Source organism: Chenopodium quinoa, unplaced genomic scaffold (assembly GCF_001683475.1).
Source record: "Chenopodium quinoa cultivar QQ74 unplaced genomic scaffold, ASM168347v1, whole genome shotgun sequence".
In the NCBI taxonomy this organism is placed as follows: domain Eukaryota; kingdom Viridiplantae; phylum Streptophyta; class Magnoliopsida; order Caryophyllales; family Amaranthaceae; genus Chenopodium; species Chenopodium quinoa.
The window spans coordinates 3,592,424-3,734,180 of record NW_018744991.1 but is presented as its reverse complement, the minus strand read 5'-3'; the positions used below and the strand labels follow the sequence as shown (position 1 = coordinate 3,734,180).

The following is a 141,757-nucleotide window of genomic DNA, read 5'->3' as shown; positions in this document are numbered from 1 at the left end:
GCTAATATCCATGTTTTTTGTGAAATTTTGGAGGTTTCGGGACCCGGTGTAGAAAATTATAAATATTTTAGGGGATACATCTCGGGGTCATATAATGCCTTTTGGGACCATATATGATCCTTATATGTTGTCATAAATGTTCGTATTAGGCTTTAGTTAATAAAATCCATGCAAGTTGTAAACCGGTAATTAAATTGGCCGTTTAAAGGAAAATTGGCTTGTTCCACCAACATAATTGGACTCCTGGAGGGTATTAGAGAACATGGTAAACATTTCGGCAATTTTTATTTCTGGGCAAAAAATAATCAAAAAATTCTAAAATTGAAGTCTTGAAATTTTTTAATAGCCACGTTTTTTTAAAATTTGGAGGTTTTTCGGCCCGGTGTCGAAAAGTCTTGAAATTCTATGGGATACATCTTGGGGTAATATAATGCCGTTTGAACAATATATGATCATTATTTGTTGTCATAAATACACGTGGTAGGCTAGAATTAAGAAATCGATGCAAGTTGTAAATCGGTAAATTGGTCGTTTAAAGGCAAATTGGATGGTTCCACCCACCCAATTAAACACCTGGAGGGTATTAGGGACCATGGTAAATATTTCTGCAATTTTTATTTTCGGGCGAAGATTATTAAAAAATTTCAAAATTGAAGGCTAATATCCACGCTTTTTGTGAAATTTTGGAGGTTTCGAGGCCCGGTGTAGAAAAGTATAAATATTTTAGGGGATACATCTCGGAGTCATATAATTCCGTTTGGGCCAATATGTAATCCTAATATGTTGTCATAAATGTTCGTATTAGGCTTGAGTTTATGAAATCCGTGCAAGTTGTAATATAAACCGGTAATTAAATTGGCCGTTTAAAAGCAAATTGGATGTTTCCACCAACCCAATTGGACTCCCTTAGGGTATTAGGGACCATAGTAAACGTTTCGGCAATTTTTATTTCTGGGCGAAAAAAAGTCAAAAAAATTCTAAAAGTGAAGTCCAATTTTGTGAAATTTTGTGAAATTTTCTGGACCATTTATCCACGCTTTTTGTGAAATTTTGGAGGTTTCGGGGCCCGGTGTAGAAAAGTATAAATATTTTAGGGGATACATCTCGGGGTCATAAAATGTCGTTTGGGACCATATATGATCCTTATATGTTGTCATAAATGGTCGTATTAGGCTTGAGTTAATAAAATTTGTGCAAGTTGTAAACCGGTAATTAAATTGGCCGTTTAAAGGCAAATTGGATGGTTCCACCAACCCAATTGGACTCTCGGAGGGTATTAGTGACCATGGTAAACATTTTGGCAATTTTTATTTTCGAAAGAAAAATAGTAAAAATATTCCAAAATTGAAGATTAATATTCACGTTTTTTGAGAAATTTTGGGGGTTTCGGGGCCCGGTGTCGAAAAGTCTTGATATTTAAGGGGATACATCTCGAGGTCATATAATAATGTTTGGAACACTATATGATCATTATTTGTTGTCATAAATGTTCGTGATAGGCATTAGTTAATGCAATCGGTGCAAGTTGTAAATCGATAAATTGGTCGTTTAAAGGTAAATTCGATAGTCCCACCCATCCAATGGGAATCCCAGATTTTATTAGGGACCATGGTAAATATTTTGGCAATTTTTATTACCGGGCGAAAAAAAAGTCAAAAATTTCAAAATTGAAGACTAATATCCACGCTTTTTGAGAAATATTGGAGGATTCGGGGCCCGGTGTCGAAAAGTCTTGAAATTCTAGGGGATACATCTCGGGGTCATTTAATACCGTTTGGAACCATGTATGATCATTATTTGTTGTCATAAATATTCTGGGTAGGATTGAGTTAATGAAATCGGTTCAAGTTATAAACCGGAAAATAGGTCGTTTAAAGGAAAATTGGATGGTTCCACCCACCCAATTGGACTCCTGAAAGGTATTAGGGACCATGGTAAACATTTCGACAATTATTATTTACGGGCGAAAAAAATTCTAACAATTCCAAAATTAAAGGCTAAATCCACGCTTTTTGAGAAATTTTTAAGGTTTGGGGCCCAGTATCGAAAAGCTTTGAGATTCTAGAAAATACATTTGGGGGTCATATAATGCCCTTTGGAACAATATATGATCATTGTATGTTGTCATAGATATTAGTGGTAGGCTTGAAATATTGAAATTAGTGCAAGTCGTAAACCAGTAAATTGGCCGTTTAAAGGCAAATTGGATTGGTTCCACTCACCCAATTGGAATCCCGGAGGGTATTAAGGACCATGGTAAACATTTCGGCAATTTTTATTTTCGAGCGAATAAAAGTCAAAAAAATCCAAAATTGAAGGCTAAAATCCATGCTTTTTGAGAAATTTTGGAGGTTTCGAGTCCGGGTGTCGTAAAACCTTGAAATTTTAGGGGATATATCTCGTGGTCATATAATGATGTTCTGAACCGTTTATGATCATTATATGTTTTCATAAATGTTCTTGGTAGGCTTGAGTTAATGAAATCGGTGCAAGTTGTAAACCGGTAAATTGGCCGTTTAGAGGCAAATTGGTGGTTCCACCCACCAAATTAGACTACCGGAGAGTATTAGGCACCATAGTAAACATTTTGTCAAATTTTATTTTCGTGAAAAAAAAAATTAAAAATTTCAAAATTGAAAGCTAATATCCACATGTTTTGAGAAATTTTTTAAGCTTCGGGGCCCGGTGTCGACAAGCTTTGAGATTTTAGAGGATACATATCAGGGTCATATAATACTGTTTTAAACCATAAATGATCATTATATGTTGTCATAAATGTTCGTGGTAGGATTGAGTTAACTAAATTGGTGCAAGTTGTAAACTGGTAAATTCGCCATTTAAAGGCAAATTGGATGGTTCCACCCACATCATTGGACTCGCGGATTGTATAAGGGACCATGGTAAACATTTCGGCAATTTTTATTTACAGGATAAAACCAGTCAAAAAATCCCAAAATTTAAGGCTAATATCCACGCTTTTTGAGAATTTTTTGAGGTTTCGAGGCGCAGTATCGAAAATCCTTGAGATTTTAGGGGATACGTCTCGGGGCCATATAATGTTGTTTGGGACCATATATGATCACTATATGTTGTTATAAATGTTCGTGGTAGGCTTGAGTTAATGAAATCGGTGCAAGTTATAAACCGGTAAATAGGCCTTTTAAAGACAAATTGGATGGTTCCACCCACACAATTGGACCCCCGAAGGATATTAGGGACCTCCTGGTAAAAATTTCGGCAATTATTATTTTCGGGCGAAAAAAAGTCTAAAAATTCCAAAATTTAAGGCTAATATCCACGCTTTTTGAGAAATTTTGGAGGTTTCGGGGCCCGGTGTCGAAAAGCCTTGATATTCTAGACAATACATCTCGGGGTCATATAATATCGTTTGGATCCACATATGATCACTATTTGTTGTCATAAATGTTCGTGGTAGGCTTGAGTTAATGAAATCGGTGCAAGTTGTAAACCGGTAAATTGATCGTTTAAAGGCAAATAGGATGATTCCACCCAGCCAATTGGACTACCTGAGGGTATCAGAGATCATTGTAAACATTTCAACGATTTTTATTTTCTGACGAATAAAGTAAAAAATTTCCAAAATTTAAGGTTAATGTCCACGCTTTTTGTGAAATTTATGAGGTTTCAGGGCCCGGTGTCGTAAAGTCTTGAATATTTAAGGAATACATTTGGGGGGTCATAAAATGCCTTTTGGAACCATATATGATCATTCTATGTTGTCATAGATGTTAGTGGTAGGCTTGAAATAAGGAAATTGGTGCAAGTTGTAAACCGGTAAGTTGACCGTTTAAAGGCAAATTGGATGGTTCCACCCACCCAATTGGACTTGCGGAGGGTATTAGGGACCATGGTAAGCATATGGCCAATTTTTATTTTCGAGCAAAAAAAAATCAAAAAATTCCAAAATTGAAGGCTAAATTCATGTTGTTTAAGGAATTTTGGAGGTTTTGAGGCCCGATTTTGAAAAGTTTTGAAATTTTAGGGGATACATCTCGAGGTTAATGCCGTTTGGAACCATATATGATCATTATATGTTGTCATAGATGCTAGTGGTAGGCTTGAAATAATGAAATCGGTGCAAGTTGTAAATTGGAAAGTTGGCCGTTTAAAGGCAAATTGGATGGTTCCACCCACCCAATTGGATTGCCGGAGGGTATTAGAGACCATGGTAAACATATCGGCAATTTTTATTTTCGAGCAAAAAAAACTCAAAAAATTCCAAAATTGAAGGCTACATCCATGCTTTTTGAGGAATTTTGGAGGTTTCGAGGCCTAATGTCAAAAGGTCTTGAAATTTTAGGGGATACATCTCGGAGTCATATAATGTCGTTTGGAACCATATATGATCATTATATGTTGTCATAGATGTAAGTGGTAGGCTTGAAATAATGAAATCGGTGCAAGTTGTAAATTGGAAAGTTGGCCGTTTAAAGGCAAATTGGATGGTTCCACCCACCCAATTGGACTCCTAGAGGGTATTAAGGACCATGGTAAACATATCGGCAATTTTTATTTTCGAGCGAAAAAAGTAAAAAAAAAATTCAAAATTGAATGTTAAATACATGCTTTTTGAGATATTTTTGGAGCTTTCGAGGCCCGACATCGAAAAGCCTTGAAATTTTAGGGACTACATCTCGGGTTCATATAATGCCGTTTGGAATCATTTATGATCATTATATGTTGTCATAAATGTTCGTGGTAGGCTTAATTTAAGGAAATCGGTGCAAGTTGTAAAATGGTAAATTGGTCGTTGAAAGGAAAATTGGATGGATACACCCACCCAATTGGACTCCAGCACCATGGTAATTAAAAATTTCGGCAATTTTTATTTCCGAGTGAAAAAAGTCAAAAAATTCCAAAATTAAATGCCTTTTGAGAAATTTTTGAGGTTTCGGGGCCTGATGTCGAAAAGTTTTGAGATTTTAGGGGATAAATTTCGTGGTCATATAACATTGTTTTAAACCAGAATTGATCATCATATGTTGTCATAAATGTTCGTTATAGGCTTGAATTAATGAAATCGGTGCAAGTTGTAAATCGGTAAATTAATCGTTTAAAGGCAAATTGGATGGTTCCACCTACCCAATTGGACTCCCAGAGGATATTAGGGACCATGGTAAACATTTCGACATTTTTTTATTTTTGGGCGAAAAAAAGTTAAAAAATTCCAAAATTAAAGGCTAATATCCACGCTTTTTGAGTAATTTTGGAGGTTTCGGGACCCGTTGTCGAAAAGGCTTGAGATTTTAAGGGATACATCTTGGGGTCATAATAATGTCGTTTGGAACCATATATGATCATTATATTGTTGTCATAAATGTTCGAGGTAGGCTTGAGTTAATAAAATCGGTGCAAGTTGTAAACCGGTAAATTGGCCGTTTTAAGGCAAATTGAATGGTTCTACCCATCCAATTGGGGACTCATGGAGGGTATTAGGGACTATGGTAAACATTTTGACAATTTTTATTTACGGACGAAAAAAAGTCAAAATATTCCAAAATTGAAGGCTAATATTCACGTTTTTTGAGAAATTTAGGAGGTTTCAGGACCCGGTGTCGAAAAGACTTGAGATTTTAGGGAATATATCTCGGGTCATATAATACCGTTTGGAACCATTTATGATCATTATATGTTGTCATAAATTTTTGTGGTAGGGTTGAGTTAATGAAATCGGTGCAAGTTGTAACCGGTAAATTGGTCGTTAAAGGCAAATTGGTGGTTCCACCCACCAAATTGGACTACCGGAGGGTATTAGGTACCATGGTAAACATTTCAGCAATTTTTATTTCCGGGTGAAAAAAAAGTCAAAAAATTCAAAATTGAAAGCTAATATCCACATTTTTTGAGAAATTTTCTAGGGGTTTCGGGTAGAGCGGTTAATTCGAGTAAACGGGTCGGGTTTGAGTCGGTAAGAGTGGATCAGGTCAATACGAGCCAGATCAATTTCATAACCTATGCGGGTCGGGTTTGGGTTGGGTCATACTTGAGTCGGGTCACATTGGGTCATACTTTTTATCGTGTTTGGGTCGGGTTTAGGTTGGGTTAATAACAGGTCGGATTACATTCTGGTCGAGTGAACAATAGGTCGGATTTAATTCGGGTTTTCACGAGTTAAAACGGGTTAGGGTAATTCTCAGGTTCGAGTCAGGTTCGGTTCAAGTCAATAATTTGAGGGTTAGAATCTGGTCGGGTAATTCTCGGGTTTGAGTCGGGTTCGGTTCAAGTCAATAATTTGAGGGTTATAATCAGGTTGGGTCATTTTCAAGTCGGGTCATTCTCGGGTTTAAGTCGGGTTCAGTTCAAGTCAATAATTTGCGGGTTATAATCAGGTTGGGTCATTTCTAATTCGGGTCATGTTCGGGTTTAACTAACTATAATTAGATAGTTATCACTTTTATCAAGCTAATTATTTCCTTTGACTATAATATTTATGGAAATATATTAGGGAACTATAGTCTATAATTTAGGAAGATAATTATGTTTTTTTACTATACAACAAATATATACTACAGAGTATATTTAACTCTTAAATTTGAGGATGATGCTACTTTCTTTTGCCGGCCTGGACCGACTTGGTCTCTCTAGACAAAATGCTTTGATCAACAATAATAAGGTGGTCAAAATTGCATTTAAGGTGATTTAAAATCGGGTCAGGAACAATTTGGTTGAATTTAGGTCGGGTCAATAACAAGTCGTGTTGATTTCGAGTCGGGTTAGTAACAGATCGAGTTGAATTTTTGGGCCGGGTTAGTAATAGGTTTAGTAAAATTCGGGTCGGGTCAATAACAAGTCGGGTTGAATTTGGTTCAGGTCAATAACAAGTCGGGTTGATTTCGGGTCGGGTTTGTAACAGGTTGGGTTAAATTCGGGTCTAGTTAAAAATAGGTCGAGTTGAATTCAAGCCAGGTTAGTAACAAGTCGGGTTAAATTTCGGTTTTGACGGGTTAAAACGGGTTTGGGTCAATTTCGGTTCTAGTCGGGTTCGGTTCAGGTCAATAATTTACGGGTTACTTCGGGTCGGGTCATCTCCAGGTCAGTTCATGTTCGGGTTCGGGTCTCACATACTCGGATCAACTTGGGTCTAGGGTTGGTTTCAGGTCGGGTTTGGGTCACCATTTTTCAGGTTCGGATGGGTTGGATAATAATCGGGTTTGAGTTGGTATTTCAGGACGGGTCAACTTTTAACAGCTCTATTTGAAATTGTTTAACAACTACCAATTCAATTATTCAAATTATGAAGATAACTCTTTATACTAGAATTACTCAAGAAAAATGTAATTTAATTTAGGTTGTTATTAATCTATTGATGACATTTAGAAATTAAAAAAGCTAATTTGAGTACAATTCAGCTCAAAACAGAAAGAGTATGTAGTCTTATGAAATAATTTACTACGTAGTTAATAAATATTAGAATTAAGGAAGAGGAAATTCAAACTCTATTATTGTACTTAAGATTTATACAATTGTATAGTAATTTGGTGGAAATCTGATTACTAAAGACAATGGAGTTTTTCCTTTATGAGACCAAAAAGGAGGTGCACGTGCATTTCCTACTCTTTGATTTAAGGGTACATTAAATTTATAATTAACAGTTTAGCATTATCAATTTTCTTAAAATTCTAATTAGAAGAATTAAAATACATATGTCGTACCTTGATATTGTAAAATAAAAAACAATATCCTCAGTAAGTTGGTACCATTATCAGATTTATCCTTCATAATACTTTTTTTTTTTGAATAGCTATCCTTCATAATACTTAGATCAATAGATCGGATCACATGATTTATTTTTTGTCCTCCTATTTAAATACTTAATTTCAAAAAGTTGTCAAGCAATAGTAGTGACTAATGAGTGATTGAGCATATAAAATCAATATTCTTTTTTTTTTCTTTTTAAATTTACTTAATTATCTATATTTCCCATCTACTCAAACAATGTAGTTGCTAGCTTAGCATAATTTATTAATGTGAACAAAAATAATGCAGCAACAATGGCCGGCCGGCCGCGTCATTATTATTATTATTATTAATATTGTCACAAGCTCCAGTGATGTTATCACTCGACTTAATACAATATGTTAATATTCTCATAATATTGCCACAAGCTCTAGTAATATTAGATCTTTTTTAAACGCCCAAAATAGTATATGGGACTAACATTATGAAACGGAGAGAGTATATATATATGTGTGTGTGTGTGTTTTGCACTTGTGCATATATACATGTTCACATTTACTTAATTTCAGTTCAGTTCAGCTCTGCTCCTAATTTTCCTCTCTCATAAAATATTCAGTTCAGTTCCAATCAGTTCAGTTCAATCAGCTCCAATCAGTTCAATTCAGTTCATTTCAATTCAGCTCAGTTCAGTAGATGTGAACATACCCTAAATTCCCCCTACCCTTTATTTTGATGAATTTTAGTGTGAAAATATGTTTATATAATTTCGATGAAAAATAAATATTAATAACCAGTCTTGTATATGGTTTTTTTTGTTTCTCTACAAACAATTTCCCTAATATTTTATGTGCACCTCTCAATCTCTTTAACTTTAAAACTAGTACATAAAAATACCTTTAAACAAATGTATTAGGCTATGGGAATAACAAAATTTGTGCTTTATTTCTTTTATTTTTTTTCTCTAAAGTACAAAGTTTAGATATCATTACAATCAAGATTGTCCCAAATTACAAGAGATTAGAGAGACTATAGATGGCTACGTTTTCTTCTTATCAAAGCAATAATATCTCAAAATTTTAATTATAATCTTTGTAAAAAGCCTCATTTATTGAAACAAGTTTTAAATTTGTTTTGCTTAATTTGTTTGTAATTTTTATTTTATATGGTTTGTATGTGACCTTTAGATAGAAATCTGTGGCCCGGCCCTCACTTTTGCTTTTCATTTAATTATAAAACGATTTAACGTACGTTTATTACTTTTTGGTTTGAATAATCATGGATCTTTAGGGCTTAAAGCCCGGATTAACGGTCAAATCATACTACCTTAGTGGTTGTCTTCCTTGCCTAATCTTCTCTTAATTTCATGGAATTTGTTTATTTTTCCATGCATGCATGCATTGCATCTTATCAACAACTCCTGAATTAAATGAAACTTATATAGTTAGATATATAATTATTGAGATAAAGGGTTGCATATATAAACTTGAGTTAAAACTATGATACACGTGCAATAGTCATTATATAATTAATTGTTAGTGTAAAATTATAATGTCAATTCATTATTTGGTTCTATATATAGTACGTACTCTAGCAACATGTTATACATGATCGTTTTTGCCAATTATTGATCTTTTTGTCAATTATTCTGTATCATAATACTAAAGTGTTTACAATTACAATACTGAATTTAAATATGGTATTACTTTAAAATGATTATCGTGGCTTGTTTATTGGTACGGTGTGGATCGGAGAGAATGACATGTACGGAAAAAATAATATAAACGGAATTTAATTTTAGGTTGAACGCCCTCATATAATTATAAACAACCAAGAAAACTATCATTTAGAATAATTTAAATAAATAGTTACATCATTACATGATTAATTCATCCATACATAATTTTAGGTTAGTGAAGTAGTGAATTAGCATGTTTTTTAATATGTTAAACTAGTTTTACGCACCGACGATGCCCCAAGTTATTGCATTATTTCATAAAGAAAATCTTTATTAGTATTTAATTTGTATTATTGAATGACAAGTATAATATGAAAATAGATTAGTGTCTACCACAATAGAGTTAAAGTCGTGGGTTCAAATTAAATCTTGTAAACACCATATTTATAACCATGGAGTGAAAATCATATTAAACGAGGAGAGCGCCACGTGGCATGTATAGATAATTAATTCCGATTTAATTAATTTTTAACTTTGCTCGGTTATATTCTTTCCGCTCCAAATTTAAGTTTCACACAAAGTACTCCCTTCGTTAATCATTTTCCTACTTTCTTTTTTAGTGTATTTTTCATTATGTTCCTGTTTTGTTTTACTCTCTTATATAGTTATAAAAATATATATGTATTTACAAAAAAAAAAAAAATTCTTTTTTAATACTCGTATTCTTTATTTCTTCACTTCTTCAAGAAAAGTTTAAGCTTTATATATGTATAATCATGTTAATTAGGTGATGTAATCTATACAAGGCTTTTCCCCTTTTTATATAAGCACTTTGGTTTACTTGTTGAGGTCTATGACCTTTTTGCTTTTGGTCATAAACTCCGGAATAAAGGTCATATCATTCATCCTTAATGGCACCTTAACTTCCCTCATTTTCAGGTTTTTAGCTCCCATACACCACTTTTAAGTTAACTAAATCACATTACACTAATTAAGACAATATGTTTATTAATTAGTGTTATTATTTAATTAATTAAGAATAATGATGCTTTTCTGAGGTCTAGAAAAGGATCTTCTGAAGGTTGAAGTTGAACTAAACCTTTTAGTAGTAGCTTTAATTATCTTTACCTAAAACACAACCTTTTATTTTTGTAACAATTTCATGCAATAAATTTAAACTACTATAAGGGGGTCAAAGTATGTGAGCTAATAATTTCTTACTTTTCTTTTTCTTATTATTTAGCTTTTAGCTTATTTTATTGATTTGTTATATTATAAATATGTGATTAACCAATATTAGCTAACCATGTCCAAAGTGAAATGGGTCAGGCTGAACCCACATGTTAAATTGGAATGCTGACCCTGATTGGGCCACTAAGAAAATGGCTCAAATATTATCTTTTCTTTTCTTTTATTTTTTCTGATTTTTCAAAAATTATTTTAATTATATTTGTTTGGATGATTGATTGGTTAAAAACTCAACGGTCCATAATAGAAAGAATGGAAGCATTGAAGCAATGATATCTTTCAACCTTATTATGCAAATATTAATTGGCAATTATTCAAATTATAATATAACAGTAACTTATATATAAATTGTTTTTATAAATAAAGAAAAAGTCAAATAAAATGTCTTATGACACTGACAAATTTAGAAATATTTGTTCTTGGTGAATAACTAAAAAATACTCCGTAGCAATTACAAATATGCAAAAAAAAACCAAACAATACACATGCACCAAAATGGCATTGCTTCTATGGCACCAGGACAAGTACGTTTTAAAATTCTATGGATAGGAAGGGAGCACTTTGCAACTTCATGATTATTTTACATGGCCAAGTTTAACTAATTACTCCGTATTCTACTTCGACAATAAGAAGGGTAAACTTAGTTACTCTGGAAAAAAAAATTATTACCAAGTGAAAAACTTTCACAAAAATTGATTAAATAGAGTAATGGCCTTGTTTGGTTGGCTAAAAATTTTGTGGGAAGTCAAAATTCCCATAAATTTCATTTTCACCCTCTTATTTGGTTGACACAAAAAAGTGAAAATGGGGACAATCATAATTCATGGGAATTTTGACTTCCCACAAAATATGGGAATTCACTTACCTTACCCCCTCTTGGTAAGTTGAAATTTCTATGGAAATTTACTTCCTCCATTTTTAACCAAACAAATTTGTTAAATTTCCATGATTTTGATGATGGAATTTATTTCCCAGAAATTGGAATTTCATGGGAATTTACACTTCCCTAATAGATCACAAGGGAATTAGAATTTCCCATGAATTGCAAATATATGGGAATTTAATTCCTATAATCAAATTCATGGGATTTTCCAAAAATTGTTTGGTTAACAATGAGAAAAGTTACTTCTGTTGTCAAAAAAAAAAAAAAAAAAAGAGAAAAGTTACTTCCTAAGGGAATTTCTACTCCCTCCGTCCCAAAAAGAACGACTCATTTCGCCAAAACTTTGTCCCAAAAAGAATGACCCATTTGCATTAAAACACCCACCAATTTGCTACAATATTTGTGCAAAATTAGCTTCCCCATATAAAAATTTGATTTTCTATATTATTTTATTACTTTCTCTCTCTATTTTTTTTACAAACCCCATGTAAATTTATTTTTCTAATATACTTTTACTTCTTTTTACTTAACTTCCTTAATACCCGCGTAATCAACCCAAATGGGTCATTCTTTTTGGGACGGAGGGAGTACTTACCTAGGAGCGGTAGGTAAGTGAATTCCTACATTTTGTGGGAACTCAAAATTCCTAGGAAGTTCCACTTCCCCATATCATCAAATTTTTGCCAACCAAACAACATACAAAATTTGCAATTTCTAGGAAGTTTCAATTCCCATGTTTTATTATGTCAACCAAACAAGTCCTAAATATATAGAGATAGAGGGAGTATACGCATTAATTAGTGCATTTAGCAACGAAAGGGAGATACGTAGCACGGTCCAGACTCCAGAGCTAATAGTGCCAAATGCCAATAGCTAAAATGCAAAACATGTGGAAGAGGCAAGTAGGCAACATCAACCAACTCTAGTCCCATTGTAACCTTGTTTAGTGAAGCAGACACTCACTCTTTTAATTATTTAGTGGTCCCATTAGAGATCGAGGGCTAAGCTTACTGTTTCACATGTAATGTACACAAGACGATTGTTATTTATTTATCAAATTTTAACTTAATCTTATTTCATATAGTCATACAAGATTATTTAGGGTAAAATGCTGTCCATGAATTTCAATCAACTAATAGTCGTGGTAGAGTAACGACTTTGGCTATCGGTGGTGAGGCAGTGATACGGATGCTAGAATGATAGTGGTGGTGGCTGCAGTGATGGTAGGTGCGAAAAATCATACAAGTACATTGTAAGTGAAAAGAAGCAAGACACATACTACTTAGCTTATCAATCGTTTCCCTTGCCACAAAAAGCTTTTTAGTCTAGCATGTTAAACCACAAGGTGAATTTGCATTGTTACTAATTTAAATAGAGTATGTAAACACTAAAACAGTGCATAAATCAAAAAAATTCTTAAAACAATACTTCATCATTCATAGTAATAAAAAAATAATAATATATCTCGTATGAAAGTATATTAAGCCAATATGCTTATTATTATGTGAGCATTATGTAGGAAGCGTAGCATAATAATTGTATAGTGTCTACTCCAATAAAGGAATAGACAACCAACATTTTAATTAACAATATGAATTATTGGCCCCTATTCAATTGAAATCAGCATTGAAATATTAGGCTTTTGTCAAGAAACAACTAGCAAGTCATTTTCTTTTCATTATTGATGATAATTGTTCAGGAAAGGACAACGGCTTTCTTATCAGAAAAGCATCTAGACAATGAACCATTTGTTCAATGTTCTAGTTCAAATTTTCGCAAGCTTGCAGGCTGCTGCTACATCAGCTTCGCTCTTTCCTTTAAGAATAACCATTTTTAATGTATATACACATTTTCTCTGTTTCAGAAGTCAAAAGCATGGAGCAAATTGCAAACTTGAAGTGGATGGTACATCTTAATCAATGCAGCATCATTTGCATTCTGAAACAAAATTTCCTGTACGATTTGCTATACTCATAGATTTTTAAACATTCACAAATGAGGGAACACTGCGCTACAGCTACACAATAACATTTTAGAATACATCCTTCAATTATCAAGCAGAATCAGGGAGTTTGATGTGGAAGAGAGAAAATAAATTCTACGATGGCATTAACACTTAGCAATCAGCTTGATATGAAGAATGTCACCTCCCAAATAATCTCGTAACTGATGAAGTAAGTGCAGAAGTGAGGAACTTCAACCCAGAAGAACCACCAGGAAAGTAAGAAATAGCATAGTATGTCAGTGCAAATACCTGCCAGAGTTCAAAAAAGATAACAAACTCCTATCAGAATTGGTTCTGGGGGATGCTCAAGAAACTTAGTGCCAGACATTATGAGAAGGTGAATATTATCAACATGATAAATAGAAATTGTAAGAAATTTACAGGGAAATCAAACAGCTAAATACCTGTAACACGGAGAAAAGAACAGATAGAATGTAGCTATGGAGCACCATGGAAACATAGATTGTACCAAACATACAGCCAAGAATTCCCAATGAAAATGGAAGTCTCTGCAAAAGAGAACAAAAAAGTATTGTCAGCAAAAACCAACAAAAATGCAGGGATTACATGATGCAGAAAACAAATGTCCCTATTGAAAAATGATAGAAAGTACCTCTTTCGTAGACATATGAGCTAGCTGATTAGATGGCCCCCTCAGTGCAAAAAACGACCCAACGATGAACCCACATCCAAGAGTGAAGCAGATAGCAAACTTTTGAGGCATCAATACCATGACCGGAAGGAACATAGTGAAAGCAATGAAGACAAAAAATACTCCAGTGGCTAGAAGTAAACCAAAGTACATTAGAGATTTTCCCGAGGGTACATTACTAGTGGCAGTCTGCAGGTTCCCTGGCAAGTCTCTCACCCCTTTAGAAACCCTGGTGAAACAAATACCAAAACAAGAGCAAAGAATTAGCACACCACACATCATCAAATATTTTTTTAGCTGAGAGTTTATGATTAGGAAGCTAGGGCAGCACATAATAAGCGTAAGTATTATCCTCAAAAACAGAAAGGAGCTAAAACAAAGTACTCCATATACATATCCAATCATGCTGGAGTCTGGACATCCAACAAAAGCAATGCAGAAAAAGGAGCTGATTCCACAGATCGCAAAAGGCTGAAATTACCATACATTACATAACAAATCAACCCCACTAGCCTTATAAGTTATAGCGCAAGACACTGTCCCAGTATGCTTTAGCCAAAGAACACACATTTCCAAAGCACATTTCCAAAGCACCTTCTATTACTTACTCCGAAACCAACAAATCTTACCTCCTGGAACCAACATATTTAACCTCCTATTACTCCCAAACTTCCCTTCTAACCTAAAGAGCCTACTCCTAAATCATCAAATTTTACCTCCTATTATTCTTAAACTCCCCTTCTAACCTAAAGGGCCTATTTCACAGAGCACCTACCACCTCAAGGGAAAAACTGAAAGAAGAGGCGGAGGCAGATTCTGCACCTCCATAGCACAGGATACAAACATTAGATAACAAGGTTATAGTAGATTACCCCACCTGAAAATTTTAAAAGTGTTAACTTTAAAATATTTAAAACTGATTTCCAGACAAAGGCCTTCAGCTTCATAGGAGCCTTTGCAATCCAAACAAATTTGGAGGCATGGAAACTGTAGTGTTCAATGCTTTAAAATATATAGTTTATTGACTCCGAAGTCCAAATACTCTCGCCACAATCTGTGCTGTATATTTGGTAGCAGGATTTACAGGAAAAGTAGCCTGAAGAATCAGCTAGCGTATTGTTTTACAAGAAAAAAAAAATAATGTTCACCCATGTAAATACTATGAAAGCCAGAGGTCTGGAACTCCGGATCCACTCATCCACGTGAAATCATCACCCATCAGATCAGAGTACTAGATGCTTAGCGATTGCTCACACCCAACCCTCAACACCCCCCCCCCAAAAAAAAAAAAAAAAAAAATCTCTCTCTCTCTCTCTCTCTCTCACACACACACACACACACACACACACACACACACACACACACTTGCCAGAACACTTCAATAGTCTTGGCCTCTTAGAGCAGCATTTCCAGAAACTCCAACCATACTTGGAAATCATAATCAACTAATCCTGGGACTCTTGACTTGGGGTGGGTATTTTTGGAAGCAAAAGGATTATTAAGCAACTAATCAATACTGGGAAAAGAGCAAAAGACACAGATAGGTTTAAGTGTATGACATAGAAGAAAGTGTGAATCTCACAATCATCATTGCTTGTCTTTGATAGGTGAAGAGAACACTAGATTAAACAGTTAACAAAAATAGTCTTGCTAAATAGGCAGGCTAGTGATAGATGGCCAAGCAAAGTTTTAGTGCCTAACAGTGGTGCAACAAAGTACTCCAAATTAATTTAAATTTACAAACTTTTTTTTCACAGAACCCAGAATTGTATCAAATTTAGGAGAGAAAGAAAGTAAAATGTGGAAGTGACAATTTAAAAATTCATTTGTGTGAGGAAAAGTGGTGGGTCCCATTTCCAAAAATAGTAAGTTATAAGTGTGTAAATTAAAAAGAAACATTCAAAAAAGGAAAGTGAGTAAATTAAAAGAAAACGGAGGGAGTTCTCATGCAATACAATTTAACAAGCTGCGTTGGCACCAAGTCCTCTCCAAACAAGATGCTTCATTCATAAGAGCTATGCACTGGGACTGGTCTTAGAAAATTTTGAGGCTTTGGCCAAGGGTGTTGTATAAAGACAATTTCAAAATTCGACGCACCATTTAATTCCATAAGACCATTCCCAATGCACTAGCCTCAATAAAAAGATTCCATTAAGTGCACATAGAAAACCAAATAACATCAACATGACAACAACCCACAGATGGGATTACACAATAACTTCATTTGGTGACCTTGTCCTAGCTACAGCCTAGCAGAAAGTACCATTCATGAGCTATTTGCTACTCACTCAATCTTAGCATCTGCAAGAACCATATTTCACGGAATGCGCTGAAATTAGATCATGTATTTATCCTTTACCTGCAGGAATTCAATTTGACAGCATATTCTAGTTCCAACAAAACCTCCCCATTAAAAAAAGAAAAATCATTCCATGTTGCCATGCCATCTTTTGCCATGGGTTCAAGTATGTCTTCCTTCTCTCACTGAACATATTTGATCAAAATTACAAGCTTGACAGTTCTCTGTAAGAACCCCTGATCACAATGCCCAAATCCCTCCTTAACAATGTCTGCTCTATCAACACTCCATCATACTCGAAGACATCTAATCTTCCTCATAGTTATACCAAAACCAATATCAAATATCTGCCCAGTTAATTTATCAGATCATTAATGATAAAAGAAGATATCTATCTTGCTACGGAAAGCAAAGGGAACACCTGTAATCAAGATTCAACAAGTGCTCATTGAGCAAGAGAAAAAATAGAAACATGACAGTAGCCTATTTAAGAGTGAAAAACTGACGTGCATATCCAAGGATCTCGTTTAAAATTTTAGTCTAAATTCTCAAACATACCACAAGGCTGTCAAATTTCCTGAACAACTACAAGATGGCATTAGACTAACATCCAATATGATTGCACTAATATAAAGAGCACATAAAGTCATCCATATGAAAGAAACATGAAAAGGTCACAAACAATTTAAAGTTACAATAATCTGAACACTTAGGTGGTTAGTTAACACGTGGCCTGCTTACGATAATTTGGCATTTCGTAATGTAAGTGAGAGTGGGTTTTTTTTACTTGTGCGTTTAATACAACCCAATTTTATATAAAAAAGTAAAAAGTCTCGTCCAAGAAATTATGAAGATAGAGATTGTTGACTGCAACTTCTGTGATGTCCATTGGGACCCATGTTTCAAGGTCCTTGGGGATCCGTGTTCCAAAGCCCATGAATCCGAATGTTGTTGCTGATGAGTAATTTGCTAAAATAGTTAACTTATGTGGAGTTAATAGCTTAAGCTAGTGTGATTGACAAGTAGTACATTAATCTTATTAGTATTAATCATGCAGATGCCCACCTTTGATTTTTAATTCGACATGCAATTGAGCAAGCAAGGTGCTAGAATGAGGAGCTTGGATGTTATATGAGTTACTTTAGCCCTAAACAGAATATTAATTTCTTAAAAATTGATTTGAAGACTCATAGTAACCGGCATCTTCTTGAGAAATTGAGTGATGAGGAGAATATGGATGATGGTGCTAGTGCTGCTAATGCTAATTATAAGGAGGTAATTGGAGAAACTGCTGCTAATGCTCATCAAGAGGAAGAAAAAGGAGGAAGAGGGAGGAATTAGGGGGAATAGAAGAGAAAAAAGGAAGAATGAGGAGCAAAAACAAAAATCCCAAGTTTTAGGCGCATGGAGATCAAACAGAGAGGGAAAAAAAATGAATTACATTAGTCGAGCAACAAAACGAAGAACTAAAGAAGAAGTAAGCTGGTAAAAAGAAGAGAGGTTGATAGACACCGGCGAGGTGATGATTTCATTTGGGTATTTATGGGGAATTTTATGTGTTTGCTCTTGCTAAATTGAAATATGATGTTGGTTGACTTGTGATAACAATTTGGGATTACAACTAACACTTCTAATTTAGTTAAAAGATAACTAGGTATATAACAACGAAAGAGTAGGAACAATTAGTGTATGTATCGAGCTCAAACATTTTTGTATAGCTCACCTAATAAGTTAGCTCAAACATTTATAAGTACTATCTCCAACCCATTTTTTTAAAGTACACTAAATATATTATGCTAACAAATTTCAAAGTGGACTAAACTCTTAACGCAAAAGGATTTCTTAATTTATGTTCATGAATAATTGCTACATATAAAGCTCATATAGATTCACTACAAAGATCAATAAGTGCTCATGGTATAATTGTCATCATGGTATGATAATTACACACACAGTATTCTAATTATATAAAGTAAAAATTAAGAGCAAACAATCTATAGTTAAAAGAGCTTAGTAAGATCAAAGCACATACATGAGTTCTCTGGAATTAAGCTTTAAATGAGATGAGCTCAAACCCTAACCGGATAGTACACTGTACACTAAGTTGATTTCTCAAACTCAAACTCAACCCCATGCTCCTCTAGCAGAAACTAGATTATGCGGAGTATCTAGATTAATAACAAGAACAAAACTTTCAACCATCCAACAACTCTTGATGATCCTAGTTCAGTCTAGAATTGAGCAAAATCAATGACAGAAGGTATAAAACAAATCAAAAGAACACCAATTTCTGTAGTAAACCCTGTATTAGACATCCAACCAATCATCATCAAAAACAGAAATTTTGCTTAAAAAATCATATTTCACCAAAATACCTAATTTAATTAAAGTGCATTTATGATCAAATCCCTAGATTTCCTAGTTAGTTACTTGAAACCCTAGAAATTGAAATGAATAAGATAATGAAGCAGTAGTAATGTCCAAGTAGTAGAAAAAGATGAAGAACTTACACATTGAAAGTGCCGGAAACGGTGTCGTTAGCGGATCTGACAGCGGATTCAATATCAAAACCTAAAGTAGAAGAGAAATCGGTGGAAGAATCTTGATCTTGAGTAGCAGCGTATGAATTCCAATCAGCTAACAACGACGATGAAGTCGATGGTTTGGCGGAAGTTGTCTGCGGCAATTCCTTGGTGCCTGTAAACCATGATTGAGCTGCTTTCATTCTTTCTCTGGTTTCTGAAGAATTGAATCCAGAAAAATGGGAAGAACAAAGGAAGAAGATGAGATCAAAGGGAAAGAAATCAAAGAAGATTTAGGTGGTGTTTTTGATTTGTGTAGTTTAGAGATACAGTGATGCACACAGCGGTTCTTCTTCCTGAGAACGAGTACGAGTGCGTGTGTAATTAAAGTGACCGGTTGGCGTGCTTGGGGCTTGGTTGTAGCCTAAATTGGTTGGGGCCGTTGGGCGTAGTCACTACTGATGATTAAAGTTGTGTATTAACAAGAGTAAAAAAATTAATATAGGGCAATATTAAAATAAAGAATAAAGTAAGATTAATGCTTGTAGTTAAAATTATGCGTGGGCAAATGTGACTAAATTAATGTTATTCACTTTGTTCATATTTTATCTTCTTACTTTTCATCTGATAAATTTAGACAAATTTAAGTAATTTTACATAGCAAAATTTGTTAATTATTATCTAAAAAAAAAAGGGCCTTTGTGAATTACTACCTCCAAAAAAAAAAAGTTGTTAATTACTACCCTAAAACACATTAATTCTACTAACTCTACTTTTTTCCTTAATCAACCTGTTTAAACTCTTAATGACATCATTATTCATCTAAATGATAATTAATAGCTCCTAAACCACAAAGTTTTATATGTGGGTGGCCACACCACGTGGCAGGGGTTATTTCGTTAGTATAATAGGGGTTAAAGGGTTACTTCGTCAATATTAAAGGGTAAATCAGTCAGTGTTATAGGGGTTACTAAGTCAGTATTACATGAGTTATTTTATTCTTTTATAAGTGGTGAATTGGTCACACACGAGACTGGTTCATTAATTAAATAAACTCTTGCACCACCTCTGCCAGCCCCCCTCTACCACCTTTGACAGCTCCCCCACCATGAAATCCACTCCCTCTTGACCATCCACCATGAAACTCACCCACTACGAAACCCGTCGTAATTACTACCCCTCCCTTTGCCCCGACTCTTAAAACCCATCCCATTCCCTCCCCTTTACCCAACCTCGATTATTTCCCCTCCGTTTTTTCTAGCCCCCCAAAAACAGTCTAGTCACGTGATGGGGCTATGTTTCGTTTTGGAGAAAGGGAGAGGATTATATACTCCCTCCGTTTTTAAATACTTGCTCTATTTTTCTTTTCTGACCGTTTTTAAATACTTGTTCCATTTCATTAGTCTGAAAGCTTTTAAAATATTTAATTCATTTCTCATACTTAGTAGACCCAATATAATACTCTCTCCCCTCTTATTCTTCCACTACTTTTGCTTTTTACAATTTTTTATTTTCTCAACCATCCCATTACCTCCATATTTTATTAATTTTTCTAATTTCCCCTAAAACTCATGTGCGGAGTATTAGGAGAAATTAAGCAAATATTTAAAACGGAGGGAATAAATAGGGTATAAAGATGAAATTATTTTTCGCGGGCATCCCAAACGGGCATTATTCATAGGTTGTTTTTCTTATAAAATATTGTTAAATTTTAATGATCCCATTTGCAGCCATTTCTCGTTGGATTAAGCTCTGGGATCATCTTCATCTCGCACCTCCTCATTTGGTATTTCTACTCAATTCTTTCTTTCTTTCTTTCTTGCCTTTTCTTCTTCATAATTCTTCATAATAACTTGTGTTTCGGGTGAAAACAATGGGACCTTGCCGAAGGTCCGCTGAAACGGAGAAGGCTGGATTCGGTCCAAGTTATGTTGGGCCGAAGGTTTCCTGCACAGTAAACACACGTAAACTAGCCTCGGGGGTGTTGCCGAGGAAGGCCCCTCCGATGCTAAAGTCAGTACAATGTGTAAGAAGAGGACACTATGCAAGAGAGTTTGTTGCTTGAGGCTTTGATGGAATATATCAGAATATATCAATGAACATATGAATGAATCCACATATGAATGAATATTGATGGCTTTTATACCTCATCATACATGGAGAGGTTGGGCCTTAGCCCAATTGGCTTGCTTTGTGGGCTGACCTTTGACTTTAGCACAATTGGAGAGTTGAACCTTGACCTTGGGCTTTTAATTGGATCATTTAATGCCTAGGCCCAATTGGACTAAATTGGACCCAAACAACTTGTCCCCCAGACCCGATCTGGAAGGATGACGGGTCGGGTTTGATTTAATTCAGAAAAGGAGGGAAGTAAATGATTTAATTAATCCAAAAATTTGAATTTAAACCGTAATTAATGAGATAAAAACGGTTAAGGCGGATGATTGTGGAAGTTGGACGGATAATGGGCAGTTTAATCACAAGATCATGTGTTTAACGGTTACTTAGTGGAGTATTTAAGAGAAATTAAAATGCAGACTCCTCGTATCCCATTCCTGGAGATATAAACAGAGGCGCGTCATCTCTCCTCACTTATTCACCAACACAAACCCAGAATTCTCGAGAGAGAAACCAAGAACCCGCATCAAAACTTCGCAGATTCCCCGAGCATTAAGCTTAGAAACTGAGACTTGCCACTACAAACTCGTAAATCGGCAACTTTCGCTTCAGATTAAGGTAAATTCCTTTGATTTCAGTTTATTTTTCTTCGAATTCGAACTCCTTCCCCTTTTCTTTCGACTTTTTTCTTCGAAATAATCAATGGCAAGAGGAGTTAGAGGTAGAGCCCGTGCTCCAAGAAGAGCAAGGCCGATTCCCGATCCTAGGAACAGGATTGGGACCTGGAATGGACAAAGGCCAGAGTCTGACCCTGCTGAAGGGATTAGGGCGACTCCCCTTTCCTCGGCTCCTCCTCAGAGAACGGAGGAGCCGAGCGCTTCTGGACGGGATGATGAAGTTCCCGCTGTCCTTTGGGATATCCTCCCCGGGTTTTCGGAATGGGAAAATGCCGAAGTTGCTTCGGCCATGATAAAGAACCGCCCCTACCCATGGTGGGTGGAGAATGCCGATCAATATCGATTTGCCGAGCAAATTGAGTTGCATTACGGCATTTTTGAAGCTGATGGGTATTGGTGCCGAATGCCCTCGGCATCCGATAGAATCCATCATCCACCCCCGGGGTATGTGGGGGTGTACACAAGACAGCTTCAGTACGGGCTGAGGTTCCCTTTGGACGTATTCGTCCGAGACTTGCTGATCCATTACAACATCTCTCTATGTCAGTTAACTCCCACCAGCATCCGAAGGGTGATGACATACTTATGGGTCTGCAAGTTCTTCAAGTATGTGCCGAACCTGCACTGCTTCAAAAAGCTCCATCGGCTAGTGCCAAATATTCAAAGTGGGCAGGGAAGCCATGGTTCTGGGTGGTACCGGATTGAGTCCCGACCCCAATACCTAACCATGTGGCCAAACGACTCTTCAGACAAGGACTGGAGAGGTCAATGGATTTGGGTTAGGGCACCCACAGATCCGGGCCACCCTTGCGTCTTCAGCGCTCCCCGGTACCTCGCTGAGCCTGATCCCAAAATGGGAAGTCTAGGTCCCCCCGCAGATAACGGGGCGGATCCGAACCTTGATCAGCAACATATCTTCGGCAAGCTGCCGAACCGGGGGGGCAGTGGCCGAATGCAGCATATCCCGGAGACTTGGCTCCCCGATACGCATTACGTTTTCCAAGAGAACATGCTAGCAGCTGTTGGCCTCAGCCGAAAGTTTAAGGATGGTAAGCTTCTTCGGCTGGGGTCGAGGCTTTTTAATTATCTCTTTTTCTTCTCTCGCTTCTCTTTTTTATGATGTGCCAACCTATCTGAACTAACCTTTCCCCTTTCCTTTTTCAGAGCGGGACGAGACCAACGTTGGCATTAACTACGCTCGTCTTGGTGTCAACCGAGAACGAGTTGTAACTGAATGGGCCCCGTCTATCACTGAGCCGAGGCATAGGGAAGTTCATCTAGACTCTTCCCACTTCCAAATTAAGGTTGTTGCTCTGTATCAGAGGCAAAAGCCTTGGTGGAAGAAGAGAGACCCCTGGTTTCAGCTGCTGGACGAAGAAGCTGAAGCTGCCCGTACAGCCGAAGAGGTTGCACGGGTTCTCGAAGCTTGCGAAGGAGGAGAAGGGTCCTCCAGAGCTGCTGAAGCAGAAGCTGCAGCTAGAGCAGCTGAAGAAGACGAGGCTTTGCTGAAGACCTCGGTGAGCTTTCAGACTTAACTTTGTCTTTCTTTTTTTTTTTTTTTTTACTCACATTCTTCCTCCCCCCTGTCTGTTACAGTCTGAAGAGAGTAACAGACATAGAGAAGGGAAAGCTCCTGTTCGTCCCGAAGACCAAATACAAGGAGAGTCTTCAGACTCAGATATGGACGAGCAGCCCCTTCAGAAAAGGCGCCGAAGGATGGCCATCATCGGCCCTCATGACTTTCAGCGGAGGCCGATGACCATCGGCGTTGCAATAAGGGAACCCGAGGAAGGCAATGGATCGCCGAGGGTTCCCCGGCCACCACCCCAATCACCTCAAAAGACCCCTCCGCCACCTCCTGAGATGGAGGTGGATCAGAGAACTCCCGAATCTAAGGGAGGGGTCCAAGAAGAAATTAAGGAGAGTGCTGCTGAGCACGAAAACAAGGATGCCGTGATGTCCAGTGCTGAGGGCTTCACGGCAGACATCGCAAGAGAGGTTGAGGCTTTCGTCCTCACCCCTGAAGAAGAGGAGGTCATAGTAATTGACTCCTCTGAGAAGGATGATGCTGAGCCATCCAAAGCTCCATCGTCATCCTTCCCTTCCTTCCAGACTCTGCAATCTGGAGAAATGGGTTTCTCGGCCCCCCGAATTCCAATCCCAGACCACATCTGGGACCTCATATGGGGTCTGAACCGAGAAGGAGCTGCAGCCAACTTCGGCGATTTTGCTGGCATGTCCGAAGTAGATAGGGCAAGGATCTAGTCGCTGAAGGCCACTGCTGGGATGGGCGAATCCAGCAGATCAGTTCCTGACCCAGCCAGGTCTAACCAACTGCTGATGATGCAGGTAATTTTCCTTGTCTTCATTTCCTCTGAAATTCAGCTCTATTTTTATTATTATAAATATATATTTTTTTTTTATTTTTTATTTTTTTTTTGTCTTCCTGTTTTCAGTTCGTGCACAATCAGACTCTCACTGTAGAGCTGATAGATACCCTACAAGATAGGGTAGACGCTGCTGTGCACGACAAGAAGGTAGCTGAAGAGGAATTAAAGCTTGCTAAGCTGAAGCAAGCAGCAGCTGAAGAGAAGCAGCAGAAGGGTGAGGAGTACGAGAAAAGAGCTGCTGAAGCCCTCAAAACCTTCTGCGACGCTATGGAGAAGGAAGTTTTTCCCCCACTGATGGAAGGGGAAAAATTCCTCCAGGAGCATATGGGAGTGGACGTCTCCAAATTCAAGGCTGCTGTTGAGAGCCGTATTCAGGAAGGAGCTGCTGCACAAGCTGAAGTGCAACAACGTCTAGAAGCTCTTGAAGCCAGCCGAATGGCTGCTGAAGAGCTGCTCCAGGCCAAAGATGTCCAACTCTCAGAGGCTGCTGCTGCTGCTGAAGCTCAGAGAGCTAAACTCCATGAGGCTGAGGATCAACTGATGACCAAAAAAGTTGAAGTGGCCCAGGCTCAGACAAAGGCTTCCCAAGTTCAGCAGGAGCTGAATGAGCTGAAAGGTTCCTCCTCCAAGCTCGCTGATGAGCTGAATAAATCCAAGGAAGACTTGGAGGAGACCCAGAAGAAGCTGGCTGATGCTGAGGCTCTACTCAAAGTCCGTGTCTATACCCAAGAGGAATATGAGATGGGTTTCAGAAACGGGTTCAGAGTATGCCGAAGAGTCTGCCTTCATGCTGAACCGAAGCTGGACTGGTCTAAATGTGCTGAATGGGTCCAGAATCCCGAAGACCCTCATATGAAGTATGCAACTCCAGTCGAAGCTGAAATTCTTAAGGCTGAGGAAGCCGAAGAGGAAGCTGAGAGAATGGAGTTGGAAGCTGAACAAAGGGAAAGGGAGGCTCGACAGAGTGCAAAGCCCGCTTCTTCTGCTGCTGGGGCTGAGGCCACCATGGGGCTCAACGCTGATCAGTCTGATCCTCAGGCTGAAGCATAGGAACTCGGGCAGTCGTCTTCAGAATCTTGCGGTTCATCATGCGCTTAACTTTAGACTTGCCGCTTTCTGAATTTTTTGCCTTGTTTTTTGCTTCAGCTTGCCTTGTCGTACAACAGTTTATTTTTTTGCTTATGTACGTATTTCGGCAGCTGTTATTTTCCGCTTGTGGGCGGCTGCCGATACAGTTTAATTGAACTTGTAGCTCAATTTCTGAGCATGAATTATTAATCTGATGCTCTTTTCTTCAGTTGCTTTGTTTTTGAATGCTTTACTGTTTCTGTTTCTTCAATTCTGCCGAACATACTTCAATTCTGCCGAACATACTTGCACTGAGAGTGGCTTCTTGCCCCCCCAGAAATTGAAGTATGACTTCAGCTGAATAAGCAATTTCTTCACTTCTTCAAAATGGGTATCCGAAACACAGGGCCAACTGAAGGCAATGCTTCTGGGATACAAGTCTTACTGAAGATTGACTTCATCTGAAAGTTGGATATCCAAAACACAGGGCCAACTGAAGGCAATGCTTCGGATATTAGCTTTCTGGGATACAAGGCTCAGTTAAGGCAATATCCCAGAATTGTCCATGAACTCATGTCTTTGGAGAACAAGTCTTACTGAAGTTTGACTTCAGCTGAAAGACCAGTGTTCTTTAAAAAGACGAGTTTCGTCAGCAATCTGAAACCCAGTTACCCGAAGGCGAAGGTTTCAGACGAGGCTGATTTAAAAATTTTCAACTGTTGCTGTTATCCTTGATTTTCTGTCTATCTTTGAAAAATGGATACCCGAAACACAGGGCCAACTTAAGGCAATGTTTCGGATAATGGCTCTCTGGGATACAAGGCTCAGTTAAGGCAATATCCCAGAATTGTCCATGGACTCATGTCTTTGGAGAACAAGTCTTACTGAAGTTTGACTTCAGCTGAAAGACCAGTGTTCTTTAAAAAGACGGATTTTGTCAGCAATCTGAAACCCAGTTACCCGAAGGCGAAGGTTTCAGACGAGGCTGAATAAAAAACCCTTAAAGAGTAGATAGAACAAAGAAAATTTTGAAAGGATAAAAAGTTGTAAACATTTATATAAATGGCGGCTCCAAGGCCTTTCATTAATTCAAAATGTACTTACAAAGATTGTTCTGCCCCGAAGGGTTTACACATGGTATTTTTTCAGTACATCAGCGTTCCAGTGATTTTTCAACTCAGTTCCATCCAACTGCCGAAGTCGGTATGTCCCTGGCTGAAGCTCATCATAGATTTCATAAGGTCCTTCCCATGCAGCTGAGAGTTTCCCATGGATTCGGCCTTTCTGAACTGCAGCAGCATTCCGAAGGACAAGGTCTCCAATTTTGAGAGGCCTTGCATGGACCCTTCGGTTATAAAATTTGCTGATTCTCTGCCTATAGGCGGCCATTCTGTCTCGGGCTGAGTCTCTTACTTCGTCGAGGAAATCGAGAGATTCCCTCATCAGTCGCTCATTCTCAGCCGAGAAGTGGTGCACTCGAAGGCTCTCAGAGCCAATTTCCACTGGAAGGACTGCTTCGGCACCATACACCAGTTCAAAAGGTGAGTGGCCCGTTGCCTCTTTTTCAGTTGTCCGAAGGGACCAAAGGGTTCTAGGGAGCTCCTCCAGCCACTTGGACTTTTGATCTTCCACCCTCTTCTTGAGGGCATTTAGGATCTGTTTATTTGCAGCTTCGGCTTGTCCGTTACTTTGCGGGTGGCATGCCGCTGAATATGCCAGTTTGATGCCGAACTGATCTGTATACCGCTTCAGCGGCAAGTTATCGAATTGCCTCCCATGATCGAAGACAAATACTCTCGGGATGCCAAATCGAGTGATGATATTCTGCCAGATAAATTTTCTGACAGTTTGCTCTGTAATGTTCGAGGCTGCTTCGGCCTCGATCCATTTACTGAAGTAGTCGACACCAACTATCAGCCATTTTTTCTGGTACACAGCCTCTGGAAATGGTCCCAGTATATCCAGTCCCCATTGGGCAAACGGGAGTGGATTAAGGATCGGCTGAAGATCCCTTGCTGGCTGATGGATAATTGGAGCGTATTTTTGACATTTTTCGCATTTCCGAACCAGCTCCTTAGCATCTGCGATCATGGTGGGCCAGTAATATCCAGCCCTCAATGCCTTGTGGGCTAAGGTTCTTCCCCCAATGTGGTTCCCACAGATGCCGAGGTGAATCTCCCGTAGGATATAATCTGCATCTGTTGGTCCCACGCATTTCAGCAATGGGGCTGAGAAGGACTTTTTCAGAAGTTCCCCCCTGAAGACAATGAACCTAGAGCTGGTTCTCTTCATCTTGGAGGCCAAACCTTTATCTTCAGGAGTTTCTCCCCGAAGCTTGAAAGCTAGGATGGGGTCCATCCAACTAGGCTCTGGGTCAGCGCAGCACACTTCAGGTGCTTCGTCGACACTTCTCTCTCGACGCACTTCTACATATACAGATCTGTTCAGCTCGGTAAAAGATGAACTAGCAAGTTTGGAGAGTGCATCGGCTTGAGTATTCTGACCCCTTGGGATCAGCTGAACCTCAAAAGTTTTCAGCTCTGCAATGACTGATTTGATCTTGGCAAGATAAGCTATCATGGAGGGCTCTTTGGCCTCGTAGCTGCCACTGATCTGATATGCAACTAGCTGAGAGTCTGTTTTTAAGCAGACATGATCGGCTTCCAGGGAGATGCACAATTCTAGGCCGGCGATTGCTGCCTCATACTCGGCTTCATTGTTCGAGGCCTTAAAAGAAAACTTTAGTGCATACTCAAAGGATTTGCCTTCGGGAGAAGTTATCACTACTCCTGCCCCTGAACCGTTTTCGGTGGAAGATCCATCCGTAAACACGATCCAAACTTTCTTTTCACTGTCTAGCGCTTCTTGGTATGAGCATTCGGCCAGGAAATCCGCTAGAGCTTGAGCCTTAATGGCAGCCCTCGGACGGTAGCTGATGCTGAATTCGGTGAGCTCAAAAGCCCACTTGGCTAGCCTACCAGATTTTTCAACCTTGCCGAGAACTTTTTCCAACGGCTGATCAGTTAAGACCACTATCTGATGGCAATCAAAATAGGGCCTCAACTTCCGAGCAGCTACTACTACTGCGAAAGCAACTTTCTCGAGTAGTGGATAGCGAGTCTCGGCATCCGTCAGTGTATGACTGACGAAGTAGATCGGTTGCTGACTTTTACTCTCTTCCTTCAGCAATACTGCGCTGATGGTGGCAGGGCTAACGGCCACATATAGGTATAAAGTTTCTCCTTCAGCTGGGCTAGCCAGCGTTGGGAGTTCAGCCAGATGCTCCCGAAGCTGTTTAAAGGCGTCTTTTTGCTCTTCCTCCCAAACGAGCTCTTTTGTTTTCGGGAGTTTCAGGGCTTTGAAGAAAGGTAACCCCTTATCCGAAGCTCTGGAAATGAACCTCGAGAGGGCTGCCATTCTTCCGGTGAGCCGCTGAACATCCCGCTTTGTTTTCGGCTCAGGAAGGTCGAGTGCCGCTTTGACTTTAGAGGGATTGGCATCAATCCCCCTTTTGCTGACCATGAACCCAAGGAATTTCCCTGACTTCACGCCGAAGACACACTTCTTCGGATTCAGCTTCATTTGATGCTTTCTCAAGGTGGCGAAAGTTTCAGCCAGGTCCTTTACATGGTCCTCTAGTTTTTTGCTTTTGACGATCGAATCGTCAACATAGACTTCCATGTTTCGGCCCTTTTGATCGGCGAAAACTTGATCCACCAGCCTTTGATAGGTTGCCCCCGCATTTTTCAATCCGAAGGGCATCATTTTGTAATTGTACACCCCAGCGTTCGTGACGAATGCTGTCTTTGCTCGATCGTCGGGGTGCATAAAGATCTGATGATACCCCGAGAATGCGTCCATGAAACTAAGCAAGGCATGGCCACTTGTCGAATCGACTAGCTGATCGATCCTCGGCAAGGGATAGAAATCCTTTAGACAAGCCTTATTTAGGTCCGTGAAGTCAACGCACATCCTCCAGGTACCATTGGGCTTCTGAACCATCACCACATTTGCCAGCCATTCTGGATATTGGCAAGGTTCGATGAATCCTGCCTCCAATAATTTTTTGACCTCGGCTGCGATGTCTCGGTTCTTATTGGCAGAGTAATTCCGCTTCTTTTGCTTAACTGGTCAACACGTCGGGTCAACATTAAGCTTATGGGAGATGAGGTCTGAACTTATCCCAGGCATATCAGCTGCCGAGAAAGCAAACACATCTCTGTTGTCCCGAAGGAGCTGAATAAGTTCACAACGGGTGTTCGGATCAAGGTCCATCCCGATTGTTACACATTTCTCAACGTCTCCTTCGGCCAACTCAACTGTTTCAGTCTGTTGGTCCATGTCCATTGCTGATGGACTGGACTCTTCAGAATCTGGCCTGCTGCCAATGTCAGCAGGTGTCCCAGTCTTTTTGTTCTTCGGCTGGCTCTCTGAGTCTTGCGGCTCAGCTGAAGAGCTAGCCTTTTCCCTTTCGGGCCCTTTTTCTCTGGGCACAGATCCTTGGGCCGAAGCACTTAGGCCTTTTGGCTTTTTTGTGCTTGGCTCTCTTTCTTTTTCTTTTTCCTCCTCATCCTTGTCGTCATCTGGGCGACCACTGGATGGCTTGAGGTAGTTGCACCTTCGGGCGTCCTTTTGGTTGCCCTGTATCCTTTCGGGGAAGCCGGCGTCTGAGACGTAAATCATCAGTTGATGATAAGTTGAGACGACCCCTTGGATCTCGTGAATTATGGGTCTCCCCAAAATCACGTTGTACACTGAAGGAGCGTCGATGACCAAAAATTCAATCATGACGTTCCGAGCTGCCTCATCGCAACCGATGGTGACAGGAAGTGTCACCTTCCCATCTGGATAAGTTGAAGCCCCATTGAACCCGGATACCGGGTAGGGTACCGGCGTAAGGTGCTTGGGCTTCAGCTTAATTTGATTGTAGGCCTTTCGGAACAGAATGTTTGCTCCACTGCCACCGTCAACAAGGACCTTACTGACGTCGTGGTTGGCCACCGTGGCGATGATCACCAACGGATCCTCGTGAGGGAACGTAATCCCCCGGCAGTCGGCGGCTGTGAACGTCATGTTCGGCACCGGCGACTGGGGAGATTGAATGTCAGCGTTGTTCACTTGGTGAGTCAAAGCTCTAAGGTGTCGCTTGTGCTCCCTCCGAGAGTATATTCCTCCCGAGATAACATTGATAGGAGGGAATTTCCCCTCCGGCTTTTTACTGTTTTTCCGGGGGAAGTCGAGGTCTTGCCGAGGGTCCTTTGCTGACCTCTCGGACTCTTTTTTCTCGCGGTGATCCGCGATGTATTTTTTCAAGGATCCCTTCCGGACCATGTCCTCTATCTGGTCCTTCAGTTGGATACACTCCTCAGTGTTGTGTCCCGAAGACTCGTGGAACTCGCACCACTGATTTTTATTTTTTCGTTGATACCACTCTGGGAGTGGTCTCGGCTTTCGGTAACTCTGCTCCTCCTTCGTCACGCTGTAAATTTTGGCGCGTGGAAGAGAGAGCGGAGTGTAGGACTCGTATCTGCCTGTGTATGAGGCAGATCTTTCCTTCTTTGGGTCGATGGCAAAGATTGCTCCGGGGCCTTTGACTTTCCCTTTGCCTTATGGCCTTGGCCTTCAGACAAGGGTATTTGTCTCTGTTTCCCTCCCCCGAATTGAGGTTGGGTTTTCGCTTTGTTCCATTCTTCGGCTCGGATGAACTTATCCGAAGCATTAAGAGCTTCCTCCAAGGTCTGCGGGGTATGCATGACCATGAAGTCTAGGAACTTTCCGGGCTGAAGGCCATTCTGCATTGCGAAAACGGCTAGCCCCTGGTCCAGCTGGGAGACGCTTGATGACTCGTTACTGAAACGGGTCAGGTAGTCTCGGAGGCTTTCGGTTTCCCCCTGTTGCAGACTCATGAGCTCTGCGGTAGTCTTCTCTCGGCGGTTTGCCGTGGAAAACTTGCTCCTGAACTTGGAGGACAGATCATCCCACCCTGTTATGGAGCCTTGCCTTACTCCCTTGGAGATCCACGCTTGCGCGACCCCCTTGAGAGTGGTTGGGAAATATTTGCACCAAGTCGCCTCGGATCTGGGGCAAAGATGCATATGAGTCTCATACGAGGCCACGTGATCCTTCGGATCCGTGGTCCCGTCATATGTGATGTGCGACGGTATTTTAACCGTGGGTACGCGCTCTTCCAGTATCCATTGCTCGAATGGTGAACTGGCGGGTAGCATAACGGCCTTGCCCTTGTTCCTGGCCGAAGGGACCGCGCTCCGCCCTCTTAGAGAGGTAGGAGTGGTTTTCGTCCCTGGCTGGGAAGTCTGGGCCTCGGCTGCAGGGAACGAGAGGCGACTGTGCACGCTCGGTTCCTTGCCGCCGAGTCGGTCAAGGACGCTTCTGCGAACAGTCTCAGGTTCTCGGTGTGTAGATTCTGGCCGAGAAGCTGAGCTGCTGCTCTTATGCGCTTCTGGTCTTGAGGATGAGGATCCTTTTAAAAATTGAGGGTTCTTTTTCCTCTGTTTTTCATTTTTCCAGGAATCCTCCTCCCACTCTTCCAGTTCCCGGAAGGAAGGAAGCTTCCCACCATCATGGTCTAACTTCCTCCGCTGATGCCGGGTATGCGGAGGAGTTCGATCACGAGGTGGTGGCATATTTTGTGCCCTCATCGCCTCCATGAGTACTGCCAGCGCTCTTGCCACCTCTTCCGAGCTGGGCCCCGTCAAAGGGGTCCTCGGCCGAGTGTGGGAATGAGGGCGCGCAGCCGATGGTTGGCTTTGGGACACTGAATGTGTCCTATGATCGGACTCACCCCTGCTAGACCGAGAGTAACTCGGCCTATAATGAGAGTCATGAATTACGGGAGATAGGGAATCCTCCTTGTATGATCCTCCCCCCGAGCCGGCACCCTTGGGAGAGTTCCGGTCCAGCGAGGGTGATGGTGTAGGGCTTTTAGGCTTTTCGCCCGCTCCTTGACGGAGGCTTTTGCTCTTGCGGTTCTTAGCCATTGCTGCTAAGATAATTGCAAGATGATCTTGGTTAGGAATTTGGCTTAAAGATTTTTGAAAGTCTTCCCCACAGACGGCGCCAAATTGTTTCGGGTGAAAACAATGGGACCTTGCCGAAGGTCCGCTGAAACGGAGAAGGCTGGATTCGGTCCAAGTTATGTTGGGCCGAAGGTTTCCTGCACAGTAAACACACGTAAACTAGCCTCGGGGGTGTTGCCGAGGAAGGCCCCTCCGATGCTAAAGTCAGTACAATGTGTAAGAAGAGGACACTATGCAAGAGAGTTTGTTGCTTGAGGCTTTGATGGAATATATCAGAATATATCAATGAACATATGAATGAATCCACATATGAATGAATATTGATGGCTTTTATACCTCATCATACATGGAGAGGTTGGGCCTTAGCCCAATTGGCTTGCTTTGTGGGCTGACCTTTGACTTTAGCACAATTGGAGAGTTGAACCTTGACCTTGGGCTTTTAATTGGATCATTTAATGCCTAGGCCCAATTGGACTAAATTGGACCCAAACAACTTGTATAATTATTTAAAGCTCTTGGATTTATTAATTGATTAGCTGTGCCGATCGACTGTATTGCGTGATTATCACTACAAATTAGCGTAATTTAACTGGGATATCAGTCTCAACTTTTACTTTGTTTCCACTTATAAAATGATTATTTTCTGCCATTCTTTGCTTTTAATTTGCTTAAATTTCTAATAAACCCTGGTGTTTGATGGATTTGAGTGGATTCATGGCAACTGAATCATTCAAAAGAAGTGTCTTTTTCGAATTGTGCACATAGAAATAATAACAGGCCTAATTTTTAATTAATTGACCTACTATCTTTAATTCTTCCCCATATTCTATTTGTTGAAAAACGAAATTCTCTGAAGTGGGAACCATTGATTTACATTTTTATTATCGGCATGTGGATATCAACTAGCTTAATTGGTTTACTTGTTACAGTTTTAGTAGTGGTATTGAATTTGGTTTGCATCATTACCCTTTGTGGCTCTTTATAGACTAAGTCTTATTAATATTATAATAGTAGCAGTTGTGGATGGTAGCTTTTGAATTAGTGAATTCTTTATTAGGTCGTGTGGAGCTCAAGGTTATGGTACTTGTCAGTTGGTGGAGTGTTATTTTAACTGCTTTTTCCGTGCTTTTTTTTTTCTTTGCAAATTAGATGGTGCACTAATGAGGGTAATGAAGCCAGAAATTGGGGTTTTCGCTAACAAAATTCCTGGACAGTTACGCCTACAACAATTCATATACTTGCTAAAAGTATTATCTAAAGGAACTATAGTACATAGAACCAAATTTGTAACTAGCTGTGGCCTGTGGGTCTTGTGGAAAATTGACGTATTTTGATTTACAAAATTCTGTTCATAACATTATATTTAATGCCGTGTTTGGATAGGAGGAAATGGAAGGAAAAAAGGGAAGAGAAATGGAGGGGAACAAACTCTCTTCTTTGGGTAAAGGATTGGGGGGAGGACAGGAAAGGAGATGGAGGAATCCATTTTCCCTCTCTCTTTAATAAGCATAATCCCTTCAAAATTAGAGAGATTTGGAGGGAAATGACCTTCCCCTCCCTTTCTTTTCCATTCCCGTCCTCCTCGTTCCCTCCCCTTCCTTTCCTTCCTTATTTGCTATCCAATCAAGGCGCAACGTCTTTCATGTAGTAACAACTGAAGCAGACAATATGATATGGCATTAATCTGCATTGCTAATTCTTTGAAGTTAATGTGTTGCTGCTTAATAAGATGACTAATCCTTTTTTTTTCATCTTATTTATAGGCACTCAAATAGTAGCGCAAGTCGCAAGATGTTTTATGCTTAAAGATGTTGTGAAATTAACCAATGCAACTTTCAGTGCTGGAAGACCAAGTAAATTTAGCTTCATTGCCTTCATCTTTCAGTTATGCTGCATAGATTGATCCTCAGTTGAGTTAGTCGCATAGTTTTCTAAAATAAGATATGCTGCATAGATTGATCCTCACTTGAGTTAGTTGCATAGTTTTCTAAAATAAGATATTATGGTTTTCTTACCTGTGAATAAACTTTATGCATTCACTCTCAAGGCCCAGTTATGCCTTCACTGGTTGCAGAACTTCCAGTTATATGCATGTATTCACATTGGTATTTTGACCCTCCAGCACCACTTCTCCTTTTGCTGATCAAGGCTTGGGTAGTTAAATTTTGCTAATTGTATATGCATAGATTATAGGAATTCTGAGCCGTTATCGTTTGATGGAGCAGCCCCTGCCAACCTTGGGTTATGTGCTGCTTTGTTGTTGAGTGAACTAGCTGTTGATTTCTAAACAATCAATTGCCCAAGGTTCCATCTATGAGCCATAGAAGCTGTAACTTTTGAGCTCTGCTTTTGAGTTTTTGCTGATAATATCATATTTGGTGACAGTTTGACTTCTTGTTGTGGCAGGGACCTCAAGTTCAAGTCCATTAAAAGGCTAGACAAGGATGCCAAGATATGCATTCTTAGTGAAATGCAACTCATACCTTAAAAGATTACAGAGGCATGTTTGTTTGTCTGTCTGGCCCTTGATTTCATCTTGCTTTACCTGCTTGTCACAATAATTAATTTGTGGTCATGCAGGACTCTGAGGTTTGTAAACAGCAACACCCGGCCAAGATTAAAGGCAAGGCAATCAACTAACAATACCCAACCCAATAAACTCAAAAATGATGATGTGTTTGTGATATACCCCGTTGGGTTGGTGATGAATGTGACTTAATATGGTATCAGATGAGTGACTTAATGTGGTATCAGATGATAATGTTTTAAGCTCATTACAAGGCTGTCAAGGATGGAACATAAATGCATTTTTGGTGCAGTACAACATATTCATAAAAACATTAAACCCTCAAAGCTATTTAAAGGTATATTTATTATCCTTCTTTCCTAGCCCTTGGTAACATGTTGGTTTGCCTACAAGTTGCATTATCTAATTTTTGGTCATTGTTCTTACTGATTTATACACACACACACACACATTGTTGTTTGGGGGTCATCTAAGTCAAAACTATCATGGGAATAGTCGGTATTTAACTTACTATATCTAGAAAGTGGTGTATGATCTTAGAATGACCTAAATAGAAACGTGACCTACTTCCTCCATTTTTATTTGCTTGCAGCACACCACTTTGGTAGGCACTTATTAGACTAGGTAGGCGGACAAATCAATTGGCAAACCACCAATTATAAGAAAGTGATAAGCTACTACAGTTTAAATTTTATATTTTAATTTGTCCGTTTACCTAGTCTAATTGCTTCCTTAAATCACATGTGAAAATGGTGTGTTGCAATTTTAAAAGACAGAGGAAGTATTATTTAGGGACATAGGAATTCAAAATATCCTTTCACATTTTATGTACTATCACGAATAGTTCTCCTTGAAAGAAAATCTCAACTTGCTGTTTGGTATAGTATAATAATACCTCTTGGAAAAGATACATGTGACTTGGATTGAAGGAGCCCTCTTGAATCAAGTGAATTCAATATTTCTTGTTACGTTAGCTTCTTTTTTATATTACATTTTTGAGAGGCTATTAAGGGTGGAAAAGTATTCCGGTACATTTTGTCACATAAAAGTATTAACAATTAATAACCATTTTGAAGGTCATCTTAAAGCTATGTTGTCATATTCCTTTTTGGTGGTTGACTTCCTATCTTATTTGTTCCACGTAATAATCCATCATTAATCCTTAAATCTCAATTGATCTACTGTTTTTGTATATCAGAACTAAATTTAGCCTAATAATTTTATCTAAGTAGTAGTCGTCTACAACTTTTAATGCATTTAACAAGAATATAGAACATAGAGATGTATGAAGACAGAACATAGGACTCACAAAGGCTGATAGTATACATGCTCATATAATTACTGTCAGCCATTAAGAGAATGATATGCATGAAAACTTGTAAACATTTTTAAATTGACTTTCATAGAAGTCAATAGGACCACATACCTCATATACCCTGTGCAAAGCTAATGCAAATTTACTAAAAACCACTTGCTCCACTTGCTGCATAGTGCCTCCCTGTCATAGTTTTTGTCTTCTGCGAAATTTGTTGAAAATTTCCTTTTGGTTCCTGCCAATATCCAATACTTGACTACTTATATTTGACAAAGTCACTAAGACTTTGTAAGCACCATTTCTTGCATATATACATACTACCATTGTTTATATTCAGAAGTTTCACTAAAAAAAGTTTTTTTCTTACAAACATTGTCTATATTTGGTCTTCATTCATATGAGATATATCAAACCATAATATTGAGGTATAGTCTAGCACATATTATGTTTCTCTTTGTTTAGCGCACCTCCTATTATTGAGGTGTGTGGATTCATATGCTTATTTTGGTACGGTCTCAATTTAAACTGTTCACATGTATTTTTATTCCTGATGCAACTGTAATCACTGTATTTTATCATAATTCATTTTTTTCTTTTGATCAGTTAGGAAAAAGAATGTATTTGGCTTTGGTGTGAAAAAGCAAACAGAGTCAACGAAACAAACATGGACAGTTAGTGGTACCATTCACTTCATCAATTATTTCGTTTGTATATTTTCTTTTGCTTAACCATCTGCCTCTATGTTGACTTCTCTTTACTTTGAATGCGTTGCAAAACCACCTAGCAAGAGGTCTTGTTAAATCGACTCTCTTTGTCAATGTGAATATTTGATGATTATTCATGTGTAAGAAAATAAAGAGTTGCGTAATTGGATAATTTGGTCTGTTTCTACAAATTGATTTCTTAGTCCGAGGCCATGTAATATCACCTTGTCCTTTTCACCCTTCATTTGGAACTTAGGAAACCAAGGGTTTATGAATTAGTTCATGGTTTTATTTTGTTACAGAAATCTTTTGCAAAATGGTTAGTTCTAGATCCCTGTCTCAAAATAATAATGCTCGACTGGAGGAAAAATAAAGTGTAGATCAAGATTAAGACTTAAGAGCATGTTTGGTATAGTGTTTTTGAGCAGTGGTAATGGAATCAGTTAACCATTTCCATTACCAATTTTTTTGGCATAGGTAATACACTCTATTTCTTAGGGGTAACTATTACCCTCCATCTGTTATACTTTTCCCTACCTATGTTGATAAAAAGTTTTCCTCCTCAATCCTTATTTTTGATACAAGGGATTTATTTCCATTTTCATACCAAATGACAAATAATGGTAGTAAATGTTTCTCCTTCTTATTTGTTTCCATTCCATTTCCTATCCAATATTCATACCAAACAAGCACTAAGTACATTGTCTTGCTCCATTCAGATTAGGTGACACAATATTGCTAGTGTAAAGTAACTACTATGAACTAGAAATTTGTGCAGAAATTTATGGGAAGAAGAATATGAATTTTGCATTAAAATCTGGAAATTAGACAGTACAAACTTCTGAGAGGCTTGTTCTCTCCCTAGCCAACAATCGAGAGTTTGGAGCTCTCCAAACTCCAAAGAATTTCCACTCTTTAACAGTAATTAGCATGGTTCTTTCTCTCTTTAACTAGCTCTATTATAGACCTCTCCCTCTAACTATCTTGCCCCACAAGATACTCCTAGTAGAATTATATTGGAATACCTATAAGGCCCTCCCCCCTATTTTGGTTCACTACAATAGGCATAGCTCTATCACAATTACTATTCCTTGTAAACAGTAGATTATATAATAGCTTGGTACAATTTCTTATGTTTTGGCATGATTCTTGTGTATTCAGACGAAGATGTTCACTACAAGTCGCCAAATACGCCCAGATCTGAACAAGAATGGCAGAGGTAGTTTCTTCTGCTATTGGATTATTGTATCCACTGATACATGCAGAGGTGTCTTTAATCTATGGTCTGCGAGGTGAAGTAGCTGCTATACATGATGAGCTGAGCAGCATCAAAATTTTACTTAAGAATGCAGAAGAGAGAGCAGATGAAGATGACTCAGTGAAAGAGTGGGTGAGACAAGTAAGAATGTTGGCTCATGAAATAGAAGATGTCATTGAAGAATATAATCTATTATCAAAAGGAAATGAATTTTTTGGTAAGGTCAAGAAGATCGTGCCACTTAACAAACGAACAATTGCCAAAACCATTGAGTCATTGCGCAAAAAGGCAGTTGATATTGGTCAGAGGAAGACAAACTATAGGTTCGATAGTGTCATCCAGCAAGCCGGACATTTTTGTAACTTTGAAGGCAGTACACATCAATCAACAATACTATCCGTGGGTATGATTGAGGAATCTGAATTGGTGGGTGCTGAGACTGCCAAAGAAGATTTAATTGGTTTGCTAGGTTTGCAGGAGTTTGAGGATTCAAGAATCTCTACAATAGCAGTGACTGGTATGAGAGGCCTTGGAAAGACAACAGTTGTTGGTAGTGTTTATAATGATGAACTGGTGAGAGACTACTTTCCCATTCGTGCATGGGTCCCTGTATCCCGACCATATAACCATGTTGGCATACTAAGGAGCATGTTAAAGCAGTTCTATGAATCCCCTAGTGAGATTGAGCAATTTGGGGAAAGCAGTTATGACAGTGATGCAAGCAACTCAACAATTTACCCTATTCTTGAAGGAATTAACTCCATGGAAGAAAGATCCTTGCTGTGTCGATTAAAAAAGTTTTTGTCAGAGAAGAGGTACTTAATACTTGAGACTCTCTAGTTACATGTTTTTGTTACTTTTACTAAGTACTTATCTTTACCTTTGAAAAAATTTGCCACAATATTTTACTTTCGGAATCAAATCTTGCTAGCTTTCAACATTATTATAGCATATATACAATGCTCAGTCCCTTTTTGTTTGCTCCATGGTCCATGAATGCATGTCATAGAGTGTAGCGGGGTTTTAAAAAAGAAATAGAATTAATAATATATGGTATAGAATTACAAATTATGGAAGTGATGTAAATAAAAAATAAAAAGATACCCAAAAGTAGCAAGGGATGCAAATAGATTATAAAAAAAACAATAGTGTATTTTTTTTCTATTTTTGTGCGTGTACCCACTTATTGTAGACTCTTGTTTCTAGAAAAACTGATTGGGTGTAATGATAAGGAATAGTACTATAGTGGTGGTAAAATGATAGATGGTATAATTAAATGGTAAATAAAATAGGAAAGATATAGTGAAAAGGTGTAAATATTATGGGGAAAAGGGGTGAGAAATTAAGAATGTGAGATGGTAAAATGTGTTCGTAAAAATAGAACAAAGTAGAATCGTGTAGGAAAAATTACCTTAAAGTTTACCGAGCACATTAAAAAAAAAAAAAAAGAAAAGAAAAGAAGGTTAGTTATTAAAGTAAAACATACTATATCAATCTATCCTTGCTTTAGAAGGTTACCTAATCTTAGACATGAAAAGTAAAACCACTAATATAGGGCTTGTTTGTTATTGGTTTTTATTTTCAGTTTCCCTTTTTTTGGAAAAATAAAAAATAATTACAAAAATATGGAAATTAGTTCCACAACTTGGTTGTCACTTTTCAAATTCAACATGATTAGTATAAGTGTTGAAACCCATTATAGCCCACTTGTAAGTGTCCCACATGGGAGAAAGACAAGAGAGGTTCACTAGTAGAATAAAGCAATTGGCCACCGGTTCAAAACCCCCCTATGCCACCGGTTTTGAACCGGTGAGCATTTGGGGGGTGGCAATAGTCTAATGCAAAGCCACCCGTTCAAAACCGGTGGCAAAAACAAGTATTGTCACCGGTTAACCGGTGGCAATTATGCTTCCTGCTTTTTTTTTTTTTGATATTACATATAAATGCCACCGGTTAACCGGTGGCAATAACATACTTTTTTTTTTTTCGGCTATTTGCTACAATAATAATAATAATTAAAAAAAAAACTCTGTAAAATATAAGGCAAATAACATCACAATCAATATAAGAGCGCAATGAAATATACTCACATTTATATTCAAATAATAGATTGTTATTGTACAATAAAAAAAAATTACAATGAAGTATTAAGTACAAAAAAAAACAATGAATTATACATTACAAAAAAAAAAAATTACAACATTAAAAAATAACAATATTCCAAAATGAAAGTCTTGAATCCAGCATCAATTAACACCTGCATCAATTAAAACCCAGAAATTAATAAAACTCAAAAAAAAAAATGTGAAAAAAACCCAGAAACTCATGCATGTATACGGTCACCCGCAAAGGATGAAACAGAAAGAGAAAAGGCTTCAAAAAAAAAAAAACAGAAAGAGAAAAGGATGAAAACCCAAAATTTTCACCCAGTGAAACCTAGTAAATTCGAAAATCAAATAACCCAAAAATTACGAAAATTAAATAAACCCAATAATTTCGATTATCAATTAAAAACAGAAAATTTTCGAAATAAAAAACCCAAAATTAAAACAGAAAAATTTTGAAATAAAAAACCCAAAACCCAAAAAACAGAAAAATCAATTTCGAATTCCACCAAAAATAACAAAAACCCACCCACCATAACCACAACCACCACCAAAAACCACCACAACCCATGAACTCCACCAAAAATAACAAAAAACAAAATAAAAGTAAGAAAAAAGAGAAATTACCTCGAATTTCAGCAAAAACCCCCGAAATTATCTTGAATTTGTGTTATAAAGGTCTAATTCGACCATGAAAACTCTACTCTAGATCTAGAGTTTTCATGGTCGAATTAGACCAGAAAACCCATATTTTCATCACGAGGAGAGAGTAAGTGCGACAATAAGCTTGATGGTTAATGGCGGTGGTTGTTGTTGCGGCGGTGGACGAGCCAAACGAAGGAGAGAGGAAGATACCGCGAGAGAGGGAGAAGATTAGGGTTAAGGAGAGAGAAAGAGAAGAGAGATCAGGAGAGAGGAGGAGGTCGACGAGAGAGATTCAGGGTAGAGAGAGAGAGAACAGAGAGGGGGAGTAAGAACGAAGGAGATAGAGAGAAGGAGGAGAGCAGGAGGAGAGGTGATAGAGGAGAGAGAAGATTAGGGTTAGGTATATAAAGGAAGGGGAAAGAGAATAGTGGGCTTTTTTTTTTTTATTATTTGATTATTGCCACCGGTTCAAAACCGGTGGCCTTTTATCATTTATGCCACCGGTTCGGTTTGAGTGGCAATGTACATATGCCTAATCCCGCCCATTTTTTAAGCCACCGGTTTTCAAAAACCGGTGGCCATTGAGCGGTGCCTTTTTCAATTTTTCTACTAGTGGTTCCACTTTATAAAGTAGAGAAGATACTCCTACTAGTGCCAATTGGTTTTATATGGAAGACCCTAAGCCTTGTTTGTGGAACAAACTCAGTGTCAGGCCCATTTCATATTGTCTCAAAAATTTAACATGGTATCAGAGCCTGGATTGTGGGTCTCCAACTAATGAAAACTGACAATGATACCAAACAAACTCTTAGTTACCAACTCATTTATGTAAAATCATGAACTGACCTACCATTTTTCTTGAGATTAGGCAAGCCCGACAAGAATGGCAACATGTGCATTATTGTTTAAACCTTGAAAGACTATCTAAAATTACAAGTACAATTTCTCTTTGAAATTTTTTCTCTTAGGTACTTGGTTGTTTTTGATGACGTCCAAGATGAAGAGTTGGCCACTTATGTCAAAATGGCATTACCATTCTATGATAATAAAGCTAGCAAAATACTAATCACCACACGCTATGAAAATGTGGCCCGTACATGGGCTGAAGGGTCTAACCAGGGTCTATACAAACTCAAGCCCTTGCCATCAGTGGAAGCATGGAAGCTGTTTTGCAAGAGGGCATTCAGAAACAATCAAGGAAATAGTTATCCATTTTTGGATGGCCGAGCACAGGAGATCGTCAAAAGATGTCAAGGAATGCCACTCATTATTTCGGAAATGGGGCGCTTTCTATCTACCAAGTTAGATAACTTGGAAGTATGGAAGAAGAAGAGTGAAAGCCCTGGGTTTTGCCTACGACAAGATCATCCAGGAATTTACAAACACTTAATCCGCAGCAGCTATCATGATTTGCCTCATTACCTGAAGCCTTGCCTTTTGTACTTTGGTCTATTTCCAGAAGGTTGTCTCATTGGGCAGGCGAGAATCATTCGATTATGGATAGCAGAAGGTTTTATCATTGTTGAAGGAGGAAATGGAGTATCTGCCAACCTAACACCAGAAGAACTTGCAGAAAAGTACATAAAACAACTTGTTGACATGAATTTGGTTAAAGAATGCACTGATGCTACTGGAAGATCTAAAAACTTACAAGTCCCCATAATATTGCATGAGATTATCCTTTCCAAGATAACAGAGTTGGGATTTTGTCAAACTCTTTCAGAGAAGAATAATTCCACCAGTACTGAAGAATTTGTAAAGCCTCGCCGCTTATCCATTCACATGGACCATAGCTTTCATGATGCAGATCATCAAGTCATACAGAATATTACCAAAACCAAGTCCAGCATTCGGTCTCTCCTTTATGCAAAAATGTATGTACAGCCTGCGGTGTCAACAAATTTATTTTCGAAAAACTTTCTTCTATTGAAAGTTCTCGACTTTAGTAATGCTCTCATATATAATCTTCCTAACGAAGTGGGGGAGCTACTTAACTTGCATTATTTATGCTTGAGAAATACGCAAGTGAGTAGACTTCCAAGCTCCTTAGGTAAGCTTGAATATCTCCAAACATTGGATTTGAAACATACATTAATTTCTGAGCTTCCTTCTGATCTTAACAAACTCCGCAAGCTACGCCATCTACTTACATATTCCTATAAGTATGATCCTGCTTATAGCCTCCACACCCAGAAATTGACAGGAGTGAAATTACCAGAAAAAGCTTTGGAGAAATGTGGGGAATTGCAGAAGCTAGCATTTGTTGATGTGGGGCATAGAAGTATGGTGGTCAAGGAGCTACGAAATCTGAGGCAATTGAGAAGACTAGGAATCACGGAGCTCAAGTTTGAAGACGGGAAAGATCTTTGTGCAGCAATTGAAGAGATGCAATGCCTTCAGACATTCAGTGTATACTCGAAAAACTTGAGTGAATTCATTGATCTAGATCATTTTCAATCGCCTCAGTTGGCACTAAAATGCCTCTACCTGAATGGACCTTTGAAGTCTTGTTGCACTGGCTGGATCTTAGAGCTTCATAGTCTAGTGAAAATCCGCCTGAGGTGGTCACGTTTAGAGGTTGACCCTCTTCCTCTTTTAGAAACATTGCCAAATCTAGTGGAACTTCAAATGTTAGAAGCATATAATGGTGACAACTTAATATTTGTAAATGGAGGGTTCAAGAAGCTTAAGATATTGCATCTTCTTGATCTGCGTAATCTTAAGTCCTTGTCTATCTGCAAAGGTGCGCTGCCACTTCTTCAGCTAATGGCTATCGGTGAAAGCCCAAAACTTCAGGTGCCACTGGGAATCAAGCATCTCTCGAAGCTGGAAACACTCAATTTATTTAATATGCCACTTGATTTTGCTGATAGCCTTCATCGCAACAGGAAGTATCATTTCATAGTCAAGCATGTGCCTAATGTCTTACTTCAAAAGAGAGACGACCAAGGAAACTGGCAAACTTTCTCCCTCCAATGATCAAGTCATGCAGAAGCAGAATGCAGGTACTAAAATCAAATTCTATTTAATTCTATATCTAGCAACGAAGTTGCATTGAAACTTTATTAGCTCAACTCGTCTGACTGTTTAATTTTTGAACACCGCGTAAATGATGTAATTAACGTCTACAGATGAAATCTGGTTCACTCATTAATTGCATCTTTTTATTTAGACATATATCCTGCAAGAACTACTGTATTTTCGCATTTTGTGTGTTGGATATATACATCCTCTGCTTTCTTTCCTTTTTTTTTTCTCCATTCTTGATTTTTTAAGAACCAGCTCCCCCAGTACGTGTGTGTGAGTGTGCAGCCTTTCTTTCTTACGGTGTGTGAGGGTGATATCAGTGTTTGTGTGTGTAAACCTGCTGCTTCATGCATACTTTCGGGTGTAAATGGCTAAATGCCACAGGAGCTTCTATAAAATTGGAAATTAATGCTTATACTCCTCTATTCATATGCAGGCAGTCAAAGCTGAGTCGCTGATAAAGGATGCTTTCCCTTGGCATAAGAACAGCGAGCTAGCAGCAACATCAATAACATTGCCCATTGTTAATTGGTATCAGTTATATAGTTCTGTTTAAACTTGATCCATCAGTAGTGTACCTCTGAATTGTAAATCTCATTTGTTTTGAATATTATTCTTCCTTGGATTTCTTGTACCAGCATTTGAATCTTCTGAAACTTTGCCAACAGCAGAATTTACCTCATGTTATTGTTGTGTTAGAAAAAAAAAAAAAAAAAACTTTTTCTTCAAAATGTTATTACCATACAGTTACTCGAGCACCGGAAAAATAGTTTATTGCTACTTGGATCACTGCTTTCTGGAATTAGCCGGGGCTGGCTCTCTAGTATTAAACATTGCCTTTGTATTTCTGAAATGCAGATCAGCCAACGATCCGGTGTAGATCTCTGGATGAGTGGATGCTTTCCATAAGAATCACTGTACTTGCTAACTTAAAGAAGAAAACTTTGCAGAAGGTACAACCATTATTTAAAGTACTGAATAAATTAAGATGCAAAATTACAGTTATTGATTCATCTCATGGAATGGAATCCTAATTGTCTAATTCAAATAGTGAATTAGGTGAAATCAGAGTTTCGACATAGCTGATGGAATTGACAAAATCATCACCTCTTTTGTGTGGTACAGTATATTTATTGTTTCGGATGAAAACAATCGAATCTCGGAAGATCCTTTTATCTTGAGGGAACTTGGTCTCGGTCCGAACGACGCAGGAGCCGAGGGTTTCCTGCACAACAAATACACGTAAACTAGCCTCGGGGGGGACGCCGAGGAAGGCCCCTCCGATGCTTAAGTCAGTATATTAGAGAGAGAAAGCTGTGCAAGAGTTTAGTTGCTTGAGGCTTTATTGTCTTACCAAGAATTGACCAAATTGTTGGCTTTTATACCTTGGCTAATGAAGGAGGCGGATTGGGCCCGGAAGTCAGTTGGGCTGGGCCAAGCTGATTGGGCCGTTGACTGACCTTGACATGGCTTTGAGGATGTTGATTTTTGACTTTAGCACATTTGGAGAGTTGAACCTTAACCTTGGGCTTTTAATTGGATCATTCAGTGACCAGGCCCAATTGGACTAAATTGGACCCAAACAACTTGCCCCCCAGACCCGATTTGGAAGGATGACGGGTCGGGTTTGATTTAATCAGAAAAGGAGGGAAGTGAATGATTTGTTAATCCAAAAATGTGAATTTAAACCATAATTAACCCATGATTAATGAGATAACAACAGTTAATGTGGATAATTGCGGAAGTTGGACGGGTAGTGGGCGATTTAACTGCAAGGTCGCGTGTTTAACGGTTACTTAGTGGGGTGCTTGAGAGAAATTGAAACGCAGACTCCTTGAATTCCCATTTCTGGAGATATAAATAGAGGCGCGTCTTCTCTCCCCACTCATTCATCAACACAAACCCAGAATTCTCAAGAACGCTCAAGAGCCCGCATCAAAACTTCGCAAATTCCCCGAGCATTAAGCTTAGAAGCTGAGACTTGTCACTACCAATTCGTAAATCGGCGGCTTTTGCTTCAGATCAAGGTAAATTCCTTTGATTTTATTTCATCTTTCTTCGACTTTGCACTCTTTCCCCTTTTTCGACTTTTTCCTTCGAAATTCGTCAATGGTGAGGGGAGTTAGAGGTGGAGCCCGTGCTCCAAGAAGAGCAAGGCTAATCCCCGATCCCAGGGACAGGATTGGGACCTGGAATGGACGAAGGACAGAGTCTGACCCTGCTGAAGGGGTTAGGGCGACTCCCATTTCTTCGGCTCCTCCTCAGAGAACGGATGAGCCGAGTGCTTCTGGACGGGACGATGAAATTCCCGCTGTCCTTTGGGATATCCTCCCTGGGTTTTCAGAGTGGGAGAATGCCGAAGTCGCTTCGGCCATGATAAAGAACCGCCCCTACTCATGGTGGGTAGAGAACGCCGATCAATATCGATTTGCCGAGCAAATTGAGTTGCACTACGGCATTTTTGAAGCTGATGGATATTGGTGCCGAATGCCCTCAGCATCCGATAGAATCCATCGTCCACCCCCGGGGTATGTGGGGGTGTACACGAGACAGCTTCAGTATGGGCTGAGGTTCCCTTTGGACGCATTCGTCCGAGACTTGCTGATCCATTACAACATTTCCCTGTGCCAGCTGACCCCCACCAGCATCCGAAGGGTAATGACGTACTTATGGGTCTGCAAATTCTTCAGGTACGTGCCGAACCTGCATTGCTTCAAAAGGCTCCATCGGCTAGTGCCAAACATTCAAAGTGGGCACGGATGCCATGGCTCTGGGTGGTATCGGATTGAGTCTCGGCCCCCGTTCCTAACCATGTGGCCGAACGACTCTTCAGACAAGGACTGGAGAGGTCAATGGATTTGGGTTAGGGCACCCACGGAGCCGAGCCACCCTTACGTTTTCAGCGCTCCCCGGTATCTTGCCGAGCCGGATCCTGATATGGGAAGTTTAGGTCCTCCCGAAGATAGCGGGCCAGACCCGAACCTTAATCAGCAGAACATCTTCGGCAAGCTGCCGAACCGGGGAGGCAGCGGCCGAATGCAGCATATCCCGGAGACTTGGCTCCCCGATACGCACTATGTTTTCCAAGAGAATATGCTGGCAGCTGTCGGCCTCAGCCGAAAGTTTAGGGATGGTAATCTTCTTCGGCTGGGGCCGAGGCCTTTTAATTATCTCTTTTCTTCTTTCATTTTGCTTTCTTGTGATGTGCCGAACTAACTGAATTGACTTCTCCCCTTTTCTTTTTCAGAACGGGACGAGACCAACGTCGGCATTGATTACGCTCGCCTTGGCGTCAACCGAGAACGAGTCGTAACTGATCGGGCTCCCCCTATCACTGAACCAAGGCGCCGAGAGGTTCACCTAGACTCTTCCCACTTCCAAATTGAGGCTGTTGCTCTGTATCAGAGGCAGAAGCCTTGGTGGAAGAAGAGGGATCCCTTGTTTCAGCTGCTGGAAGAAGAAGCTGAAGCTGCCCGTACAGCCGAAGAGGTTGCACGGGTTATTGAAGCTTGTGAAGGTGGAGAAGGGTCCTCCAGAGTTGCTGAAGAAGCTGCGGCTAGGGCAGCTGAAGAAGACGAGGCTTTGCTGAAGACCTCGGTGAGCCTTTAGACTTAACTTTGTCTTTCTTCTTTTTTTTTTTTACTCACTCTTCTTCCCCCCTGTCTGTTACAGTCTGAAGAGAGTAACAGACACAGAGAAGGCAAAGCTCCTGTTCGTCCCGAAGATCAAATACAAGAGTCTTCAGACTCAGATATGGACGAGCAGCCGCTTCAGAAGAGGCGCCGAAGAATGGCCATCATCGGCCCGCATGACTTTCAGCGGAGGCCGATGACCATCGGCGTTGAAATAAGGGAACCCGAGGAAGGCAATGGATCGCCGAGGGTTCCCCGGCCACCGCCTCAATCACCCCCAAGGGCCTCTCCGCCACCCCCCGAGATGGAGGTGGATCAGAGAACTCCCAAACCTAAGGGAGAGGTTCTGGAAGAAGCTCGAGAGAGTGCCGCCGAGGACAAGGATGGAGACGCCGTGATGCCCAGTGCTGAGGGTTTCACGGCGGACATTGCCAGAGAGGTTGGGGCCTTCGTCCTCACACCTGAAGAAGAAGAGGTCACAATAATTGACTCTTCTGAGAAGGAGGAGGACGTTGAGCCACCCAAAGCTAAAGAGGCTCCATCGTCATCCTTCCCTTCCTTCCAGACGCTGCAGTCTGGAGAAATGGGTTTCTCGGCCCCCCGAATTCCAGTCCCAGACCACATCTGGGACCTCATATGGGGTCAGAACCGAGAAGGTGCTGCAGCCTACTTCGGCGATTTTGCTGGCCTGTCCGAAGTAGATAGGGCAAGGATTTGGTCGCTGAAGGCCACTGCTGGGATGGGCGAATCCAGCAGATCAGTTCCTGACCCTGCCAGGTCCAACCAACTGCTGATGATGCAGGTAATTCTCCTTGCCTTGATTTCTTTCTGAACTCAACCTTTCAGCTATTATTTTTTACTTTTTTAACTTGTGCCCCTGTTTTCAGTTCGTGCACAATCAGACTCTCACTGTAGAGCTGATTGATACCCTACAAGATAGGGTAGACGCTGCTGTGCACGAAAGGAAGGTGGCTGAAGAGGAAGTTAAGCTTGCTAAGCTGAAGCAAGCAGCAGCTGAAGAGAAGCAGCAGGAGGTTGAGGAGTACGGTAAAAAAGCTGCCGAAGCTCTGAAAACCTTCTGTGATGCTATGGAGATGGAGGTTTTTCCCCCACTGATGGAAGGGGAAAAATTCCTCCAGGAGCATATGGGAGTGGACGTCTCCAAATTCAAGGCTGCTATTGAGAGCCGAATTCAAGAAGGAACTGCTGCACAAGCTGAAGTGCAGCAGCGTCTAGAGGCTCTTGAAGCCAGCCGAATGGCTGCTGAAGAGTTGCTCTTGGCCAAAGACGTCCAACTCTCAGAGGCTGCTGCTGCTGCTGAAGCTCAAAGAGCTAAATTCCAAGAGGCTGAGGATCAACTGCTGATCCAGAAAGTTGAAGTGGCCCAAGCTCAGACAAAGGCTTTCCAAATTCAGCAAGAGCTGAATGAGCTGAAGGGGTCCTCCTCCAAAGTCGCTGAACAGCTGAAGAAATCCAAGGAAGACTTGGAGGAGACCCAGAAGAAGCTGGCTGATGCTGAGGCTTTACTCAAAGTCCGTGTTTACACCCAAGAGGAATATGAGATGGGTTTCAGAAACGGATTCCGAGTATGCCGAAGACTCTGCCTTCATGCTGAGCCGAAGCTTGACTGGTCTAAATGTGCTGAATGGGTCCAAGATCCCGAAGACCCTCACATGAAGTATGCAACTCCAGCTGAAGCTGAAATTCTTAAGGCTGAGGAAGCCGAAGAGGAAGCTGAAAGACTGGAGTTGGAAGCTGAGCAGAGGGAAAGGGAGGCTCGGCAAAGTGCAAAGCCCGCCTCTTCTGCTGCTGGGGCTGAGGCCACCAGGGGACTCAACGCTGATCAGTCTGATCCTCCGGCTGAAGCATAGGAACTCGGGCAGTCGTCTTCAGAATCTTGCGGTTCATCATGTGCTTAACTTTAGACTTGCCGCTTTCTGAGTTTTTGCCTTTTGTTTTTTTTTTGCTTCAGCTTGCCTTATCGTACAACAGCTTATTATATTTTTATTTTGCCTGTACGTATTTCGGCAGCTGTTACTTTCCGCTTGTGGGCGGCTGCCGACTATTTTTGTAATTCAACATTTTTATTTCAAAGAAGTTCACTTTCTCAGCTTTCTCGTGTATTATTTTTTTTCTTCGCTTTACCAGTCTTCGCACTTTACTGCTTTCTTTGAATGATCTTTCAAATATTTGCTAAGTGCAGAACTTCGGCTAGCGAGAATCATTTCTGCTGAGACTTCTTTTTGCCGTTTGTACTCGGATGTTTTCAACTTGTGAAAAAACTGACATAAGTATCAAACTTCGGCTGAGCTGAAGGGTATTAGATCAGTTGTGCCATTTCTCTATTTCCCTCTGCCCCCCCAGAAATCTGAAGATGAGGTCTTCTGAATTCTGGAATGGCTGATAATTTTTCTCGGCTAAGCCGAGGATCTTTGAACACTTTGCTTTATTTTCTACATCTGTTTTTAAAGTACTGATTTCCCACCTGAGAGTTTTCACTCTAGAGATGGTACTCTTGTGACACTTTCTTCAATTCATCCAAGGGAACAACTATCCGAAACACCATGCCGGGGCAGCAGTTTATCTGAAGTACGAGGCATCATCATGCAATACTTCAGAGTTGCAACTACCACCCGGAACTGATTCATCCGAAGTACAAGGCATCACTATGCAATACTTCGGGGCTTTATCAGTTCCTATTTTTTAGGCTATGTTTCGGATAAGTCTATGGCCTTTTTGCCCAAAGGAACAGCTTCTCCGAAGTACAAGGCATCACTATGCAATACTTCGGGCTTGTATCCTTTTTTGGCAGGTTTTACGGCTTGCCGAGGTACAAGGCATCATTATGCAATACCCCGGACAGCGCCGAATGAAACCTTGAATTTTTGAAAAACCGTAGAAAGCATAAAGACTTAAAGAATACACGCAATCTGAATGAATACTGGCTCGATGGCCTTTTTATAAACAAAATCAGTGTACTTACATAGATTGTACTATCCGAAGGATTTACACATAGTATTTTTTGAGCACATCGGCATTCCAATGGTTTTTCAGCTCGGTGCCATCCATTTGTTTGAGTCTGAAGGTACCGGGCTGAAGCTCTTGATAAATTTCATAAGGTCCCTCCCAAGATGCTGAGAGTTTGCCATGAATGCGACTTTTTTGAACAGCTGCAGCATTCCTCAAAACTAAATCCCCAACTCTGAGAGGTCGTTGATAGACTCTTCGGTTGTAGGACTTGCTCATTCTGAGCTTGTGTGCAGCCATCCTTTCTCGGGCTAGATCTCTAATCTCGTCAAGGAAGTCGAGGGACTCTTTCATGAGCTGCTCATTTTCCTCGGCTGAGAAGAGATTCACTCGTAGGCTTTCTGAGCCCACTTCCACTGGAAGCACTGCTTCGGATCCATACACCAGCTGAAAAGGTGAATGCCCCGTTGCCTCCTTCTCGGTTGTCCGGAGTGACCAGAGGGTTCCCGGAAGTTCCTCTACCCACTTGGACTTTTGATCCTCTACTCTTTTTCTGAGAGCGTTAAGGATCTGTTTATTTGCGGCTTCGGCTTGGCCATTACTCTGAGGGTGGCAAACCGCGGAGTAAGCCAATTTTATCCCGAATTGATCAGTGTATCGGCGCAAGGGCAGGTTGTCAAACTGTCTGCCGTGGTCGAACACAAAAACTTTTGGGATGCCGAACCGAGTTATTATGTTCTGCCAGATGAACTGTCTGACAGTTTGCTCAGATATGCTTGAAGCAGCTTCCGCTTCAATCCATTTGCTGAAATAGTCGATTCCGACTATCAGCCACTTTCTTTTGTATGGGGCCTCGGGAAAGGGTCCCAGAATATCCAACCCCCATTGTGCAAATGGAAGAGGATTAAGAATTGGCTGGAGATCTAGGCATGGCCGATGGATTACCGGTGCAAATTTTTGGCATTTCTCGCATTTTCTGACCATGTTCTTTGCATCCGAGATCATTGTAGGCCAAAAATACCCTGCCCTGAGAGCTTTGTGGGCTAAGGTTCTCCCTCCTATGTGGTTTCCGCAGATGCCGAGGTGAATCTCTCGGAGAATATAGTCGGCATCCGTTGGACCCACGCATTTCAATAATGGAGCGGAGAAGGATTTTCTGAGGAGTTGGCCGCCGAAGACGAGGAATCGTGAACTGATCCGCTTTATCTTGGAGGCCGAATTCCTATCCTCGGGGAGCTCGTCCCTGAGTTTATAAGCCAGGATGTCATCCATCCAGCTCGGCTCGAGCGCAGCGCAGCAGATTGATATTGCTTCGGCTACACTCTTTTCTCGGCGCACCTCCACATAGACAGAACGGCTTAACTCAGTCAGAGTTGAGCTTGCAAGTTTGGAGAGTGCGTCCGCTTGAGCATTTTGACCCCTTGGGATCAGCTCTACTTCGAAAGATCTCAGCTTCGCAATTGTCGATTTGATCCTTGTGAGGTAAGCTGCCATTGAAGGCTCTTTAGCCTCATACTCCCCCCGGATCTGATTGGCGACCAGCTGAGAATCTGTCTTGAGGTAGACATGCTCGGCTTCCAACGATATGCACAGGTCTAAGCCAGCAATGGCTGCTTCATATTCGGCCTCGTTGTTAGAGGCTTTGAATGAAAATTTTAGTGCATACTCGAAGGTTTTGCCTTCGGGAGAGGTAATGACGACCCCTGCCCCCGAACCGTTCACGGTGGAGGACCCATCCGTGAAGACGGTCCAGATTTTCCTCCTTGCATCCAGAGTCTCCTGATAGGAGCACTCGGCCAAGAAGTCTGCCAAGGCTTGCGCCTTGATGGCTGTTCTCGGCTGATAACCGATACTGAACTCGGTGAGCTCGAAAGCCCACTTTGCTAGTCTACCGGATTTTTCAACCTTGCCGAGGACTTTCTCTAACGGCTGATCAGTTAGAACCGCTATTTGATGAGAATCAAAATAGGGTCGCAACTTCCGAGCAGCCACCACCACTGCATAAGCCACTTTTTCTAACAATGGGTAGCGCGTCTCGGCATCCGTCAGGGTGTGGCTGACGAAATAGATCGGCTGTTGAACTTTTTCTTCTTCCCTTAGCAGCACCGCGCTTACCGTGGCTGGACTGACCGCCACGTATAAGTATAGGATGTCTCCTACGACTGGCCTTGCCAGTGTTGGGAGTTGAGCCAGGTGTTCACGGAGCTGCTGAAAGGCTGACTTTTGTTCGTCTCCCCATTCAATGCCTTTTGAATTTTGGAGCTTCAGCGCCTTGAAGAAAGGGAGCCCTTTGTCTGAGGCTCGTGAGATGAACCTGGACAAGGCAGCCATTCTCCCGGCTAGACGCTGAATATCCCTTTTTGTCTTCGGCTCGGGGAGGTCTAAAGCAGCTTGTACTTTGGCGGGGTTTGCATCAATCCCCCTCTTGCTGACCATGAAGCCGAGGAACTTGCCTGACTTCACGCCGAAGACACATTTCTTCGGATTCAGCTTCATTTTGTATTTTCTGAGGGTGGCGAAGGTTTCGGCTAGGTCCGTGACATGATCTTTTTCTTTTATGCTTTTGACGATTGAGTCGTCAACATAAACCTCCATGTTTCGGCCTTTTTGCTCGGCGAAAACCTGATCAACCAACCTCTGATATGTTGCCCCCGCATTTTTCAATCCGAAGGGCATCATTCTGTAATTGTACAACCCGGAACTTGTTATGAACGCTGTTTTAGCTCGGTCCTCGGGGTGCATGAAGATCTGATGGTATCCCGAGAATGCGTCCATGAAACTGAGCAGAGCATGCCCGCTTGTCGAGTCGACCAGTTGGTCGATCCTCGGCAGCGGATAGGAGTCCTTGGGACATGCCCTATTCAGGTCCGTGAAGTCAACGCACATCCTCCAGTTACCATTTGCCTTCTGAACCATTACAACATTGGCCAGCCACTCCGGATACTGACAGGGTTCAATGAACCCAGCATCTAGGAGCTTATCGACCTCAGCTGCGATGTTCTGGTTCTTTTCGGCGGAGTAGTTCCGCTTTTTCTGCTTAATGGGTCGACTGGAGGGGTCGACATTAAGCCTATGGGAGACGAAGTCCGGATCAATCCCGGGCATTTCTGCGGCTGAGAAGGCGAACACGTCTCCACTGGCCCGTAGGAGTTGGACGAGTGCCGCACGGGTGTTTGGCTCCAGTGACGACCCGATGCTAACACATCTGTTCGGATCTCCTACGGTCAGTTCTATTGACTCGGTCAGGTCATCCGTCTCCATGCTCTTAGAGTTGGATTCCTCGAATTCCGGCCTGCTATCAATATTAGCAGACTTTCCTGACCGCGGCTGGCCATCAGAGTCGTTCGGCTCTGAGGCGGAGTCAGCCTTTTGGCCCCCATCAGATTTCTCGTTGTCTGGGGCTTCATTAGCCGAAACGTCTGAGCCTCTCGGCTTTTTGGCGTTTCGGTCCCGGTGCTTTTCCTCCCCATCGCCACGGTCGCCTCGGCGAGACGTGGATGGCTTGAGGTGATTGCATCGGCGGGCTTCTTTTTGACTGCCCTTTATTTTCTCGGAGCGTCCCTCGTCTGAAACGTATATCATGATTTGATGATACGTGGAGACGACTCCTTGAATGCCGTGAATGAGGGGTCTCCCCATGATCACGTTGTATGCAGATGGAGCATCTACGACCAAAAATTCGGCCATGATATTCCTAGCTGCTCGGCCTTCGCCGATGGTGACAGGAAGTGTAATCTTCCCGTCAGGATACGAGGAAGAGCCGTTGAATCCAGACACCGGGTAGGGTGCGGGGGCCAGGTGCTCGGCTCCCATCCTCAGCTGGTCGAACGCTCCTCGGAAGAGGATGTTCGCCCCGCTACCGCCGTCGACGAGGGTCCGCCAGACGTTGCGGTTGGCGATGCCCAGAATGATTACTAGTGGGTCATCGTGGGGTATACCACCCCCTCACAGTCTTCGGCTGTGAACAGGATGTTCGGCGCCGGTGACTGGGACTGCCGAAGCTCAGCCAGATGAATCTGATGGGTTAGACCCCTCAGTTGGCGTTTGGCTGTGCCTCGCGAGATTCCCCCGGAAATAACTAGGATGTCGAGGGACTCCTTGCCCTGAGGTCCCTTATCCTTCTTCCGAGCGAAGTTGAGGTCCTGCCGAGAATCTTTTTCAGCTTTTTTCTCCTCGCGCCTGTCCGCGAGGTATTGGCTCAGGTACCCCTTGCGGACCAGATCCTCAATCTGGTCCTTCAGCTGGACGCAGTCCTCGGTGCGATGTCCGGGTGAGTCATGGAACTCGCACCACTGGTCCTTTCCCCTCGTCTGATGCCAGGGAGGCAACGGACGAGGTTTTTTGAATCTCCCCTCGTCCTTCGTCGTGCTGAAAATCTTAGCACGGGGAAGGGAGAGTGGAGTGTATGAATCGTACCTTCCCGTGTAGGGAAAGTGTCTTTCCTTCTTCGGCTCGGCAGCAGAGGACGGTTCTGAGGCCTTAGCCTTCCCTTTCCTCTGCGCCGAGACTTCGGGCTGCTGCCCTTTCGGCTTGTCAATTCTCGGACGAGACTGAGACCTGGATCTGTTCCACTCCTCGGCTCGGATGAACCTATCCGATGCTTCCAAGGCTTCCTCCAGGGTCTGCGGGGGATGCATGACCATGAAGTCCAGGAACTTTCCAGCTTGGAGGCCGTTCCGTAGCGCGAACACGGCCAGGCCTTGATCCAGGCTTGTGATTCCGGATGACTCGTTGCTGAAGCGAGTCAGATAGTCGCGGAGGCTCTCGTCCTCCGCCTGCTGCAGACTCATTAGCTCTGCAGTGGTCTTCTCTCGGCGGTTGGCCGTAGAGAATTTGCTCTTGAACTTGTTGGAGAGGTCGTTCCAACCGGTTATGGAGCCTTCCTTGAGCCCTTTGGTGATCCAGGATTGGGCAACACCTTTGAGGGTCGTAGGAAAGTATTTACACCAGGTAGCCTCAGACCTCGGGTTCAGATACATGTGCCCCTCGTAAGAGGCAATGTGATCCTTAGGATCTGAGGTACCATCGTAAGTAATATGTGCCGGGATTTTGACCGTTGGCACATGCTCTTCCAGAATCCACTTCTGGAAGGGCGAGTTCGATGGAACCATGACCGCCTTCCCCTTGTACCCGGCCTCAGGGACCTCGCTCCCTCCTCTCTCAGAGGTGGAAGTGGTTTTCGTCCCCGGCTGAGACAAGGTTGGGTGGGGTCCGGTATCCTCTGGGAAGGTGAGGCGGCTATGCACACTCACCTCCCTCGAACCCAAGCGTTCGTGAACGCTTTGGCGGGCGAATTCCGGGTCCTTGGAGGGCCCCATGGAATTCTGAGCTTCGGAGTGGTCAGAGGGTTGAGGGTTCCTCCTCCTCTCCTTACTGGAGTTTCGGGTGTCCCCTCGCCACCTCTGGCCGAGCTCTCTATGTGGTGGAACTTGTCCACCATCATCCTGACCGATCCTCCTTTTCAGGTTTCTCGGCTGGTGATCATCAGGCATCTGGATTGGAGCCCCTTGAGCTTTAAGGAACTCCATGCAGATGGCCACTGCTCTGGCCACTTCCTCGGTGGAGGGTCCGGAGGGAGGAGTCTCCCGCGGATGTGACCTGGATTGCACGCTATGGCGTGGCGGGGAGTTCCTCGCACCTGAGCCACTCGGTCTCGGGGATGGCCCCGGCTGCCGAGTGTGGTGCGAGGTGTTCTCCTCCTGGAGGCTAGGACCTCTTGAGGCTTCCCTTTCCGGAGAAATGGGGGCCTCCGATTCGGAAGAGGCTTGCTCCGGGGAGGGATAAACCGGCTGGCGTTCCCTCACCGTAATCCGGCCTCCTCCCTTCTTAGCCTTCTTGGAACTCTTTCCACTCTTAGTCATGGCGACTGCCGGAGTGTTTGATGACTGACGCGAAATTTAGTAGCGTTCCCCACAGACGGCGCCAAATTGTTTCGGATGAAAACAATCGAATCTCGGAAGATCCTTTTATCTTGAGGGAACTTGGTCTCGGTCCGAACGACGCAGGAGCCGAGGGTTTCCTGCACAACAAATACACGTAAACTAGCCTCGGGGGGGACGCCGAGGAAGGCCCCTCCGATGCTTAAGTCAGTATATTAGAGAGAGAAAGCTGTGCAAGAGTTTAGTTGCTTGAGGCTTTATTGTCTTACCAAGAATTGACCAAATTGTTGGCTTTTATACCTTGGCTAATGAAGGAGGCGGATTGGGCCCGGAAGTCAGTTGGGCTGGGCCAAGCTGATTGGGCCGTTGACTGACCTTGACATGGCTTTGAGGATGTTGATTTTTGACTTTAGCACATTTGGAGAGTTGAACCTTAACCTTGGGCTTTTAATTGGATCATTCAGTGACCAGGCCCAATTGGACTAAATTGGACCCAAACATTTATTATTGACTTGAACATATTTCAATGTATTTTGAGTTGCATCAAGAATAAGCATAAAATCCATATTGGTTCTCTTATTTTCCATGATCATAACCCTAGCATGAACAGTAACCTTAAGCAACCGATGTTCGTCTCCCAGATACTGCCAGTCTCCTCTATGCCTAAACAATCTCTTCCACGACTCTTGTCGTCCTTGGTTGTTATACCCCTCCAACATCCAAACTTCAACACATGTTGGAGTCTTATTATACTTGATAGTTTGGCAAACACATAACTTGTTGCGTCTTGTGATTCCAACACATGCATATACTCTTCCCCTGCTTCCTTTCCTATCTTCTGCGGCAGATTGTCTGTTCTTTCAAGTACTTTATTAACCAAATCAAATTTAAGTATGATATAAATTTTATTAGAGCAGTGAGGACCGACAATCCAATGTAATTTCTCATTCAAATGGCAGGGCTAACAACACGAAGTTTCTTTGTACCTCATTATTAGTCACTTCTTTGCATTGAGGTTAAGGTTGAGATTGAGAGAAAATATGAAGGTGTCGGATCGAAAAAAAAGATAGGATAGTGATAAGGTGAAGCTTTGTGATGATAAATGTTGAAAGTGGGATTTGGCAAACCAAGGGTTTTTTATTAGAGAATTCCAAGTTTTGCATGTTGATCTTAAACGAACAAGCTCTTTTGCTGGTAATTTTAGGAGAATTTCAATGATCAAATCATTAGGTAAGGACCTCCGACTACCACTCATTGGTGTATAATGATTTCGTTCCTATGTCAATGCTACTTTTCCATAACTAGGGCAACCATATACTAAGTTGTTTATTTAATATTACTAGTTTTGTGCCCATGCGATAAATTTTTAATCTATATATCAAATTTAAAAATATATCATCGATACAAAATTAGTTAGGCATTGATGTGCTATTGTGACAATTTGCTATTTAGTGGGCATGTAATGATTAATAATTATGTTGGTGGAAATATTCAATTTAATACATTAAAAAAAAATAGCAAAAAATAAAACTCTAAATTATCAATTTTATTTTATCGAAAATAAAACTCTAAATTATCAATTTTATGATATGATATTTAAAGGGTTATTATTTCAATATGGTTGTTGGGCCGAATACACTCCAAATTAGTACTCCGTATGATAATGTCTGCTTTGGACTTAGCCTAATTGGATTGTGCATTCACTTTTAAGGAAGCCATCCCCCTTACTAAGCACCTCACCCGTAATGTTTTGCTGGGTCGATATGCACCTCTCGGGTGGAGCTTTGTACAGACAGTCCTAGCCTCTCATCTTAAAAATGTTACTGAGAGTTATTTTATTTTAATTGGCAATATGTGATGGAAAACTATGTACTCCATATTTATTTTGCATTGTGTTAATGAATAATGTATGAGTGAATGTGTTTCAGAATTTAAATTTGTATATTTTTAAATTTTTTTTTTTAATAATACTACGAATAGTATACTAGTATGTACTGGTGTATCACTGTCTGATTTCTGGCCACTAACCTACAAGTTAACCATTGAAAGTAATCCGTAACAACCGTAAAGATCTAAGACTCCGTATACATATACGATTGAATGAGTCAGAGAAATCGAAAACTAAACTACCCAACCCCTTGGAGACGCGCCATTTACTCAATCACAAGCAAGCTAAGGTCTTCCATCATTTATCTATGTCTTCTAGATTCTATATACCTTGCTGAATAGTGGCCGAGAACTCTAGAAACTTGCTCAGAAACTTCTCATCGTATTAGAATTGACTTCCATAGAAGTCAACAAGACGAGGATGCCCCAGTTTCTTATAGAAAACATGACATTTTTGTAAATAAACCAACAATTTTATTCAATTGTGGAGCTCACAATAATGAAAAAGTTGTTGATTTATTTGCTAAAATGCCCCATCTCAATATGAGAAACGGAGAATTTCCCCAACAGGACCACATACCACATTTTATCTTTCTGGGAACTTTATGGGTTGCTGCATAGTGAGAGCCTCCCTGTCATAATTGTTGTCTTCTGTGAAATTTGTGTCTAATTTCCTTTTGGTTACCTTGGCTTATTGAGTCGCACCACAAGACTGAATCAACTTACGAATTTGAGTTGAACATTGAAAGCTACACTATTTGATTGAGACATCATTGAAAGGTTCAGGCACAAACCAATTAACCACATCTTCTGTGTCATTGACTCACAAGTCTTCCTTCATAATGTACGTATGTATGTCTTTCACCGATTACTATACAACAGTTCAGTTGACATGTCCTGGAGACGACCCGTGACAGTCTGCTGGAAACTTTGTCAGAAACTTCCTAGTATAATTCTCAACTAGTGTACGTATTAACGTATAGTATATATTATACAGGCCTAGCTTGTTTACAATCTACAATGAACTTGAATCCGTCCATCTCTAAATTGTTGCTGTAGCTATATATGGTTTTCGTTCTGTTGATTATCCAACATTCAGATTATTCTAGCTGCCAACAGAATTCAGAGGTAAATAATTCTGATGCTTATCTTCATTAATCTAAGTCTTCTTTTAATAAACCTTAATGGGTTTTCGACATTGTTAAAGCCTTAAAGGCACATGATAACTCTGGTTTTTTTAGTTCCCTTTCAGTGAATAAAGATCAAATAGAGAACCATCAAAGGCAGAATTGTGACAGTCATACATATTGATCTCCCAAGACTTTTTTCAAGTAAGCAAGGTCGCCATAGTTTAACATGTTATAATTACACCTCTTGCATAACCTACATTTCATTCATGTTCTCTTAAGTTCTACTCTTGTCTCTAAAGATTCGTTACATTTAGATTTGACAAGTTTGCCACATCTAAATCTTGTATATATTTGTAAAATTTATCAATTAGATACTTTAAAATTACTTAATTAAGACAAATCAAACATAAGTAGTGGAAAAATTAAAAGATTCTCACTAACTTAGGCCTTGTTTAGTATACTTTATTTTTACTTGTTTCAAAAAAAATAAATTCATATCAGAAAAAATAAATTCATATAAAAAAAAAAGTTCAGATCAAATCATCGTTTTATGTGCAGTATTTTATCGCTAAATATATTTTATTTCGTAATGAATAAAATTATGAAAATCACATATTAATAAAATAAACATTATTACAAATCTAAAAATTCAAGACTACACTTGATAGATTTTTCAGTATAGATTTTTGTATATTTAAGGTCAAAATCAATATTCTAAATGTAGCCAGTTTTTAGAGGAGCTGGCATAATATGAGGAATATGAATAAAAAATTTTACTTCCACCACATGAATAACAGATGCGAAACTTTTTTGTTTTCTACTCAAGGATTTATATCTTGTATTTTGGCGCTAATCCACCACGCTGGCATATGAAACTCAAGGACCACAAAGATGGTGACTTTTTTTGAGTTTAAGACAACATGTGAACAAAGGAAATACATCTATACTGTCAAATACGAGTCTGGCCGCACCCGCAAACCAAGAGAGAGAGTCCACTTTATAAGTCCAAAAAAAGGTTTCATCCCAAAACCATATGACAATAGGAGGTTTGGCCCCTTAGTCTTATACACTACTAGAAATAGGGCCATTTCCGATGGAAAAATTATGTCGGAAACACCTTGAAATCCGTCGGAAAAGGGGTTTCCGACGGAATTCCGTCGGAAGTGGTTGTCGAAAACGGCATGGTAGGAAAACCGACGGAATTTCCAACGACATTTTCCGTCGTAACATATTTTCCGGCACCGGATAAATCCGTCGAAAATTTCCGAAAGCTATTTTATGCAATAAAAAAACGCCGCGCCACCACCGACACAGCGTTTCACCACCCACACCAAAGCTGTCAACCCCACCCCAACACAAAACGACCAACACAAAACCACCCTACCTGACCCTAACCCTCCACGCCCCCCTTAACCCACCACAACCACCACGCACTACCTAACCCACCACAACCACCACGCACTACCTAACCCACCACGCACCACCTCACACAACCAGACCCACCAACTAGATCTACCAAAACCCGATAAAAAAAAACACAAACCATAACAAACCCCAGATCCCCAGCCACCCCAAACCCTAACCGACCACCGAATCCCACCAATTCCAGCCCAAACCCTAACCGCAAAACACAAACAGAAAACTTAACACCACCACCACGTACCCACCCACCACGACTTCCTTCTTCTCGTCGGAAAACCCAAAAATTATTAAAAAAAAACATATACATACCTTAAAACTTGAATTTGCTTCGAAATTAACCTCGAACTTGGTTTAATAAGGCCAAATTCGACCACGAAAACACTAGATCTAGTATTTTCATGGTCGAATTTCACCTTAAAAACCATTAATTAGTTTTAAACCCACCACCATTGTGAGAAGAGAAGGGGGAGGAGGAGTGGAGATAGAAAGAGAAGATGAGAAGACAGAGGAGGAGAGGAGAGAAGGGGAGTCAGAAGAGAGGGGAGGAGGAGAGGAGAGATAAAGAGAAGATGAGAGGAGAGAAGAGAGGCAGATGAGAGAGAGAGAGAGAGAGAGAGAGGTGAAATGAAATGGGGTGGGGGGGGGAGTCCCGCCGTTTTAATTAGGATTTTTTTTTATTTTACTAAAATCCGTTGGAAAGGCTTTAAATTCCGTCGCAAATTTCCAACGGAATTAATTTCGATTGGAAATTTCTGACGGATTTTTAATCCGTCGGAAAATATACCACTTTCGACGGAAGTTGAAAATTTCCTATGGATTAAAAAATCCGTCGGAAATTTCGTACTTTCCGACTGATTTCCGTATCCGTTGGAAAAGTTTCGTCGGAATTGGGCTGTTTTCTAGTATTGATAAAGTGTGTGACTCTCTCTTCTGAACCAATGTGGGACACTTACATAAGGTGATACTTTTGGAGGTTTTTTCTTCAACATATACAAAGTACATTAGTATATACTACTATATATTTATCATTGTAAGTGCCTTAAAATGGTGGTAAAACTTGGATACGATTCTACAATTACAACATCAAGTTAAACCAAAAAAAATAGGGCAACTTAAAATCAATGGTCAAGTTTTAAAAGATGATAGGCATAACTCATTAGCATAATAATTGTATTCCACAAAAGCAACCTAGTTAGTACTTTTCCTTTTTTTTTTTAATGTGACAACACTATATACATTATACTTTTGAATATATATGATGAGATGAATCTTATACCTTTGAAAATATATGATGAGATAAATCTAATAATTTCTATCGTGACAGTTTTTTTTAAAAAAAAATATTCGTGCATGGTATAAACGCAAACAGTAATCAAAAATAGAATTTGTGAATATGGTCAATACTCAATAGTTCGATATGTATTAACTAAAAAGGAAGGGAGGAAATGCATTGTTTACTAATATACTGATTCATGTGCATTCAGGTGAATTCATTAACTACAAATAAAACCGAACAAGAATGGCGGATATATACAGTACAGTTGAATTCACTATCCAAATATTGTTACCTTTTATAAAAGAAGAAGTGTCCTTAATATATGGTTTGCAAGACCAAGTAAAAGATATCCGCAATGAGCTTAATAGTATGCTAGCATTTCTGAGTGACGCGGATAAGAGAGCCGAGGAAAATGAGACTGTAAAAGAATGGGTGTAACAAGTAAGAACATTGGCTCTTGACATAGAAGATGTCACTGAAGCATATAAGCTTTATCAAAAAGAAAATGCATTTGGTAAGGTGAAGCAATTTATGTTATTGAAAGTACGAAACATTGCCTCTACCATGGAGTCATTGTGCGAAAGGGCAAAACAACTCGGTAGGAGAAAAGACTTATACTCCATCAGGAATAATGGTGGTGGTGCTGTTCAGCAGGAGCATGACTACATCCAAATCCAAGGAACATTTTCTGTATGCGGCATAGCCCAGGAATCTGAATTGGTGGGTGCTGAAACCGCCAAACAAGATTTAATCGAAAAGCTAGGCTTACTGGAGCTTGATGAGGATTCGAAGCTATCTAGAATGATAGCTGTTACTGGTAGTAGAGGGCTCGGAAAGACAACAGCTGTTTGGAGTGTTTATAATGATGGAACTGTGAAAGAACACTTCCCTATCCGTGCATGGGTTAATGTAGTCCAACGATACAACCATGTTGATGTACTAAAATGCGTAATCAAGCAATTCTATAAGGCAGCTGATGAAGCCTTGTTTCCTATACTTTGGTTTGTTTCCTAAAGGCTATACTGTTGATCGAATGCGACTTATTAGATTATGGATAGCTGAAGGGTTTATTGTTAAAGACTCTAGCAGAAACTTGACACTTGAAGAAGTCGCTGAAGAATACATTGATCATCTTATTTGTATGAGCTTAGTTGAAGTCGAGTATGCAGATGGTACAGACAAACCTCAGACACTACGAGTCCATGATTTTCTGCATGAGATAATCCTTTCTAAGGTGAAGGAACTGGATTTTTGTCATACTCTTCCAGAAAATAATTCCAACACTATTGATTTATGTGTAGTGCCTCGACGCTTGTCCATCAACATAAATCCAGCAAAGGAGATTATTGTTGGAAGCAAGTCGAACACCCGGTCCATCCTGCTAGTTACAGATAATTCAAGTGCACCGGTGAAGATATGGCCCAAGGGGTTACCTAAAGCATTGAACAAGAATCGCCTGCTCAAAGTTGTTGATTTATGTAATGCTCCAATAGATGAACTTCCAAAGGAAGTGGGAAAGTTACTTAACTTGCAGTATTTAAGCCTAAGAAATACACAAGTTAAGAAGATTCCAAGCTCTATTGGTAAGCTTCAAGATCTCCAAACATTGGATTTGAAGCAAACTCCTATTCATGAGCTTCCTGCTGAAATCAATGAGCTCCACAAGCTACGTCATCTTCTTACATATTGCTACGAGTATGATCTTGTTTTTAGTCGTCATGCGAGGAAAATAACAGGAGTGAAGATACCAAATGGGGCATTGGAGAAATTTGAGGAGCTACAGAAGCTGGCATTTGTTGATGTGGAACATACAAGTACCGTGATCAAGGAGCTAAGAAATTTGAGGCAGTTGAGAAAGTTGGGAATCGTGGGGCTTAAATTGGAACATGGGAAAGATGTTTGTGCTGCCATCGAAGAGATGAAATGCCTTGAGTCATTCATTGTGTATTCAAAAAATAATACTGAATGGATGGATTTAAAGCATTTGCAGTCTCCACCCTCAACACTCAAACGCCTCTATCTGAATGGACCGCTGCAGTCGTGTTTCAATGGCTGGATCTTAAAGCTCCATAGTCTAGTGAAGCTCCGCCTGAGGTGGTCATCTTTGGAAGATGACCCTCTTGATATCCTTGGAAAATTGCCAAATCTAGTGGAACTTCAAATGTTAGAAGCATATAACGGTGAAATGTTGGAATTTAAAGATGGAGGGTTCAAGAAGCTTAAAACACTGAATCTTCTTGATCTGCGTAACCTCAAGTCCCTGTCTATATGCAAAGGTGCTCTGCCTCTGCTTCAGCTAATGGCTATCGGTGAAAGCCCGAAACTGGAGGTGCCATTGGGAATAAAGTATCTCTTGAAGCTCGAAACACTCAATCTATTTGATATGCCACTTGGTTTTGCTCGTTGATGCTCTCATGCCAAGGGAAAGCATCCTTTATCAGCGTTGACTGCCTGCATATGACAAGGACTCAATGCTTTTGGCAGTGGCACTATCTTCTTAACAAATTCATTTCCTTTTGACAAAAGATTATATTCCTCAATCACATCTTCTATATCATGAGCCAACATTCTTACCTGTCTCACCCACTCTCTCACCGATTCATCTTCATCTGCTCTCTCTTCCGCGATCTTAAGTACAGGTTTTGATGCTGCTCAGCTCATCATGTATAGCAGCCACTTCATTTCGCAGACCTGACATCAAGGACACCTCCGCATAACAACAAGTCACATTGTCACCAAATATGATACTTGTATTATAAGAAAAAACTCAATAGCAGAGCTCAAAAGTTTCAGCTTCTATGGCTTATAGATGGAACCTCGGGCAATTCATTCTTTTGAAACAAAACAGTTGGCTCATTTTTTTATTAGAGAAATCCAAGTTTTGCATGTTCTTCTTAAACGAACAAGAGATTTTGCTGGTAATTTTAGGAGGATCTCAATGATCAGATCATTGGGTAAGGACCTTCGATTATCACTCATTGATGTATAATGATTTCGTGCCTCTCTTTGTCAAACCTAGTTTTCCCTAGCTAGGGCAACCATATACAAGTACTAATTTAAGTTATTTATTTATATTTAATTACTGAGGCTAGGGGTATTTAAAAAAATAAATAAAAATCAGAGGCTAGGGTTGTGAAAAAAAGATGGTTGTTGCGCACGCACTCCACATTGGTATGATTGTATGATATTGTCCGATTTAGACTTAGCCTTATTGGGGTGTGCATATAATCCACTAGTTTTGTGCATGTGCAATGTCCGGATTGTTCATCAATATTTAAAATAAAACTTTTTATCTAAAATATTAACAATGCGAACGGTCGTCGAGAACGGTTATATATAATTACATTCCTTTTGTACGTTGCTAGCCCCGTCATTTGTATAGAAATATTGGTATTCTATTGAAAATAAAATTCTAAACCAAATTAAAATATTATTGAAAATAAAACTCTAAAATAACTTTTTTATCCTACCAAATCTATTCAACTTTTTTTGTCCTACCAAATTTATCCAAGTTTTTTTATCCTATTTTACAAAAATATATTAAAATAAATTCTGACCTGTAAGATTTATATATTAGTTATATGATATGATATGATCAGCACGGGAACAGGACAGAACACCTCTACAAGGCATGAAGCTTATATTCGTTGGCTAGCTTATATTGGTTGGTCCTCAATACCGATGTAGCAGCCAAAGGATCTCCTGGTCCTGCTGGTGGTGGTGGCTTAATTCGAGATAATACTGGCAAGCTAGCATATGCATTCTCTCATGAAACCCAAGTAAGGTCTACCCGAGCAATTAATGGACTAAGACTCAGTATATGGAATAATGGGACCAATGGAGTATATATAGTGCCGTCTCAGACATTTTTGGGGCTCGGAGCAAAAATTTAAATAGGGCCTCGATCCTAAATTACAAAGTATAATTTATACGTAATTCAACAACAAAATATTTTACCCCTTACTATTGGATTAATAATTTCAATAATTTAATTAATATTTTTTTACCACCGCGTATTAATTAAAATTTTGACGGGGCATTACAAAATTTGAAATGAGAGACAAAAGAAGGCAATAATATACTCCTTCTATTTCATAATAATCGCAACACTAGCTAACACATATGTCAATGCACAAATTTGGCTATTAATATTATTAAGAAGTATAAATGGTTAATATATGAAAACATATATATATATATATATATATATATATATATATATATATATATATAAAAGTTAACCCAAATATATTTTCCTAAATAAAAAGTTAATCCAAAAAAAAGTATTAGCATGGTTATGGTTATAATTAGTAATAGGGTAAATGTAGCCCTAAGGGCTATATATAAGCATTAAATATATTTTTGGAAATTGTATAAAATTAGGAATTTAAAAATTCAGTATATATAAAAATTCCTTAGTAATAATAACATAAACCAAATGTTTCTCATATATACAATATATAGTATTTAAAAATTCATTTTATTTTATAAAAAAAATAAAAATACAATGACGGGGCCCACAAATAAGGGGGCCTGAGCCGTGCTCAAGGTGCTCCCCCTAATAGACGGCCCTGAGTATATACGAATGAGACGCGCCATTGACTCGATCATAAGTAAGGTCTTCCATCATTTATCTATGTCTTCTAGATTCTACATACGTTACAGATTAAGAAGTATTACACGACAGTTTACTTGACTAGTCAGTGGCCGGGAACTTGCTCACAAACTTCGTTCTCAACATCTTCCTAATCATATTCTTCAACTATTATAAACTATACTTCATATATACAATCCGTCCTATTCTTTTTTTTAAGTCATCTGATACAATTTACAATCAACTCGGACCGCCGATCAATCTCTTCGGTTGTGGTTGTGGCTTTCGTTATGTTGATGAGCTGAGGGTTGATCCAACATCCCAAACTAACCTACCATATGTATTTCAGAGGTAAATTTATTGTGGTATTTATCATGATCAATTAAGTTTCAAATGTATGTTTGCTGTTTTCTTTTCTTTTAGAATCAATCCATCTAATACAATCTAAATGGTATCCACAGAGCTCAACAGGTAGATTAATCCCCTACTCCAAAGTTTATATAAATGATGTGATCTCAAAGTCACGAGGTGAGTTATCTACCATATCCACTATTATTCCGGCATTCCTCCAGTTAAGCTACCTTGGTACATAGCTCATAAATCAACATATTATTGTTAAATTTGTTATGATTACTCATCTGTCTTGTATATAGTTGTACAAGTCGCATAGCACTCCTGCCTTGTTCTCTTTAATTATGTATTAGTAGTTTTATTTTGAAAACACATATTGAAACAAATCTAATTTAATACTCGGTAAGTTGCTATGTGCTTTTTTTTTTTTTTTTTTTTTTTGACAAAGATGAGCATTTCTTATGTACATTTCTTATATGCTTCCATGAGTAATTGATGAGCTTAATTCATGAGTAACATATGAGCTTAATTAATTTTCAGATTCTACGAATAATTATGGACTAAAAATCAATCCACCAGGCTGGATTGGTACATTGATATCTTGTTAGGACGACAGAAGCACCCTAGCTGCCTAGTTAATAGTCCTTACTCCTTAGTACGTCCTCTCTGTCAATTTTGTTTTACATGTTTGCCAATGCATTTATCAAATTCGTTGTATCTTTAATTAATAATACATGAAAATTTAAAAAGCTGATATTTGAAGTATAATCCACAAAAGATAGTCAAATTAAAGTAGATTATTAAACGTGTCAACTTAACTAGAACGGAAGAAGCATCCATATATACTGATTGATCTGATGTGCATCCAGCAGGTGAATTCATTAACTACAAATGCATCCAGAAAGCTCACTCGGTAGCTGAAGGAACCGAACAAGAATGGCAGATATATACAGTACAGTTCAATTCACTATCCAATTATTGTATCCTATAATCAAAGATGAAGTCTCTTTAATAAATGGTTTGCGAGACCAAGTTAAAGATATCTGCAATGAGCTGAATAGCATGTTAGCATTGCTAAAGGATGCAGATAAGAGGGCCGAACAAGGGGATGAGTCTGTAAAAGAATGGATAAAACAAGTAAGAGCATTGGCTGATGAGATAGAAGATGTCATTGAAGAATATAAGTATTTCCAAAAAGAAAATGCATTTGGTAAGGTGATGCAGTATATGTCACTGAACGTACGAAGCATTGCCTCCACCATTGAGTCTTTGCGCGAAAGGGCTAAAGAACTCGGTAGGAGAAAAGACATTATGGATAGCTGAAGTTGTTTCCTGTACTTTGGTTTGTTTCCGAAAGGTTGTCCTGTTGATCGAATGCAGCTCATTAGATTATGGATAGCTGAAGGTTTTATTGTAAGAGAACCTAGCAGTAACTTGACACTCGAAGAAGTCGCTGAAGAATACATCAATCGACTTATTGGTATGAACATAGTTGAAGTTGAGCGCACTGATGCTACTGGCAAACCTAAGACATTACGAGTCTATGAATTCCTGCATGAAATAATCCTTTCTAAGGTTAAGGAGTTGAATTTTTGTCACGCTCTTCCAGAAAAGAACTCCAACATTGCTGATTCAAGTGTGGAGCCTCGACGATTGTCCATCAACATAGACCATAGCTCCAATAATGCAGTAGCGAATCCAGCAAAGGAGATTGTTATCGGAAGCAAGTCGAACACCCGGTCCATCCTGCTGATAACAGATTCAACAGCACCAGTAAAGCTACGGCCCAAGGTGTTAACTAAAGCATTGAATAACAATCGCCAGCTGAAAGTTCTTGATCTATGTAATGCTCCCATAGATGAACTTCCAAAGGAAGTGGGAAAGTTACTTAACTTGCAGTATTTAAGCCTAAGAAATACACGAGTTAAAAGGATTCCAAGCTCTATTGGTAAGCTTCAAGATCTCCAAACATTGGATTTGAAACAAACTCCCATTCATGAGCTTCCCGCTGAAATCTACGAGCTCCACAAACTACGTCATCTTCTTGCATATTGCTACGAGCATGATCCTGCTTTTAGTCTCCACACCATGAAGACGATAGGAGTGAAGTTACCAAAGAGGGTATTGGAGAATTTTGGGGAGCTACAGAAGCTGGCATTTGTTGATGTGGAGCATAATAGTACTGTGATCAAGGAGCTAAGAAATTTGAGGCAGTTGAGAAAGCTAGGAATTGTTGGGCTCAAGTTAGAAGATGGGAAAGATCTCTGTGTTGCAATTGAAAAGATGGAATGCCTTCAGTCATTCAGTGTATATTCAAAAAATAAAACTGAATGGATGGATTTAGAGCATTTCCAGTTGCCTCCTTCAACACTTAAACACCTCTATCTGAATGGACCGTTGATACCACCATTCCCTAGCTGGATCCTCGAGCTCCACTGCCTAGTGAAAATTCGTCTAAGGTGGTCATGCTTAGACGATGTTGATCCTCTTGAATGCCTGGAAACATTGCCTAGTTTAGTGGAACTTCAGTTGTTGGATGCATATTGTGGTGACACTTTAAAAATTAGCGCCGCAGGGTTCAAGAAGCTTAAGATTCTCCATCTCCTTGATTTGCAAGCTCTGGAGACTTTGACTATATACAAAGGTGCTTTGCCTCTACTTCAGCATATGGCAATCGGCGTAAGTCCAAGACTGCAGGTGCCACCGGTAATCAAGTACCTCCCGAGGCTAGAAACACTCACTTTCTTTGATACACCATGGGAATTTGATCTTAGTCTTCTACAAGATGGGCAATATCATTCCGTTGTCAAACATGTACCTAATGTTAGATTTCTAAAGAGTGGCCAAAGGTTCTAGCAAACATGAAAACATGCAAAAGCAGAATAATACACAATATAAGCAAATTCATATTGAGAGTAATTTTAACAACTTCCATGAACTTCTATACAACTGTTCTTATGTAGTTAAGTCTCTGTTATAAGTCTGAGTACCAAAGAATTAATTGCTAATATTGGAATCTAGTTCCCTCTCAACACTTGAAGATTAAAGATAGCAACAGTGAGCCACCATCCATCAATAATCTCGCCCTATGTTGATTGATATCAAATATTGTTGGCTGTTCACATTTGAACCTAACCTCAACAGACAACAAAATTTGCACTAATAAGTTAATAACTTGGTATAATAAGAGTCCTATGACTACTCCTATCCAACCTTAATATTGTTATGATTCTAAAAGTTGGAGTTTGATGCCATACCAAGCAACATCAACCTACATCATTGGTGAAACCAAGAAATTTATTTGAGAGGACTGAAACCAATTTGGAACGGATCGAATATTGACGTACATTCAAGACAAGCTTGTAGTCTTACTTAGCCCTAAACTTGGTCCCTTGAGAAGTATAAATGTAAACATATTACCATGTGCAGGCGCATTGGCTATGAAAATTGGGTGGATTTATAGCAGTAAAGAGTAGCAATTTGGGGTTAATAAACTACCTGGGGCCAATTTTCATAAAAAAAAAAAAGTCAAAAACTATAAAAGGGTATGTCAACTAGTAGGATTCAGCAAAAATAATTTTATTTCAGCAAGATAATTTCATTTTAGCATAAATAAGTACAGTTCTTTTAACATAAGTCGACGAGAACATAGATTTACGTTATTCTTTGTTAAACACAGGCAAAAGCATGCAGAATAATAAGCATGCAGAATAATTCTAGATTCTATGCGTGGATTTAATTGTGTTACTATTAGTCCAAAAATATGAGACCAAAAATATTTAACTGTCATGTGAGACTAAAAAAGGGTCACAAACACAACATAAACCCAAAATGAGAGCAAAATCTCAAAAGAAAAAATACTGACAGGAGGAAAAAAATTTGCAATGAAGGTTAAACAACTGACTATTTTCTTGACTTCTTTTTTGATTTAGATCCACCAGTATGCTGAGAGGCTGCTTTCGAGTTGTTAGCTTGGCTTGGCTTTGAATTTGTAGCCTTTGTATCAGCATTATCAGCCCCAGAACTGCGAATAGGACCATCAGAAGTTCCAGCTTCCTGTTTATCCCGAGATACAGCACCCTGGGAGCCTCTAACGTGAGCTGCCCTCTTATCCTTTCTCCTGGGTCTGAAAGTAGATCTCTCCCTCTTTGGCAACCAACGCTCTGGGTCTGGTGGGGGGCCGGGATTAGCAGGGTCAAATCCCTTTGGATATCTTGGCTTTCTTTTCCTTTTCTTCTTAGTTTTATCCTTGTTCTTAATCTCATCATGCCCTTCAATATTCACAAGACGAGATCCATTTTCAGCGGGCTTTGCCCCAGAGGTTGTTTCAAGCTCATCTACATTAATTCCCTTCAAACCAGGAAGTGACTTGAGCTTCTTTTCGTAAGCTTCAGCCTTTTCAACATTGACATGAGCAGCAGTAGTCACTAATCCCACCAAAGCATCAACATTGCTATTCTTCTTAACAAGTTCCTCAAACAACTCCAAAGCCTCTTTCTGTCTACCATGCTTTAGCTTAAAAGCAGCAGCCTCTTGCATGATAACAGTAAGTTTGTTGTCTTCAGTCATTGCATTGGACCACCATTTGATTGCATTGTCTAATACAACCTCAGCACCATCAATATCTCCTAAACGTTCTTTCAAGGTAACAATAGTGGCCACGGTAGCAGGCATGTGTTGTATATCAGAGATTTTTGAAAGGGACTCGGCAGCAACTTGAAAGTGACCAGCAGCAGCAGCAACCTGGGCTCTGGCAAGGAGAAATACCTTTGACTTGTCAGGGGACTTTCCAGCAAACTGCCCCAGCACTTCTTCGGCTCTGCCAGCCTTGTTCTCCCTGACCAGTACTGCAGCTTGAAGCAGCACAGGCGTCACGCTGTCTGGAAACATTCCCACTAAAGCAGTAACAAGTTCCCGAGCCTGAAAATTAGATAGTGCATTCAATGCTACTTCATGTCTTTGATATACGAACTATTAAGTATGAGTTGGTGCAGAAATGGTACACAAGGATATATTATAATAAAAATAAAGAAACAAACAAGTAAACATGTGACAGACACTCTGTTAAAGACAAGACTGAAGTTACCTGGTCAATTTTGTTAGCATGAATAAGCAAAAGAGCTCGATTAACATAGACTGCTTCCTTCTGCTTGACTGAGAGTTTTGACTCCAGAGAACGAGCCAGCCGAAACTGGCCTCCATCACCTTTGTCTATAAGCCTATCAAGCTTCTTCAGGCTGTCAGAAACTTCTTTTGGACCTCGAAGGGAAATTAAGTTGTTTGTTGCGATAGCAAGGGACGATTCATCAGCTAAATTCTGTTTTATCATGTTTAAGTATGCTTGCACAGCTTCTTGTGTATTTCCAAGGAGCTGAAAAGACAGGAAAATTGAGCCTTTCAGCAAATCTACATTCAAAGGTAAAGGAAGTCAGATGCCACACGATTTATACCTGCTGAACATATGCCAGTTGAACAGCTATAGGCGCTAATTCATTTTCTATATCGTCATCTGCCCAGTTATCTTCCATCAGGGATTCCTGGCCCACTCTGAAAACATATAAATAAATCATTAGTCTTCAAAATCAACTAAAAGATCCTTTCAACAATTTAAGTCTAATGTAATTATCTCCCAAGTACCCGACTATGGAGGCTTTTCCCTGTTTTGCATAAATGTTGCACAGCAAATATTGCTCACTGATCATGCTAACATATCTCAGAAGAGATAAACACACTCAACTATGCAAAACAATTTCTATACTTGGTAATGAACTAAAAATCTTGGATAAATATGAGTATTTGACTTCAAGTCACCAACTGACCAGAACAAAACAAAAACTGGCATGTGACTGAAAGTGGTGTAGAAGTAGTAGAGAGGGGCAAAAATCAGCAAGTGCTACTGAACCATATGGCATAGGAATATAAAGATGGAGTTACTAATGACATACATTCAGCTTAAAAGCATGTAAATCGCCTTCTAGCCTTCTAGAACAAAATAAGGAAAATAATTAGAATCTTACCTTCTAGCAGACAGCAAAAGCTGTTCTGCATCCACAAATTTATTTGTCTCGATTAAAGAGCAAGCAGTGTTATACGCCAGTTCAAAGCTGCTTGTTGGTTTAACCTTGAGAGATTCCAGAACTCTTTTCACCTCGGATGACCGTCCTGCTCCCACAAGACCAGCAACGAAGTTGATCTCTAGCGAGTCAATACCTAAGTTTTGAAGCTTTTGATAAATGTCTAGGCAAGCATCCATCCTTCCCAAACGATACAATATCTGGGATTCTAGCAACATAGTTGCAGTGCTCCTCTCCTGACTTTGCAAGGATTCCAAAGCTTCATTTAGTTTGTTTAGCCTGTACAAACAATATGCCTAAGGAGCATATGACCATAAAAAGAGCATTTATTAATCCATCAACAAACAAAAATTGAAATGAGAAGTATATGATTGGCAAAATGATAACTGCATATGGAGAAGTCAAGACACTTAAAGTTGAGTAAAACTTGAGAAATCATTGAAACAGACAAGGAAAGAAATAAACATATCTATAAATTCTTTTCCATACCCACCCATAAATATAGGATACAAGCAATCTAGTCAGTGGCATTTTAACCACGTGGTGCAATGATTTCGCTATATAGACTGGACCCCGCATCACATTCCTAAATGACTTAAATCCATCTCCAATTAAAATAATGCATCCAGGACTTCTATGAACAAGGTCCAACAGAAAAAGAATTCCAAGAATCAGGAAACTTCATTGGTATTACCTCAAATAACCATACACTAATACCTTGTATTAAAAAATTTTATGGTAAGTAAAAAACTGATGACCTTATCAAATGGAGTCAAAAGATTCAATGTTGTTTAACTTTCAGACTATATTGGACTAAAGAAATTTAAATGTCTTATTGATTTGCCCACGTTTCTTTTCTATATAAGGTAGACAGGTAGTACACACGTGTCCTATCAGATTACAGGTCGACCAAAATTAGCCCCTTGTTATCAGAAGGATAAAATTGTGAATATACTCAAAACTAGAAACTAAACCACGTGAGGATTGTAAGCACAACCAAAAAAATAAACCTCAAGATCCAACAACAAGCTAGGTATTGCTAATGTGCCCTTAACACGGATATACCACCATTAAAATCGCTCATTCATTTTTTGGGCAATTGGTATGCTTCCAAATGTATACTGTAACATGCTGTTTATCTAATTCAAACATAAACAGAAACCAAGGTAGAACATCAACGTCAAATATGAGTTACAAAATTCAACATGTTCATACCTTCAGGAAATTTAGATCAATCGGAAGCCTCTGTGAAGACTGAATAACCGCAAAAGCTTCATCAATGTTATCAGCTTTGATTAGAGCTACAATCTTGCACCGAAGAGCGTCCTCATCACCCGGAGCACTTGACAGAACTGAAAGAGTGCTTCCACAAATTAAAGTTAGAAAATTATCTGAATAACTGAAACTCTGATATAGACAGAGTGAGGAATAGAGACCTTGTTCTGCGACTTTGGTGGCCTGCTCGTATTCTGAGCGTCCAATGAATTTATTAAGAGAAGTAAAGAGATCCTCAATGGCAATGGTGGGCTGTGAGGAAGACCCTTTAGGTTTCTCCTTGGCTTTTGGTGCCATTGACTAAAAAAGTAAGCCAAAACAGAAAAGGATCAAACTTACAATAAACAATAACAAGTATTTGAATAAGATAAAGAATAGTTATAAGAAGTGAAAAACCAAATGCTCAAAACATCTCTTCATCAAAGTCTAATAGACAAACTAAATTTGAATATATTCCAATTGATTCAAGATTTCAGCCACTAAATCTTTATAGCAAATGAGATGCACCAATATGAGTTGAGAAGAGCAAGTAGACAAAGTAGTTACTAATGATAGTGACATAACAAGGATACAGCCAACAAGTAATTAAGACACACACATACACATAAGCTCAAAAAGAACGTAAACATCAGTTTACACCATGGTTTCAGTTTGATTCATAAGCATAGCATGAAAACCACCAACGAACACTTAACCAATTTCAATTAGTGATCACAGAATAACAATTAGATTGTCTCACACAAATTACCAGCACTGGGCCAACAATTGTGTTATGTTGTTATTTCTAATAGATATCATTCTGCAAGAATTTCCTCAATTTCAACCTATGACAATCATAAAGCAAAATCTACTCTAAAAAACCTCATCCACCCCTATCAAATCGAGATCATTGCACACAAGAGACACAAGCCATCAAAAAAAAAAAAAAGTTAAAGAGTTTTAGCTCACAAAAATTAAAATTAAGAAAGATGGGGTTTTCAGTATATAAAAAAGAGGACTGCATCTAACTGACCTCAAATTTAATGGAAAGAAAGAAAAAGGGGGGAATTCTATAGTTTGAGGCAGGCATAAAAATGCCAAATTTGTGACAGAAGAAAAAAGAAAGGAATCCCAAACCAAAAATTCACAAGCAAGGTGAAGCTCTAATGGCTAGATCGTAGAGACAGAGACCAAGTTGAAGATAAAGATTGATGATTAGAAACTCCCTCATATTGTTTCCCGATACTTCGTATGCATCTTATCCTCTCCCAATTTCACCAAAAAAAATCAGCAAACCCAATATAGAACTCTAAATTAAAATTCAATCTGTATTCACTGTTAACACTCTTCCGCATTAAATCCTAAATTCAGAATCACACTTTTGCATTTACTTTAATAAACTAATGATTAAATGGATGATTTTGCAATTGCATGCCACACTTAAAGAACAAGTTTTTGATTGATGAATCAGGACCATCCTGAGCCAGGGCAAGATAAGCGGCTCCGCGACCGCCCTCGCCCTGGGAGAATAGGTACATTTTCATGATTCAATCCTAACATTGCTATAATCAACTTTCTGCAAACTCATTTATCAATCAAATCTGACTCAATTATCAAATTAGGCTCGAAAAATACATTAAATTCATCTCGCTTGATAAAATCAACAAAATTCTAGCAACAAATTCACTCAATATGATCTTTCAGAAATTCAAATAATTCAATAGTCGACAATCGAAGAACCCTAACTTGACTATACTGAAAATTAGAATAATTTAAATAAACCCTAGATTGTGAAATTGAAATTCGATGGTTTGAATAAAAAAAAAAAAGAAATAATCTTACCTAAAAGCTGCTTCAATAGATGAGAGAAAGCTTAAAAATCGGTTCAATGGAGAAACCAGAGTACGCTTCAATGGAGGAAAGAGGGAGATGCAGGTAAAAGTGACAAATAGATAGACAAAGGAAGAAAAATACGACTACTCGTAAGTCGTACCACCAAATACTAACATTAGTATTAAGAGTCCGTATATACACTAGAATAGTAGATGATTAGAGTAATACGGCGTAATAAAACATACGGAGGAAAAAAAAAAACAGAAAAGAAAACTCCGTAGCGATTTCCGTGAATAATGTTAAAACATAAATTATTTCCTTAAATGCGTCACTTTAAAAAACTATTTCACACAACACCGTCTATGTAGGATTAGTGGAAGGTTTGGGTATCCGAAGCTAATAACCGCTAATAAAATGTACGGAAGCCCAATTGCTCAACTGAATTAAATAAAATTAATGAAATATTTCAAAGTTCTCATCTTCTAAAGCAAGATTTCTCATTTTATTTCACCGAGTCAGCGAAATCGCCCCAGTGGTACTCCAAATTGTCGCCGAATTAATCACCTTCGACTGTTGCCGTCGTCGACATAACCTTCATGTACGGGAATTTCATTCACGATTCTGAATTTTTGATTATAAGGTTTGGCCTGATTTCGATTTTATTTAAATCTTACTCTTGAATAGAGGTTCTACTTAATATATAGAACCGCTAATAGTATTAGCGGTTCTATATTAAGCAGATCCGCCATCATCATTAGCGGTTTATATTGGAAGGAAACCGAACATTGAATCCGAGCCGACGTGGACGGTATTACGTGAAATAGTTTTAACGTGGACAATTAAATTACATTATAGCATTAATTATTTATGGAAATCGCTTGAAAACTCGGAACTCCTAAATAAAAATAAAGATACAAAAAAAATCCTTGACTGTTGACAATTGACAGTATTCCTCCAATTGAAGCGGTTTCTCAGTTCTCCATTGAAGCGGCTTCTGAGCTTTTTCTCGAAGCGGCTCTGAGGTAATATATCTTTATTTTTTGTTAATCATCGAATATCATTTTCACAATTTAGGGTTAATTGTAAGTATAATCAATCTAGGATTCTTGTAAGGTGGATTCTTTAACTATTGGTTATAGTTACTCAATTTATGAAAGAATGCATATAACGAGTGTTTGAATTTTTCTATAGAGTGAAATTTGGGCAGATGAATAAATAGAGAGATTATGAAATAGAGTTGTTCATTATTCAATAATTTGATTAACCTACATCAGGTAGGTTTACAGCCATAATGGTGGAGTTGGCAGCTGAGAAGCATGTCCGATATGTCTTATCTGTCGAGAAGGTTTGATCTTTTTTTTATTTTTTTCCTGTTTAATGTCTTGGGTATGTGATTAGTTTTATGGTGTGTAAATCTTTTGCTACTTGTGTCCATAGAAAAAGGACGGATTTGAATCGGTGGTCATGGAGCACCTTAGGATGAATGGTGCTTACTGGGGACTGACAACATTGGATCTTTTGGGAAAGCTTCAAGTCGTGGATCAAGAACAAGTTATTTCATGGCTGATGCAGTGTCAACATGAGTCTGGTCTGTCTTTATTATTGATAGTAATTCAAATTTCCATTAAATCAGATTCTTGATCCACGACTTGGATCTTTTGGGAAAGCTTCAAGTCGTGGATCAAGAAGAAGTTATTTCTTGTTTCTTCTTATTCTTATATGAAATACATTCTTCTCTTAGAGTCTTATCTATGGAAAAATGTTGGTTGAAATTCTCCAATACATTCTTAGTTTCTTACTCTTGTCTAAGGAAAATTGTTGGTTGAAATTCTTCGATTAAACTGCCTAATTTAGAACTGATTTGAAAAAGATTGTGGAATGCCAGCCTCTTAGCAAGAAACACAAGGCTTCCTACATCTACTAAAACCACATCTTCACTGTATGTAGCTATCATGTTCCTAGATTTTTGTCCTGTTCCTGTAAATACTTGAGTAATATGTCATATGCTTACAATGACTGGCCTATGCAGGTGGATTCGGTGGTAATATCGGACATGATCCACATATTCTTTATACTCTCAGTGCTGTTCAAGTTCTAGCTCTGTTTGATAAGATACATATTCTTGACGTTGCTAAGGTGACAAAATGTATCCTTTATGACGTGGTGAAGTTTCAATTTATTCTAAAACTATTTCCGATTGTGTGTTTTTCTTTTCATTTATATTATGTATGGTTAAGATATCATGCTATCTATAAAATGATATTTTGCTGAAATTTATTGTTTGAATCTTGAGGAGACAAGAAATTGCATGCTGTAAGTTGTGACCTTTACCCAGCTCTGTAGTTAAATACTGTATGCACTCATCGAGTTTTGCTAATTTACCATGATCTTGATAATTTTATTGGGATAAACAGCTTATTTTCTTTTGTCAAGTAAATCAATCACACACCAAGAACACTCCGGTTTGTTCATGGGACCTTAACCTTGCAACTCAGATATCATGCAGTTGCAGAATGAGGATGGATCGTTTTCAGGAGACATCTGGGGAGAAGTGGATACCAGGTATGTTTGCAATTCTCTGTCTTGTCCTTTTACATGCCTTTTTTCTTTAAACAGAGAGAAGCTTACTCAGGTTTATCCATATTTCTAGATTTTCATATATTGCAATTTGTTGTCTGTCATTGCTACATCAATTGGACAAAATTGATGTGGAGAAGGCTGTGAACTACATTGTAAGGTGCAAAAACCTAGATGGGGGATTTGGATGCACGCCTGGTGGGGAATCACATGCAGGACAAAGTATGTTGGTGCACTTTAATAGTGATTTATAGGGTTTATGACTTGATGTTGTTTATATAGATGAAGTTGGTCTTCTGTCATTCATTATGTCTATTCACTCTACTGTATATATGTACATGCCCTCAACAATTGTCATGGATTCTACATTAGTATACTAGTTGCTGTCCTTTAAACTATCACTGGTAAAGTGCTAGGTCAGAGTTTTGGTCTGAGGAATCTATGCATTGCTATAGTCCTATAGCTTTGTCCTTTTTTTTTTCTCCATTCACCTCGATCTTCCCCTTCCATGAATCGATCAAAGAGTAAAGGGGCTCCGTCTCAAGTGACCAATTTTGTAAGATCAAGAGACATTTGGAACTCTTCAATTTGCAGTTTACTTTACAAAATAGGTATTTTGTACCCAAAATGAATACCAATAGGTTTTCTGTGGTTTTTTATTTTTTTGTTTGTTGAGAATAACTTTTCAATAGTCTCTTGCTAGGAAGGGTAAGGTTGCATACACATGGATCTTCCAAATGCTACCTTAGTGGGAATAAGATGGTGGTTGAATAGCTGATAATGCTGCTGTCTGGTTTTGTATATTCTTTATCAGAATTTTGTCTAGGATGGTTTCAGTATAACTTTATTAGGTTGGGGTTAGGACACAGGATAATAGGATATAACTAAAATTAAAACTGTTGGCTTATGAATATCTCAAATCTTATGATCTAGGAATATTATAAATCCTATGGTGTTCAGAAGACTATATAACGTAATCCCACTTGTAAAGCATCATACTAACTGTAACTGCTTTGGACTTTGGAGGAAATCGAAAGCACACTGCTTGGGAGATTTATGTTTTAGTTTTCAATATACTGCTTATTCGCTGTACAAATCAAGATGATGTAAGTCATGTTACTCATGTGAGGAAGCTATGGACTAATATTATGGTTGATATGGTATGATCCTCTTTTGCTTTATAGAGAGTTTCAATAGATTGACTTTTGCAGTATTACCATTCTCACAGATGCATACCCTTTGAGCTGTACTAATTTTGGTTACTTTTTATAAGCTCTTGGTTTCTTTCTTTGTTTTTTTTTTCTACTCTTTTACACTCTTTTGGTGAGAGTCAAATTTTATTGGTTTATTACTGCAGTTTTTTGCTGTGTTGGTGCTCTTGCTATAACGGGCGCTCTGCATCATGTTGACAAGGACCTTCTTGGTTGGTGGTTGTGTGAGCGCCAAGTGAAGTCAGGAGGTCTAAATGGTCGACCAGAGAAGCTTCCAGATGTGAGATATCGATTTCCTTATAATTTTTTTTACAAAATTAAAAATTCGCCCGCCCTCCTTAGATCCTCAAACAAATGCTTCTGAATGCTCTCTGGTATTGTCCTGCTTTCAGGTCTGCTACTCATGGTGGGTACTGTCTAGTTTGATTATGATCGACAGAGTACACTGGATTGACAAAGAAAAGCTTGTTGAATTTATCTTAGACTGCCAGGTATTCATTTCACTTCTAGATTTTGCACTTATTAAAGAACCAGTTTTTGGCTTTTTGCAGTTTTGTTTTCAGTTGCTTGCTCATGACCTCCATTCTCATATCTAATTATCATCCAGGATTTAGAGAAAGGAGGTATCTCAGATAGGCCAGATGACGCTGTCGATGTTTTCCACACTTACTTCGGAGTTGCAGGTAACATGCTAGTTTAAAGCCATCATTCTTTTCTCTTCAAAACAGGTTTTTGCCATTAGTGTTTTTTAGTGTTCAGGCTGATACATGTTTTTTGTGTTGGCATTGGTAGGTCTGTCACTTCTTGAGTATCCTGGAGTGAAAGCTGTAGATCCTGCCTATGCATTACCAGTTGATGTGGTGAATAAGATTCTAATAAGCTCGTAACAAAACCATCCTTTGATATGTTGGAGCTATGTCTGATTGGCTCTGTGAGTAGACTAGACTTGCACGTCGAGTTTTCTTTCTGTATACTGAGAGAATTATAGCCTGTAAAATTGATGAAATTCGAGAAGATAACAAATTGCGGTGAACTATATTGTTGTTTTATCATAGTTAAACCTTTTATCAATTGGCTTTCGCTAAGGTTTGACTATGATGTGATGAGAAGTTCATAGCGATTGTGTTAAGTTGCTAACAGCATGCTTTGATCTAACTCTTTCTTCTCTATATAGCCACAATTAGCAAGGATAAATTGAAGAAACTTTTATGTTATACAGAGTACTTTGTATTATTAATCGTTGTACAATACCATAAGAAAAGCTTACAACAACAAAACAAAAAAAAAAAAAAAAAAAAAAAAACGTAACCCTCTGCCCTTTTCCATATTAAAATTCATCTATAATATCCGTCCGGATTTGTTTACATAACCACATCAACAGATGACTATTAATTCTAGACAAAGGGAGTATGTAGGCCTATCATGCAGAACTCTTCTTAACGCTACCTACACATCTAAAATGATGAGCTTGCTGGGTCATCCCATAACATTTTCCGGTCACATCCGCTGAACCATCCTCGTATTCATTACAGTCTACCAATTCTTGATTGCTATGCTTTTCCCTGTCTGATCGTAAACCATGACCGTCACACGACTGCGGTTGAACCATCTTAGTGTTAGCAACATCATCACCACTTCTTTGACGCTGTTTCTCCTGCTTTTGGTTTGATCTATCTTGATCTTCTATAATCTTGGCTTGTGAACTCATGTTTTATATATAGTTTGTGAGTAAGAGTAACACTTTAAAATGGTTTGTTTTTCAATTTTCAAAGGTTCTTTTATTCATTTTCTATAACGAGAAAATGGTAGGAGGTGTCAATCGAATGAGTAGCAACATCATATAACAAACGTGTGGATTCCAATTAAATGGCACGTTGCTTGCAAATTTTGCAGGCTATGAATAATGAATTGAGATGGCAGTTATAGATTTGTTAAACAAATAGTGCAACTTATGTCATGTTTTTGGAGTAGCTTTAAGTTGAAATGGATAAGTAAAGGTTTATTTAGTTTATCTTATTTTTGCCAATCTAGTCTAATATCAACTTGTTTGGTAAATAATAATAATAATAATAGGAAAATGCTATACATAGCCCTAAGGGCTACATATAAACATTTAATTTACTCTTGAAAATTGTTTAAATTTAGAAAATCATGACAAAAACACACTAATTGCATCGATTTGCGTGTGTTTTTGTCATGAATTCCTAACTTTATACATTTTTCAAGAGTAAATTCAATGCTTATATATAGCCCTAAGAGTTATGTATAGCATTACCCATAATAATAATAATAATAATAATAATAATAATAATAATAATAATAATACACACATAGTATTTACAAAAGGTTGTCCTAGGCTCCTAGTGATATAGCATGATTAGCACATCTGAGAGTAAGAGATCTGAGAGTATCTATATGAATTTTTGTTTTTATATCTCTTAGTAACGATTAGCACATCTAGAGGTGGTGGCCAATTTGAGACAATCAAATGATATTTTTTAAGTATTGTAGCATTTCAAGAATTGGAGTAGAATTAGAGTTCAACAAAGTTATGATGAGTATTAACCTTTAGCTTTTGGAGAAATTACACGAGTTATCGAGTAGACAAAACCAACTTATATTTTTAACTGGAAATTTGAGGTTTTGCTTTTGCTATAATGACTTGCAATGTTAACCAAACATAGAATTTAGGAAAGCGTCACTATTTAACTATTTACTTCAATAGTATTATTACACAATACACATAGTATCTATCTAACCGTCTTTATTGTAATAATTAACCGGTTAAGTAAGCTACTTTTCATGTTACCTTTAGAATATTTTTACTTAAAAACCAATAAGTAAAATAAGATATCTCAACTCCCCTAAAAAAAATATCTCAACCACCTAACAATAAATATTTAACACTCGACTTAACACCATCTCCTTACCAAAAGCTGATAACTACTCTGTAATCATAGATATAAAAGACTACTATTATGAATTCAATAACTACATTAGTATGATAAATAAAGAGACATGCCTTTTATTAATCCTACTCTGTATTTAATACAGTAATCAAATTAATCACAAACTATTACAGTAGTACAACAAAAATAGAATTAATTAATTAATTAATTATACAATAATATAGGCATAGTCTAGTAGGAATAGGGAATAGGGGGCTAGAGAAGAAGAATGAAGAAAATGGTGAAATTTGAACGGTTTGTATTCACTTTAAATTTTTTCAATTTCTAGTGCGTGTCTCTTCAGCTGACCTGTCTTCTCTCTCCTCTTTTTTTATTTTTATTTTTATTTTTTCCTCCATTTTTACTTCACTGACACACTCTTCCTTCTTCTCAATCTTCCCCTAACTTCTTCCTCGATTTCCCTCTTTTCTCTTTCAAATTTCCCCTCTTTCAATTTCAATTTCCCCCAAATTCAATTCAATCTTCAATTTCAGCTCAACTTTTTCTGTTATCATTTTCGATTTTCCTACTGTTTCAGCTAATTTTAGGGTTATCTTCTTCTTTTCGATGTTTGTTTCCATCTTTTCTTCTTCTAGGGATTTGATCGTTTTCCCCACTTTCAAGTACCATCGATTTTGATATGATCGTCTTCTTCTTTGCTTCGATTGTTTGATGATTTCGCTATTTCTGATCATTCTAGGGTTTATTGTGGATTGATCTTATTGCTACTGTTCATTCAGGTTTGTCAATTGATTATTCTTGTATTTGTATGCATATTTTTAATTTATATGTGTATCAGATTTTTAGTTATTACTCCAATGATGCAATTTTGCTCACCTTACTTTGAATTTGTTCTTCTAAAAGATTTGTGGTTTGATGATTAATGTAATCGCCTTTGAATTTCGCCTTTTAATTTCTTCGAATTGATAAACAAATTGAACCTAATCTACTTTCTCATGAATCGACGCTTTCAGTTTCATTGGTTGAATGTAGCGTGTTACTGTGTTAGTGTATGCTTTGAGCTTCATTGGTTGAATGTAGCGTGCTAGTGTATGCTTTGAGTTTCATTGGTTGAATGTAGCGTGCTAGTGTATGCTTTGAGTTTCATGAAATGTTGTCATTGTGATTCTAAGGTTTTAAATTCCGTGTACGTTTGAGCTGCTTTCGACGTCTGTAGGAGGGATTTTTGTGAGAAATTTTAAGCTCAGATGGTCTGATGATAGTTTAGGGAGTGATAATTAATGTTGAAGCTTGTCATAATGTAAGCTATTTGTTGCAGCAATCTGACATTTTGGACATGCCCATGTTTGCTAATGCGAGTGATAGAACATAACTGGTTTAGCCATTAATATGTTTCAGATGTTTGCCTAGAAAAGTATTTCTGATTACTTTTGTTTTACCTATTTTCATTGAAGTATCATCATCAGCATCATAAAGGGTACGCTGTAAGCAGTATTTGACAGTGAAAAGTATGCAGGGGAATTTTTTTTTTTTTTTTTTTTCTTTTTTAACTAATCTTGCTCTTCCATAAATCATCATTATTGTTAGGCTGGGGGATTAGCTTACAATAGAGTTGGTCGCTGATTTTATAATTTACTTTGATCCCAGTGACTTCATAATTGGCATATCGATTTTCTCTGTTGACCACATTGATTTATATGTGGCACTGCAGGGAGCTTTGGCCGAGCTGAGAAATTCTAGAAGATGTTGTATATATGGAAATAAGCCTGAGCCAAAACTTGAAGATATCACTAGATCAGATCTGGTCTATGCCAGGGCCTTGAAATTATAAATTGGCAATGAAGGTGACAGAAACTGCACAAATTCCCACCAAACAATTTGAAGAGGCTATTTGGTCTAGGAAGCACTACTTAGACACTGCTAGGGGACACTACTTGAGTGCACTTGCTGGGCTGAGTGGTGGAAAGCAAGTGCAAACCAAAATTTCTCCCAATAGTGATTCTCCTTTGCTTTTGGAAGACCATGTTTGCAACCAAGCAGCAGAAGCTGAACAAGCATCTACTCCAGAACAAGAAGTGCCGGAAAAGACCTTTTCTGATATGGATGTACAGATGCAAGTGCCTAACAGAGTCCTCAAAGCATCTGAAAGGGATTTGGAGGCTGTGAAGTTACAATTTATTAAAACTCTTGCAAGAAATACTAAATCCCAAATTACGGAAATGATCTGTAAACTTGGGAGTTTAGGAAATGAAATGGACATCAATGATGCTGCCAATTTTAATATTACAAGGACCGTCTCATCAGAGTCTGATGATGCTAAGCAGCCACTGCCAAAGACAGCGGTAGAGAGGAGCTCCCTCCACAGGATGGTAGAGTCTCTTAAAACTAAACTTGAAAATTTGAAGAAAGAACATGCAGAACTAAGTGATATTGATGCAGGAGCAGAATCTGCTGCTAGGAATCTGCATTTTAGTCTCTTTAGAAGTGAACCTGAGAAAGGAGATTGTTTTGCTAATAGAATTAAAGCTAGAGAAACTTCCGAAGAAGTAATTCAGGATAAAGATGATACATATGATCTGAATATTAAAGCAAGAGGTCTGAAAAGGGAACAAGATGCTGCTAAATTTTCTGAAAAAGTGGTGAAGAGGCCAAGAATTGCGCACGATGTTGACAAAGAAAATGATTGTATAGTGAGCTCGGTTGATCTGGCTAAGATCTTTCCCGAGAAAATTCATCCTGCATGCTTGTCGACATCTGAGTCTAGTGCCCGTGTCATGATTTCTGAAGATGAGCTTGAGTCATCAAGCCAGCAAGTGGAGAAGTCAGATAAGTTAGATAGAGGAAGTTTGATTGCAACAACGGGAGGAGTTGAGGGGGAAAATTGTGACTATGCTTCTGAATTCTCCATCCGGTGAGTATCTTGTACATTTTTTTATATATCTTTCACTGAAGGGCTGGGTAATACCAAGAAACTGAACTTCTATTCTATTTTTACACCATATGATTTCCCGTTGATGTCTCTATTTACTTAAATGATTGCTCAATGTTCTGCAGATGCTGAATTATAATTTCCACTCTTCTATTATTGGTTGTAGTGAAAACTGATTAAGTCTTCTTGCTTATTTCAAGCATGAGTGAGTGTGCTTTGCCCTGTTCCTCCACTCCTTACACTCCCTTTAAAGAAAACTTGATACTGTTCACAAAAAAAAAAAGAAAAAAACTTGATACTAGGAAAGTGAAGAAGGGTGCTGGGCTACCAAGTGCCAATGAAGTAACATGTGTACAGTCAACTTTGTAATTTATTACATATTCCTGAAAAATATCAAACATTTTGGGTGTATACATAGCCTAACCACTAGTACTTCCTAGTCTTATATATATTATTCCAAATACACTTTCCTGACCCTTGAATCTATGTAGGAAAAAAATAAAATGTAACAAAAAATACCCAATACAATAATACCAGCAAAATATGACATAAAAAACAGATTTTCGTCTTCCTTTCTTTTTCATCTACATCACCTGCTTCTTCAATTTTGATTCTCTTTTATACATATACCCTTTGCATTTTTTTTCATTATTTCCATTTAAAGTCCAATGTTCAACCCTTTTCTTGTACTCACCATGGTTAATTGGAGCATGTTATGGTTTCTGTCTACAGAGACTTTGTCTTTTCTGCTCGGAATAGAGATATCAGCTTGAATTGGCCCTTTTCGCAGAAAAATTTGCAACTTTGTCTAAAGCATGGTGTAAAGGATGTACTGCCTCCTTTTCAGCCTACGGATCCATTGAGAGATACTTCCATGAATAATTGCTCAGCTGAGAAAATCTTGCACAGTGAAGAAAGTAATGTCGACGAGAAGCAGCCAATGCTGAAAAATCATATTGTATCTGACACTATACTGGAACTGGATCATTCGTGGAACCAGGATCTTGCTGAAGGCTACAGGGATTCAGATTCATTTCCAATTGGAGGGGAAGGAGGTTTGGTATTCAAGACTATTGCGACTGCGAATTGTCAATCAGAAGTGGAGTCGGTTTCCACGAGCAATCTCCCCTTGTCGGAAGTGTCCGATGAACGAGAAGCTGCAGGTTCAGCTGCTAACAAGACAAACAGCTCAGCCTCACAACTGTCTAGCAAGAAGGTTAAAGTGGCAGTGAAGATACGTGTTAGCAGTAAACGTAATACACCTGAAGATATTACATCTGCTTGTACCGGCCCTCCTGAAACAATTTCTTCGAAGATTTGCCCTGTATGTGAAAATTTTTCATCATCTTCAAATACCACTTTGAATGCCCATATTGATCAATGTCTTTCTTCACAATCTCCTCCAATCTGGATGAAGAGTTCTAAGTTAATGAAGCCTCGAATAAAGCCAAGAAAGATAAGATTAATGACGGATATCTGTGCAACTGCCCCTTCCTGCACATTAGAAGATTTGGATAGAAGAAATGGTACTAACTGGGCCACTAATGTAGATTTCCCCTTGGAAGAGGCTGATGTGCCTTCTGAACAGATTAGTCCTGTAGTATCATCCAAATATCTTGTACAAAATGTTGATGATGGTTCTGTTTATATTGATTCAAGTGGAAGGAAAATAAGGATTCTTTCAAAGCTCAATGATACGTCTACATCATCATTTTCTAAAGCTAGGGAGGATCCAAGACCAAAGAAGCAATCAAGAAAGGCCAAGAGAAGCAAAGTTATTTCACCAAATAGGAAAAAGCGTCTTGCGAAACATTTGAAGTTTCTCAAAGTCACTCGCCAAAGAAAAAGATCTCTCTCCTTCAATGTCAAGGGCCGATCCTCTGAAGTATGCCTTTTGTTCTTGTATCCTTATATCTTGTTGCACAATTGATTGTTGTCGTTTCTTTTCTTCACCTTTTGATACTATAATGCTATGAATGCCTTGGGGGGTTCGGTTAAGAAAGGGTACGGAGTATAAATAATTAAGGGAAAAAAAAAACAAAGAAATATCTTTAGGTGCAGAAGATGTTACTGCCTTTCATTGATTTTTAGGAAAGACTATCAGGCTATTGCGTATGGTTGATAATTTCCTGTTAAATTTGTTATCTTGGGCATACTAGCTTCTTTAATTTGTTTTTTTTTTTTTTTTTTTTCATTATGTTGCTCTGCAAGACTCTGGTTTCTTCTTCATTAGATCCTAACTGGAAAGTTTTTTTCTTAATAAATTAATATCAAAATGTATTTGATATTATAAACTCATGTTTTAAATAATCAACAGGCCTGTGGACTTGAAGAAGCTATGCATGCAGTAGGAGACAAGCAACAAACAGCCTCATTTGTTAAGGGATTAGAAGCTGAAGAACATAACAATCCTGGTAATTCTGGAGCCATCATTAAGCTTTCAAGGTGTGAGCATCAAGCAGCAAAGGACTCGCTCATTGGAAATGACCAAGTTGGTAGTACTGAAGTGGAGCCCAGGGGGGTACCTGTCAAGAATTTTCCAAAGAGATCTCTCTCCTCAATGCAAAATAACACGAGGACTCATACTATTTACCCTGCTGGGGTGGACCAGAGGAGTGAGGGTTCTTGTAGAGTAAGGATGCTGGGGGGCCGTTCACTGAGAGGTGCAATCCGAGGAAATAGAGAGGCATTGCCGGTATCTTTGAAGCCGAGATCTGCTCAGTTTAATAGGAAAATGACCAAGGAATCTACACCAAAGTCTTCAGACTCAACTATGGCTCCAGCTCCTCCCCTTGAAAGAGAAGCTGGCATCCAACCTAATGCTTTGCAAAAGGCTGATGTTTCTTTTCCTGCTACCAGGGGACTGCTACATAGTTGTCTTGGTGGTTCATCTGAAAGAATGAGACCATGCAATTCAAAGACTACCCTTTTACCCAATGACTCGTTTGTTCGTGCATGTCAGGCTAATTCTGATAAAATGGGATCAGCCCTTGAAAACTCTTGTGATTTCAGTGGAGACGAAGAAACTGAAGCATGGCCTACTGGCGCTAATCAGCAGTCTGGTGCTGCAATTGACCACCCAAAAGGCCCCAGAATTGCCGAGACTTTTGGCAGAAGTGGCATGGTCGAGGTACTACAAAAGCAAGCATCAGAGTATGGTGAGAATGGATCAAAAGATACCAACAGTAATGATGATCTTGTTGATGGTGCACATGGTAATTATAGTTCTCTCTCTTTGAAAGGTCTTCACAATGATAGGGAGTTTATTGCTTCAGTTTCATCTTCCACCTTGGCCATTGGAGTAATTGAAAGAAGTTTGAGGACAACTTTTGATCCTGAGCTTGAAAAAGTTGCTGATGTATCCCAGTCTAAATTACTCCAATGTTCAGACAAATTTCATGGTTCTTTATACAGGGCTGAAGTTAGGAGTAATTCAACTCATCCTGGTTTAAATGACGAGCATAATATGTTTCATGGAAACATAGCAGATGCTCAGAGATTGGAGCCGAAGACAGGAGATTACATTCTCAATTTTGGTCATGGATTTCTTTTTCCTGAAGTTGATCCAATACCCATTCCAGGACCACCTGGATCAGATTTGCCTAGTTTCAGTGATATGGGCTCTGAAGATCTACATAGAAGTTCACTGAGTAACAGTTTGGTACAACCATCAGGGGCTAATGATAATGTGGCTGATGGAGACCTATCAGAGTCCCCATTTTCTGCCACATCCACTATCTCAAACTTGGGTAGAAGAACAGATAATGTTACAGTCAATGGACAAGAATCTTTAAGTGTGTCTCTTTCTGCATCTGATAGTATTTATCCAGGGTGGTTTGGTTCCTCTGGACCTTTACCAGGGATTTCAACAGAATCTTCACGATTTCCTGCTGCTGCAAGTGAAAGGGCTACTTGTGTTTATAGTTCAGAAAATGGCATGGTTGATATAGGTAGAGGCCCTCCAATGCTAAATCGCGATATCCAGCAATGCTGTTGTTCCCAAAAAGAAGAGACTACGCAAAGCACTGTGACTTCTCAGGAATCTCAGCTTCTACAATGGAGACCAACATCGCCGAAGAGTTTTCCCAGAGGAAATTATATGTATTCTACTTTAGATGGACACTCAATTGATCTTGATGACCGAAGTGCAGTGTTTTCTTCCAGCAGCTTCCATAAGACAGAGTCGGTGAACTTAGCTCACTCTGTAGAAACTTCACATCAGAGTATTACATCTCTGGAGAGCTCTTTAGAAGCAGCCGATCCATTTCCAAGATCTGGTGAGTACGGTTCTACAAGTCCAGCTCCAATCCTCCGGTTAATGGGCAAGGATTTAATGGTCAGTAATCAGGTGGATGCTGATCTTTCAAGGTCTCAGGCTGCCATAAATGTCAATGTTAGTAAATTGGTAAAAAGTTGGGAACCTCAGTCTTCTCAGAGTCCCACTTTTATGGGACCTCTTCCTCATGGCCAAGATCCTGATATTTTGCCTGTGCGACATTTCAATGTTGGGCCATCAAATGTGATGCATAGCTTCGGAAGCCATAACCCAGCATCAGAAGGCATGTACCTCAACGAACACACGCATGCTAGTTTCTCTGTGCTTGGAGCAGGGCTGTTGCGAAGATGAATTTGTAAGCTTTGATGTTCAAGGTCAATCCGAGGAGAAAATTTCATCAAGAAATACGACAACATAGAGTTTGGAGATCACAAGATTTATAGTGAGTTGGATGTTTCGATGTTTGAAGATGAAGTTAAGGAGCAAACTTCATTAGATGACACAAGACTACATGGTTGAGGCAGGGTTCCTCTAGAAAACTTTGCCTATTTAAACGGACAACACTTGAAAGGACCATCTCTATGAAATTTGGGGTTTCATAGTCTCGGAAGCAAAACTTTCATGAACTTGGCCTATGTATGTCACAATCATTCATGTCCAACTTGTTGAGCTAGAAAATAATTTATAAAAAGGTTTACACTAAAAGAAGATATTCACAATTGTTTGCAAATTGCAACAACTTGCTTGTATTTTTACGAGGATTCTACCTAATCAAAACTCCTCACCAGTCAACCAAACTTGGTTTTGTTTGTGGTTCAAATAACGTGACAGATGCACCAAGGTTGTTTTTCGCTAAAATGAGCAATAACCATTATTTGAATTAATCATTAAAATAAGCAAAAATACCTTGGGTGCACTTGTAATCGTGAACTCGGATGTATATAATATCATTTGATTAAATAATTAATTTATTGACATGTTTTAATTTTTATGTTAAATGTCTTGTCTTAACACAAATAATTTTAACAGGAAAACTATTTGTTAACAAAATCAATCAATCCCTACAATTAATTTGGTCCTAAAACAAAAAAACAAAAGAGTATTTGAATGAGAGTTTTATTAGAGATATACCATTTCATCTACCATTATCTAATGGATCCAATTTATCGTATCTACAAGCATATGCCCATCTACCTCTGACTAATATCTAATGAATGAACTCTTAGCAACCAAACTTTCCTTAATAATAATTAAATGGGTAATTAATATTGTAGATTTGTAGTGTAGTAACTACTCATAGTAACTTATAGTTTGTTCCGTATGAGTACATGACCATGTCAATGACATAAACAAGATGTTCCTAGACAATTTTTACTTATTTATTTTTATACGGTAAGTTACGGAGGGTCTCCTACCATATCACAAGAATGGAGGGGATGAGGAGGGGGGAGATGGAGGGACTAATCATCTCTCCAATTCCTATATCCTCTAGATGTTCCTAGACATACCTATGTACTGAAGTGACTAAATATAAGAATTAGGCGTGTGTTTGTATTTGGTTTAGAAATATCTCTAAGTTGTTTCTTTCAATTATGTTATAAACTTATAATATAAAGCTAACCATTTACTCCATACTTATGTTGTGGGCATATAATTATCTATTTTGAGAGAATTAAAAGACAAATGAAAAGATAATGATGTCTTACACATACTCATTTATTCATGATATATTATCACTAATAAACAACTAACAATCATTAATAATTTTACCAAACACTTTTGTAAACAGTCGGCTTAAAAAACAAACTAAAAAGACCAATCCATATAGCTAATACTTCTCGTTAATCAACCACGTCAACAGCTAACAACCAACCGTCGATTGCCAAACAACCCCATTCATATAACAGTTTTACAAACTTTTTTCCAATTTCAACATCTCTTTAAAGTTTCAAACTATACAACTTTGTAAATTGTTGATGAATTTGATCAATTATATATATATATATATATATATATATATATATATATATATATATATATATATGTTTAGAGCTGTCAATTCAGATAAACGGGTCGGGTTTGGGTCGGGTAAGAGCGGGTCGGCTCAACTCAGATTGGGTCAATTCAGATTAATTCCATAACCTCTGCGAGTCGGGTTGGGGTTGGGTCAAGCTTGAGTCGGGTAATACTTCTTATCGGGTTTGGGTCAGGTTTAGGTCGGGTTACATTCGGGTCGGGTGAACAATAGATCGGGTTTAATTTGGGTTTTCACGGGTTAAAACGGGTTAGGTAATTCTCAGGTTCGAGTAGAGTTCGGTCCAAGTCAATAATTTGCGGGTTAGAATCAGCTCGGGTCATTCTCGGGTTTGAGTCGGGTTCAGTTCAAATCAATAATTTGCGGGTTATAATCAGGTCGGGTCATTTTCAAGTCGGGTCATTCTCGGGTTCAAGTCGGGTTTCGTTCAAATGTTCAAGTCAATAATTTACGGGCTATAATCAGGTTGGGTCATTTCCAAGTCGGGTCATTCTCGGGTTCAAGTCGGGTTTCGTTCAAGTCAATAATTTGCTGGTTACAATCAAGTTGGGTCATTTCCAAGTCAGGTTATATTGGGTTCAACTAAATATAAATAGATAATTATCATTTTTATCAAGCTAATTATTTCCTTTGATTATAATATATGTGGCAATTTAATGCTGTTTGGAACCATATATGATCATTATTTGTGTTTCATAAATGTTCGTGGTAGGCTTGAATTAATGAAATCGGTGCAAGTTGTAAACCAGTAAATTGGTCGTTTAAATGCAAATTTGATGGTTCGACTCACCCAATTGGACTCCCGAAGGATACTAGGGACCATGGTAAACATTTCGGAAATTGTTATTTCGTGCCAAAAAAAGTCAAAAAATTCCAAAATTAAAGACTAATATCCACGCTTTTTGAGAAATTTTGGAGGTTTCGGGGCCCGGTATCGAAAAGCCTTGAGATTCTAGGGAATACATCTCGGAGTCATATAATGTCGTTTGTCACAATATATGATCACTATTTGTTGTCATAAATGTTCGTGGTAGGCTTGAGTTAATGAAATCGGTGCAAGTTGTAAAATGGTAAATTGACCATTTAAAGGCAAATTGGATGGTTTCACCCACCCAATTGGACTACCGGAGGGTATTAAGGACCATGGTAAACAACTCGGCAATTTTTATTTTCTAGCGAAAAAAAGTCAAAATTTTCCAAAATTGAAGGTTTTTTGAGAAATTTTGGAGGTTTTGGGTAGAGCTGTCAATTTGGGTAAACGAGTCAGGTTTTGGTCGGGTCAACTCGGGTTAGGTCAATTCGGTTCAGTTCTATAACCTATGTGGGTCGGGTTTGGGTTAGGTCATGCTTGAGTTGGGTCATACTTCTTATCGGGTTTGGCTCGGGTTTAGGTTGGGTTAATAATAGGTCGGGTTACATTCGGGTCGGGTACGGTGAACAATAGATCGGGTTTAATTCGAGTTTTACGGGTTAGAACTTGTTAGGGTAATTCTCAGGTTCGAGTCGGGTTTGGTCAAAGTCAATAATTTGCGGGTTAGAATCAACTCGGGTCATTCTCGGGTTTGAGTCAGGTTTGATTCAAATCAATAATTTGCGGGTTATAATCAGGTCGGGTCATTCTCGGGTTCAAGTAAGGTTTCGTTCAAATGTTCAAGTCAATAATTTACGGGTTATAATTAAGTTGGATCATTTCCAAGTCGGGTCATTCTTAGAGTCAAGTCGGGTTATGTTCAAGTCAATAATTTGCAGGTTATAATCAAGTTATTGGTCATTTCCAAGTCAGGTCATATTCGGGTTCAACTAAATATAAATAGATAATTATCATTTTTATCAAGCTAATTATTTCCTTTGACTATAATATATATGGCAATAACAAGTCGAGTTGAATTTGGGTCAAGTCAATAACAAGTCAGGTTGATTTCGGGTCGGGTTTGTAACAGGTTGGGTTAAATTCGAGCCGAGTTAGGAACGGGAAGGGTTGAGTTCAGGTCAGGTTAGTAACAAGTCGGGTTAAATTCGGGTTTTGACGAGTTAAAACGGGTTTGGGTCAATTTCGGTTCAAGTCGAGTTCGGTTCAGGTCAATAATTTACGGGTTACATTCGGGTCGGGTCATCTCTAGATCAATTCATGTTCGGGTTGGGTCTCACATACTCGGGTCATCTCGGGTCTAGGGTTAGTTTCAGGTCGGGTCGGGTTTGGGTCACCAATTTTTCGGGTTTAGATGGGTCGGTTAATAATCGGGTTTGAATCGGTATTTCGGGTAGGGTCAACTTTTGACAGCTCTATATATATTTACTCCAATTCCAAAAATTCTCAATTGAATGCGTCGCTTTTTTTTTAGAGTGTTGTAACACATACTTTATCATGATATTTAAGAAAAGTAGATCTCACATGATACAATAGTCTTAAAAAAAGGGGGTTAAGAGGTTGTTAAGAGTATTATCGAGTGGCCATGAACTTTAATAATGATAATAATACAATTTTCACCATAAAAACCTTTCTTTGTGTTGTAACTGTTGTGACATTTTCATTTTAGGGAAATGTTACAACTATAAAGAAATGGAGGAAGTATAATTTAAGAGTTAGTTAACCACAACCCTCCAAAAACCCAATTTTCAAATCGTGTGCATTTTTTTTCCTTTTTAAATATATGGATTTTTTGACATTTGCTACCACTAAAAACGCCTCTCTTCAGATTCGGTACCAATTTAAAATTTTTTTTTTACTTTGCTACCTCCAAAATTAGATTTTGTTAAAAATAACCACCACTTAACGGAATCCGTTAGGATTTCCGTTAAGTTTATTAAACAAAAAAAAAAGAAAAATTAAAAAAAATATTAAAAAAAAAATGAAAAAACCCAGCCACTCCCTCCCCTAAACTACCACCAACCCCTCCCCGTCCCACCTGCCGGCGGCCGGCGCCAAAAGAGTCGGTCGGCGCCGGCGACCTCACCCACGACCCACCACGACACCACCTTAACCCCCAAACCCAGACCGCCACCACCGACAACCCTATACCCAAAACCCACGAACCCAGATCTCACCACCACCACGACACCACCCTAACCCCCAAACCCAGACCACCACCACCGACAACCCTGTACCCATGAACCCAGACCACCACCACCGACAACCCTATACCCACGCGAACCCTATACCCATGAACCCAGACCACGACTACCCACCGAAACCACTAAACCCAGGCCGTGGGATTGGGTATCGAGGGGAAGGGGCTTGGATAGGGTTTTCAAGGGGAGGGGGGGCTGGGAACGAGGTTGGGATCGGGGCTGGAAAGGCGTTTATAGAGGAGGGTCGCGACGCCGGCGCCGACACGAGGGCTAGGTGGCCGGATTCGCGAGCAGGGGATTGGGCTCCCAGGCGATGGTGGAGGTGGCTTGGGTAGCTGGTGGGTCCGTGGGTGAGGAAGGGCTGGTGGTTGCGGTGGGTTTAATGTTGAATAGTGGTGGTGAATTAGGCAGTGGGTGGGAAGGAGTGGTGGCTGGACGGTGGTTGGGTGGTGGTAACGGAAATACTAACGGTTGAAGACAAGTGGTAGTGATTTTTAACAAACTTTGTTTTAGCTGGTAGCAAAGAAAATTTTTTTTAAAAAATTGGTACCGAATCTGAAGAGAGGTGTTTTAAGTGGTAGCAAATGTCAAAAAATCCTAAATATATACATGTTACATATATATCGTGCGTTAGCACTAGGGATGAGCAAAACTACCCAAAAAATCGATCTGTAACCGTTCCGAAAAATTAGGGTACCCGATCCGAAAACAGTAACGGTTCGGGTACCCATTCCGATAATTTGTTATCGAGTATGATTATTGGGTATCATTTTAAAATTAACACGGTTAACCGATCCGTTTCGATAAGCATTTTTTTACTTTTTTTTCCCTAAATTCATTTTTTGAAAATCTGAACTCTTATTTTACTTTATAATATCAATGATTAGTAATATTATTAATAATTCGGTCAAAATCATATGATATTGTTGTTATTAGTGGTAAGCTATATCATAATAACTACATAATTAAGTTTAATTATCACAAATTGAATATTTTATTGGGTACTCGATAACCGATCCGAAAATCCAGGTACCCGAAATTCGGGTACCCGAACTTATCGGTTTGGGTTATGGATATCACTTTTAGGAACTTTGATTATTGGTACCCGAACCGTTAGTACTAACGGTACGAGTATCCGTCCTATACTCACCCCTACTTGGCACGAATACACTCTAATTCCTAAATATCAAAGATATCAAAGGAAATACGAAGTATCTGTTTTGATGTGAAGTACAAGTACTATTTATGCATTTGTCTTTATTGATGTTGCCATACGCATAAAGCATCAATTTTTTACTTATGTTTTCTTACTTTTCTTTGATATAAAACCTACCTTAACTTGTCCCACGTTCACGAGGATGATTTGGAATTTGTTTACTTGTTGGCTTGTTGCTGCTTGCTAGCTCCATATAATTTGGTAAACAGAAAAATAAATCAAACTGAAGTTACTGAAGTACTAGTGAACCATAAAATTATATTGAACCAAAAGAATATACTGTAAAACAAAATTCAATACATCCCCCTTTTACATCTTTTTTCTTCTTATTATTCTAGATTCCAAAAAAATAAAAAATGTGACATTCACTTTTTTTTTTTTTTTTTTTTTTTTTTTTTTTTTAAAGGACAAATGTGACGTTTGCTTAATAAAGCATATACAATAACTAAATCAGCTTGAGCCAAAATATTCAAATCAAAACCTGCACTTTTCTCAAAATCACATAACTAAAGATTAAGGGCATGTTCTCATTGACTGAACTGAATTGAACTGAACTGAACTAAAATTGAGCTGAACTGAACTGAGCTGAACTGAATTGAACTGAACTGAAATGAATATTTTATAAGAGAAGGAAATTAGGAGCTGAGCTGAGTTGAACTGAATTGAACTGAACTGAACTGAGCTGAGCTGAGCTGAACTGAACTGAACTAAATTTCAACGTAAGAGAACAGACCCTAAACCAACTCTACATAACATGCACTTCAAGTATTTATTTTATTCAGTATTCCATTTGTCCTTTTATTATTTGCCTGTATTCCTGTTTTTGTCATCAAAATTAAATGTTTGTTTCTATTTATAGGTTGTACTTTTTTACGAAGTGCAATATTATTCTCCTTTTGATGATTTGTCATCTCTCATCTAATTCCCAACTACTTTTTCTTTCTCTCTATATCTTTCTAACCCCACATGCATATTTATATTCCCAATTACTCGTACTCCGTATTAGTTTTAATGAATCTTTAACTTTCTTAATTTCCGACAAATTAAAAAATAGACCTATAATAAAAATACCATATGAAGAGAGTATCAAAATACCATGAAAATAACCCGACTTTATTATTCCACAAAAACAAACACCAAAATTGACCCGAACAAACCCAACTCGAAAACGACTAAAACCAAATAGAGATTTGAGGGTGCCACCTCAAAAAAGTTAACCACATAAGACATGAGCTCAATTCCAAAAATGAGACAAGTCTTACAAATCAGGCCACGCTGACATGGCGGTCTAGCTATGTCCCCACTCTTTCTCTCTCTAATTTCTGTATACAAAATTAAAAACAACTTTTTCCATATTCAAACCTCCCCCTTTTTTTCCTCATTTTCTCTCTCTTCACTCCTTCAAATCTCCATTTCAATCTCTCTCTTCAACCTTTTTCTCTTCAATTCTTACTAAATCATTTCCATAATCATCCCCTTTTTTTCCTGATTAATTTTTCTTTCAATTTATGGTACTGTATTTCCCGTACTTCACCTTCTTTTCTGCTAATTTCATTAAATTCTTACTACAATCATACTTATAAATCCCTCGATTTTCTTGTTTTGTTTCTGGGTTTTCTGGGATTTTTTTTGAAATTTTAAAATTTTGTTTTTTTTGGGGTTGAAGAAGAAGATGATGATCAGAGACTTTGATCGAAGCAAAAATATCTCAGCCGTTTGATCAATTTGGAACTTTCTAGGGTTTTTCCCTGCTCTTTAGGGTTTTGGGTCATCATTTCAGGTTCGTTTTCTCTCTTTAAAGTAATTGATTTTTTTTTTTTGAAGAAAAGTAATTGATTGATTGATTGATGTTGCTTTGTTTATTTATTTTTATTTTTCAAATTTCTGGGGTGTATAAGAATTTCCTTTTACTTATCCGGTAGGTGGGAGAGCTGTTCTAGTACAGCTTTTCATTATTAGGAACTAATTAGTTGCTTATTTATGATATTGTGGCCAATTGTTAATTAATTGTGATTTTTTTTTTCTTATTTTTGGCTGTTAGTTATAATAGCAATTCCTGTTATTTATATGATATGCTTACTTGAAAGTTTTATAAATGATTGAGAATAGTAATTATATATGCATACGCTTAAAGTATCCCTTATTTTTCAATTTGGTATGTAGTAATGATTGAAATGTGATGATATTAAAAAATAAAATAAAATGGTGATGATAGGAACTTTTGAGATTGTATTAATACATTTATACGGAGTAATGGAGTATGTAGTGATTGGGTAATATGTAGGTTTATGATGGTTTAGTGGATGCTATCGTTAAAGTCTTTGAGGGTGCAGGGGTATGATCAAATCCCGTATTCATCACTGTCGTTTTTGGTTCCTTATTCACTAAAAAATAATGGTTCAATGTAACTTTTGTTGATTGATAATATGCTGAAATGGGATTGTTAGCCTTTTGGGGGGTTTGTTTCACCGTTACAATTGCTTTTTGTTCCTAACAATATTCCTTAGCATGTGATGGGGTTATGGTACTGGCCCTAAAAAAGAGTCCTTTTTTGTTATCTTCTGATATTACTCAGTATTTTGTGGTCAAATTGGATCTTGAGAGGGAAGAATGTTTAGATGTTTGTTCCTTGCCCCATCATTTTGATAAATCACCTGTGGTATGTCTGGGACTTTTGTGAATGGGGGCCTGTGACTTTATCTTTTGGGTGCCTGTGTCTTTATCTTTTGGGTTTAGATTCATATTATTTGGTCCAGATCCAGATCAGGGTCTGCTATTGAAATAGAATCGATTTGCTTGTTTTGTTTTTGTTTATTTTTATTGTTTCATAGCTGATCAGAATATGATGCTATTGAGTGATGATATGGCTGCATATAAGAAGATTAAAAAGGAGAGGTTAAGAATTACTAAGCACCAATAACATGCATCAACACGTGATGTTTTCATAAAATACCAAACTTGAACCATTCTAAAAAATTTATTAATGCTTTGTTTGCAGTGCTAAGGGTTGTATGTATCATAATTGTTTATTACGTAGTATAAGAATAAGGGAAACCCTTGATCTCAAATATCAGTACTAGTAGATAATGATGTGATTGTCTGATATGTTACTTCAATGGTTAGATGGCCTTTTGCTTCCTGACCTTCAAATGAAAAGAAAGACTTTCAGATTTTTTTTTCTCTGTTTCTTTAATTGTATGTTGTTCTTGTTCATTTATGTACCTTCATATTAAAAAATTAAGCTGGCCTCGATATTTGATATCGATGCAAGAGGTTATTCTCCTGCTCCTCTCTTTCTCTTTTGCATATCTTAGAAGTGTAATACTGTTGTTCAGTCATAACTCATAAACAATGAGTATAGTGACCAGAAGATTGGCTCTTCATCATGTACATACAAAGAAGAGCATTTTTGAAAAAGGGAGATAGGGAGTTGGGAGGTAATGAGGAGTGCTATATATTCTCCTCATTTTATGTGGGATGCACTCATGGTTTGAATTTGTCTGCCTCTCTGCCAGCCTAACATATCAGCTGTGTTGAATTGTTAAGCCTGTTCAACTTTGCATTTTTTAGCAAAGATTTTCTGTTTTAATATTTGCTTTCTATGTCTTGGATTGCTTGGACCAGTTAATGAAGAGCCCTTAGTCCTTTTTTGCCAGATTTTGTTGTCTTATGATGAGTTATGAGTTATGACCAATAGTTGATTACGGTGTTTTTTGAAATATTTGAAATCTATGAATGAAAGAGAAAACAGTATGAGGCTGGACTGCTGATTTGTGGAAGTAAGTTGGTGAAAACGCAAAATCTGAATAAGAATGACTCAATCTAATATATAGCCCTATATGGTATGGTCAGACATATTATGCTGTAGAAATGCAAATTTGAGCAACATGGTGCCATGATTAATGGATAATGATCCAACATAGACAAGCTTCCACCAACTGGATCAGAGGATCTAATCAAGGCTAATCCCTGAACTGCTTGCTTTCACTGGATTTACTACAAAAATAAGAAAGCATATGGAGTAGACTTATCCTTTTTAGAAGACAGAGGAGATTATCACATAGCTTTGCGTAGTTTATGGGAAGAAATAGATTCTATGAATATGTTGCCTGTTGCGAGTCTTGTGACAACCACTGGAACAGATGTTACAGCCTTGTGTAAGGCAATATTCATATTTTCAAACAGCGTTTTCCTCGCACTTTCTGTTTTATTTATTTATTATTTGTTTATTTTGGTTTTGTTTTGTTTTGTTTTGTGGTGTGGGTTTTTTTTTTTTTTTTTTTTTTTTTTTGGTTTTGTTTTTGTGAACTTTAATCATCTCATCTAGTTTCTCTATATCTGCTAACGAGTTTGTTGTTGATAATTCTTTGCAGGTGGCTTTATAAATTTAAAGAATAAGTCAGGAATATGGTGCACTCTGCTGAACGACCAAAAAATACAGATTCTCCCAAGAGTGGAGTAGGAGAGATAGATACCAGGGCTCCATTTCAGTCTGTCAAAGATGCTGTCAACTTATTTGGTGAGGTTGCCTTTTCCGGAGAAAAACCTGCAATTAAGAAGGCAAAACCACAGTCAGCAGAGGTTTGTTTTGCATGCTTACAAATTTCACTGTGCAAAATACATTTCTTTTGTGAACATTGAGCTTATATGCTAGAAGAGATGGGTAGGATGAGCTGAGCAACTAGTGCTCGTTAGGAGATGTTCCCGAAAGTCATTCGATTGTACATTTTTCTAGGGATTATATTTCCTGTTATCCACTTTTATTTTCCTCTCTTTGTTGCCTCATCTCTGGCTTGGCATTTACTGAGTAGAATGGACTCAGCATTCCTCTGAAAAAAAAATGTAACAATTGTTACATTGTAAAGTTTAATGATGTTTGTAATAAGGCATCCACATAGGGTGGTTGGGAGTCTTGGGACATGGGAGTAGGGATGGAGGGCACTGCCACCAGTAGATAGTATTTCCAGCACAATTGCAAAGTGTCTCTTCTAGGTTTGTCCTTGAGATTTTAAACATACTCTTACAGTCCTTCCATGGTTCCATTACAAAGTGCTGAAAAACTGTTTCATTCAGACCCTAGATCCAAAAGGCAAACTACTACTTCAAGTAAATATAATAAGGACAGGACATCCGAGTGAGACATATGATTTAGACTTTAATCCTTTGAAAGCTTAAGTTAAGAATTGTCCGTTAGTGAATATTTTATTATTAAATTTGTAGGTTATGTATGGTTGATAACCCCTTATATCCTCACTATTTATACCTTTCACGCAAATTTCACCTTTTGTCTTATCTGAACTTTTCAACCTCATACTTACTTTTCTCATTTTAGTTGATACATTTCTTTAGACACGTATGTCAACGTATGATTTTTTTTTTGGGCCAATGTATGATTTCAAATATCAATTTTTTCAATTATCAAGAACACAAAAATATGATAATGCTATATTGCTATTGTGAAATGTTTTTTTTTTTTTTTTTTTTTTTTTTTTTTGCAATTTCACATGTTGGGATAAAAATGTTGATTGATAATGCTTTTTACCAAGCATTTATAAACAGCATATATTGCCTGGGTCAACATGCTGATTGCCCTCAAATGTCCTAAATTCTCCACAATCTGTTTTATAGTCACCAGCATACCACAATTTATTAACCTTTATTATTTTTATTACTAGTATTATTATTAAATTTGTGAGCCTTGTTCAAGCCTAAAAATTATTATTATATTATTTGGGGGGAAGGGATGCTTCATCTGTAAAATTCTGTTCTTCACCATTGTTCTAGGTTTATTTAAATTAATTTTATGTTGCAGAGAGCTCTGGTTAAGGAGACAGAACTTCACCTGGCTCAAAAGGAGCTAAACAAGTTAAAGGAACAACTAAGAAATGCCGAAGATACCAAAGCAGAAGCACTTGTAGAACTTGAGAAAGCTAAGAAAACTGTGGAAAGTTTAGCACATAAGCTAAAATATTTAAATGAATCCAAAGAAGCTGCAATTCAAGCTACTGAAGCTGCAAAACAACACGCAAAGCAGCTTGAAGATGCGAACAGTGCCAAGCAGGCTGTGACCAATGGTTTCCATAAAGAAGAATCTGGAGATACAAAAGAAAAGTATACGACTGTTATCTCAGAACTTAATGCTGCCAAGCAAGAGTTAGCAAAAGTTCGTCAGGATTATGATACTTCTTTGGAAGCAAAGGCTACTGCCCACAAGCAAGCTGCGGAAGCTGAGCATGCTGCAAAAGCAAACACAGAACGGGCTTCCGAACTTTCGAAAGAAATTTTTTCTCTCAAGGAAACAATTGAGCAAGTAAGGCAGGCTTCAATTTCAGCTCATCAGGAGCAAGCAAGCATCTTCTCTGAGAAAGACCTTGAGAGACGATCTTACAAAGCCAGATTAGAGGAGTCTGTGAAGAAGTTGCAAGAAATGAAGAAAGAGTTTGATCCTGAAAATTCCAAAGACCTGGAGGGAAAACTGGCAGAAGCATTGGGTGAAATTGAGGTTTTAAGAACGGAAGTTGAAAATTCCAAGGCATCAGATGTAGATTCTGTGAGAACGGTCACTTTGGAGCTGGATGATGCCAAAGAATCCCTGCAAAAGGTGTTGGGAGAGGGAAGTGCCCTTCAGAGCCTGGTGAATTCTCTAAAAGAGGAACTAGAGAATTTGAGAAAGGAGCATGCAGAACTGAAAGAGAAGGAAGCAGAGACGGAATCCATTGCTGGAAATCTGCATGTTAAGCTCCGGAAATGTAAGTCTGAGCTTGAGGCTTCCCTTGAAGAAGAAGCTAAAGCTAGCGGAGCCTCGGACGAAATGATTGCAACATTGAATCAATTAACAGAAGAAGCTGAAAATGCTAGACGTGAAGCAGAAGAGATGAAGACCAAAGCTGAAGAGCTTAAAAAGGAAGCTGCTGCCACCCGGATTTCTCTAGAAGAAGCCGAGGAAAAGTTGAAATTGGCACTTGAAGAAGCAGAGGAAGCAAAAGCTGCTGAGGCAAGTGCCCTTGATCAGATTCAGGCTTTGTCTGAAAGAACAGATGCTGCTCGTTCCTCAACCTCCGAATCAGGTGCAAAAATCACGATCTCACGGGATGAGTTCAAGGCTTTGAGCAGGAAGGCAGAGGAATCTGAGAAGCTTGCAGAGATGAAGGTAGAAGCTGCAATGGCACAAGTGGAGGCCGTGAAGGCGAGTGAGAATGAGGCAGTCAAGAGGTTGGAAGCTTCTCGGAAGGAGATAGATAATATGAAGGCTGCAACGCAGGAAGCGATAAAGAAGGCTGAGATGGCTGAGGCAGCCAAAAAGGCTGTGGAGAGTGAGCTTCGGAGATGGAGAGAGCGAGAGAAAAAGAAGGCAGCTGAGGCTGCATCCCGCATTTTGGCAGAGACCCAGGCTGTGCAAGCACAGGTTCAGTCACCTATGCAGACACGCACACATGTGATGTCAACCAAGTCAGGGCCAGTTGACTACAAGTTTCAAGTACAATATGCTTCAGAACAGGCTAATGGGGGAAAGAATCTGGATAAACCAAAAACTTCAGTGTCAAAGAAAGTACTCTTACCTAATCTCAGTGGCATATTTCACAAGAAGAAAAGTCAAGCAGAAGGTGGATCACCATCTTATCTTCCCGGTGAGAACTGAACTATTTAACGTTTTGTGATATGGTGAAGGAAACTTCTGCTGCAATTTGGATACGTGTACATTTTGGTAGGAATGTGTTATAATTTGTCATTATGTGATGAGGACATGAAAATGGATGTGAAAGCAGTTAGTCATCCAGAGAGTCATTCCTGTATAGAACCAAGGTACTTAATAACTTGCTTGAATTAGTGTAGGTCATTGTATGTTAATATATGCTTATTGAGTTCATGGAATATGGGGCATGAAATGCCACATCCCTTCTCATTTGTGTCTCTCTTTGAATTGTTGGTTTGGAGGTGTCTTCCTTTCGTCTCTTATAGTCGTGCTATTTAGAGAAATATTCCGCAGTGAACAAGAGGGACAGTGGTTCACTAATTAGCCTTGCCTGTCAATATCCAAGAATTTTATTAGGCAGAAAATCGCGACAACACTATACGAAGAGCTTTAATTTCCGCAATCAAAATGGATGCTGTTCCTAGATAATGTGCAGTGCTGTAGGTTTTTTTTACAACAGCAGAGGCAAGCTTACATTATCCTGGTTGAGTATCAACTTGTATAGCTTTTGTAGACGGCATATAAGATCTCAACGGCTATACTTACAACATGATAGCCATTTTTGAAAGATGTTTGTGTCTATTTTAATGAAGTTTACCCTTACTTCGAATATATAATATACTTATATTATAAAAAATTATATACAAATAAGGCATTAAGGCCCTTATATATATATCTTATTTAAGTATATAGAATTGATAAAAAAATTATTCGTAGTCTAGAATTTATGTTATTTTATCTCGACACTCAACTGGGAACATTATTGATTCAATACAGTACACTGTACACGTATATTATTCGACTCCATTATTAAGCTTAGATATAATAATATCGTTATTATCGGGACTAACCAGTCAACAAAGCTTTATAATCAACTAAGTACATTACTTATTACTCCTTACTTTAATTAGTGTTTTAATATTTAATAATCTAAAAAAGGTTTATTATGCAAGCAATGACTCAATGAGCTCAGCATTGTAAAATGTATCTAGTCTAGAGTCTAGGCCAATTACAATTGAGTTTACTCTGTTCCTTTGCGATTTAACCACTAGAGTTCGGAGAGATGTTAGCCACATAATAATTATTGTTCTTCATTCGCCTGTCATCAAATGTGTTACTCTACAACTCGATTGTCCGTCCGTCTTATAATTAATTTAAAGATGTATGTAATGATGTTTGCTATATGAACATATATAAAACATTGTGATTTTATTATAAATTTTCAAATTTTATACCATTTTGATATATGTAGGCATATAGGCGATATAGCGCTTAAATTTTCCTTAAAAAAAATATAACGCTTAGATTGCATATATCATTACTCATAATATATGTAGGCCCTGTTCTGTTCACCTTATTTCCACTTATTTCAGGGTTGTTAAATTCATATAGGTTAACAGATAAGTTCAAGAAAATTAAGTTCAGATAAGTTGTGATAAGGGTTAATTAGGGCTAATCAAGTTTAATTTATAACTAAAATAAGTTCTAATAAGGGTTATTAAGTTCAGATAAGTTAATAACTAAAATAAGTTCTAATAAGAGTTAATAAGTTCAGATAAGATCAAATAAGTTTAAATAAGTAAAAATCAGGTGAATGTTAGTAAGGAGAGGATCTTGCAAACAAAGCCCCTATGCATTAGATAACTCTTTAAGGGGGTGTTTGGTTCACATAATTAAGGTATAAAGTACGGGTTTAGAATTGTTTAAACCCATACCTTATGTTTGTTTTATGATTTTAAGAGTTTCAAACCCATATCTCAAACCCCCAAGGTATGGGGTTTATAAACCTTGGGGGAGGTGGGTTTGACTCATTCCCATACTTTTAGGTATCAGATAAAAGGAAAAAATTGCATTCCATAAGCATACCAAACATTATACCACTATGGTTTCATTCCTGATTCCAACCCCATACTAGTTTGTGAACCAAACGCCCCCTAATATATTTCCTAATATGATATTAATTTGAGAATATATGTCAAAATTATATTTGATCGGTGTAATTAAGTAATTATTTCTACTTTTAATTATCGTATTCAACGTGTGTTCATTAACTTTTATAATACATTTTACAAGTAAGTGATAACATTTGTCATAGATTAAAGGTTTGATACATTTATAGGATTAGAAACAAAATAATATCACCATTTACCATTCACAATTCAAACAATCAAACCTATGAAATCCATTTTTACACATTTTCTCTTTCTCTTTTTCTCTCTCCTACTTTGCAAAACCCTCCCAAAAATCACAACCCCCTTCTTCTTCTTCTTCTCCAACTCCATTTTCTCTCTCCTCCTCCTTGTTCAAATCCTACCATGTCCAGCAACAAAGAAGAACACCCTTTAAGCTTCTCAAACCCATCTTCTTCTTCTCCAATCACACCCTCTGAAGGTGACAACTCCTCCAGTTATCTCCTCGAACCTCAGATTGGCAGCGCTTCTAACAGCTTCCAAAGCGACAGTATTCTCTACGATTCCGCCGGAACTAGCACTTGTGACCCTGATTTTGGCTTCTTTAGGCCTGATTTCCGCCAAAATACTCTTCTGGGTAGTGTTCAATTCTATGATCGCCATGTTTTTCTTTGTTATAAGAACCCTCGAAATTGGCCCCCTCGTATTGAAGCTGCTGAGTTTGATCGATTGCCTAGGCTTCTTTCTGCTGCTTTGGCTGCTCGTAAATCAGATATGAACAAAGAGGTTGTCAATTTTATTTATATTTTTATTTCTTGATTTGGGTTTTTGTTCTTTTCAATTGGGTTTGTGTTCTTTTTGTTGTTGATTTATCTATTGTTGTTAAAAGATTGATTGGTAATGTGGGATTTTTTTTTGGTAGAAGTTGATTAGTAGTATCGTGAGTATGTTTTTTGATTAGTAAATGAAATGGGGTTACTTTGTGAAATTTAGAAGGGGGTGAGATTTTTGAAGTATCTGATGAATGGTATTGAATATTAATTAAATAACTGCAATGGTGTGCTTTGGCTGGTTGTTTTGAATTCATTTGGTTTGGGTATGCTTTTTTATTTCCTGTTTCGCACTCGATTCGTGCTCCTGTTTGTTTGTTTCTAAGTTTGTCATTGTTCTGCAAAGACAGTTGATGAAATCTATGATCAGAAGTTAAGTTTTTGATGTAGTAATTGTGATTTGGCTAGTTACATTCATTCATTTTGCTTTGGGTATGTAATTCATTCGGGTTGTTGAACTAGTGTTGGGGTTGCATTATTTATTGGTTATGATTATTGTAGGACAGTTGATTTTGGTTAAATTCTGAGATATTTGGTGAGTAATGAAATACTGAAAGATTTTTTCCTTAGTTCTGAAACTGTTGTCAAATTTGTATTGCTTGGTCAGTCGGTCTAATCACTTAGTTGTTCCGAACTCATTATGATCTTTTCTTATTTTGTTGATTGGGTCTATCAGATGGATTGACTACTAAATGCAAGCTTAATTATACTTCCAAGTGGTTGTAATGCAAAATGTAGGTTTCTGGTGTTTTGTGGTCAGGTGTTTCTATTATTGTGGGGAATTTTTTTTTTTGCCCCTTCTCTCCCTCTTTCAAACTTAGTCTGAATGATTTTATAAATTGTTATAGATACGGCATATATATTTGAGGACTACTTCTTATTAACAGATTTTGAAGTAAACTTTAATAAGGCAGCTTTGTAAACATTGTAACCATATCCGTTCAGGTGATGCTATCTTTGTGGCATTTATTTATGTATCTGTTTTCTGGATTTTACAACTTCATATGCCCTTTTTTGGTCAGGAAGATATAGTTAATGCATTTATAAACAGACACGAATATGGGCTTGATTGAGTCGTCGTTGCTTTTCAGAGATACATGAATTATATATTGCTCATGAGTTGATGCTTGCATGTTATATTATTCATCTAGGATCACACCAGGGTGAAATTCAACTTGATTTTCCATGCCTTCATAATTTTCCCAAACATTGTCATCAACAACTAGAGTGGAATGTACTTTCTGCACTATGCACTTGATTGTTGTCTTAACTCAGCAGCCAGCACATTTATCAGTGAGTCATTGCTGGAGTACAAGTCTAATTACTTGTATATGTTTTGGGTTTTTTTTTGTTTTTTATTTTTATTTTTTGGGACAAGACAAGGTTGATTATTCTCTCTGTGAGTTAGTGGTAATGTTTATTGGAAATAGCCCCTAGTCATGCTGACTGCTGAGCATTAGTTTAATGAGCTTGTTTTCTTACCTCATCTATTTATTTTCTTGCATCCTGAAGACCCGTCTAACAATCTGTGAGGGACGTGATGGAACTGAAACATCAAATGGAGACGTATTAATCTTCCCAGACATGATCAGATACAGGTTCCCAAACCTTTTGATGTTTATTTCTTGTATTGTTTATATATTGCCTGTCTGCATGCTTCTAGTCTTTTGTGGTGGCTTGTTTGCTATGGCACTCATAACCTTGGGCTAAAATGCAGGAGATTGACACATTTTGATGTCGACACTTTTGTCGAAGAAGTTCTAATTAAAGATGGTGAATGGATTCCTGGAAACCCGGAGAAGCTGAAAGGCTTTTACATTTTTGTATGTTGTCATGGGAGCCGAGATCGTCGTTGCGGTGTGTGTGGACCTCCGTTGGTTGCTAGATTCAAGGAAGAGGTAGATTTACATGGTCTTCAAGGAAAAGTCTCCATTGGCCCATGCTCTCATGTAGGTGGTCACAAATATGCTGGAAATGTAATAATATTTGGATCTGGGGTTGACGGGGAAGTCACTGGGCACTGGTAAGGAGTTTATGTTTTCTGGATGCCTCCCTTTCAATATTTTGAGAGTAGTGCTTGACTTATAGATATTTGAGTTGCTCCAATAGTAATTCTAGCTACTTTATGCAGGTATGGATATGTTACACCAGATGATGTTCCTAATTTGCTTGAACAACATGTTTTGAAGGGAGAAATCGTAGAGTGGCTGTGGAGGTGAGTTATCTATTTGTTCACCTCCTTAACACTTTTTATTCTAGAACTTCTAGGTAGTGTGCATTAGGTAGTGTGAATTTTAGGTTAGGTTATGGTATTGTCATTTTCAAACATGTAGCTGCACACTTTTAACATAACTTCAGTGGGACATGGGGCTTAGGCGATGTGAATCTGGAACCTTGACTAATTGGTGTTATAAGCAGGATTTAAAAAATATAAAAGCGGTTGTAATAAGTTTGATTCTTATCTACTTCAGGGGTCAAATGGGTTTATCTGAGGATGATCAGCAAAAGGCCCAAGAGTTGAGGCTCCAAAACAAAGAAGGAAACCATTCAGGCAATAATAGACTGCTCTCTTCTGAGCTGCCGGAGTCTCCGTCAGGTGTATCTCATTTTGGGTCCAACGGATGTTGCCAGGCAAATGGAAATGCTGCATGCTGTCAATATCCCACCTCAGTGGGAAAGGAGGATGATTTTGTTATTCATGAAGGAGAAGTAAAAGTAGCCAATGGGAAGAAGGGCAAAAAACTATTGCGAAATAACAGCTACAATGGGCTTGGGAAGCGGAAGGTATGTGCCATGCCTTCATGGTTTGAGAGCTGGGAGCGTGAAGATACATACGCAGCCCTTGCAGTTGTTTGTGCTGCTGTTTCAGTTGGTATCGCATATAGCTGCTACAAGCAACTGTAAACCCTGTGTGCCTGGCTTTATGTTGTAATGTTAGTAGTGGTCTACTTGATATTTTTAGCAGTTGAATGCATTATGCATAGAGGAGAATGCAATGTGAATGTGCAGTGGCATTTTTCTCTTCTGCAATCAGATATGAAGATTTGAAATGTAAATGGATTATAATCTGTAAATATGTGTTTCTTATTGATTTATTAATGGAATATGATTTTTAATTCAAATTAGTTTGGAAAACGAAGTTACAAAGATGCTATCTGCACTCATTTATACCTCCTGTTTTACAGTTTGATAATTATCTGAACTTGGTGTGTTTAATCAAAATCAGATCGGCTTATTGGGTTCTTTCTAATCAATACTTTAGTGCCAAAATCTATTTTAAACATAATATGACATGTATAATTTGAAAGTTAAACAAGTAGATATAATTTTGTTACTAGTTATACTTGTATTCTTTTGAGAGATGTTGGCAGCCAAAGATAAGACCAGATTGACGCTTGCTAAATTTTTAATCTTGTCCAATTCTAGCATTGTTTTACAGTGAAATTGCAGAGAAGTGCACATCTTTATTCATGTCCAAAAAGTATCAACGAAACATTCAACAACCATGGTCTTCCATCCCTTGAAAAACTCTTTCTCCAGCCTGTCGTCGAGGCAACTGCCTTATGCACTCAACAAGACGCCTTACACAGTTGACAAGAGGTCTAACTCTTAGTGAAAGACAACCAATCTGCTCAATCACACCTGCTGCAATTGCTACAATGGTTACAGGTTCCATGATACAAAGATGTTTTGTTAATTTGTAATATTGTGCTGCAAATTTTGTGATTTTATAAAGTTGCATTGATGTTACAACAAGGTAGGTTTTTAGTATTATAAATGCTTTCTTCAAACGCTTATTAACTTAAATAGGCTTGCAGTTTCATACTCCATAATAGATGATCAACTTTGGACATTATTTCAAAATTGCAACATGAAATCCTAAATAAGGAGTTATTAGATTACAGGCTACAACAATATACGTTGATAGATAACAATAACCGCAGGGAACATTCTCGAACATATATAATCATTTATCAGGTGGCTAAAAGAAATTATACAAGATATTATGATATTTGTGAATATGACCTTCAGTCCTGCCTAAGATATATAAGTAGAGGTACAACATCCGCTAAGGTGGTGTTTTCATGCCTCAACCACTTCCAACATGCCTGCATTGAGGTAATCCAAAGCATCGGTAATACATAATCGAAGATGAAAGTATGCTCTTCAAGGACTAAAATCTGTCATGAAGTGATTCTTGGCCCCAAGCATTGGTGTCTAGCAGATTGCGGACCAAAGGGTGAAAACCCTTTCTGGTATTTTTCTATATCAGTTAATTTTGATGTCTAGATCACTTATCTGTTTCGAGAGCGATCTTACAAGCCCATTCTGATCCTTCTGGTCTTCCAATCGATGAAATTCTGATTCTATGGTTTTAGCAATTTTGGCATCGTCGGGATCAGGCTCAGGGAACGCCACATGGAAGGACCCTTGTTGTTTCAAGGGTGCTGTTGGAGCAGCTTGCTCCCTGACATAGTTATATAGTTCTTGATGGAAGGGGTGATCAAAGGAGAAACAATTATCATTCATCCCATTTCTAGAGTGTCGAGAAGACCCAGACCCTTCTCTCTTACAAAAATGTGGGAGACATGCATAATCCATAATCTGAAAACAGGTTGCATTTCACAAATTAGTCAGCCCATCATGATGTATTTAGACAACAAAGGTATCCAAATATTTCACAAAGTAGGAAGAGGGAAGGGAAAAGATTTTTTTTTTTTTTTTTACTATATTGAAAAGTGAATCAGATCCTCCATTTCCCTTCCCTTCTTTTCCGCACATTCATATCAAAACAAGGGAAAATTGATCCATTACTTTCCCTTTCCTTCCTCTTATAACACTTTCATGAGTTTCATCCAACACATTATAAAGGTATCCACAGTGAAATACAGAAGGGTGTTTCTGTGCCACAGTTTTGGCAAGAACATGTTAAGAGCATATACAAGGAAAAAATTATTAAGAATAAAACTATAGTCTTGATAAGGTATCTATGTCAATAAATGAAATGAAAGGAAGAGAAAAAAATAACTACCCGTGGCATTTTTTTTTCCTATCCTTCCCGAATTGGCGAATTCCTCAAATTTTTGAGAGAAAAGGAAAGCGGAGATTTCAAGTTTCTATTTTCAATTTCCTCTTTTTCTTACCAATACCCATCTACTTGTATAATTCTATACTTTGAAGCCAAAAATGGTAAACTCATTTATTCCATTTCCCTTCCTTTCCTTTGCATCCAAATCCCGATACAAAACAAGACATAAGTCCTATAATCAAAATTATTATGCATCAATGCTTTGTCATTTGATCTTTCACTCTATAGCACTAATGTTTAACTCCACTTAAAACACTAAATATCCACCTAAGTACAGTAGTCTATTAAAGTATACTAGAAAAATCCCAAAAATATCCAGGTCAAATTGTATTGGACAAAAGGGTCTGACAATAATCATTTTATCTACCTGCTGAATACCCATCGAAAGTTAGTAGTTAAGATGGATCACAATAAAAGAGTGAACACTAAACAGGTGAAACTCTACAGCTAGAAGGAATTCAATCAGCCGACAAAATAACCTATCAGTCTACCCCCTCCCTTCTCATAACTCTTCTCAAATAGGATTTTCCTCTATAATTAGAAACCATGTTTTTCTGAACCTGACATTTCCAAGAATATGTGAATATAGTATATAGTAAATCATGTGCAGATATCAAGAATATAAATCTATCTGATCAAAGGAATAGTGGCTTCATACATTCATGCCAGATAACATATTGCAGTACTTTAGGATTTCAATGGCTCAGTAAATCATGCAACTAGGATTTTGGGAAAAGAAAAATGAAGATTGAGAACATGAATACTAAATCGATGATCTAAGAAGCAATATTACTCCGCACTAAAGGAAAAAAGTTTACCTTCAGTAACTCGTCCCTGCCACATCCTTGAAGAACCTGAATTTTCTTCCGAGTCCTTTCTTGCAGAAGAGGCCTAACAACCTGTTGACTTGCCATTAGAGGTGGACCACCTTTGATAGCATCTACTTTAAGTGGAAAGAATTAAATAAGAGGCAAACCTTCCAACATGCTGAGAATATATATGGTGCATTTACGATGTAATAAGTATCAGTTTTCTCTGGATAGTTCAAGTCGTCGATAGTTGTTATTACAGTCAGCAGCTGCAAATGAACAGAAGCAATAAAATGAGTGTCGGTCGCCATATTTAAGGTAAGATACAATCAGTTCAACATTTTGTATAAAGTAAAGAAGAAGGTAACAAAATGAATAGAGAACCGTAAAGAACAGATTTGAAGAAAGAGAAAACAGGAAAAGATGGAATGGAACAAAAAGGGCAGGTGTGGGGGACTTGGGAGGGTATATTATTCTTTATACTGAAGATGAGATTCCGAGGATATGTTCCCATCGCCAATTAATGGCATAGAATCTATGTAGCTGTTCCCACCAATTTGGACTAAAGTTGGTAAAGGTATAGTGAAGTGTTGAAATGATGAGATTCCAAGTGAAGTGAAGCAACTTCCAACCAAAACTAAGGACAAGGTCTAGACAAATTTTTTTACGTCAAATGTGTAGTCCGATATCAAATCAAAGGAACCAATCAAGTGGAAAGACAATTGATATTTTATCCACACTCTCAACTTACAAAGAGTCCAACAGTGACTAACTTGGGTCTTAGTTTAAGCCAAAAGCTAATTACATAATTAAGTAAATTAAAGCTTTGATCCAAAGTAATATGGAAAAATAGTCAAATAATGATAAGGAGCAACAAATGCAGGAATGTTTGGAAAGTGTTTAAAGCCCCTATAGCCAAATTATTAGTCTTCTCCAGCTCCGATCATTTCACAATTTTCTCCTCTACATAACTTACAGGATATTAATGGGACAATGAAAGAATTGAGTAGAGAACCATTAATGGTTTAAAAAGATACCTTTATTTGATTAAGGGCGGATAATTTTAAGCCAGTCATATCAAGCACCTTGATGCAGCTACTAATCAATCGTCCACACTTCTGTGACGCCATTGGCTGCCGAACACAAATCAAAAGTCCTTTAGATATAGAAAAACACATATGTGCTCCACATGAATACACCCATACAGACATCTATTCATACTCAAATACTCACCATTACAACACGGTCTCTGTATTCATTCATTTGGATGTGTGACTGCACGTAGTAGTGGACCTATAGAAAGAAATGTGATGCAAATAAGAAATAATTATAGTATTTATATACAAGAGTAACAAAGTATAGAAGTTAAAAGCAGAGAGATCCTTTTAAGCCAAGCAATATGTTTTGAACAATCACAACACTACACCTTTTTTGGCCAAACAGACAAGATTTTTCCCTACCATTCCAAGCAGCATGCCATGGCAAGAAACAGAGAACCTACCAGGAATACCTAATCTTACAATCAATCATCAGTAATTTAGAACAGTTTAGTGAAGCTGCAAAGCAGAAAACTGCCGGACTGCCCGTGGAACATCTTGTGTTTCTGATCTCAGTGACTAATAAGTCAGTTCAACTATCTCAATGACTCTGCCAGGGCAAACAGAGAGCTTATCCAGAACATTAAAATAGCCAAAGTCCCAAACCATGAAGCATTAATCATCCACGAAATTAAATCAGTCTAATGAAGCTGCACAAAATACAATAGCCCATGGGACATCTTGATCGCAGTTCAATTATTTAATTAAGTGTCGAAATTCGATTCTTTTTTTTAATTTATTTTCTTTGCATTTATCGTAATGCAATAGTTGACACTGCAAGAGAAAAGATACATATAAAGCAACTCAATCCCCTAATTATCATTCAACACACTTTCTAAATGGTAAAAAGGGCCAAAAAGTGATTTACTTACGGATGCTTTGTCATATGTACTATGCCCCACACCGACAGCAATAACAGGCATACCCTGATAAACACAGAAACCACCTTCAGTTGAATTAATACAATTGCAATTCTGTATTGAGCAGTACCAGAAGCCAAATGCACCCAGAGGATATAGATGAAGGTAGTTTACCTCTTTTGAGTAGCCTGAAAGTCCTACAAGCTGAGTGTCACGCACTTTTCGGTACAGCTCCGCAGGAACTATTGGTTTCTGGGCAAATGAAATTACTGGATTAGAATGTTAGATCATACATACAGGCTCCTCATGATAATCCACCCCTCATATAAAGACTCAAACTTCCTAAAAGACATTAGTGAATAGTGATAATATCATCAAGACTAGTGAGTTGTATGACCTGTCTCCGGAATGTAACTAAAGCAGTGATCATTAGTTGCACTTACTGTAAGTATATTGTCAATATCATTTTGCACCCTCCAATTTAAGCTGTCAACCAACTGCAGAAACTCATTAATGTCAGATAAAACTTCAATTTAGTGTGTAGTCTAAAGGAAATCTAGAATGTATTTAGCAGTTTCAACTGAAATCAATCTTGATTACCATTTTCTGTGCCTTCTCGACATTCCAATCCCTAGCTCTGAGAAACCTCATATATGTATCAGTAGGGTACCCTTGATGCATATTCTGAAATACAGCACGGAAAATAGGGCCGTTAATTTATAATCAATGCTAGTCCAAAAAGATATAAGAAAAATAAGCTTAACCAGTGCAAATTTTTTTTTTTAAAAAAAAAAAAAAAAAAGAACTACCTGCTAGATCAAGCATAAATCCACAACACCAACTCATGCTAAATGCAAGTAATAACCAATAAACAAATTAAAGATGAATCACAACTCAGTCATTTCATTGTTAGCAAGCCAAGAATCATCGAAAATTCCAGCAGCAAACTCGATAAAATCATCACCACAAGTCCACAACCATCAACAGTTTAAAAAAAAAAAAAGGATTGGAATTTACGACTACATCTAACTTTAGTGGCAGAAAATTTCATCAAAATCCGAAAGACAGCAGCCTCACAAACGGATCTAGTGGTGTACATGGAGAACTGGCCATAAATGATTCTTTGATCAACCATATAATGATAATAGTTTACCAGATTAAATCTTTTGGATCAAAGAGACATCATTTCACAGTGTCGGTGCTCCAACATAATTCAATCACAAAGACAAGATTCTTACTCAAATTAGCTACTATTACACTCAATTAGCAAATTGTAAAGATCAGAATTAGTCAAATTTAGTGACTCATTGACCAAATTGAATCAGACCATTAAACCAAACAATCAATAAAAATAACATTAAATCACAAAATCAGAAGATAATAAATCCAAATCAGTAACCCAACAAATTTAACTAAGATGAAAATCAGATCAAAATAACCCCAATTACACTCAAAAATAAAAAGTAAAATCTGAGATTAAATTATAAATAACAGAACCAGTTAAACTAACCTGGAAAGTCTTCTTCAGTGATTCATCAACTGCAATAAAAATGCCACATTTGAAGAGATTACGAAGTGTAAATCAAAGATCAGAACTTTTTAACTTCGCTTTCAAAAGAAACAAAAATCCCAAAGAAAAAAAAAATAAAAAAAATTGGGGGTGAAAATAAAATTAAAAATGAAAAATAAAAATTACTAACCTCCTTCCATCAAAGTTTCAAACTTTTTGATAGCATCTTCATTAGCAATACCCATTTCGATTTCACTGGAAAAAATTGTGAAGTGGGTCCTCTTAAAAATGAATTGGGATCCTTAATAAGAAAAAACCCCTTTTTTTTTAATGTTGTTGAGGAGAGAGAAAGAGAAAAGGAGGAATGAAACTGAGTTTGAAATTCACACCCACCCTGACTGGACTGTCCTCTCTGCAATCTGGAATTTGCTCCTCTCCTTTTATGATGATAGAAGAGTGAAATCACAGCGCTTTCTTTCTCTCTCTATCTATTTCTCTTTCTCTCACTAAAATTATTTATAATATTAGTACTATAATTATTGAATGTTGACAAGATTTTTCACCATTAAAATCAAAGTTTAAATACTGTATGTAACAGCAATTATACTGCTTAGAAAAAAGAAAGATTACTTTTTAAAATAAAAATAATAACATCTGTCTAAAAAATACATGTATCAATGTATGGTATAGAAAGATTATTACCTCATGTATTTAATGTAGGGCCTATTTGATGATTATTCAAGCATTTACTTGTAATTTCTTTTTTTATTTTTACAATTTTGGAATATCCTTATCTTTATCTCCGTTCCATGAATTTCTTCTCATTTGTCTCGAAAGCAATCAATATTTTGACCCAAATTAAATTTCTAAAAAGTTGATATTATAAAAAATTTGTCTTGAATCAAATCTTTGGTAACAAAGTTTCACTTGATAATGTTTTGCATTTGTTTATGATATTTCTTACCTCATTTTTTTCCATTTAATAATTTTGGCACCTTCATCTTATTCCATCTTTCACACCCCCCCCCCCTTTTTTTTAATAACGATACCCTCTATTACCCCTCACATATCATATTACACGTTTATTTACTTTTTTTTTTACTTATTTTATAGGAAACTAAAAGACACTCAACCTAGCAAATCGGAACATTTTGGTCAAATCAATCCGATTTATTACATTATATTTATATATATATATATATGATATTAATAAACAAAAATCAATAAAGATTGGACTGAATCATTATTTTATGCATAGTTATAAACATGGAAGATCAAATAAGGTGATTTCATAAAATATCAATATACAAGAGTATTATAATGTTAAAAAAGGTAATTTTTATAAAGATAAAAAGCACGCATTAGTATGCCCTCCTCATGAGGGTAAATTATACAAGTTGTATTAGGAATAGAAATAAAGCAAGGCTTAATTTCCTTCGTTATCTAAGGACTATTCTACTTTATTTTGTCTATATTTGACTTTTGACCATAGCCATAGCTAAAAACGTAGCACTTGGTAAATAAAATCAGCTATAATTTTCTTACTAAAGCAGCTTGCACATTAAGGGTCTGTTCCGATTGACTGAACTCAGCTGAACTGAACTGAACTGAACTGAATTGAACCGAGCTGAACTGAACTGAACTGAACTGAACTTATTAATTAGTGATTTTTAACTACGGATTAGTGATCTTTGATTATTTATTGATATTTATTACTATACATATGTGTATATACAAATGTACATATTAAAATATTTACGAAAAATATACTATATAATTATAATTATAAAATGTATGGAAAATATATTATAAAATGTATGGAAAATATATTAAAAACTTGAAACCTCTAATTTTCTCAATGAGATTAACATTAGAAATATGTTTCAAAAAAATAGAACCATTTGAACAATGAATTGTATCAATATTATTATTGTTATTATTATTATTATTAATTATTGATAATTATTATTATTATTTATTGATTATTATTATTAGTATTATTATAGTATTATTATTATTATTGTTATTATTATTATTATTATTTATTGATGATTATTATTATTTATTGATTATTATTGTTAGTATTATTATTTCAATTATTATTGTTATTATTATTATTGTTAATATTATTATTATTATTATTTTTATATACTATTTATTATTATTATTTTTGTTGTTGTTGTCGTTGTAATAAGATCTTAAAAGAATGAAATTTGGCTTTATATCATTAGCAATATCATTAGACATAAATTAAGAGCTGAACTGAACTGAACTGAACTGAACTGAACTGAACTGAGCTGAACTGAACTGAGCTGAACTGAACTGAGCTGAACTGAACTGAACTGAACTGAACTGAATTTCAACGGAACAGAACAGGCCCTAAATCCACATTTTTTTTCTTTTCCTTTTTGAGACAAAGGTTTGTTTGGTTGAATTATTATGTGTCTTATGTCAAACCACTTTGGATAGGTTTGTAATAGCCGACACATACGTACATGAAATGTCTATATACTCCAAATTGAATTAGCAATTAGTACTTACAAAATTATCAGAGTTAGTTGATTAAAGTATTAAAGGAGGTATTTAAGATTAGAATCTAGTTTTTATATACGTATAACATTTTTATTTTTTCGTATGAAACTCTCTAAATTAAAAATATGTACGTAATAAAATAAATTTACTTTTATCCTTTAGTAGCATAAAAGGCATATGCTGATATGCATGTATATTAGGGCTGTTCAATTTCGGATATTCGATCCGATCCGATCCGAAAATTCAGATATCCAAAATTTTCGGATCGGAGAAATTGCGATCCGAATCCGATCCGAAATTTTCAGATATCCGGATTTTCGGATCGGATAGTCGGGTTTTCGGATCGGGTAGTTAAAATTTTCGGACAAAATCCGATCCGTATCCGATCCGAAAATCCGAAATTTTTTCGGATATCCGATCCGAAATATCCGAAACCTTAAAAATCGGATCGGATATCCGAAATTTCGGATCGGATATTTCGGACCGGATATTTTTGAACACCCCTAATGTATATGATGTATTTAAGTTAGCATTAACACATATAATTGTAATTGCAAGATATATAATATAGGGTTTTATTGCAAATTTTGAAATCAATTATATTATATTCAGTCTCCCTTTGTAAATTAATGCTTACTTTTGGACAATCATGATAATGTTGATCATTTTCTTTTTGATGTTATCAGGCATAACGAAATTTCCCAAGAGATTTTTCTGTCTTTTAGCTAATAAATAGTAAAGGAAATTCCACCCAAAAAATATATATATACATAGTAAAGGAAAGAGCCAAAAGTTAGTTACGTAACTACATATATGTACATATTACAGACTTCTCTCTCGACTCTCGAGTCTCCCATAAAAATGTTTAATTTTCATTTTCTAAAATAACAAATTTGAGTTATTATACAACTCCATTCATTTGGAATTGAAAATTTTACAACATTTGATTTTTATAGGTCAAATATTGTGAACTACGATCACATTTTTAAACTAATAATCCGTGTGTAAATAGTTAATTACAAATATTATCAATTTAAATGAAAATTACTTAGGATAACATAACAAAATTTCAACTTTTTTTTTATTAATAAATAGCGAATTGTTTTAATTATTGTTAAAGTGACATCTCATATAAAAACACAATAATCACTTAAAGTTAAATCACTCAAATATAGCGCATAGTGCTTTACTAGAAATGAATGGATTATAAAAGTGGAAAGAAGAGGGTTAAAAATCAAAGATGACGAAGCTTTCATTGATTTTTAATATTCAATTCATTCTTAAATCCATGAACTTTCACACGTAGATAAGTAAAAATTTTTTTTTAAGGACTATCCTATAATAGTATAATAAAATAGAGGGGTCCCAACTCCAAAAAAAAAGAGTTCCAATTATTTGGTGTGTAAACCGTGAAATTTACTTCGTAGAAGTATATATTATATAGTCAATGTTTCAGAATGATGAGGAGTTGTTAAAGTTTGGTAGCAATTTCAAACATGCATATAATGCACATGTATACAAGTTGGTAGAAGAACTTAATCTTTAACCTACCACATTAACCTCTTTTCTAATTAATTAATTATTTGATTTCATGGTAAAACAATTGACGTTTTATGTGAAATATGAAGCTAATTACCACCAACTTTCTTGCAAAAAAATGTAGATTGTACATCATCTTTATGTGAGATGATTTACAGCAGTAGATAGATGGTAAATTTAAATTAGCTATAATTACCCTTTAACTTGATAGATAGGTAATAATTAGTCGTGTCAATTTTCTACTAAAGAAAGTATTTTATTTAGATAGCCTATATAGATAGGTAATACTACCATTATGTATATTTAGATAATGCATTACGATCATATGTGTAATTGTGTTTATTTAAAGCTAGATTAGAATACAACTAACAAACTCTGACAAAAAACAAAAAAGAATTGAATACAATTAACAAATATATACATGTCATCAATGATGATTAATAAGAGTTTTTTTTTAACAAGGTACGGATGTATTGTTTATACTATATACTTGTATAATATCTGTTATAGAGTTTCATACATCGCCAAGAAAGGAGTTGCATGCTTCATTCTTAATTTAATTTAATTATTGTTGCATGCAAGTTCAGTTGATAGCAAAATTAATACTCTTCCATTTTCTATTATACGAATTTTTTAATATATATATATATATATATATATATATATATATATATATATATATATATCATATAACTAATATATAAAGCTAAACTTTTAGCCAGGTCACGACGTTGTCACTACTAGAAATAGGCAAAATAGCGATGGTTTACTTCCGACGGACGGTTTTTCCGTCGCAAAATTCAAAAATTACGACGGATTTTTTTCCCTCGCAACTTTACGACGGATTTAAATATCTACGACGAAAATTCCGTAGTAATCTTGCGACGGAATTTTTTTCCCTCGTAATTTTCTTTTTACGACTGAATATTTCGTCGAAAATATGTTTGCGACGGAATATTCCGTCGTAAAATGAAAATTACAAGGGAAAAAAATTCCGTCGCAAGATTATACGTTTTTTTAAAAAATACCCAAATTGGACTAAACCTAAAAAATCGAATTGGAAACAGAAGAAAGAGAAGGAGAGAGAAAGAGAGAGGGAAAGAGAAAAAGGGGCATCCGTCGCCGGCCGTCCCGATTCCGGCGCCGGTCTTCACCAATCTGCCGCCGACGAAGACCAAAACGAAAGGAGGACGAAAAGGAGAAAGAGGACGAAAAGGAGAAAGCGAAAGAGGACGAAAAGGAGAAAGAGAAAGAGGTCGAGCCTCCGTTTTCCGGCGACCATCCGTTGACGCTTCTGGTTGTTGCCGGCGCCACGTCTAGGTAAGTTGTTTTTGTTTTTTGTTGTTTTTTTTTATTCGGTTTTTTTTACAACACATTCATATCTGCAGCCTTCCTTGACACCACAACCGCAGCCTCCCTTGACCACCGCAGCCTCCGGCCTCCTCCCTTCCCTCGCCGTGGCTGAAGCAGTTGGTAAGTTGTCCTTTCCCCAATTTTTTTTAATTTTTTTTTAATAATAAACTCTTATTTATTTAATTTAATTATTTTTTTAAAATATTTTGTATGTAGGATTTGTACAATTTGTCAAAAACAAGTGCAGATCTAAAGGTTAGTCACATTACAAACCCTAATATAATGTGTTTTAGTTTAGTTTAGTTACTTTTTTTTTGTGTAAGTATGTTAGTTTAGTTTTGTTTTGTTTACTTTTTAATGTGGTTTAATTTAGTTTAGTTTTACTAAAGTATATTAGATTAGTTTAATATTATGAAACTTTAGTTTAGTTTATTTTAATATAATGTGGTTTAATTTAGTTTAGTTTTACTAAAGTATATTAGATTAGTTTAATATTATGAAACTTTAGTTTAGTTTATTTTAATATAATGTGGTTTAATTTAGTTTAGTTTTACTAAAGTATATTAGATTAGTTTAATATTATGAAACTTTAGATTAGTTTTATGATATGTTTGTTTATGTTAAGTTTAATTATGATATATTTGTATAATTTTTTGTATGTTAGTTAAGTATATATATTTTTTAAAAAAATCATTTGCATAATCATATGCCTAGATACCCGTTCAAGGCATACACATTAGGAGTATGTCTTGAATAGTCCCCGGTTGGGACTGCCCTTGTACGTTTATTCTCACTTAGGTGGTGAATGTATTCCTTTGTTTTAATTCTAAGGAAGATCCTTGCTTGTCATTTCTCTACAATGTTCTCTAGGTACATATATAGGTGTTTCTAATCGCCTATATTGTGTACTCGAGGACTGTAGGGAGATGCTGCCGGATTTTCGATAGAATTGAAATTCTGGCATACATTCACTAGTGAGATTGAACGTACAAGGATGGGTTAGGTTGGAGTGATAAGGACCCTTGGAAATCATTTCTCTTCTCATTTGCATTTCCATAACAGTTTGATCTACAATGAATATATATTGTGCTTTATGACTAATGTGATTAATGGCCATTTTCCTACAAAGGGTTTTCCGACAACCATTTACGACGGAATTCCGTCGTAAACCAATTTTACGACGGAATTTACATAGTTTATGACGAACTTTTTCCGTCGCAATTAAGGTGTTTTCTAGTAGTGTGCGACACTTGGCGTTCTAACTTTTTGCCAAGTGTCGCAACACGTTGGATAGATTTAAATAAACTTCATAAGATAATATATATATATATATATATATATATATATATATATATATATATATATATATATATATATATATATATATATATATATATATATATATAAAGCTAAACTTTTAGCCAGGTCACGACGTTGCGACACTTGGCGTTCTAACTTTTTGCCAAGTGTCGCAACACGTTGGAAAGATTTAAATAAACTTCATAAGATAAAAAAAAAAGTTAATTTAGAATTCTATTTGGATAAAATTTTAAGTTTAGAATTTTATTTTCGATAAAATACCAACATTTCAGAGATACAAATTGAATTATAATTTTATTCAAAAAAAATTATTAGATTATAATTCTCAAAAATTATGGTATAAATTTATTTTTCATGTCATAATATTTTTTAGGAGTGAAATAATTAGTTTAAAGCGTATAACATCTATTTATAATATATAATAATAGGTTAAAATAATATACTTCACAACCAATAGGATTTTATTACTACATAAACCTGTCAATTAGGATCGGGTCATGAATCATCTCGGATTGAGTTCACTTTAGATTACGAGTCAAGAAATGTTCAACCCTTGCCCAAAGATTTTGGTTCTGGTCAACCCAACGAGCTTTGAACATTTATCTGATTTACTTTATTATTTGTTTTTTTTAATGTATTAAATCGAACATTTCCTCCAATAACATTATTATTAGTCATTACATGCCTACTAGATAGTAAATCATCACAAAAGCACATTAATAAGCTAATTTTGTATCAATGGTATATTTTAAAATTTGACATATAGATTAAAAAAATTATCTTTAAATTCAATAAACAACCCGGGCATCGCACGAGCACAAAACTAGTATATATATATGTTAATAAGCAACTATTACGAGTTAATTTTTGGATTTATCTTAAGTGTTATCTAATTATAGATCGATTTTTTTATTTTTTATTTTTAAATATCATTGATCGTCAATACATAGTCGTTTTGTATATTTATCATTTTACATCAACATGTATCAAGAGTAGCTAAATATCGAAATTTAACCTTTTAACACGGATATATTTAATGCAAACGAGAGAACGAGAACTTAATCAACAAGATATTTACTCAATATCCGTTTGTCCTTATATATAGCTAGATCCTTACATATTACAACCTCTTCTTTCACACACACATATATATTAGGTAATTGCGTCGTTGTTGCTAAGGTATATTGTAATAAAGGGCATTTATCCTCGTTCTTCCGATCCCCCACTCCCATTTCCCCCCAAAAAAGAAAAAAAAAAAGTATATAGGTACTAAATGTTGGCCATTGCTTAAAAATAAAGAGCTAGGCAGTGCAATTTTAGTTATGAAAAAAGATATGAATATTCTTCCTAACAATGTCAACCAAAAGACGTAAAATAAGATGGGCATCTATACCTTTGTGCTTTGTCTATTAACGGACTGTATTTGTGTATGTGCATAATTATATGTCATGCAGTGTCATCCATATAGTTCGTTATTATTCTCTTCTTATCACATTCATATATTGTATTATCTTAATCTTCACTTAATTAATTGCGTTGTTAAGATTAATCAACTAATTAAATGGAAGTGGTTCTTCTTACAAAGAGATGATTAGATACCGATCATCACTTTGATTTAGATGTTAATATATTGAAAAGGAAAGATTAGATACGAGTCACTTTCATAGTGCTTGATTAAAATAATTATTAATTTATATAACGAGTTTATAATTAAACCGAATTAAGCATAGTTTATTGGACATCACAAAAACTAGTGAGGTAGGTAGGGGAATTGAGTAATTGCCAAAGACAAATAGCATGACTAAATTGTTGAATAAAAGACGAGAAACACTACTTCTTCCATTCATTTTTTATCAACTATTCTATATGCCAAAGACAAATAACAAGATTAAATTATTGAATAAAAGACGAGAAACACTACTTCTTCCATTCATTTTTTATCAATTATTCTACCTATTATTTTAGCTAACGCAAATAATTTTATGGATTTTTTTTTTTTCAAAGAGTGTTATACTTGTAGCCAAATAATAAATATACAAGTATATTTTAAGTTAAACATTTCTCACAAGTTCTGACCAAACAAAAAACTAGATTATGTTCATTGTAACCTAATTAACAAGTATAATATTTCCTTAATCAAGCAAATACTTTTGATTAGTTAGGCAAATTAAAGAAAGGAGACAATTTGAAGGCATTATTTTTAGCCATCTTGTCTCTCTAATCTAATAACTTTAATTATGAACCACATTCAAAGGTACGAGTATTACTAAACCACAAACCACACATAATGACAAGAAACACCAAAGTCATCCATCCTTCACCCAAAAAAGATGCTCAAATAATTAAATGTACGTACTACAAGTATGTATTCTTTCCCTACTTGTGGAAAGCTTCTAGTTCGAGGCATATACGATTATTATTAGCAAAATGCTTTGCCTTTGCCCATATTCAATTTAGCAAAGCAACTAACCTGCTCACCTCACCGAGGGCACATGTCCAAGTTGGCTCCCCACTTATTATTAGGGGAATTGAGTGATGTAGATGAGATCGATAAATCTTTGTCATTAGATGTTAGTGATGACAAACTTTAAAAATCTAACAAAATTCCAAATGATAATGTAAGCTAATACTCCGCATATCAATTGTCATTATCTGAGTATTTTGTATATCGGATCATAAAACACACCCTTGTTAATTATCAACAAGTGAAAATAATTATATATATCCGGGTGCATGCATGGTATGTGCACACACCAAAGGGAATTTTTTTGCTCATTGCACTCAAGCCTGTGAGTATGGGCAAAAGGAAGTTTGTAGGGCTTGTGAGTTTGTGACGGCCGAGAAGGCCAAGGCAGACAGTAGCGTCAATGAAGTCTCACGTGTTAAAATTGCAAAAAATGGTGCAGTATGTGTAAAGGCCTAATAACACACAATCATTTAAGCAAAGATAATAGGATCGAAAGTGGTCAAAGTTTATAAACTTTGATCATTAGTTTATACACTTAATTTATATTATACAATTACTAAAGTAATATATATATGTTTCTTCGTTTTGTGTTAAAAAAGTTTATACACTTAATTTGTTCAGTTGCACTCTGTAATCAAATGGAAATCGCCAACTTGGCTAGTCTAAGCTAAGTCATCACAAAACTCGTTGGCCAAAATATGATGAAATAGGCGACTTTAAAATTAATTGGACTTTGGAATTTGGACTACATTATTGACCTAAATTGTTGTACGTTTGTGACAATTGACTAGAGATGTTGAATTGTTGCCTAATCCTCTTGATTTATAGGGAGCCTACATTCATTTTTTTCTATGGAGTAATTAATTTATGTTGTACCTCTTCAGTAACTTATCTAGTAAAACGTCATTAAAGGAGGTAATTTTCACCCCCTTATGATTTGGGATATAAGATTGGTAACGAGAATTGAACCATTGTCATTATTAAAAGGTGTGTGGAAACTATTAATAAACCACTTGTAGATTTAAACGGACTTATATGACCCGGGGGGATCGATGCCCCACACATTAACTTTAATTTGGAATTTTTTTTAATGAAAATGCCTTTAAAATTGTACAATTTTCTATTTTTCTAACCTAGAAAGGAAATATGTTAGGGTTTTTCTCATACCCCACAACATCCCAGGAGGTCATATAGATGGCTTGAACTGCCCCATTTTGCCTTTAAACGATCAATTTAAGCTTTTAGAATAATTTTGACAATTTTTTAGATTTCAAACATTTTTACTTTTTCAATCAAGAAAAGAAAAGGTTGATATGTTTTCCATGGACACGACAAAAACCTAGGAGGCCATTTAGGTGCAGTGGTTGGAATTGTCCACTCTATCTATAAAAACTTTATATTTTTAGCGTTTACGAACACGACTCAGCTCCCTTCACTAACTCTAGCCAAGCACAAACTTCCATGATCAATTGGTGGTCCCTACAATTATATAGTTCCAATTCTTCTAAACAACATTATATGATTTTGGATAGCGACCCTTACTCTTCGAAAGTTTTCGACAACAGGTCCCGAAACCACTAAAAATGATATATTCTACGCATTATAACCTTCATTTTTGGATTATTTTGACTTATTTAATCTTGGAATGGAAAGAGGTCGGAGTTATTCCCATATACCTCACAATACCCTAGGAAGTCATTTGGTAGTTGAAACTTGAAACCGCCCATTTTGCCTTTGTATGGTATCTCCTTTCATTTACTCGGTCAAGACAGTCACGATCCTTTATATATGTGACAAACTAATGGCCATATATTATTCCAAACAATATTATCTGATGTCATGATGCATACTTTACCATCCAAAACATATTCGACACTTAATTTCAAAACATGTGAAAATTGTCCAATAAATTCACTCATTATAACCTTTAATTTTCGACTATTTTAAACCTAGAAGAAAAGAGGTTGAGGTGCTTCCCAAAACTTCACGAAACCCCAAGAGGCATTTTGGGTGGTTGGATTTGAAATAAGTCTCTAAAGATCCAAATATGACATAAATTAAAATATAACAAAGTAAATGAAAATAAATAAAATGTTATTGTTTGAGTTTGTGTGCATAATTAGAGCTGTCAATTTGGGTAAACGGGTCGGGTAAGAGTGGGTCGGCTCAACTCGGGTTGTGTTAGTTCAAATTAATTCTATACCCTATGCGGGTCGAGTTTGGGTTAGGTCATGCTTGAGTCGGGTCACGTCGGGTCATACTTCTTATTGGGTTTGGGTCAGGTTTAGGTCGTGTTAATAACAGGTCGGGTTACATTCGGGTCTGGTGAACAATAGGTCGGGTTAAAACGGGTTAGGGTAATTCTCGGGTTCGAGTCGAGTTCGATTCAAGTCAATAATTGACGGGTTAGAATCAGGTTGGGTCATTCTCAGGTTTGAGTTGGGTTCGATTCAAGTCAATAATTTGCGGATTATAATCAAGTCGGGTCATTTTCAAGACGAGTCATTCTCGGGTTCAAGTTGGGTTTGGTTCAAGTCAATAATTTGCTGGTTATAATCAGGTTGAGTCATTTCCAAGTCAGGTCATTCTTAGATTCAAGTCGGGTTATGTTCAAGTCAATAATTTGCAGGTTACAATCACGTCAGGTCGATCATTTCCAAGTCAGGTCATATTCGGGTTCAACTAACTATAAATAGATAATTATCATTTTTATCAAGCTAATTATTTCCTTTGAATATAATATATATAGCAATATACTAGGGAAATATAGTTTATAATTTAAGAATATAATTATCTCCTTTGACCATACAACAAATATATACTATATTTAACTCTTAAATTTGAGGATGATGCTCCTTACTTTTGCTGGCCTGGACTGACTTGGTCTCCCAAGACAAAATTCTTTGATCAACAATAGTAAGGTGGTCTAAATTGCATTTAATGTGATTTGAAATCTGGTCAGTAACAACTTGGGTTGAATTTAGGTCGGATAAATAACAAGTCGTGTTAATTTGGAGTTGGGTTAGTAACATATCGGGTTGAATTTTTGGGTTGGGTAAGTAATAGGTATGGTAAAATTAGGGTTGGGTCAATAACAAGTCAGGTTGAATTTGGGTCAGGTCAATAACAAGTCGGGTTGATTTCGAGTCGGATTTGTAAAAGGTTATGTTAAATTCAGGTCGGGTTAAGTTCAGGTCAGGTTAGTAACAAGTAGGGTTAAATTCAAGTTTTGACGGATTATAACGGGTTTGGGTCAATTTCGGTTCAAGTCGAGTTCGGTGCAAGTTAATAAAATTGGCCGTTATAAATCGGTAAATTGGTGCAAGTTGTAAACCGGTAAATTGGCTATTTAAAAGAAAATTGAATGGTTCTACACACCCAATTGGACTCCCGGAGGATATTAGGGACCATGGTAAACATTTCGGCAATTTTTATTTCCGGGCGAAAAAAAGTCAAAAAATTCAAAAACTGAAGGCTAATATCCACGCTTTTTGAGAAATTTTGGAGGTTTCGGAGCCCGGTGTCGAAAAGTGCTGAAATTCTATGGAATACATCTCGGGGTCATATAAAACTATTTGGAACCTTATATGATCATTATTTGTTGTCATAAATGTTCGTGGTAGGCTTGAATTAATGAAATCGGTGCAAATTGTAAATCGGTAAATTGGTCGTTTAAAGGAAATTGGATGGTTCCATCCACCCAATTGGACTCCCATAGGTATTAGGGACCATGGTAAACATTTCGGAAATTTTTATTTTCAGGCGAAAAAAAATCAAAAAATTTCAAAATTGAAGGCTAATATCCATGCTTTTTGAAAATTTTTGGAGGTTTCGAGGCACGATGTCGAAAAGTTTTGAAATTTTAGGGGATACATCTCGGGGTCATATAATGTCGTTTGGAACCTTTTATAATCATTATATGTTGTCATAAAAAATGTTCGTAGTAGGCTTGAGTTAATGAAATTTGTGCAAGTTGTAAACCTGTAATTAAATTGACCATTTAAAGGCAAATTGGATGGTTCCACCAACCCAATTGGACTCCCAGAGGGTATTAGGTACCATGGTAAAAATTTCGGCAATTTTTATTCCCGGGCGAAAAAAAAATCTAAAAAATCCAAAATTGAAGACTAATATCCACGCTTTTTGAGAAATTTTGGAGGTTTCGGAGCACAGTGTCGAAAAGTTTTTAAATTTTATGGGATACATCTCGAGGTCATATAATGCTGTTTGGAACCATATATGATCATTATTTGTTGTCATAAATGTTCGTGGTAGGGCTTGAGTTAATGAAATCGATGCAAGTTGTAAACCGGTAAATTGGTTGTTTAAAGAGAAATTGTATGGTTCCACCCACCCAATGGGACTCCTGGACGGTATTAGGGAGTATGGTAAAAATTTCGGCAATTTTTTTTCCCAGGCAAAAAAAAAGTCAAAAATTGAAAAATTGAATGCTAATATCCACGCTTTTGAGAATTCTGAAGGATTTAGGGCCCGGTGTCGAAAAGTCTTAAAATTGTAGGGGATACATCTCAGGGTCATTTAATTCCATTTTGGAACCATACATGATCATTATTTGTTGTCATAAATGTTCGTGGTAAGCTTGAGTTGATGAATCGGTGCAAGTTATAAACTGGTAAATAGGCCGTTTATAGGAAAATTGGATGGTTCCACCCACCCAATTGGACTCACGAATGATATTAGAAACCATGGTAAACATTTCGGCAATTATTATTTTCCGGCGAAAAAAAGTCAAAAAAATTTCCAAAATTTAAGGCTAATATCCACGCTTTTTCATTTTGGAGGTTTCGGGGCCTGGTATCGAAAAGTCTTGAGATTCTAGGGAATACATCTCAGACTCATATAATTTCATTTGGAACCATATATGATCACTATTTGTTGTCATAAATGTTCAGGGTAGGCTTAAGTTAATGAAATCGGTGCAAGTTGTAAATCGGTAAATTGACCGTTTAAAGGCAAATTGGATGGTTCCACCCACCCAATTGGACTACCGGAGGATATTAGGGACCATGGTAAATATTTCAACAATTTTTATTTTCTGGCGTAAAAAGTCAAAATTTTCCAAAATTGAAGGCTAATGTATACGCTTTTTGAGAAATTTTGGAGGTTTCAGGGCCCGGTGTCGAAAAGTCTTGAAATTCTATGGGATACATCTCGAGGTCATATAACGCCGTTTGGAACCATATTTGATCATTATTTGTTGTCATAAATGTTCGTGGTAGGCTTGAATTAATGAAATCGATGCAAATTGTAAACCGGTAAATTGGTCGTTTAAAGGCAAATTGGATGGTTCCATCGCCCACCTTATTGCACTCCTGGAAGGTATTAGGGAACAGGGTAAACATTTCGGCAATTTTTTATTTCCCAGCGAAAAAAATAAAAAAAAATTCAAAATTGAAGTTAATATCCACGTTTTTAAAAAATTTTAGAGGTTTTGGGGCCTGGTGTAGAAAATTATTAATATTTTAGGGGATACATCTCGGTGTCATATAATGCCGCTTGAAACCATATATGATCATTATATGTTGTCATAAATGTTCGTAGTAGGCTTGAGTTAATGAAATCCGTGAAAGTTGTAAACCGGTAATTAAATTGGCCGTTTAAAGGCAAAATGGATGGTTTCACCAACCCAATTGGACTCTCAGAGGATATAAGGGACCATGGTAAACATTTCGGGAATTTTTAATTTTGGGTAAAAAAAAGTCTAAAAATTCCAAAATTGAAGACTAATATCCACGCTTTTTGAGAAATTTTGGAGGTTTCGGGACCCGGTGTCGAAAAGTCTTGAAATTTTAGGGGATACATCTTAGGGTCATATAATGATGTTTGGAACACTATATGATCATTATTTGTTGTCATAAATGTTCGTGGTAGGCATTAGTTAATGAAATCGATGCAAGTTGTAAACCGGTAAATTGGTCGTTTAAAGGTAAATTGGATGGTTCCACCCACCCAATGGGACTCCCGGATGGTATTAAGGACCATGGTAAATATTTCGGTAATTTTTATTTTCGAGCGAAAAAAGTCAAAAAATTCAAAAACTGAAGGCTAATATCCACGCTTTTTGAGATATTTTGGAGGTTTCGAAGCCTGGTGTCGAAAAGTGTTTAAATTCTATGGGATACATCTCGGGGTCATATAATACTGTTTGGAACCTTATATGATCATTATTTGTTGTCATAAATGTTCGTGGTAGGCTTGAATTAATGAAATCGGTGCAAGTTATAAACCGGTAAATAGGTCATTTAAAGACAAATTGGATGGTTCCACCCACCCAATTGGACTCCCGAAAGGTATAAGGGACCATGGTAAACATTTTGGGAATTTTTATTTTTAGGCAAAAAAAAGTCTAAAAATTCCAAAATTGGAGACTAATATCAACGCTTTTTGAGAAAATTTGGAGGTTTCGGGACCCGGTGTCAAAAAGTGTTGAAATTTTAGGGGATACATCTTGGGGTCATATAATGCTGTTTGGAACCATATATGATCATTATATTTTTCATGAATGTTCGTGGCATGCTTGAATTAATGAAATCGGTGCAAGTTGTAAATCGATAAATTGGTCGTTTAAAGGAAAATTGGATGGTTCCACCTACCCAATTGGACTCAGAGAGGGTATTATAGTCCATGGAAAACATTTCGACAATTCTTATTTATGGACAAAAAAAAAGTCAAAAAATTTAAAAATTGAAGGCGAATATCCACGCTTTTTGAAAAATTTAGAGTCTTAGGGGCTCGGTAAAAGTCTTGAAATTCTAGAGAATACATCTCGGGGTCATATAATGTTATTTGGAACCATATGTAATCATTATTTGTTGGCATAAGTGTTCGTGGTAGGTTTGAGTTAATGAAATCGGTGCAAGTTGTAACATGTAAATCGATAAATTGGTTGTTTAAAGGCAAATTGGATGGTTCCACCCACCCAATTGGACTCCCGGGGGTATTAGGGACCAATTGGACTCCCAGGGGGTATTAGGGACTATGGTATACGATTCGGCAATTTTTATTTCTATGCGAAAAAAAGTCAAAAAAATCCAAAATTGAAGGCTAATATCCATGCTTTTTGAGAAATTTTGAAGGTTTCGGGGCTAGGTGTCGAAAAGTCTTGAGATTTTAGGAGATAAATCTCAGGGTCATATAATGCCGTTTGGAACCATATATGATCATTATATGTTGTCATAAATGTTCGTGGTAGGCTTGAATTAATGAAATCGGTGCAAGTTGTAAGTCGGTAAATTGGCCGTTAAATGGCAAATTGGATGGTTCCACCCACCCAATTGGACTCCCATAGGATATTAGGGACCATGGTAAACCTTTCGGCAATTTTTATTTCCGGGCGAAATAAAGTCAAAAAATTTCAAAATTGAAGGCTAATATCCACGCTTTTTGAGAAATTTTGGAGGTTTCGGGGCCCCGTGTCGAAAAGGCTTGAGATTTTAGGGGATACATCTCGGAGTTATATAATCCCGTTTGGAATCATATATGATCATTATATGTTGTCATAAATTTTCGTGGTAGACTTGAATTAATGAAATCAGTGTACGTTGTAAATTGGTAAATTGGCCTTTTAAAGGCAAATTGAATGGATCCACCCAATCAATTGGACTCCCAAAGGTTATCAGGTACCATGGTAACATTTCGGCAATTTTTATTTCCGGTCAAAAAAATTCCAAAATTGAAGGCTAATATCCACACTTTTGAGAAATTTTGGATGTTTCGGGTAGAGCTTTCAATTCGGGTAAACGGGTCAGGTTTGGGTCGAGTCGATTCAGATTAATTTCACAACCTATGCGGGTCGAGTTCTGGTTGGGTCATGCTTGAGTCGGGTCATGTTGGGTCATACTTTTTATGGGGTTTGGGTTGGGTTTAGGTCGGGTTATTAACAGGTCGGGTGACATTTGGGTCGGGTTTTACGGGTTAGGGTAATTCTCGGGTTCGAGTCAGGTTCGATTCAAGTCAATGATATGCGAGTTAGAATCAGGTCAGGTCATTCTCGGGTTTGAGTCTGGTTCGGTTCAAGTCAATAATTTGCGGGTAATAATCAGGTCGGCTCATTTTTAAGTCGAGCCATTCTCGGGTCCAAGTCGGGTTCGGTTCAAGTCAATAATTTGAGGGTTATAATCAAGTTGGGTCATTTCCAAGTCGGGTCATTCTCGGAGTCAAGTCGGGTTATGTTCAAGTCAATAATTTGCAGGTTACAATCAAGTCGGGTCATTTCCAAGTCAGGTCATATTCAGGTTCAACTAACTATAAATAGATAATTATCATTTTTATCAAGCTAATTATTTCCTTTGAATATAATATATATAGCAATATACTAGGGAAATATAATTTATAATTTAAGAAGATAATTATCTCCTTTGACCATACAACAAATATATACTATATTTAACTCTTAAATTTGAGGATGATGCTCCTTTCTTTTGCTGGCCTGGACCGACTTGGTCTCCCTAGACAAAATGCTTTGATCAACAGTAATAAGGTGGTCTAAATAGCATTTAAGGTGATTTGAAATCGAGTTAGGATTAATTTAGGTTGAATTTAGGTTGGGTCAATAACAAGTCGTGTTGATTTTGGGTCAGGTTAGTAACAGATCGGGTTGTATTTTTGGGTCGGGTTAGTAATAGGCCTGCTAAAATTCGGGTCGAGTAAAAAACAAGTCGGGTTGAATTTGGGTCAGGTCAATAACAAGTCGGGTTGATTTCGAGACGGGTTTGTAAAAGGTTGGATTAAATTCGGGTTGGGTTAGGAACAGGTCGGGTTGAATTCAAGTCAAGTTAGTAACAAGTCGGGTTAAATTCAAATTTTAACGGGTTAAAACGGGTTTGGGTCAATTTCGGTTCAAGTCGGGTTCAGTTCAGGTCAATAATTTACGGGTTACATTCGGGTCGGGTCATATCCAGGTCATTTCATGTTCGGGTTCGGGTCAACTCGGGTTTAGGTTTGGTTTCAGGTCGGGTCAAGTCGGGTTTGGGTCACCATTTTTTGGGTTTAGATGGGTCGGTTAATAATCGGATTTGAATCGGTATTTCAGGTCGGGTCAACTTTTGACAGCTCTATGCATAATTGCATAAAAAGTCTCAAGCCAAAATCAAATACCAGAGTCCAGAGAACAGTACAGTGGTAATGAAAGCTCTTAGAAAATTAAGACTAAAAACACGTTTGACCCAGGAGGCCTAGAGTAAGCATAACTGTAAAAATTACTTTGTATAATGACAACTTTCTTACAAAAATTACACAAATTCATATTAGACCATGCGAAATTTTGAAATAATAATGTTACTTGACTAACTTGAGGTACATTAAGGTATACATCACACCTTTCATAAGGAAACCAACTAAAGTAAGACATAACGCCTTTCAAAAGGCAACCAACCAAAAATTACCCAGCAGATGTATTCAGATGACGAAACATGGAAGACGTTGATAATAGAACAACATATTTTCACATGAAAAGAACCGGAATCGATATCTAATACTTCGTATAATGCTCGAACAACTAAATGCAGCAAGTTTGTTCAAAATAGGAGGGGGCGGGGGAGGGAGAAAGTGATTATTATAGTTATACAACTATAGCAAGAAAAAGAAAGAAATTTGAGCACTTCAATTTCACTGAAAATACATTGAACTTCTGCCACTCTAATTATGCAACCCTTTGTCAATGTCAAACAAACATATGATCAAAATATAAACCACATGAAAAAAAGAAAAAAAATACCTAAAGTTCATAATCTGTTGACATCATACCTGTAGTGTTTTCAGCCAACTCTACATCTTCTCTCAATTTTTAACATCAAACAGCAATGGGCTAAATAATTTAAAAGAAATCAAATTCCAAATAATTATCGGACCCTTTCTGGTCCGGCATACCGACAGCCATAGCAGCTTTCTCGCTTGATGACGCAGGAGGAACGCGAATTCGCTCAAACTCCACTGGCCTTGGTATTTCTGGAGGGCTGGCACACCGGATCAAAGCCCAATTTACACCTTCAAAGAAGGGATGTTGCTTAATCTCTGTTGCTCCTCGTTTGTAGGCCAACCTATGCTGCGGTTCCTTCACTAACAAGCCTCTGATCAGATCCCTTGCCTGAAAACTGACAGCGGGTGACTCTGGGAACCGCAAAGGCTGCCCAACGACGTTGAAGAGGGTTGCTCGATTCCCCGATCCCTTAAATGGTGTCTTTCCAAACAAGAGTTCATACAAAAATATCCCAAAAGTCCACCAATCAACCGCGCTACCATGTCCCTCACCTTTGATGATTTCCGGAGCCAGGTACTCATGGGTCCCAACAAACGACATTGATCGGGCACTTGTGGGTTCTGCAATGAGCTCAGGTAGTGGGCTAACTTGGTTGCCAACTTCGTTTTTTGTTTTAGATTTCTTCTCTTTTTTGGATTTGCTAGAAAAGAGTCTGGGAGTAAAACACGTTGTGGGGGCAACGCATGATGGCTGAATACAAGAGGGTTCAATGCAGGCAGGCTGTACACAATAACCAGAGCTCTTCTTTAAGCCTTCGTTCTCAACGGCTGCTGACTTGACAAGTGTGGGGCTTACAGCACACCGAAGTGAAAGATCAAAGTCAGAGAGCATAATATGACCATCTTCCCTCACCAGGACGTTTTCTGGTTTGAGGTCACGGTAAATAATCCCAAGCATATGAAGGTATTCCATAGCTAGGAGGACTTCTGCTACATAAAACCTGTAAGTCAACATGATAATGTAGAGAATAAGCATATAGGTTAAATCAATGGTCAGGAGTTCAATTAGAAATCTTGAATAATTTCACTTTCAAACATATACTCAATTCTCAGCAGACACTCAGTCACTCATAATGTCGTAAACTAGGACTAAATTACAAGGTAGGATTATAGTTAAAACATAACTTCACCCATTTTCATTATAAACATGGTGATTAGAAGCAGTTAAAGATGTAACAAAAAAAAAAATGATAAGAATTGATGCCTGGAATGTTTACACTATCATATTTGGACAGCAAACTACAAGAGAAAATGTTTCATGAACCATCAACATTCTGACTAAGCACGTTTGTGAGCTGCAAATGCAATTGACATTGTATTCAAAACACAGGCTAAATGGCGTGTCATAGATCCCTCCCTTCAAGTAGTAAAGTATGTGCAATATAACATCTACAGAAATATGGGGATACCCAAACTTTTTTGTTCACTAGGAACCATTTTTATATTACCGCTTTGGTACTTCAATATTCAGGAGATCGTAATGTTATTATACCATTAAATTTTTCGTGTCTAACAATTCTTGTGAGGTTAGTATATTCAAACAAGAAATATATATCATCAATTTTTTTCATCGTCATCACATCAGAAATCTGGACATAGATGCATGATTTAGCCTAATTGAGCAAACTAAACCAAATTACTTCTGTAATGACCCTAAGCGCTTCTCCAGCTCAGGCTGGTTAAAGCATCTTTAACCTTAGCAATGTTTGTATGAGTGACTAATAAGCATATTGCCTCTATTCCCACCTCAGATCAAGAAACTAGTTCTAAATAAGGAACCTAGTTCACATTTTATTTGTGAGGACTTAATGTAGCACAGCACTTGACCAAATTCAGGCAAAGCTCGTTTGTGATGAAATTTGCTGATACTTATTCTACTCGGATCAAGCAAATCAAACCAAGAATATTTATATTAGACTAAGGGACCCAGCTTACATAAGGTGCCCACACACCTCACAGGATCTGAGTTATGCAGCTAGCTCTGCTCAAGCTCAGAGAAGATAGGGTTGAAGTGCAAAGCTTATGGCCAAAGACAGGTCATAAAAACCATCAAATCCACAAACCAGTAATACCCTGTTTATGCAGAATAGGGACAAGAAGTTCATCAAGAGCAAAATATTCAACAATCACCTATCTATCTCTATTGATTTCTGAAGAGCTAGATCATTAGCATATCTCAATTAACAAAAAAAATGGACCAGTGTTTCTGAAAAATAAAAGTGGTTCTTGTTCTTCCAATGCCTGGAATTGTCAGTTTCACTTGCATAAATGCCATTCAGCAAACATATATTTGTTCTTGCATCATGAGATGCACCTTTTTCCTCATTGCAGATACGGAATCTATATCCCATAAAACTATAGAACCAACACAATATACAACAAGAAGTCCTGCCATTACATCAATGTAAGAACTATATAAGTTCTTAAGTTCTACTACATCAATGTATTCACCTCTTTCCCGCCATTACTCTTGTCATTATTTTTTTTCCCAAAGTTGACCATAGGAGTTGTTTGGTTTAACAAAATCAAATGGAGTGGATTGAGAACCCTTACTATGGTGGCCTGGATTGAGAACCTCAAACTATGTTAAATTGATTTGGTTTACCTTGGAATGAATTTGAATTTAGTTAGGGTTTGTGTCTACAGTGGATTTAGAATTTAGGGGGTGAAGTGGGTATGAGATTGTATGAGGTTGGAGTAGAATTAGATACTAATTGTATGAGGTTCCATAGCATAAAATTTCCAACCAAACATTGGAATGGATATAACACCATTCCACCCCATTCCAAAAGCCCCAAACACCCCCTTTAGTAGCCTATCCTAGACATACATATATGTTACCTGGATTTCTCTATCTTGATATGCAAAAGCATACATTACACCATCAACTGCTTGACTAGCACCAATACAGAGTAGATTGGGTCTTTTAGACCTAATGAAACAATCTAGTGCAAACTACCTAGACTATATGTAAGGAAGCAAACTATAGTAGTTTTGCATTGAACCATAAACCCTGAACATCCTTGCATTTTGTCATAAGATGCAGCACTATCTGAAGATTGTAAATTCTTCAAAAGTGAATACTAAAAGACATTAATTTCATAATATTCATATACAAGAACGCGTTTTTATATTTTTAAGAAAATAAATAATTATCAAAGAAAAAAACTCTAATTTTGACAGCATTTGTTCATTAAGTATGAGGATTGAGGACATGGTATTGAGAGGAAAAAAAAAATGCCACAATTTTTGTACATGAAAATCAAACACAACCATAGAAGGTACACTTGGAAAAAGATTAGCGTGGATTAGCCAGTTCTGGGTGGTTTAATTTATTCATCAGTGTGATTTTGAAATACTCAAATACACCTTCACCTTCCATTACAGTGAAAAGGTATCTGAATGCCCTTTTCAAAAATTCTTATATACTAGTACATCATAAGAATTTCAATCACCGCAGGATATCAGCAATCAGAAGTCACCAAGCATAAAATACAGCAGTTAATCAAATCCATGACTGAGCCTATAAGGCGTGGCAACATAACTTAACAAAAACCCGTATTCCATGCTATAAAATTTGGGTATAACTTCTACAAGTATAATTTTTAATGTCACTCTAAATGAACAAACTTAACTTCATTGTTGCAACAACTCTAGATTCAATTGAACACATAAATTGCACGCATCTAGATTTTGGTTTCTAACTTCAAAAAGATTGTGTTTGATTAGGCCCCTTAGACGTGTAAATAAGTAGTACATGCAGGGCATATTAAAAATTTAGAACAGTGTCATTGGTAAAATAAAAAAGGAGCAGTTACACTGCAGCTGACACACAAAATCTTCCCAGGTAAAGAGGAAGATGCAAATGAAAGTTGAAAAGGATTACCATTCAGCATACATGAACTAAAATAAAGCTTCAAGAGATTTTCAGAAAGATAATCCATCATGCAAAAAATGACAAGCAGATAGGCAAAAGGACTAAAAATCTTACTTTACAGCTTGCTCAGTAAAATACTTCCCAGGCTGTCTTTGCCGGAGAGTGTGCAAGTCGCCTCCAGGGCAGAACTCCATGACTAAGCATGAAAATTTCTCTGTCTCAAAGTGAGTATAAAGAGTTGGCAGGAAGGGGTGGTCCAGGGACTGCAAGATTTCTCTCTCTGTTTGCGCCCTGAGCAACTTCTTACGACTTGCAAGAGATGCCTTGTCCATAACCTTCATTGCAAAGTAACATTTCGTACCAGTTAGCTCCGACAGATAGACACTCCCTATATCACCGCATCCCAACCTCTTCAGAAGCCTGAAGTGGTTTAATCCCAAGGCTCCATCTCGTGCACGGACAGCCTGGATGGCTTCCCACCTCAAGTCTTGTGATTTGTGCGGTTTGTTGACACTACTTAAACTGCTACAAGTACTTTCATCACTCACATCGCTGCTTGTGCTAGCTCTGTACATACTACTCTTTCCACTCTCAACAAATTCAGCCCGGCCACTAGTCTTTGCGCTACCACTTGTCTTCGCAAGACTTCCTGCGCCATCGCTAACTTTTGCAGAAGATAATCCAACTCCTTGCTCTGATGTTTTCTTCTCATCCTCAGAACCAAATTCTACCGATCCTCTAGTCCCGATACTTTGAGCAGATGACCCAGGTGGAACTAGCTTGTCATCAGCCAAAGACAAACTAGGACCAAATTTATCAGCTAAATCATTGCTAGATTCCTTTTGATTAGCATGTAACAACTTCTTCTCAGCTACACTATCACTCACAACTTGCTTTGATGAAAAATTTTGCATAGATGGAGGTATCCTATTTGGAGTAAATGGTTCTGTTCTACTAGGCTTATTCGTTGGTGGCGTAGGTGAAGGCCTACGAGTATTCCCTTCAAGAGACTGAGAACCAGAGGCTTTCCTCAGCCTATCCGGAGAAGTTCTCGCACTCGGTTTTGACGACATTTAGATAAATATACACTTATACAGACAAGATAAATGGAAACAATTCTGCATACCCATCACTAAGCCAATCATTTCAATCCATCAAGCCCACCAACTGCAGTTCCATAATCTCCCACTTCTAGCTCCATAAATATCAAGGCTTGTGTCTGAAACAAGTCAACCAAAATGTTTCAGCACAACCATATAAGTAATCTACAAAATACCTTCAGTATATGGATCAACAAGCTACTAATTTCACAATTATCCCCTCTAAAAACCCATAAATTAACATGTATTGAATAATGAACATATGCTAGTAATCTGCCAATATACTATAAAATTGAAGATCATCCTTCAAAATCTTGTTTTCCCACAGTTTCTTACAATCTAAAAGCACCCTTCATTCTTTCAATGCATACTAGAGCGGATCAAAAAATCACAACGCCCAGATAACAAAAAAGAATCAAAACGAAACCGAACCCAAACCCGAAAAATAACACAATAATTGCAAACACAGTTACCTCAACAACCAAAAAACGAGTTCATTCCCCCCAAAAGAAAGGTACATTAGCAATTGTCCAAGAGCAAGACAAATTGATCAGTCAGTATAAATGCCGGGCCAAGTAATGGCTCAAAGTGATCATAAAAGGACAATTAACAAGCAGATAAGAGCAAATTGATTGAGAAATTAAAAAAGAAAAAATATATAAAAGTAAAGAGAGTAATCAAAATCATAAGCAAACAAAAGGGTCAATCAAAAAGCATGTATAGATCCCATCAATCACAATAGACCCACTAAAATTGATCAAAAACTTTATTGTAAAATTGGATCCAAGACCTAATAACACCCCCAAAAAATAAAAAAATAAAAAACCAATGACAATTAAACAAAAAAGGAAGAAACCCCAAAAACCCAGATACTAAAAAACTTACCAGTGTTGCAAAGATCAAAACTTTAGGGTTTTGGGTGCAGAAAAAGGTGATTGATAAAATTGTAGAGAAAGATAAAAAGAGAATGTGAAGAAGAGGAAAGGGTGTTGTTGATTATTGTTGGGAGAGAGTTTGGTGTTTGTGGGCAACCATCAACTCTAACTCTAAGAGATGAGAGGGTCAAAGGTAAAGTGAAGAGGAAAAAGAAAGGAAAAAAAAAAGGTTTTTTTGTATCAATAATTTTCAATGTATTTTGTCCCAAACTTAAGGGTCTGAATCAACATGTGGGCCTCTAAGACCTCCAACCTGTCTCTCATGCTTTTTAGGCAGTGTTTGGTTTCCATCCTTTTTACTACAAGTCTACAAGTACCAAAATTGGTATTTGAGTTCGGGCGATTCTCCGAGTTAGCATAAGTACGAACTATATTATAAGTATTCCGTAGTTATAAATATAAGTATGTATTAGTGTTTTGTATCATCTCATACGAATATTTGAAGTTGATTAAATATATTTGACAAAATATAATTTCTTTACTATCCGTAGGATTGTACCTAATAATAATTTTGCGAAAAACACACCTAGTATGACATAACTTATTGAATAAGTACCTAATGGAGGTTCCCCCAATTCATCATTTTGATCAACTTATTATGTAAATCAAATGACATTTCTGTAAATAATAATCATAGAAAATTATATCAACAGTATTTTATTATTCACCATCAATGAGTCATGTC

The 141,757-nt window shown here is 37.7% G+C and overlaps 10 protein-coding genes, 2 long non-coding RNA genes and 1 pseudogene across 17 annotated transcripts; 8 read left to right on the top strand and 5 right to left on the bottom strand.

The window, feature by feature from the left end:
• Positions 1–13,453: 13,453 nt before the first annotated feature.
• Positions 13,454–19,375, bottom strand: LOC110707058 (protein transport protein SFT2-like). Its single transcript, XM_021885088.1, has 4 exons — positions 18,971–19,375; positions 14,123–14,390; positions 13,914–14,018; positions 13,454–13,758 (listed from the first exon to the last, which is right to left on the bottom strand). The coding sequence occupies exons 1-4, from the start codon at positions 19,183–19,185 to the stop codon at positions 13,648–13,650; spliced, it is 699 nt and encodes a 232-aa protein (XP_021740780.1). The 5' UTR covers positions 19,186–19,375; the 3' UTR covers positions 13,454–13,647.
• Positions 19,376–20,655: 1,280 nt separating this feature from the next.
• Positions 20,656–34,767, top strand: LOC110707057. Its single transcript, XR_002508424.1, has 3 exons — positions 20,656–20,768; positions 34,036–34,125; positions 34,679–34,767. It is a non-coding gene; the product is annotated as an uncharacterized LOC110707057 (long non-coding RNA).
• Positions 34,768–34,856: 89 nt separating this feature from the next.
• On the top strand, positions 34,857–44,960 carry LOC110707055 (disease resistance protein RPM1-like). Of its 3 annotated transcripts, XR_002508422.1 has the most exons (6): positions 34,857–35,136; positions 36,718–36,792; positions 37,980–38,891; positions 41,795–43,831; positions 44,290–44,384; positions 44,712–44,960. XR_002508422.1 is itself a non-coding variant. In XM_021885086.1 (5 exons), exons 3-4 carry the CDS (start codon positions 38,029–38,031, stop codon positions 43,803–43,805), a joined length of 2,874 nt encoding a protein of 957 aa, XP_021740778.1. In that variant the 5' UTR covers positions 34,857–35,136; positions 36,718–36,792; positions 37,980–38,028; the 3' UTR covers positions 43,806–43,831; positions 44,290–44,535. The 3 variants fall into 3 exon arrangements, 2 of the variants coding, with proteins under 2 accessions (XP_021740778.1, XP_021740779.1); XM_021885086.1 differs by lacking the exon at positions 44,712–44,960 and having other exon boundaries at positions 44,290–44,535; XM_021885087.1 differs by lacking the exons at positions 34,857–35,136; positions 44,712–44,960 and adding an exon at positions 35,895–36,539 and having other exon boundaries at positions 44,290–44,535.
• Positions 40,125–41,775, bottom strand: LOC110707056. The gene is made up of 2 exons (XR_002508423.1): positions 40,809–41,775; positions 40,125–40,333 (listed from the first exon to the last, which is right to left on the bottom strand). It is a non-coding gene; the product is annotated as an uncharacterized LOC110707056 (long non-coding RNA).
• Positions 44,961–59,091: 14,131 nt separating the features above from the next.
• Positions 59,092–65,233, top strand: LOC110707091 (annotated as a pseudogene).
• Positions 65,234–66,696: 1,463 nt separating this feature from the next.
• On the top strand, positions 66,697–69,904 carry LOC110707054 (disease resistance protein RPM1-like). Of its 2 annotated transcripts, none has more exons than XM_021885084.1 (3): positions 66,697–66,991; positions 67,102–67,168; positions 67,864–69,904. In XM_021885084.1, the coding sequence occupies exon 3, from the start codon at positions 68,366–68,368 to the stop codon at positions 69,845–69,847; it is 1,482 nt and encodes a 493-aa protein (XP_021740776.1). In that variant the 5' UTR covers positions 66,697–66,991; positions 67,102–67,168; positions 67,864–68,365; the 3' UTR covers positions 69,848–69,904. The 2 variants fall into 2 exon arrangements, with proteins under 2 accessions (XP_021740776.1, XP_021740777.1); XM_021885085.1 differs by having other exon boundaries at positions 67,861–69,904.
• An 813-nt stretch (positions 69,905–70,717) lies between these two features.
• Positions 70,718–76,341, bottom strand: LOC110707053 (signal recognition particle subunit SRP72-like). The gene is made up of 7 exons (XM_021885083.1): positions 76,162–76,341; positions 74,502–74,640; positions 74,281–74,417; positions 73,009–73,361; positions 72,442–72,538; positions 72,078–72,362; positions 70,718–71,911 (listed from the first exon to the last, which is right to left on the bottom strand). Exons 2-7 carry the CDS (start codon positions 74,635–74,637, stop codon positions 70,895–70,897), a joined length of 2,025 nt encoding a protein of 674 aa, XP_021740775.1. The 5' UTR covers positions 74,638–74,640; positions 76,162–76,341; the 3' UTR covers positions 70,718–70,894.
• Positions 76,342–77,015: 674 nt separating this feature from the next.
• On the top strand, positions 77,016–81,025 carry LOC110707052 (geranylgeranyl transferase type-2 subunit beta 1). Of its 2 annotated transcripts, none has more exons than XM_021885080.1 (10): positions 77,016–77,174; positions 77,427–77,497; positions 77,590–77,740; positions 78,182–78,298; positions 78,648–78,714; positions 78,803–78,951; positions 80,087–80,220; positions 80,333–80,431; positions 80,548–80,623; positions 80,733–81,025. In XM_021885080.1, the coding sequence occupies exons 2-10, from the start codon at positions 77,444–77,446 to the stop codon at positions 80,825–80,827; spliced, it is 942 nt and encodes a 313-aa protein (XP_021740772.1). In that variant the 5' UTR covers positions 77,016–77,174; positions 77,427–77,443; the 3' UTR covers positions 80,828–81,025. The 2 variants fall into 2 exon arrangements, with proteins under 2 accessions (XP_021740772.1, XP_021740773.1); XM_021885081.1 differs by having other exon boundaries at positions 77,024–77,174; positions 77,431–77,497.
• A 2,076-nt stretch (positions 81,026–83,101) lies between these two features.
• LOC110707051 lies at positions 83,102–90,851 on the top strand. Its single transcript, XM_021885079.1, has 4 exons — positions 83,102–83,628; positions 84,561–85,760; positions 86,511–87,663; positions 88,096–90,851. Exons 2-4 carry the CDS (start codon positions 84,688–84,690, stop codon positions 90,403–90,405), a joined length of 4,536 nt encoding a protein of 1,511 aa, XP_021740771.1. The 5' UTR covers positions 83,102–83,628; positions 84,561–84,687; the 3' UTR covers positions 90,406–90,851.
• A 6,848-nt stretch (positions 90,852–97,699) lies between these two features.
• Positions 97,700–104,286, top strand: LOC110707050 (WEB family protein At5g55860-like). Its single transcript, XM_021885078.1, has 3 exons — positions 97,700–98,154; positions 100,748–100,955; positions 102,187–104,286. The coding sequence occupies exons 2-3, from the start codon at positions 100,782–100,784 to the stop codon at positions 104,011–104,013; spliced, it is 2,001 nt and encodes a 666-aa protein (XP_021740770.1). The 5' UTR covers positions 97,700–98,154; positions 100,748–100,781; the 3' UTR covers positions 104,014–104,286.
• A 1,920-nt stretch (positions 104,287–106,206) lies between these two features.
• On the top strand, positions 106,207–109,929 carry LOC110707049. The gene is made up of 5 exons (XM_021885076.1): positions 106,207–106,763; positions 108,320–108,405; positions 108,525–108,830; positions 108,939–109,022; positions 109,279–109,929. The coding sequence occupies exons 1-5, from the start codon at positions 106,383–106,385 to the stop codon at positions 109,709–109,711; spliced, it is 1,290 nt and encodes a 429-aa protein (XP_021740768.1). The 5' UTR covers positions 106,207–106,382; the 3' UTR covers positions 109,712–109,929.
• A 708-nt stretch (positions 109,930–110,637) lies between these two features.
• On the bottom strand, positions 110,638–116,728 carry LOC110707048 (phosphatidylinositol/phosphatidylcholine transfer protein SFH2-like). The gene is made up of 11 exons (XM_021885075.1): positions 116,363–116,728; positions 116,173–116,201; positions 115,263–115,346; positions 115,106–115,159; positions 114,837–114,914; positions 114,675–114,728; positions 113,939–113,998; positions 113,743–113,838; positions 112,873–112,974; positions 112,715–112,795; positions 110,638–111,412 (listed from the first exon to the last, which is right to left on the bottom strand). Exons 1-11 carry the CDS (start codon positions 116,415–116,417, stop codon positions 111,077–111,079), a joined length of 1,029 nt encoding a protein of 342 aa, XP_021740767.1. The 5' UTR covers positions 116,418–116,728; the 3' UTR covers positions 110,638–111,076.
• Positions 116,729–134,976: 18,248 nt separating this feature from the next.
• Positions 134,977–141,234, bottom strand: LOC110707047 (serine/threonine-protein kinase D6PKL1-like). Of its 2 annotated transcripts, none has more exons than XM_021885073.1 (3): positions 141,023–141,234; positions 139,152–140,256; positions 134,977–136,101 (listed from the first exon to the last, which is right to left on the bottom strand). In XM_021885073.1, the coding sequence occupies exons 2-3, from the start codon at positions 140,108–140,110 to the stop codon at positions 135,219–135,221; spliced, it is 1,842 nt and encodes a 613-aa protein (XP_021740765.1). In that variant the 5' UTR covers positions 140,111–140,256; positions 141,023–141,234; the 3' UTR covers positions 134,977–135,218. The 2 variants fall into 2 exon arrangements, with proteins under 2 accessions (XP_021740765.1, XP_021740766.1); XM_021885074.1 differs by lacking the exon at positions 141,023–141,234 and adding an exon at positions 140,611–140,980.
• Positions 141,235–141,757: the final 523 nt, after the last annotated feature.

Bases quoted from the DNA above. Each gene is read 5' to 3' on its own strand.
- LOC110707058 (XM_021885088.1), bottom strand. From the start codon at position 19,185: ATGAAAGCAGCTCAATCATGGTTTACAGGCACCAAGGAATTGCCGCAG. The intron at 14,391-18,970 runs GTAAGTTCTTCA...TTGTTTCACCAG, and splicing joins GTTTCCGGCACTTTCAATGT to GGTTTCTAAAGGGGTGAGAG. The intron at 13,759-13,913 runs GTATTTAGCTGT...GAACTCTGGCAG, and splicing joins TTCTTTTCTCCGTGTTACAG to GTATTTGCACTGACATACTA.
- LOC110707055 (XM_021885086.1), top strand. From the start codon at position 38,029: ATGGCAGAGGTAGTTTCTTCTGCTATTGGATTATTGTATCCACTGATA. The intron at 38,892-41,794 runs GTACTTAATACT...TTTTTCTCTTAG, and splicing joins AAGTTTTTGTCAGAGAAGAG to GTACTTGGTTGTTTTTGATG.
- LOC110707054 (XM_021885084.1), top strand. From the start codon at position 68,366: ATGCAGCTCATTAGATTATGGATAGCTGAAGGTTTTATTGTAAGAGAA.
- LOC110707050 (XM_021885078.1), top strand. From the start codon at position 100,782: ATGGTGCACTCTGCTGAACGACCAAAAAATACAGATTCTCCCAAGAGT. The intron at 100,956-102,186 runs GTTTGTTTTGCA...TTTATGTTGCAG, and splicing joins CAAAACCACAGTCAGCAGAG to AGAGCTCTGGTTAAGGAGAC.
- LOC110707047 (XM_021885073.1), bottom strand. From the start codon at position 140,110: ATGTCGTCAAAACCGAGTGCGAGAACTTCTCCGGATAGGCTGAGGAAA. The intron at 136,102-139,151 runs GTAAGATTTTTA...GTTGACTTACAG, and splicing joins TTTACTGAGCAAGCTGTAAA to GTTTTATGTAGCAGAAGTCC.
- LOC110707049 (XM_021885076.1), top strand. From the start codon at position 106,383: ATGTCCAGCAACAAAGAAGAACACCCTTTAAGCTTCTCAAACCCATCT. The intron at 108,831-108,938 runs GTAAGGAGTTTA...TACTTTATGCAG, and splicing joins GGGGAAGTCACTGGGCACTG to GTATGGATATGTTACACCAG. The intron at 109,023-109,278 runs GTGAGTTATCTA...TATCTACTTCAG, and splicing joins ATCGTAGAGTGGCTGTGGAG to GGGTCAAATGGGTTTATCTG.
- LOC110707053 (XM_021885083.1), bottom strand. From the start codon at position 74,637: ATGGCACCAAAAGCCAAGGAGAAACCTAAAGGGTCTTCCTCACAGCCC. The intron at 72,363-72,441 runs GTATAAATCGTG...CTGTCTTTTCAG, and splicing joins AACTGGCATATGTTCAGCAG to CTCCTTGGAAATACACAAGA. The intron at 71,912-72,077 runs GTAACTTCAGTC...TCTAATTTTCAG, and splicing joins ATGCTAACAAAATTGACCAG to GCTCGGGAACTTGTTACTGC.
- LOC110707048 (XM_021885075.1), bottom strand. From the start codon at position 116,417: ATGGGTATTGCTAATGAAGATGCTATCAAAAAGTTTGAAACTTTGATG. The intron at 114,729-114,836 runs GTAAACTACCTT...TGTGTTTATCAG, and splicing joins TTTCAGGCTACTCAAAAGAG to GGTATGCCTGTTATTGCTGT. The intron at 111,413-112,714 runs GTAAACTTTTTT...ACCTGTTTTCAG, and splicing joins GCAGGGACGAGTTACTGAAG to ATTATGGATTATGCATGTCT.
- LOC110707051 (XM_021885079.1), top strand. From the start codon at position 84,688: ATGAAGGTGACAGAAACTGCACAAATTCCCACCAAACAATTTGAAGAG. The intron at 85,761-86,510 runs GTGAGTATCTTG...TTCTGTCTACAG, and splicing joins GCTTCTGAATTCTCCATCCG to AGACTTTGTCTTTTCTGCTC. The intron at 87,664-88,095 runs GTATGCCTTTTG...AATAATCAACAG, and splicing joins TCAAGGGCCGATCCTCTGAA to GCCTGTGGACTTGAAGAAGC.
- LOC110707052 (XM_021885080.1), top strand. From the start codon at position 77,444: ATGGTGGAGTTGGCAGCTGAGAAGCATGTCCGATATGTCTTATCTGTC. The intron at 77,498-77,589 runs GTTTGATCTTTT...TTGTGTCCATAG, and splicing joins ATGTCTTATCTGTCGAGAAG to AAAAAGGACGGATTTGAATC. The intron at 78,952-80,086 runs GTATGTTGGTGC...TTATTACTGCAG, and splicing joins GGAATCACATGCAGGACAAA to TTTTTTGCTGTGTTGGTGCT.